A 144,179-nucleotide genomic window follows, 5' to 3' on the forward strand; every position below is an offset into this window, starting at 1 on the left:
ATTAAGTGGATTAAAACATGCACAGTAAAGAGATTAAATTGTTGCACTAACAACCAATGCACCATGAGTGCCCCCTATTAGTCATTTTGGCCAGCCAATGACGTACTGCGGTATAACGCGCTAAACTGTAGATAATTTTGCGTGGTACGGGGTTTTACCGTGCAATTTGAATGGCTGCATCTATATGTATACATATTATGTATTGATATTATATGACTATTCAGGCAAGCAATAGGTTAGCAGTATAGATGGTATTTTATCATACATCCTTTTTCCTATTCTGCTTATCTGCACAAAACAAAAAGCAATGGTCTTATTAGGTGCATCATATCTGTGTTTAATACCGTGCTGGGCAACCGATTGTTTTATTTTTTCACAGCAAATCTATGATTAACACAGGAAAGCGCTAACATGTTAGTACACAATTAATTTTTTATAATTAAAATAGGATTTATTTATACATATGCAACAGATACAGCTGACATATAGTACCTTAAGGATTCAGAATCAGAATCTGTTATACAAGGAATATACAAGATATACAAGGATTTCTTTTGGTGCAGGTGTCGACAAATTCCAATGAGATAAAAGTAACAAGAAAGAAATCTACAGATAAAGAGAAATTCACTGCACCACCTGGGAGTTTTGCAGAATAGTGTAGTCCTACATCATATAAAAATAAAAAGGAGTCAGGCAGTACCTTTAATCAAACTGCAACATTTGTCATGGTGCAGCACATTACACCTCAAGCATTCTGAGTGGCTGTATCAGTATGTTAAAACAGAAAAAGCAATAATGATATCATTGTTATACAGTATTATGACATATATCAGTTGTAGTTATGGTAGCAATGTTTTAACAACATCCTTAAGTCTGGTTAGGCCCTGGCTCCCCTGTGAATTTCCAATCCATGAATTAAATGAAATGGATAGAAAATGGATGGATATTTCTTTTTATATAATAATCAGATTTGTTTATTACTGTACAGTTTGAGCTGGCAGTCTAACAACCTCAAAAATATATGATTTAACCTGTTCACAATTTCTGACTGACGGACCGAGACTTTGAGTAATAGACTAAGTTCTCATGTTTCCTGTGTGTTGGGGTTACAGGTCTCCCTGCACTTTGGAGAGAACATCAGCCTCCTCGTTGCAGTGTTACTGGGTATGAGCACTGGCACAAAATTGGAAAGAAATGTTTCAAGTATTTTGGAAAAATCGAGTCTTTTCTGCAGGCTGAGGTAAACCACCTTCTGTCAATAAAACAGTTGAATAAAACATATCCTGTGAGTACAGTATTGTTATAACTTGTTTTAACTTGTCTGAATCTTGTTTAACATGGATGAAATACTGGTAATTCGATTTTGATATTTAAATATAAAGTTTAACTTTAGAAACTAAATATAATTACTGAACAGTCAATTGATAGAAACCTGTTCATTGCTTTTGTCTATTTTGATTTTATAAGAGGCTTTAATTAACAATAACTTCCAAAATGTAAATTAAAAAATGAGTCACTGACTTATTGTCACGCCCCACATTCTCCCTCGGAAACGGCGTTGCATTCCCAAACCCACTGTTTCACAATCTCATTCCTAATTGAACCCATCACATTCCCACATGCACCAGATTCCACAAATTCTCACTCCCAAACCAATTATCCAACCACATCCCTTTCCTTTCAGTATTTAAGGTTCCCTCTCACACCAACCCTTGCTCACTATTGAGAAGCCTCTTGTAGTATTCTCCTGTGCGTGCGTGCGTGCGTGCGTGCGTGCGTGCGTGCGTGCGTGCGTGCGTGCGTGCGTGCGTGCCTTTTGACTGATCTCCCGTTACTAACTCTTTGCTCCCACCTTTTGACCACGCCTTTTGGATTTCTCTCGTTACCGGACCCTTTGCCTCCCTTTTTCGACAAAGCCTCTGGATCTCGTCTTTTGGATTGTCCCTTTGCTACTCTGCGTTCTGTGGGATTCACGGTTATGCACAAGGATCCTCCTATTCGACCAATAGGTTCCTTGACAGAATAGTGACCCATATTAAAATGGATCCAAGAACACTCCTGGCACCTGGACCTGCTAACTACGGCAGTCCAGCAACTAGCTGACCACGTTGCACTTCCACTGCCCCCCCAACCTGCAGCTCCCGTCCCTGTACCCCCGCTTCAAACACAAATTAATCTTCTACCCCCTCCCCTCCTAGAAAAATTTGATGGCGACTCCAAGTGTTAGGGCTTTCTGACTCAATGTTGGATGGCTTTCCACATCTGCCCTGACTGCTTCCCCACCAATAGAGAGAAAATTGCTTTTATGGTATCTTACCTCACTGGACAAGCTCTGGATTGGGCTGCACATCTCTTCTCTTGTAGCTACAATCAGTCTTTGGGCAATTGCACTCTCACCACCTTATTGCTGCACGTCTCACTTCCCTCACTCAAGGATCTCACTCTTTTCAGGACTACTCTTCAGAATTCCGTTTTCTGGCTGCTCAACTCGCTTGGGATCACGATGCCCTGATTCACCAGTTCTGCCTTGGATTATCTGATGAACTCAAGGATCACATGGTGCACCTGCCCCTGGACTTCCCATCACTTGAAGCCTTCATTTCTCGAGTATTTGAACTAGAGATCAGGCTTCAACAGCAGTCCGACAATCAAACCCCTCCCACATCCTCCCAACTGCCTTCCTTCTATAGACTGACTTCTGAGGAGAGAGATTGCCGACTTCGCGAGGGGCGCCATCTTTACTGCGATTCCCCTGATCACCTCTGAGCCTCCTGCCCCAGTCGCCCTTCCCGCTCCTATCCACTCACTGCTATGGCCAGTGTCACTTCTTCCTCTCCCGGGTCCGGACTCTTTCTCCCAGCCACCCTTTCATTGACTACAGGACAGATCTCTCTCTCTGCTTTTGTTGATTCAGGCTCTGAAGAGAACTTCCTAGACTGTGGATTCGCTTTGTCCTGGAACATTCCCCGGTTGCCGGTCACCCCTCCCATTTGGCTCCTCACTCTTGATGGCTCCCCTCTCTCCCCTGGTCTGGTGAAGTGGCAGACTCCTCCCCTCACTCTTTGCATCGGTCCCACCCACCAGGAAATCATTCAGTTCCTTCTCATCCAATCCCCTTCTCACCCACTGGTTCTTGGTTTCCTTTGATTACAGACGCACAACCCACACATTTCCTGGTCACAAAGGGAACTCACAGCCTGGGGATCCCACTGCCTTTCGCATTGTCAGCTCCCTCGGAAAGTTTCCATCTCCTGTATTTCTCAAGATAACCTCTCCAAAATTCCTTTCCACTTCTCAGATCTACACCTAGCCTTCAGTAAACAGAAGGCTTTATCCCTCCCTCCTCATCGCCCGTCTGATTGTCCCATAGACCTACAGTAATTCCAGGGATTCTTCCCCCTAAGGGCCATGTCTATTCACTCTCCCACGATGAAACTCAGGCAATGGAGGACTATATTCAGGAATCCTTGGAATCTGGTTTCATCCACCCCTCTTCCTCACCCACCTGCGCCGGTTTCTTCTTTGTTAAAAAGAAAGACGGCTCTCTCAGACCCTGCATTGATTATCGCACTCTGAACAATATAACTATTAAGAACAGTTATCCCCTTCCTCTGATTTCATCGGCTTTGGAATCATTCCGGGGTGCCACTATTTTTTCTAAATTGGATCTCCGTGGTGCTTATAATCTGATCCACATTCGGGAGGGTGATGAATGGAAGACTGCATTCATTACTACCCACGGTCATTATGAATACCAAGTAATGCTGTTTGGACTGGTTAATGCTCCTGCTGTCTTTCAGGGGTTCATGAATGACATCTTTAGGGATGTCTTGCACAAATATGTTCTGGTATACCTGGATAATATTCTGATTTTCTCCCGCAGTCTCCAGGAGCATGTCTCTCATGTGCGTGAAGTGCTTCACCGACTGATACAGAACAAACTACGCCAAACTGGAAAAGTGTACTTTCCATGTTTCCAGAATACACTTCCTTGGTTACATCCTCTTTCCCCTGGGCATTGAAATTGACCCTGCCAAAACTGACTCCATTCAGAACTGGCCGACTCCCCAGAATTTAAAACAAATTCAACGGTTCCTGGGGTTTGCCAATTTTTACCACCGTTTTATAAGGAATTTCAGCTCTGTCGTCTCCCCTATTACTGCCCTGACCCGAAAGAGTACCGATCAAGGTAAATGGAACCCTGAGGCAGACCAGGCTTTCCTTCATCTCAAGAGACTGTTCACTACAGCTCCCCTCCTCCGTAACCCAGACCCTAACCTTACATTCGTTCTGGAAGTGGATGCCTCAGCAAACGGAGTCGGCGCCGTCTTATCTCAAAGTCATGGAGAGAAGGGTATCCTCCATCCCTGCGCCTTTTTCTCCAAAAAGTTGTCTCAGGCCGAGACCAATTATGATGTTGGAGAATGAGAACTCCTGGCTATCAAACTCGCCCTGTAGGAATGGAGATACTGGTTGGAAGGGGCCCTACACCCTTTTACCATTCTTATGAATCATTAAAATCTCTCCTACTTAGACTGCCAAATGCTTGAATCCACGCCAGGCTCGCTGGTTGCTTTTCTTTTCTAGGTTCCATTTCTTCATTACCGGTATCCAAGAATGTAAAGGCTGATGCCCTATCTCGCCTCCATGACCCTCCTGGCTTTTTGGACCCTCCTGAACCTAATATACCCCCTGAGAGAATTCTGGCTGCTATTAGATGGGACTTGGAAAACCAGATCAGACGTGCCCTTCACAACCAAACTGTCCCCCCCCCCCCAATGTCCTCCAGACAGACTCTTTGTTCCAGATGCCATACGCTCTACTGTTCTTCATTGGGGTCATGATTCACTTTTTGCAGGTCACCCCAGTGTCAAACGTACCTTGGAATTCATCTCGAGACATTTCTGGTGGCCTTCTATGAGGATTGATGTCGCTGGGTACGTGCAGGCGTGTTCCATCTGTGCCATGTCCAAATCCTCTCGTCTCAAGAAGCCCGGTCTACACCAACCACTCCCGATCCCTAGAAGACCATGGTCCCACATCTCAGTGGATTTTCTGACAAATCTTCCCGAGAGTCAAGGGAAGACTACCATCATGGTCGTGGTTGATAGGTTCTCGAAGTTGGCTCATTTCATTCCTCTTCCTGCTCTTCCATCTGCTCAAGACATGGCCAACCTCTTTATTCTTCACGTCTTCAGATTTCATGGCATTCCTACAGATATTGTATCAGATCAGGGACCCCAATTAATTTCAAGATTTTGGAGAGCCTTTTGCAAAGCTCTTGGGACTTGCACATCTCTTACATCCGGCTATCATCCTGAATCCAATGGACTGACAGAAAGAACGAACCAGGACCTTCTTACTTACCTTCGAGCTTACGTCTCCGCTTCTCCAGATGACTGGGTCTCTCTCCTCCCTTGGGCTGAATACACCCATAACTCTCTCTCTTCCTCCACCACCAGGATGTCCCCCTTCTATTGCTCCCTAGTGTACCAACCCTCTCTTCTCCCGGACTCTATCCCTGACTCGGATATTCCCTGCCTCCAGACACGCCTCACTTTCCTTAGGAGAATTTGGAGACACGCGAGGTCCTCACTTCTAAAGACCTCCTTGCAACAGAAGACCACCGCAGACCATCACTGACGACCTGTGCCCAGATTGCGACGAGGACAATTAGTCTGGCTGTCTACTAGGAACTTACCCCTTAGACAGCCTTCACATAAATTGGGACCCCGCTATATTGGACCTTTCCGCATCCTCTCCCAGCTCACCCCCGTAACCTATAACTTGCCCTTCCTCCAAATCTCAAGGTGCACCCCTCCTTCCATGTCTCTCTCCTGAAACCCTACCACAGATCCCCTCTCTCCGGGTCTCGACCACCTCCACGACTTATCGACGGCCTTCCTTCCTCCACGGTCAATAAGATCTTGGATACTCGATGGCTCTGGGGCCGCTGGCAACTTCTAGTCGACTGGGAGGGCTACGGCCCAGAGGAACGTTCCTGGGTCTATGAGGGAGATATTTTGGATCACAGCCTCATTGAGGACTTTTTTCATAAATGCTCCATGGGGTCGTCAGGAGCCGACCCTAAAGGGGGGGGTACTGTCACGCCCCACACTTTCCCTCGCAAACGGCGTTGCATTCCCAAACCCACTGTTTCACAATCTCATTCCTAATTGAACCCATCACATTCCCACATGCACCAAGTTCCACAAATTCTCACTCCCAAACCAATTATCCTTTCAGTATTTAAGGTTCCCTCTCACACCAACCCATACTAAGAGGCTTCTCTCTTACTAAGAGGCTTTCTCTCACCAACCCTTACTATTGAGAAGCCTCTTGTAGTATTCTCCTGTACGCGTTTTCAAGCCTTTTGACTGATCTCCCGTTACTAACTCTTTGCTCCCGCCTTTTGACCAAGCCTTTTGGATATCTCTCGTTACCGGACCCTTTGCCTTTTCGACCAAGCCTCTGGATCTCGTCTTTTGGATTGTCTGTTTGCTACTCTGCATTCTGTGGGATTCACGGTTAGGCACAAGGATCCTCCTATTCGACCAATAGGTTCCTTGACACTTATAAGGAATGAAATATCAAATTGGGGTGATGTAATAAACAGGAGTGCCATCTGATTTTGACACTCTCATAAAGAGTTGTATATAATCACTGTGTGTAGAATTACAAATAACTTGTTCTACATATTAATAATGTATAACTAAATCATAATTCTACATACATTATGTAATTATGTAGAACTACTTATAATTATAAGGAGTAAGGAGTATACAAGGAGTAAACTGTTTAAATTTAAACCTAGATCACTAACCAGAATCAGATATATCCATGCAATTAAATTTAAAGTGTTTCTGAATAGTTGATTGCATGACTGTACATTAGACATTAGAAAACAAAATGAGTAAACTTGAAGAACTAAACTTTTAGAAGGACTTTGGTATTTCTGTTTATTTTTAAATGGCCTAAGAAAGGGAAGTAATAATAAAAACAGAGAAATGCCACTCATTCTAATGCTCACTTAGTACTTTAACTGCTTCTCAATCTATACTAAATTTGTTTTGTTTGGTCAATTTAAGCCAAATTGTGTTGCTCAGTGACCCAATCCCTGAATCACAATGTTTTTTGAATGATATCACTGTGCTGTTTCAAGTTTATGCTATGTGACAGCCCACTGTGCATGACATAGTGGGATCTTAAAATAGGAGGATCCAGGACAACAGACACACCAAACAGCCATAAGATGCAGAACACTAGTGCAGTTTATTTGTAAATGCAGGGAAAAACAACACAAACCAAACACTAAAACAAAACTAAAGTTCATTTTCAAAACTTCCCTTTCTTACATAAATCTCAAAATCTCAAAACTGAAAACTCAACTCATGGTAGGTTCTTCCTGCCTCTATTTTTTTTCTCATCTGATCAATTGTCTTCTTCACCTGTCAGGTGACAGTGCAGCAGCCCATTCTCTTAGAGGTTTCTGGGGTATGTGGTCCAGACAAAGCATGTGCATATTTTATGTAACATTGTGGTTTTAATTCTAGTTAGAATGCAGAGGTTTGGTGAAGGATGGACATCTAGCCTCCATTCATTCCAGCAGAGAGAACACAGGATCTTTCACCTGATTATGCACGAAAATTCCAGCTCTGCTCGAACATGGATTGGAGGATTTCGCTTCCCAGGGGTACAGTAGTTGTTTATTATTTCCTTTTATTTGGGACCTTTGCTGTGTGATAATTAAAGGGATATTCACATCAGACATGATGCACATGATGCCTCATTGTGTCTTGCTCTGTATTCCTGCAAGCCTCTTCACACCGAGTGTAGCAAATAAATAACTACACTGTTATAACCACATGGAGCAAAGAGTTGATAAAAAAGTACACATTACAAAATACTGCACCTTTTCTGCAGTTAATTTTTTTTAGAGGCAATAGTGTATTGCTTTTTTAAAAAAAACATTTTAACACAGGACATTTTGGATTTACCTGTCAGTTTTTTTATTTGGACAATTACTCCCATGCTTAAAACTTTTTGGGTATGTTTTATTTTGTTTGGATTTGTGTATACAGATGCAGCCACTATGAACACCTGGTAATACTCATTAACACGTTACAGGTGCTACAGCACAGTACTGTGTACTTAGCTGTGGTTCACTGGCCATAGACAATCAAAAGGTGGCACTTGTGGTGCATTAGATGTTAATCAGTTTATATACTTTATAAAACGCAATCATTTTTACAGTTTTTTAATGAAAACTTGCAGTCGATACTGTTGTAAAAAAGTTGTAATACTTTTTAAAATCGACTTAATAGCTAACATTAATATGGAATCACATTAAAGAAATTGAGATTTTGGTAGCTTAAAATAAAAATAACCAAAGTATAATATTGCCTCTGAATGTCATTAACAATATTATTTTTTGAATAGTAAATGCTAAGGAATAATATACATATATAGCAGGTAATAATAATGTGGTGTCGCCGGGGGAAAAGCAGGCATAAGAGGGATGTTACTCACACCACACTGATCTCCTCCGTTCTTTGCCCGTACGTTTCTCAATTCCGGTCCGTAATCCGTTTCCAGTTTCCTTAAACAATCCAAAATCCAAACTCCGTATGTCCACACCAATCTGTATCGTAACCAAGTCAAAGTCCGTAGTCCGTAGTCCGTTCTTCCTTATTCCTTATTCCTTATTCCTTATTCCTTATTCCTTATTCCTATCAAGCACAATCCTATTCCTCTCCTTCCTCCAAAACACATTCACCTTATCGGCTTCCGTGCCAGCTCACCGCTTCTGGGGATTTTATATTCTGTTTCCTGATGTCGTTCAGCTGTGTCTCCTTGTTTCACTGCATAGGCCTTTTCCAACAGCGGGTCAGCTGATTATCCTTGGCGGCCATCTTGCCCAGGTCTATATAGAGTATTTTCAGTGTTTCGTTCCGGAAATACCGGTTATAATAGTAAATTATAATAGTAAAAGCTAATAATAGAAAATAAGGTACACAATAGTATTCCACATTTATCATAAACATTTTCTACATCAACATCATCGCTCACTTGCTGTTATTATTTTAGAAAAGTGTTGACTTGCTCCTTTAACTTCATCTGTTGTAATTGGAAATGAAATGCAAATCAGAGTTATGCATTGGTGCCACAGTGGTAGAATTCTGCACTGTCCTGTCACGCAATAGGGTCTGAGTTTGAACCTAGTCAAAACCCAAGTTATCTTTGTAACAAATTGTCCCTTGGGCATAATAAAGACTTCCTCTAATAATAAAATATTATGCTAACCTTTTCACATTTCTGTTAATTTTATTTATCATAGTATGCAAAATTATTATTATTAATTATATAAAATATTATTAAAAATGTTTGTTTCATTCTTGGTTTCTTGTGTTAACTTACTTTTAAAAAACAACATTTGTAAGGCCACTATACTTTTATATAATTAAAATATTGTTCTCTAATTAATATGTATATTATATAGACATTTATATACAGTATGACCTGAAGCAGTCATTGTTTTCTATTTTGACACATTTTTCCCATTGATTTTTTCATATATATCCATGTTGGAGAATAGTTAATTAATTAATGATAACCATTTTTTAACCACTGGTTTCTAGTCTATAATTTTTTCACCAACATGACTGCAAGCATTCTGAGTCAGGACTTAAACGTTTTTCCAAGATGCTAGGCCAAGAGAGAGTCAGTAAAGTACAGAATTCTTTACAAACATTCTCTCTGAATCAGAAGAAATGTTTTAGAACCCACTGTTTCACCTGATCATCAAACTTAGACAGTTGGACTCTTCCTTTTTGTCAACATCCAGAATATCCGAGCATATTTTGAATAGATTTATAGCTGGAATGAACCAGCAAGTTCCATTTTGTCTACCTTGAGGACTCAGGAAGACAAACTGCACTGACTATTTTTAAAGACCGAAGGCTGCAAGTCTCTAACTTTGGCAGTGCTGCCATTCACCAGAGCAAGCTGCTAAGCAAAGCAAAGCTCTTTCTCTCTCTCCTCTTTTTGCATCAAGATGTTCCCAGTACAGAAAAGGCTACAAGTCTGATAACAAAATAATCCGCCAAGCTCTGTCTTACTAGTGTAAAGTTTAACTCATTAAGATCATGTGGTCAACAGATTTTTTTAGTAAAAACGTATTCATGTTATAATTCTCTGAACTATTATTCCAGAAGTATCACTGATGTTTAGTTCACAATAGTAAGTGCATATTTATTTGTGTCTGAGAATGTAAATGTAATTTAATTAAAATATGACTGGTTCATTATGTTTGGTTCCTAAATATCACCAAGTTCTCAAGCAATTTACTGTTACAATTTCTGATTGTTACAGTAAATTAAAATCTCCATCACCATATTATAACTGATTAACTGATCAGTTTTATAGGCTCTGTGAGGTGCTCAGTTGTATATTATATAAATGATTCAGTGGTGTTTGGTGTGCTGACTATGTAGGCTAATGTGATCTTAAACCATTTCCCATGAAACTGGATGAGTACCTTTCCAGTCTCTCTTCACACAATGGCAAACTGAATTAGCATCTAGAATTATCTTTAAATACATTTAAAGATATCTTTAAAAGATTCAAAGACACAAATTATATCAATTTATTTGACAATGTCTTTAATATTTAAATATATACACAAGTATTTACAGATCGCAATAGATTTTTAAAAATATAACACTAATAAATTATAATGAATTTGAGATACGTCTAAATGATCATTTGGCTTCTCATACCTTTCTTCTCTTAGGAAGAAAAGACCTTTCTGTGGACTGATGGGAGTACTTGGGATTATGCAAACTGGGTACCTGGGGAACCTAACAAATGGGGAGGAAAAGAAGACTGCACTGAGCTAAACTGGTCTGGTGAGACCAATTCTCTCTAATAATCTGTGTGTTTGGCTACCTGTGGTTGAATCTAAGTCCAAGTTCCTTGTATATGTGCTAAACTAATCTATGTTATATGTTAGCTTTGACAGTAGCAATATCACCCTGTACCTTGCAATTGGCAACCCACTGAAGCTAAGCAGATGTGAGCCTGGTCAGTCCCTCAGGTCAGATCCAGAGGTCTGGTCAGACCTCCTGGGAAAAACTAAGGTTGCTGCTGGAAGAGATATTAGGGGCTAGTATGGAACATTGCAGTCTGTATGGATCCTAATGCCTCACTAAAGTAACGGGGACACCATACTGAAATAAAACTGAGGTCCTGACTCTCTGTGGTCATTAAAAACCCAGGGTGTATCTATGAATTGGCTTTGTCACTCTGTTCTGCTTCCCACTGTTAGCTGATATGTAGTGAGCTCCTTGTGCCCTATGGCTGGCGTCGCATCATCTAGGTGGATGCTGCACATTTCTGGTGGTGAAGGGGAGGCCCTTTACCTGTAAAGCCTTTTGAGTGGAATGTCCAGAAAAGTGCTATATAAATCTTATTATTATTTATCAGTATTATTTTGTCTGTTTCTCACTGACTGTGCTTATCCCTCAAATGATCAATTCTCTATTAACTTGTCTGCAGAAATGTTTGATTTGTCTGTTTTTCTGTGTTTGTCTGTGGGGCTTTAAATCCATGGGAGTTTGTCTTTTCTGCCTGCCTCTGTGTTTATGTATTGTATAATAAAGTTCTCCCATGGTTTAAATTTGAGGCATTATTTATGTCTCTCTGCACTATATTGTAACGGAGTAATGTGCAGATGGAGGAATTCACAGAGTGATTCATCAAATGTTACATTGATAAACTGTTTCTCAAATTGCAGGACACACTAAGTGGAATGATCACGTCTGCACTGAGCAGAAGCCCTATATTTGCCAGTTCCATATTCAACAGCTGGAGAATGAGGGAGCCAGCAGCACACTGTAGCTCACTGTATAGGGCCAGGTGACAAAGAAAGCCATAATGTCTAGTTTTATAGTCTCTCCTCTTCTCTCCACCCTCACACATCCATATATGTGAAGTGACAATTTTTGAAGCTTGTACAACTTAAAGATTTTAAAGATTTCCTTAAATATGAAAGTACTGTGAATTGAACATTACACATTGGCTAAATTAATAATGCATTTAATCATCTGACTTTCAATTTAATTTATCAATTTGTGGTATAGATTATGTACATAAGTTATAATATAATTATTAATTCATTCTCTTGGTGCTGTGATGTACACAGAATACCAAGTACTCTCTGATAATGGAGTGATCACTTCTGTTATGAACCTCATATAAAATGGGGTTTCTGGGCACTGTCACCTTGTGCTATGAGAGGAACCAGCTTGAAGGGAAATAGAGGGATAGAGAAGCTGATACGCTGTAAACTGTGTTCTTAAATGGCTCCTAAACCTGACCTCCAGACCTTGTTTTTCTGCTTTTTTCAGCCTTTAGCAAAGCATTGCTATATAGTTTCCAGCCTTCCTACAGAAAGCTATTTTTTTAAGATTTGGAATTGAAATTTACATTAACATTTAATTGGGAATCAATTTTTTTTATTTACACAGCTTCACATTGCTGCAGATGTACCACATGGTGAAAAAGAGGATGTGTGCACAAACACTCTGAGCTATATTCTGTTTGAAATACTGCAAGTTGCTTTTTATGTAAGAAACCACAGAGATGTAGAAGCTCATAGATTCACAGAAGGTCCTAGTATTGTTGAAGATGAAGAACCAATTCAGAATGAGAATACAAATAAAATCTATGTTGAAATGCGTTCATAACCATGAAAAAGAGACATCTCTTTAAACAAAAGGTGATGGGAGGGAGGAACAGCCTACCCACCCATGTTGCTGCCCTGAATTCTTATAAGAAACACTTGGACATATTTCTTACATCAATTAGATATCAACTAACAAATGGGATACTGGTTCAAAAAGTTACAAATGAAATCCTATTCTTATGTTCTTCATTTATATCTCTTATCAGCCTAAACAAACATGGTGGTTTTCAATTTTGGGCCACATCACTGGAAATCCCAGTTATAGTGACTGAGAGACACAGCCCAACTTCAAATATGCAACACCTGGACTAGTTTAAACTCTGAAAATGTGCTGCTACTAGTCAAAGCAACTTAAGAGCCATAGTTAAGCCTATGATTACATATATGACCATGGCAAGAGTATAGTAAAAGGGCAGATTAAAATAACCTGAGTGGCAATGGAAACCATAGAGAAACAAGATTTGCACATTATTATTATTATAACATGTAAAAACTTTGCGCAATTTTCAGATATAAAGACGTAATGCATTGGTCTTATATTCATATCTGTAAGAGCCTAAGTTCTCCTGAGGTACAGCCCCAACATTATCAAGAAATTTAATTTATCTTGACTGTAATTTGGCTTGTGTAATTTAGCACAACCACCAGAACAGTGCAAAGTGCAAACAGTGCAATTGGGAGAGCCTTGTAAGTAAGCAGTATTATTGTAATTTATAATGTGTTTGCAAATCTTGCAATGCAAATAAAGCACTTTTGAGTATTTAAATTGATGTCTTGTAGTTAAATGACATTCTTTGAGTTTGTTGTGTTTCAACCTATTCACTCTGAAATTTTCCATTTGATTCGGTTACATCCCAATAACCTTCAATATCCTTTCTACTACCGGAATCCGATCTGCAGGCTATTTTCTCACCACTTGAAGTCTGTCTTAAAAATTCAAAACCATATTGTGACAGATTCATGTGACAGAAAGTGAAAGATTGGTAAAGTAATTATAAAGCTTAAATCTTTGGGTAGCTTTCTTCATAACCACAATAAAAACTAAATTAAGAGAATTTAATTTTGAAATACTGTAAGACAGTAGAGAGTGAACTGTTTGTTTGGGGATGGGTTTGTCTTGATGGGACTCAGAACTGTGTTTTTTTTACAATAAACAGTTTCCATTGCTTTATTGTAACCAAAAAAGAAGTAACTCTATTTTATCTCATTAGAGCTCTAATGTAACCTGTTGTTGTTGTTCTAGCTGCAGACACTCTTACCTGCTTACCAATATACTATAATAATCTGCTTACCAATTTACTATACCTCCAACAATGAATAATAAAAAATAACAGTATAATTACATTTCAAAAAGAACACATGGGTCATGTTCCTACTACTTGTCCTGGTTAATATAATTGCCTTTAATCATAACCTGGAATCATAACATAGAATAAACCCAACTCCACCAACTCCAAAAGAGTCAGTCAAAAATAAAAATATGAAAGTAAAAAATAATATCCTAAAAAACAACTTATGAAAAACAACTAAAAACTAATAAAAATGGCGAAAGAAATTGCAACCAAGCAATTCCAATGTAAACAACTACTTAAAAATTGCATGAAATAATGTTTAAGCATTACAAAAATTAAAAGCATGAATGAAATTCACACATTGATCAATGATCAATAATAATAAGTATCCAAATGAACAACAATAAAGGCAAATAAGTTAGAAAAGTCCTTTTTCCACTAAGGAGCATGCAGTAAGCAATAGAGGATACATGGTTTTTATTTGGTTATAAATCCAAAAGAAAATTATAGTAAATTGGTTGAAGATGATACAGTCTTATACAGGGCATACCTCTTACAGGATCTCATAATCTATCAACATTTCTCTTTTTAAAATAAGAACCTGCTACAATGCTCTAGCTAATGACCAACATTTTAAAGAAAAGACTTAATAGTAAAGTGTTCACTAAATTTGGCAACTCTTGTTCACTGTGTCAGAGAATCAGTAAAATATTAGTAAAATGTTATGACCACTATTCTGCAGTGTCTCTTGGCCTGTGGTTGCCCTGTGAAGCCGTCACATTCACACTAGGGTTCATGGTTTTCCAGGGCTTGCTGCTGTTCAGCGCTCTTTACAGACTACCCTTGCCCATCTCCACTAAAACAGCCTGTGCTTCTGAAGCTGCTCCATTACACTGCCTGCGCTGCAGCTTCAGTTCAAGTCTGCACTCTGCTCCACACTCCAGTCTGCATGGTGGCTTCTGGCACTCTGGACTCTTATCCTCTGGCCTCCACTCCCCCAGCAGTTCCATCACACTAAAGGACTCTGGCTTCATTGTCCAGGGCTCTTTCCAGGGACCCCTGGGTTCGTTCTGTGCATTCATCCTTCTTTAAGCCTAGTTCTGAGGAGAGTCCTGCACCAAAGTCTTCTCTCCAACTGCCCACATTCCTGATGTCTTTCTGGCTTCTCTCTGGGGCAACGTTTTTTTCTCCAGACCTTTAGGACTCTTTTTTCCTTTTATCACTTCCCAGGGAGCCAGGTACCATGTTTCCACTCCAATGCTTTGTGAATATCACCCCATTAGGCTAAGCTCTCTGAGGATTCCTTTGTTCTTAGGCTCTTACTAGGACTATTCCCTGCAGCTGTGCAGGGGCTCTGGGAGATGAAAGGGGACTAAGGATGGGTTCCTTGTCAACCATTCCTAACAGACGTCTCCTCCATTTGATCCAAAGTGCACCTGGGTATCTGATTCCATTAGCACCCAGGTGCTTCTGTTGGAGTGAGGTATCTTGGAGATGAGCTGGTCTGACAGCACACGCCTGGCCTGGTCTTGGAGAAGACCTCCATTAGGGCCTGCACTTTGAGACCCTCCTCTTAGAGAATCCTTCATAGAGGAGCACAGCTGTCATCCTTGTCTGTTCAGTGCGTCGGCCTTCAGGTTTGCTGGCCTGCATCCCTGGGGACTCAACAGGGCTGCCCCCCAAGACTCGTGTGGTCCCCTCCTTTTTCCAGGGAGCTTGGCATTAGTTTCTTTCTCGTAGACAAAACTCTATGATTCTGATCGATGGACTGATTTGGGCAGTTTGAACAAGGACCGGCACTGTGCTTTGCCAGCCTTTCTCTTTTTTTTGCCAGGGGTACAGTAAACAAGTCTCTCTTAAGACTGTTGCACCTTAATTGTTCTTTGTTTTCCTGACTGGCAGGGGCAATCCTTGCTCCACCAGCCAGCTCTTTATTTTTTTTTCCTTTTCCAATGCCTCTGAGGGCTGGCCCTTTGCCATGTCAGCCTTTTTTTATCCTGGTATGCGGATAGCTGGCTTCTCTTTAGACTGTCATGTCTTTGCTCTTCTCTTTTTCATTACTGGGCTGGGCTATTGACCCCCCCATCCAGTAGTTTATTAATCAATTATTATGTTATCCCTCCTCATTTCACTCCACTTTAGGGGGTTTCCTCCACTCTCCAAACCCTTGCACTTGAGTTCTGACTCATCATCATCCACATAACATATATACATAATAAATAAACTTTAACATAAAATAGATTATGGGCTATGCAGTAATATTAGCCAAGGAGTGCTAACATTCCTATTGTTATTGTCCATCTTTATTGAACCAATGGCTACTGCTAGTTACCAAAATGAAATAATAAAAAATATTTCAAAATATTATAAAGTCAGTCTATATCCAGATGAACAAATAAAGGTTTATTCTATGCTGAACAGAGAAGAAAGGAAACTCCACAGCTTCATAGCCAAAACATTGTGTTTCCTTTCTTCTCTTTTCAGCATGGAATAAACCTTTACTTGTTCCTTTGCAGCCTATGCATGCTGATGCAGCTACCTACTTGAACTACATCCAGATAGTATATTATTTTCTAACTCTACTCTAATCTCAATTCAGAGGCATATGGATAGCTTTATAATCATCTTGTTAACTGGCTGTGTTAGATCTCGGAGGTTAGAAATTTGGGGTCTGGGATATGATGAGATAGGAAATGTCCAAACGATGTGTATTGTCTCCCTTACTCATCTTTGTCCTATATACAAACGATTGCAAGACCTTTACTCAAGACACATAATCAAATTTGCAGATGACTCTGTTATTGTTAGTAGTTCAGGTGGGTAGCTGCGTCAGCATGCGTAGGCTGCAAAGGAACAAGTAATAGGTTTATTCCTGCTGAAAAAAAGAAGAGAGAAAACACAATGTTTCGGCTGTGGAGCCTTCGCTCCACGGCCGAAACGTTGTGTTTTCTCTCTTCTTTTTTTCAGCATGTAATAAACCTATTACTTGTTCCTCTGTTATTGTTAGCCTGCTGCAAGCAAATGAGTGGAGTCACGGACCACCTTGCCACCTGGTGTGAAAAAAACTTCCTCAAGTTAAATGTGTCCAAGACCAAAGACATGATAATTGACTTCAGAAAAAACACCCACCACTCCCACCCTAAGCTACATTGGGGGAGATTCAGTGGAGCTAGTAGAACAATACAAGTTCTTGGGGTCTGTTCTGGACTCCAAGCTAAATTTCAAAGCTAATACTGACCTGATCCTCAAAAAAGGACAACAGGGTCTTTTTTCTTAAAGAAGCTTAAGTATTTTAAGATCAATGATTCATTGTTGATTTTGTTCTATTGGTCCCTCCTAGAATCTGTTCTAACTTTTACCCTGATCTGCTGGATTGGCAACCTGAATTTGAGAGGCAAGAACAAACTAGGCAGTCTTGTGAAAATATGTCAGAAGGTCATTGGTGCTGATCTTCCAGCCCTCTTCTCCATCTATCATACACGCAATCCTTCACACCCCCTTGTTTAATAATTTCCAGTTACTCCCATCACAATGTAGATACCAACTCCCCAGCTCCAAACCAACAGATTTCATTCATACCTGTAGCCATATCATTACTTAACACTGACTATCTATGCAAATATGTACTGTATGTATACTGTTACTCCTGTCGTTTTCGTCTGTCCATCTATACACCAACACTGGTACTGTAAAACTTGCCCCCCCAGGGGATAATAAAGACTCTCTCTATCAAAGTCTTTTATGCATCTAAGTAACTTATGGTGGTTATTTTGACATGCTTGTTCTAAATATATAAAGTTTATATACTTCACAAAAACCTATAATGTTTTATCCTTTTCTAAGAATACATAATGTGAACATTTCACTTGCTGTTATGATTTTAAAAAACATTATAGTACTGATTTAAGTGAACAAAAGGTGGAATAAACATCAAGGCATTGGGAGTAGCAGAGAGAAAAGTGGTTGTAGAGTGGGAGAAATTGTTATTGAGAGCTGCTGCAAAAGAAAGTAAAAAAAAAACAACTTGGGTAACTGCTGGTTGTGTTAAGGACATTTGACCAGCGAACTTGAGAAACTAAAAGCTTGGGGTACATAGGAGATGAATAGATTAAGTAGAGGAGGGGGCTGAAGAAACAGGACTTTGCCCAAGCAATGTTGGACACTGGGGGACAGAAGGGGAAGATTTTGTAGAATGCCTGCTGACTGAATCAAATATGGGACGCCGGGGCTCCTCCAAGATTTTCCTGGTTCAGATGCGTTACTGCACAGTGCCTGTTTCTGCCACACCAGATTCAGGGATCTCAACCCAACTCCCTTTCAATTGCCCCTTTGTTCCACATTGTCCTCCCTGCTGATCATAATTTACCCTTTTCCTCTTTGGCCGAAAAAAGTTTTTGTTTAAATATTTACTACTACCACTAAGATCTGTTTACACCTGCTTACTGCAGCGTTCCTCCTACTCTTTGCAGTCTAGACCCCATGGCTCCCAGTGCCAGTGATAGCTGGGTGTGGACCTGACACTCTATTGACATCCATTTTCAGGGCTAGTTCATTCAGCAGGCATGGAATCATGTGCAGAATAACCTAGGGATGAAGCTGACTAAGAGTGAAAAACAAGGTACTTCCGGGCTGAGACTGGAACATCCATTGCAAAATGGAAAATAAAAGTACCAGAGAAGCAGGTAGGAAAATGAGGAGTTGTAGCTTGGCCCATGCAAAAGATGAATGTAAGGAAGAGAAGGAATTTACATGTAGTATTTAACATTTTGTAATATGAGAAAAAGATGTGTTTTACTTGTTTACTGTTGTAAATCCAACTGAGTGATCCTAACAACTGTACAGTTTGTTCTCTAATTCAAGAAGCTGTTTAATATTTTTCTGTTGCTATCTGCTTTAACTGAGTTTCCATAAATTGAGTTAAGATCAAATTATTTGCTCTTTAATTTTCTATTCCAGCTGAGTGTACTGCCCTAGAGGTTTTTTAAATTATTTTTAATATTTTATATTATTTAAATATACCTATTTGAAAGTACTTCACTTCAGTACTCATAGGTGTGTAATACTTGAGGTACATCTGGAAAAGAGAAACAATTTGAATGTAGAGATATGTACTTGAGTCTGTAGTCTGCATAAAACTAATTAATTGTTATAGTATACCATGAAACACTAAAAAATATATCTTTGAGAACTACTTAGCTCTTGTTACAGTAGTTTATGCACTTGCTTAAATAATCGAATTCTGTTTGCTGTATTCCATATTTTGCTTTGCTTAATAAATTGCTTTGGCTTGACTTCACTCCACTTTGCAGAAAGCATTATTTGCTTACAGTTGTGGTGACCCAGTCATGATTCTTTGAGGGGAAATTGTTGGTGATGGAGAGTTAGATCCTATTGGTTCTGTTAGGGTAAGATCCGTTATGTTTCTTTTTTTCCTGACTGGGGGTGTATTCCTAAGATTCTCAACAGGTCTGAAGTCCTCGTTACAAGCGGAGTGCCCCCTTTCTCAAGTGTAGTTCCCCCTTTGCGATTTTCAGAGTATAAACATGAACAGTGGGTCTTTCCCATGTAAAAGTACAAAGTACTCCTCATAGACGAGATCTTGAAGCCGTTGTTAAGAGAAGCCAAGTCCGGTAACCAGGAAGTTCTTATACGTGAGGAGATTGCCAAGAAGCAGGAAGTTTGGCCCAAGAAGTGAAACCCAGTACTGAGCAATAAGACTACAGTGATTCAGCCTTATGTATGGTAGGTAGGTAGGGGTTTGGTAATGGACAGGAAATGCGATTGGTTAATTGTGTCTGGATGCTTTGCGTTTTCCAATAATGACCGAGGCTGAGGCTTGAGGCTTGCAAATGGGATGCCCTCTGGTGATGTGGGGTCAAACTCATAACATTACCTCCCCCCCTTTCAGGGGCGGCTCCTGACGCCTTTGTGGGACGATCGGTAAAATTACGATGGAAATTGTTAATAAGCGTTTGGTCCAAAATATCATCCTCCAGAACCCAAGATCGTTCTTCCAGTCCGTAACCCTCCCAGTCTACAAGACATTGTAGTGTACTGCGATACCAACGGGTGTCCAGAATCTTATTTACTGTATAAGCAGGAAGTCCATCGATAACCCAGGGTAGAGGTGGTTGAGGGTGAGGTTTAGATAAGGAGGTTCTATGGAAAGGCTTAAGAAGTGAGACATGGAATGTAGGGTGTATCCTAAGAAAAAGGGGTATGGCCAGATGATTATGTAACCGGCACAACCTGGGAAAGGATGCGAAATGGCCCGATATAGCGTGGTCCCAGTTTGTGCAAAGGTTGCCTAAGGGGAAGGTTTTGGATTGACAATCAGACATACCGTCTGCGATGAAAATGTGGTACTTTGCGATGGTGAAGACTGGCCACCCTCTTTGGACTTTGGAGAGTGATTTTTGCTCTTTTCCACAGCTCATGAAGGTTAATGATATAATAATTGACGGAAGGCACTTGAGAATCTGGGGGAGAAACAGGGGTTAGTGATGGCTGATAACCTAAAGCACACTGGAATGGAGATATATTCGTAGAGGATGTTGATAAAGAGTTGTGAGCATACTCCGCCCAAGGAAGTAACGCTACCCAGTCATCTTGAGTAGAAGAAACATAGGCCCGTAGAAAGGATTGTAATTCTTGATTGATGCGCTCCACCAGACCGTTGGCTTGTGCGTGGTAAGTAGAAGTTAATGATACTGAAGCCCCCAGGGATTTACAGAAAGCCTTGCAGAATCTGGAAATGAATTGGGGTCCATGTCCTCTGGCCCGGGCCCTTCTGGTGAGCATTGAAATAGGAGCCGCCACTGAACTGAAATTGTGGATGAATCTTCAATAAAAGTTGGCAAAGCCTAGGAAACGTTGTATTTGTTTTAGATTCCTTGGAGAGATCCAGTCTTTAATTATGGAGATTTTACTAGAATCCATTTCAACACCCTGTGGGGAAAGAACATAACCTAAAAACTGTATCTTAGAGATGTGAAATGTACACTTTTCCAGTTTGGAATAGTTTGTTCTGTATTAGCCATGAAAGGACTTCCCTTACATGAATGACGTGATCCTGTAAGTTATTGGAGTAAATTAAAATGTTGTCCGAATAAACCAAAACAAATCTTTGTGTGATATCCCGGAATATATCATTCATAAAAGCTTGGAAGACCATCGGAGCATTTACAAGGGCGAAATGCATTACCAGGTACTTGTAGTGACTGTGGGTGGTCATGAAGGCAATTTCCACTCATGGATATGAATAAGGTTATATGCCCCCTGAAGGTCCAGTTTCATGAACATATTCGCGCTGCACACAGATTGCAAGGCTGCTGGTATTAGGGGCAAAGGATAGTGATTCTTAATAGGTATGTCTTTTAAACTCCAGTAATCGATGCAGGGTTGAAGACTCCCATCTTTCTTTTCTGCAAAGAAAAATCCCACACAAGGTGGGGACGTAGGGACAAATAATTCCAGCCCTCCTGGATATATTTTTCTAGTGTCTTCGATTCAGTACATGAAAGGGGGTACAAACGCCCCTTAGGTGGTAAAGTGTCGGGTAAAAGATCTATAGCACAATCATAAGGACGATGAGGAGGGAGCGACAATGCCTTTTGTTCACTAAATACCTCTGCCAAATCCATATATTGGGGGAGTATTTCAAGGGATTCGTTATGTGGCAGGTTAGTAAGTGCTAGCTTGATTGGGCGTCAGCAACACAAAGAATGGCACTGAAGTCCCCAAGCAAGAAGATCATTCTGAGTCCAAGAAATGTGAGGGTCATGTTTGCGCAGCCATGGATAACCTAACAACAAAGTATAAGACGGTATTTCTAAAAGAAAAAACTGTATGTCTTCCATGTGGCTGGTGCCAATGTGGAGAGAGAGGGATATAGTTTGCCAATGTATAAAACCAGGAGATACGGGGGAGCCATCTAATATTTGGACCCGAAGAGGTGAATTAACCGATAGCAGGGGTATGTTCAAAGCTCGGGCAATACAAGAATCTAGAAAGTTCCTGGCTGCTCCTGAATCTAAAAATAAGGAGAGATAGATGAGAATTCCACCAGGATAGAGTGGCAGAAAGAAAAAGTCGGGTAGGAGGTTTAGGCGGGGATGTCCTTAAACTCACCATTGATCTATTTCTAGTATGAGGATGCTGCTGGGGTTGCTGTTTAGCTGGACAGGTAGCCCGGTAGTGTCCATGTATAAGTAAAGGCAGCGTTCCTCTCATCAGCATTTCTCCTTTTTCTTGGGTGATAGACGAGCATGGGCGATCTCAATTGGTTGTACAACGGAAAAATTACTAATGGGTACTGGACGTGGGGATTTAGAAAGACATTTTTGTGATCTTTTGACTCTTCTTTCATGGATCCTGTTGTCTAAATCAACTATTTGGTCAACTGCCTCCTCCAGCGTCTTTCCCTTAAAGGGTAGGATCATAAAATTATCCTTAATTTCTTAGAATGAAATTCTATGGCATAATCCAGCACTGTCTGCTTGCCTTGATGAAGCGAAGAGAGTTGGGGAGCAGCGTGCTGTTCTGAGGATGGATGATAAAATACAGCCTTTAGTAATTCCTGAAATAGATTGAAGTCAGAGATCTCAGGCACCCCTGGTATGGGTCTTGCATTCGTAAGTGTGTACAACAGGGTCTTAAGTTTAGTCACATGTGCTATTCTCCTAGGATATATACATGATTGATTGGAGATGCAGGCAACCCCCCCAAAAAACCATCTGATCCACATGCTCCATCCATGCATTTTCTATCCAATACAGGGTCACGTTGACTTTGTGATCTGCATTCCCAGATGCTCATAACAACTCACTCTGTACAGAAGCCAGCAGTAGAGTGGTTAATGTGTTGCAAAAAAAGTTTAACTTTAGATAGAAAGATACTTTAGATAATTTAAGTAGAAACTTTAGATCTTTTCAGTATTGGATTTAGAAGTGTGCACAATATCAAATATCACAAAAGAAGAAAAAACATCACCAATTTAGCAGTAGGACAATCATTAAAATAAGATACTATTCCATCCTCATTGTTTCAGTTCTGGGTGTTAAGCATAGTAAATCTGTGCATCCAGAAAATAAGTTATTTAAGTCTTGTTAATACATTTTGTGTACAAAAATAACATCTATATCTCCAAAGTCACACGAAATATGAAATTTGAAACTTTATTTGAAGAAATTTCATTCACATGTGGGAAGTTACAGTACTACTTCTATTTCTGAGTAGGTTTGGTGATATTTTCAGTACTTTGACTAAAATCACCAATGAATTGGATAAAGTATTATAAGTGGTGGTTTCATTATTAAATAATTAAAAAAAAACACAATTATTAACACTTTTTATTCTTTTCTCAATCTTGTGTAAAATATTTCCTTTAGGTTGGAAGTCACTATGCATGATGTCGGCATTTCTCAGGCCTCTTTTCTCGCTTTATTGTGTTACATTTTTTCTTTCAGTCAAAAAATGAAATAAGACTTGACTCCCCGGTCTTGTCCCAAGCATCAAAATGTATGAAAAGTTTTCAACATCATACACAATGCTGATTTTGACTTGCTTTTTAATTCACTAGTGTAGGTATCCTCTCACGAGGCACCAGTAATGTAGGGGTTGTGCTTAACTGGGACAATTATTAATTGTAGCAGTAAGTCACAAAATTATTCTTTTGGTGGTATTAGAATCCAGCCTTGCGGGATAACTCAAACAACGCACACACACGGGTACTAATACAGGAAATACATTTATTAATACATAAAATGTGCATATAAACATAACAGATCTTATCGTGAGGGTTAGCAGAATACAAAAGGTATATATTCAATCACGAAGAGTTACGAATACCGAGAGGGACATACGTTCAGTATATCATTCATTTAGACCGTTTCGTAAATGAACTTGGTTACAACTTCTACACTAGATACTCAAAACAAGTACATCACTCACAGGAATTAAATTGATATCAACTGGTTGGGATAACAATTGAATTCTCGAGCGGTAATGCAGAATTTTGAATACTCATCCAATCTCTGGGGATTCATATCTCCTGCAGACACAAAGAAGCAGTGGCAAGCTTGCTGCTGTCCAATCGGCGCTCTCTGGCTTGGTGCCAGGCAGTGCGGTTGCGGCTTGCGACGTGGTGCTCTCTGAAGACCGACTAGTTAGTGTTGGCTGAAACTAGCAAAGTTTGTGCACAGGAGAAAAGTGACTGTGGGTCCCAGCAGGTCAGGAAGAAGACCGGTTTGTTCCTGATGAAGCGCTAGTTCTGAATAATGATTCAGCTGTCCACAGTTCCGACCTGTTCATGAGGCTTGCTGCTGGCTAACCTCGGGTGGATCCTTTGGTTACGCGCTGGCAACCTCCGTCCTCAACTCTTGGAACAAAGGAAAGTTCTGGCACTCGGACACACTGGCCATTACGTGGTGGTCTGGGCTGAGTCTGAGGATGTTCAGGAGGAGCCCTGAGGCTGAATGTCCAGCAGGCGTGCTGCAAGAATGTCCTGCTCTTGGGAACTGTTCTACAGGCGCTCTGTGTTGCCTGTTTTGCCTGGAGGAACTGCAGGTCGTTCATTGGTTGAAAGGTTCATGGGCATCAGAGACCCACGTGGGGTTAACCTGCCCTACCAGTTCCTGATTGGCTGATGATGAGTAACCATGCCCTCTGACCTTAGAGTTGTAAACCAACTTTGAATAACACTTGGAATCTCAGACTTTATGGTGCCAGAGATGAACATTTATTAAGGTTGCTGGAGAATCTCACCATTTGGGGAGCTGTTCCTTATCAGCACACTCTATCAGCTAAAAAAACACCTTAATTGTGAACCAAATGGAATGGCCTCTCTGTATCAAACACCACTGAGATGAAAGAGAGAGGGACTGGCAAGGGAGCAGCAAACTTAATTCCTGTATTTTAATAAGCCTTGTCGCTACACTAGTGTCTTCTAGAAAATAATAATAAATAATGTTACAGCTATAGGTGACTAGGAAGTGACTCTGATAGTTTAGATAAAGTGTGTTACACCTAGCAGGATAAACATTACCAGCTACAAAGCAGAAGGGATGTTTGCAGAAGTGTAGTGATCAAATACAATTGCAAAATTTAGCTTGGTTTACCTAGTTAATTAAGTTTTGGGTAAATGTTTGTCAAGGAGCAGTCCGGAAGCACACCATATAAGAACATATTAAAACCAAAAAAAGAGAGGAGAGAGGAGACTGCAGAAAGGAGAGAAAGGGAAGAGGAGAGAGGAGAGAAGGAAGATCAGACCACAAGAGAGGAGGCAGGAGGAGTTGAGACTTGAAGCTTGCACCAGACGAGAGCCCCTATTTAATAATCATCCAAACAAATTCTGATTGGAGCTAAGTATTTAAACATTGCTAGGGAACTTGGGTTTCCAGACTAACATTTTAAGCATTTTTAGAATAGGGAGATAGGCTCCTATTTATTTTGAGGCATTAGTGTTTGCAGAGAGACAGAGTTAACTGCAGGTTATATTACATTTATTAAGATGGGAGCTTGTCTCTTATTTTGGCCTCTGTAGGCATTATTTCAAGTCTTAGTAGCTGTCTTGGTTTTCCTATTTGATTAGGATGTTAGGCCTCTGAAATACCTTGTCTGTACATAGAGTAAATATAGTAACGTGTGTTGTATGTTTTGTTGTGTGTGGTGTAGTGTTTGTATGGTATATTGTATTGTTATTGTTAATAAACATTTGTTTAATCAAGTGTGTCTGAATTATTACTCTTCACCAAAGCTATGCCAGAGCATGAAGAATTCACCTGAATTATACCGCTTTGTTATATTCTGGAGAAATAACTTAAAAGTTGGGGGTTATGTTTATTTATTTTACTTATTGACTAAACTGATTGGTCAATTCCGGATATTAACAATTTTTAACCCCCATTTGCAACAATAATAATAAACTTTTATTTTATACAGTGCATTTAGTGGCTTCTGAAATATAATTTCTGTTGCGGAGAGATTGGAGTGCCTGAGTTTCTCCTTGGGTTCCTACACTAGTTTTGTCCCGGACCTCTACAAGTGATACATTGATGACTGTGTCAGTGTCGCCACATGCTCTAATGACCAGCTAGAGTACTTTCTGCATCACTTCACCAACTTCCACCCATCCCTCAAATATACAGTTAACATATCCTCTGCTACTCTTTTGTTTACGTTTCTAGACATAAACCTATCCATTAATCATCCCCAACTCTCTACTTCGGTCTCTTACAAACCCACTGATTCACACAGCTATCTTCTGTGCAGCTCATTTCACCCCAAACACACTAAAAACTCTCTCCCTTTTTCACAGGACGACGACTCTGCAGTGATGACGTCGATTTCCAGAACCAAGTACTCAAAATGCACTCTTTTTTCATCAACAGAGGATACCCCACAATGGTTATTAACAGGGCCCTCACCCAAGCCAAAAACAGCCTTCGGACTATCAACTCGATCAGGAACTCCCGGCCTAACAACCACATTCTTTTTGTGCTTCCCTACCATACTGGTGCACTTTGGATGCCATTGCTTCATCTAGGTGGATGCTACACATTGTGGTTGAGGAGAGTCCCCATTATCCCATTATACCCATTATAAGTGCTTTGAGTGGGGTATCTAGAATACTGCTATATACACATACAATTAAAAAAAAACAACTGCATCTAGATGAAGGCATTCAGCAAGAATGGCAGCAATTGCTGATGTATGGATATCTGTGGATATCACTTCATGGAATTATTTAATTTGATAAATTGAACTGACATTAATTTGCTTAAGTAATAATTATCCATCAGATTCCACTGTTTTTATTTGTTGAGACATTTATAGCATATTTCCTTCAAGTTTTAAACTGTAAATCTGCTGATGTATATACATGCTTAAGAACATGATGGTCAGGTAAATTATAACTCATAATTTAGTCTGTCACACCCCTCTGCCACTTTTCACAGTTCTCACTCTGCATGGGGTCCCAGCCTCCTTTGTCCACAAAGAGGTAGGAGGGAGATCAAATCAAACATATATATATATATCATCACTAATCTTAAATACAGATATTTGTAATTTATTGTCTTCTTAATACCACTTTGTTATTATAGATCAGAATTATATAAATATATTACCCATAGTGACTTTAATGGTTAGTATTTCAAAGCAAATATCCACAATTACAAACCTCAATTGCAATTTGGGTTTAAGGATTGTAAACTGTTTCTTTACTTCATTGACAGTATTCACGTTTAAGTCCTCATTCATTGTATTAGTTTATTGTTAATATTATTTAAATAATGTCAATATAGCGAGAACGAGTCTTTATTGCTTTGCATTGTCCAGGAATTGAGCTCATGACTTTACTACTGTACCAAAGTGTCGCTGTGTTTGGACAAACTACATTACAATGAAATTTAATTTACCATTACAACAATAATGACAACAAAATGTGTTACAACGAAAAAACTTTTCCAAAATAACCACAAGTGAATGAGTTAAAGAATTTGATGCAGATGTTTATGAAAAAAGTTGAATATGCTACCACTACCAACTATGTAAATATATAATATTTATATCCATAAACTGTTAATGATGTTCAGAAACACATTGTTATTTTCAGATACCAAAATTTCCCTTTAGTTACATAATTCCATATTAATATTGCATATTAAGTGTATTTAAAGAAGTACTACAAAATTTTAAACAAAGTTAATGATTTGACTAACATCTAACACAACAGAAATGTCACCTATCTACATTATCTTCTTTGGCCAGTGAAAATTCTCTGGGCACTGTACTGAAGCACCTCTGGAAATATCATATCTAATAATAAACAAAAACTTTGCGTTTTAAATGTTAAGAGATTGTTTACTTGTTAACTCGTAACTTACCGTGAGGTAGTGAAAGCAGCAAATTGCTGCGTTGAGGACGGAGGATGGAGGATGACAACAGGTACTGTAAGTCATTGTTGAGGTTGAGGTGATTACACAAGAGGCAAGGCCACCGTTCTTGTATAACTCCACTGTTGCAGAATCGTTGATTTCCAAATCTTCCTCCATTTCTTAAAGATTTTCTTAACACTTTTAGGGCCCCTAATGAAGTCAAAACTACAAATATTCTTAGAAAAAGTAAGAACACACACAACAGTGAACAATGCATGAAGCAAGACATGGTAAACTATATCACGTATGCCTCTAGTGTTGCCGCATAGGCTCTGTACTAGCTTTCACACAAGTTAGTAGAATGTGATGCGTACACTTGATATGAAACTAGTTGTATGACTCCTACCTCTTCACTTTCTACATTTGGGGGAGGTTTCAGAATTTTGCTTTGCTGTTGTTTCTTCCTAGTTTGAAAGCTGGCTTTCGTTATTCAAAATGTGGGTAATAATTCAAGTGCTCCGTAGTATCAAATTTTATTAAAAATAACATTCGTAAAAAGAGGTACATGTGTATTGGAAAACAGAGATTTCACTCTCTGTAAGACAATGATGGAATGACTTTTTGTCATATTGTACATTTAAAAAAATGTCCAATGTAAAGGGACAACCAACCATATTTAAAAAAATATATATGGGACCCAATTGTAACTAACATACTGTATGTATGATTGAAAAGATGTGTGAATTGAATTAAGCAACATATCTTATTCAATTATGTTTCTTTAAAGTTTGTATTTAATGTTTTAAATGCTGTATTTTTTCATTCTTGCATTAATGATGGTGATGTTAGAGAATGATTGATTTGAAATCAAATTGAAATTGGTACTAGAATATTAATTTTGTAAATTGATATATATGAACTTTGGATGATGTGATAATCTTGTAAGCATGTTGATTTCTTTATATATACAATATACACAGATGCAGCCATTCAAAGTGCGCGGTACAGACACGTACCGGAGATAATTGGCTACGGCGTCGCGCATTGTGACGCACGATGATGCGCGGTACTGCGGTACGTGATTGGTTGACCGACAGGGGCACTCGTGGTCTGTTGGTCTGTCATAGAAAGATTTACAGTTTTAGCGGCAATGCTTGTTAATAAGACAGAATTAAGCGTTGGTATGCTGTCCTAAAGGAGGCCCCATCTCATCCTCCATCTCTGTGGTGCAGCCACAGAGAAAGTATTCATGCAGGCTGATTTAGGATGTTTTCTTTTGATAAGGAACAAGCTCCCAGACGGGGATGCACTTAGCTAAGTCTGGCTATCATGATCAATGGTCATCCATTGGCGCCTATCTGTCTAGGGAGTGCCAGATGGACATCTGGACTGCATTCCTAGGTGTCAGGAGTAAGTGAGTCATATCTCACCTTGATAAACCAATCAGGGACTGGTAGGGCCGAGTAACCCACGTGGGACTCTGATGCCCATGGAACTTTCAGCCAATCGACGAGCTGAAGTTCCTCCAGGTAAAAACAGGCAACACAGAGAGCCTGAGAGATTCAAAAGATTCAGAGAGATTCAGGGATTCAGTGGAGACTTCTGTGGACTTTTCTAAAGGGAATTCAAAGAAGAATTCCAGGGCAGGACAGCCCAGGAGCAGAAGGCTCCCAAGGGCAGGACATTCTCGCAGCGCACCTCCTGACCATCCTGAGACTCAGCCCGGACAACCACGGAACGGCCAGTGTGTCCGAGTGCCAGAACTTTCCTTTGTTCTAAGAGTCTAGAGCGGAGGTTGCCAGAGAGTAACCAGAGGATCCACCCGAGGTTAGCACCAGCAGCAGGCCTCGTGAACAGGTCAGAACTGTGGACAGCTGAATCACTATTCAGAACTAGCTCTTCATCAGGAACGAACCGGTCCTCTTCCTGACTTGCTGGCACCCACAGTCATCTTTTCTCCTGTGCACAAACTTTGCTAGTTAAAGCCAACACTAACTAGCCGGTCAGTGAGCATCAGCAGCGCACCGTCGCAAGCCGCACAGCACAGCCTGGCACGGAGCCAGAGAGCGCGGATTGGACAGCAAGAAGCCTGCAGCTGATTGTTTGTGCCTGCAGGAGATATGAATCCCCAGAAATTGGATGAGTATTCAACTTCAATGCATTACAGCTCGAGAATTCAATTGTTATCCCAACCAGTTGATATCAATTTAATTCCTAAGAGTTATGTACTTGTTTTGAGTATCTAATGTAGAAGTTATAACCAAGTTCATTTATGAAACGGTCTAAATGAATGATATACTGAACGTATGTCCTCTTGATATATGTAACTCTTTGTAACTGAATGAATATATATCTTTTGTATTCTGATAACCCTCTCGATAAGATCTGTTAGGTTTATATGCATATTCTATGTATTAATAAATGTATCCTCGTGTATTAGTACCTGTGTGTGTGCATTGTTTGAGTTATGTCGCATGGATGGATTCTAAAGCCATCGCAAGAATCAATTTTGTGATTTACTGCTACAATTAATAATTGTCACAGTAAATGCCCAAACCCTACAGAACTGGTGCCTTCAGAGAGCCACTACATTTACATTTTGGCTATGGCAACGTTACACAGTAAATGTCTTTACTGTGCCCGTTGTAGTATTGAATATTTATATGGAATTTTACCACTGAAGGGAAATCTTAGTAGCTGAGCATAAAAAGAATAGGAGCATACTGTAACGTGTGTGAAGGCCATAAACGATATTAATTTTGGAACATAAACATACAGTATATGGCTGGTCTTGGTACTTTAAAGAAAAAATACACACCAGTATTCCATTTCTCCCTAAACATTTTAAGCATCGAAGTCTTTAACTAACGAGATACCGGAGTCAACAAGCATACTTCTAGAATTTGATTAAAAGGGAATATAATATGGAATTGCGTATCTAAAGAAATTAATAATGATATAATTATATTCATGTACCGCAACACAAGAATAGTACATGCTGTACATTGTCTGTTGATAATGTTTCTGTAGTGCTTTTTCAGCACTCTCCATGTGACCTTTCCGGTGGCGCTGTGGGTTAGGTTCCTGACTCCCATGTCACATGGTCTGTGATCGAATCCCACTGGAACCATTACTTTTTTTTTAACAAACATTTCTTTGAAAAAATGAAATGTTTCCCTTGGTCAGAGATTAAATAAAACCTTACTTGCACCAAACAAATTTATATCTCTAAATATCACAACATGATCGAATTTAAGTCATTTTAATAACAATGAATAGTCACCTATGCGTTACAAAATAAACATTTATATTGATTTGAATCCCGTTTTGATTTAAATCGTAAACGCGTGTTTAAATATATGTGTTTAAAGGCGATATATAAAAGCGCTGATTCTTATGGAATGTGTTCCCCCGGGGATTCAAAAAATTCATTTTTTTTAATCGCGTATCTAAGGAAAATAGCAGTATAACTTTGTTCATGCACAAACAGTGGCATGTTACATTATTAATTTGGGTGTCTCCTCTTGCCAGAAAGCTCTAAATTGCATTTTGAGTGCGGTTTTTGACTTTTTCTAAATTGCAACCCATAAATAAAGCCGATACAGTTTAGACTTATTTTAAACTGTATTACAGCAGCACAATGGACAATGCAATGTAAATTGCAAAAATGCACTTGGAATCTGTCCAAGCCCTACTTTGTCAGGCATTTTCTTTTACTGCAATGGACATAAAAACTCCCTTGCTTTTAACAGAGCATTTCATAATTTCTAACTACGAAAATTATTTAAACTGTGACACTTATCATTCATTCCATTCCATTCCATTATCAGTCTTCCATTTCTTCCTAAACATTTTAAGCATGAAAGTTTTATGAAACGGTACCCAAATATGTGATTGCTGTATAGAATGAATTTTAATTTAAAAAAAATATTTAACACGAAAATTAAGCTGGAAATCTTCTACTTTGAAAATACCTGTGAAACCGGTTTAATTCGTCACAGCCAGCACTCCCACAGAGAGGGGGGTTGTACTCGTTAATGTCTTAGCCGGAACACATCATTATATCTCATTTTGTATTTCTATAAAAAAATCGTTTGCCCAGCTTAACACTATTGTTGTTATTGTTTTTATCCTGTAAAGCGCTTTGAGGAGCACAGCTTTCTCACCACTTAGATTACTTTTTGATACCATCCTTACACAAAGCAGAAACTTCTTGTATTTTCCGATGACATACAAGTGGAAAGATTACAGATTTTAATCGTCTTTTTTCTGAACCAGGGAAAATCTGATCATGTTTCTCTATAACAATAATAAAAAACTTTATTTTACATATCACCTTTAAAAGTGGCATCTCAAAGCAATACAGTAGATGTAAATCACAGATTACAAAGTAAATACCCAGACAAACGCAAACGCGTTTTTTAATAAAATGCTTTTATTCATTCAGCAGAGAGAGAGCGTAAAACCTGGGTGTAACAGCTGTTCCTTTTTCTGATCACTCGCTCTCTGGATAAACGTCTCACCTGTCCTGTTCTTTATTTTCCTAATTTGCTGATTATGCCTTCTGCGATCCACTCCTGCCCTCACACCTAAAGAAGACTATTTTAAATTTCTTTGCGCGGTCCATTGTGCAATTAACTCTTGTATGTGCTGTCCTTAAGGTGATATCACATAAAGGTGATATGTAAAATAATGTTTTTTATTATTGTTATAGAGAAACATGATCAGATTTTCCCCGGTTCAGAAAAAAAGATCTAAAGTATACTAGTTTGTCACTAGTATACTTTTAATACAGTCTTTGCTGTGCTCTAGAGGATCCTTGTGATATTTCGAGCTCTGGTTGAATGATAAGTGTCGCAGTTTAAATAAATTTCGTAGTAGGAAATTATGAAACGCTCTGTTAAAAGCAAGGGAGTTTTTATGTCCGTTGCAGTTTTTTTGAATCCCCGGCGGAACACATTCCATAAGAATCAGCGCTTTTATATATCGCCTTTAAAGGTGGCTTCTCAAAGCGCTTTACAGGATAAAAACAACAATAACAGCAACAACAACATTATTGTATTTCATTGCACTTTGACAGATCATCCTTAAATCAATTGTTGACTTTTCTTTCTTTACTACTGAACTTGTTTGGATTGACTGAGCTCCGTTCTGTACCACACAATGATCCCCCCAGAGTCTCTGCCCCAGGTGATTTGGGTTTTTTTGACAGAGGGTAAAAAACTCTCTCTCTCACTTGCCCTCCCCCCCCTGTGTATTGTCTGTTTTTTTGTGCTGTCCTTTGACAAAACAAGGCTCGCCAGATAATGTGAATCGAAACCTGATTTTCTAGCTTTTAAAGTCGTGCGATGTGTAAGCGGGAACACATCATTATATCTTACATATGAAAAATACATAATATAGCTCCCAAACAAACGCAAACATGTTTTTAATAAGATGCTTTTATTCACTCATAATCCGACAATTTCAGGAAGACTAAGGGAGGTCTGGCTTTTTGTCTTGAAAACCATAACTCTGGTCTTGTCCAGATTGACTGTCAGCGCCCAGGTCTGACAGTGCTGCTCCAGCAGTGCCAGGTTCTGCCGCAGCCTCTGTTCTGTGGGCGACAGCAGGACCAGGTCGTCTGCAAAGAGCAGGAACTCGATTTCTGTAATTAATGCAGATCAGTAAATCAAGGGACAAAAATTATTGCGCCCGGCTCCTCAATGGGCTTTGATGTGCTAATGCGTTGGTTTAACAGTCCGGGTGTGGCAATGTTTTTTATTATTGTTATAGAGAAACATGATCAGATTTTCCCCGGTTCAGAAAAAAAGATCTAAAGTATACTAGTTTGTCACTCTTCTCATCCCCTCTTTGCTAAATGGCTTTTGAATAGAGTCACATGAAGAGAGAGGTGAAACAGCCCTACACAGCCCTGTCACAGTACACGAATATAATTATATCTTATTAATTTCTTTAGATACGTGATTCTTTTAATACAGTCTTTGCTGTGCTCTTGGGGATCCTTGTGATATTTCGAGCTCTGGTTGAATGATAAGTGTCGCAGTTTAAATAATTTTCATAGTTAGAAATTATGGAACGCTCTGTTAAAAGCAAGGGAGTTTTTATGTCCGTTGCAGTTTTTTTGCAACATGAATATAATTATATCGTTATTAATTTCTTTAGATACGCGATTCCATATGATATTCCCTTTTAATCAAATTCTAAAAGTATGCTTGTTGACTCCGGTATCACGTTAGTTAAAGACTTCGATGCTAAAAATGTTTAGGGAGAAATGGAATACTGGTGTGTATGTTTTCTTTTAAGTTCCAAGACCAGCCATATACTGTATGTTTAAGTTCCAAAATTAATATCGTTTATGGCCTTCACACGCGTTACAGTATGCTCCTATTCTTTTTATGCTCAGGTACTAAGATTTCCCTTCAGTGGTAAAATTCCATATAAATATTCAATACTTAAACGGGCACAGTTAAGATATTAAATATACATATACATACTGTATACAGTACAGTTTGCATACGGTAATATGTTTATGTTCCTAAATCAATCTCTTTTATGAGCATGTGAAAGGCATGGTGAATCGATTCTCAAAAATTACTGTACTTTGCATGATTGGAAACAAATGCGTGATTGCGAAATGCTCTATAAAAATTTACTCTATTACAAATTTACAATTTGTTGATAATAGAAATGTTAGGTTCTCTAAAGCTTTGTGATAGTTGACCCACCCAGGCAGCAAAAGATCAGCTGCACTGGTAAGATGCGACACCGAAGATATGATTAATAACTTTTTAAATCTGAAGGGAGATCTGAAGGGATCCCCCCCACACACACACACACACACAATAGAAGCAGGAAGCAGAAGCAGGGACCGTTGTCAGAAGGGAAGAAGGTGACTATTCATTGTTATCAAAAATGACTTAGATTCGATCATGTTGTGATATTTTGAAATATAAAAGTCAATTGATTGTCCATAATATTGCTATTCTATTTTTTCGAAGAAATGTTTGTTAAAAGAAAAGTCACAGCACCAGCTGGATTTGAACACACAACCTGTGAGTTGGTAATTAAGCACGTAGACCAGTGGGCTACAAGGGAAGTCGCATGAAGAGAGAGGCGAAACAGCCCTACACAGCCCTTTCGCAGTACACGAATATAATCATATCGTTATTAATTTCTTTAGATACGCGATTCCATATTATATTAGCAGAAAAGCTTAAAACTACCACTTTTTCACACGCTATTTCACATGTTAGTTAAATACTTCGATGCTTAAAATGTTTAGGGAGAAATGGAATACCGGTGTGTATTTTTCCTTTAAAGTACCGATTCCTGGAATCTGGCTGACACCCTTCTGAAGTGGTAACATGAAATCTGGTATACGGAAAAGAAAGCATTGATAAAAAAAAGCCTGGATTCTCATGTATCTCATACAAGTATATTTTAATACAGTCTTTGCTGTGCTCTTGAGGATCCTTGTGATATTTTGAGCTCTGGTTGAATGATAAGTGTCGCAGTTTAAATAATTTTCGTAGTCAGAAATTATGAAACGCTCTGTTAAAAGCAAGGGAGTTTTTATGTCCGTTGCAGTAAAAGAAAATGCCTGACAAAGTAGGGCTCGGACAGATTCCAAGTGCTTGTACAAATGTGCTAAAGAAATTATACTTTGAGTTTACAGCTTGTCCAAAGTCATTCATTATTAATACTATTAGTAATATCTTCGGTAAAGGCTTTGATGCATAAATATTTCTGATAAAGGTAGGTTGTGTACTTTTGTCCAACTGAGCAATCTTGCTTTCATAAAATATACCAACTTTTTAATGACTGATGATTAACATGCTGTAATACACAGTTTAAATTTAAAAGCTCAAATGCTGTACATGAGAGGTTAAGCTTTATTGGCTCCTCCTGGTGGTTTTACAAGGTGATACCGGATACTTTCCGGCATGACGTCAAATGACGCAATTTACCCCGTGATACTGCGTGATACTTCAACACGCTCACCGGGGTATACTGCGAAATACACCACCCATTTTGAATGGCTGCATCTGTATTCATCCTGGGTATTCACCCTCTTACTTGAAAAAAACAATCAACAGCAGTATAATTAGCCAGGCACATCGGAGATGTGTTAGGTTAAATTGTATGGACCCAGCATTGCCTCTGCATTGTTCAAACACTGGGTGCAGTTTTTCAAGCAGGGTCTGTGTCACAAACTTCACTCTGTCCTCCTTCAGTCTCCAGTTGCTCTGCTGCTCTAGCCCCAGAGTCATGTACTTTTCCTCCTGGTCATACTGTGGCCACTGCTCAAGCCCTGTCCCATTGGGTGTCCTAGAAGTCAGATTTAAACAATCAGTGTAAGTCAAAGAATACTAAAACAGGAAGTCTCTATAAACAACATAGAATACAGAGGCTCCTACCCATTTCGTGCAAACTTGGCCCAATATGACATCATTGTTCTGCACAGTTGGTCTTCTTCATCAGTCAGGTTTCCTGTCAGTGAGATTTTTATCATTACAAATATGCCAGGTGAGAGGAATCTAGAGCAATAATGCAGAGGATTAGTAGTGAGTACAAGTTATAGCTGCTGTAAGAGACAAATACATTTAAATATCTATTACCATTCCAGAAGGTTCTCAAAGTGTTTCATATATACAGTAGGAATACACCCACTTCAACTAGCACTAAAATGCAACATCTTCCTACAGCATTTGCCTGCTTATTCTGCAAAGCCAGTTCCACCACATAGCACATCAGGAGGGGAAGTGAGAAATAACTTTATCAAATAAATTAAACATGAGCTGGCTGTTTCATTCAGAGTGGAATGTAGGTTGGATTCTGAATTGGATACCCCCAATCTTCAGAACAGTGTGTAGCAACAAGGCCTATTATTTCACTTAGAAATAATTGTTATTAAAGGTTTCTAATAATCTTTGTGTACCTTGTCTTTGTCCATGCATATCTAATGCATATCTCTATCTAAATGCACAGGATTGTAGCTAAAGAGGCCCACTTTTTGTGATCTTAGCCACACAATAACTCTTTGTGTGGTAATAAGTCTTTGCATGGGGGAAAGGATGGGAGGTGAGTTTGACTTTGGATAACAATCTTTCCCAGTACCATAATTATGATTGTCTACTGCTGGCACCCAGATGTCTAGCAGAGAGAAATAGATGAATGATCTAAAGCTGATCTTAAAGTCAGAGGGCATGGTCAATCACCCAAAGGAAGGGGGAACTGTAGGGTGGGTAAAAGAACCAAACCTGATGGCATCTCAGCCAATTACCAACAAGTGATGTCCTACTATAGTCATTTTTCCCTAAATAATCACTGGCTCTCTCCATCTCTCCATCGAACTGGCAAACTGACATTTACAACCACATGACTGAGAGCAGTCCAAGTCAGCCTGGCATCTTGGAGAAAGGTTTAAGTCCTGTGAGAGTCAGCAAAATACAGTATTATGTCCAAGATATTCTTCCTGAAACAGAAGAAATTTTGTTTTTGTGAACCCAGTTATTTTTGCCTGATCAATGAAATTAGGCAGTTGGCTAACATCCAAAATGTCTGAGCATATTCTGTACAAGCTATAGCTGGGATGAACCAAGTTCTCATTTTGTCTAACTTGCTGGACCTCAAGAAGCCAAACTGTGCACAGACTGTTTTTAAAGAACAAATTCAGCAAGATGCAAGATGCTGCTTTGGCAGAGCTACCTGAGCCCCAACACATGGAAAAGCTCTTTCTCTCTCTTTCCTCTACATGCCAAGGTGCAACCCAGTCCAGCATATTACCAGCACGAAGTTTAAACGTATCAAGTATATTTGGCCAATAGATTGTCAAGTATAATTTTATCACATCAGTGAAAGTTAACGCATGTTTCATGTTAAGTTCACGATAGGAAATGTCTGAGAATATAAATATGATTTAGTTTAGAAACTGAGAGAACCTATGAGTTAGATCATAACAAATTAGGGTCAATTATATTTTAACTCTTATATTATTAATTCTGATCTTTGTGATCCCTGAATGAATGACCAGCATTCATTCATATATATTATTTCAGGTGGGTAGCTGCGTCAGAATGCGTAGGCTGCAAAGGAACAAGTAATAGGTTTATTCCATGCTGAAAAAAAGAAGAAAGGTTTGGCTGGTGAGCCTTCTTCAGGTGTGAAGAAGGCTCCACGAAGAAGATGCTTCTTCAGACACCTGAAGAAGGCTCCACGGCTGAAACTGTAAGTGACTAGGAAGTGTCTCTAAGATTTTAAGTGTGTGACACCAGGCAGTGTAAACATTAACATTATTCAAAGCAGAGGTGATGTTTGCTGAGATGTAGGGGGTCTCCTGATTATAAACAATTGCAAATTGCACCTTGATTTACCTAGTTAAAAGTTGTGGAAAAATAATTGTAAATGAGCAGTCCAGAAAACACCATATACAGATGCAGCCATTCAAAATGCATGGTACGAACCCGTACCGCGGGCAACTACGCGTGAGCCACTGCGCCATACTGCGGTATGTGATTGGCTGGTCAAAATGACCGACAGAGACACTCCTGGTGCATTGGTCAGTAGCGAAAAGATTTAATCATTTAATATCTTTTCTGTGCACATTTTAATCCGCTTAGTATTGAATATTTATATGGAATTTTACCACTAAAGGGGAATTTTAGTAGCTGAGCATAAAAAGAATAGGAGCATAACACATCTGAAGGTCATAAACAATATTAATTTAGGAACATAAACATATTATGTAAACTGTATATTGGTGGTATTGGTAGTTTAAAGAAAAAATACACACCAGTATTCCATTTCTCCCTAAACATTTTAAGCATCAAAGTCTTAAATGTGGTTATTTCGGAAACGTTTTTACGTGCTCCTTCTGACCATATTACTGTACGTTTATATACTTTGTGAAAAGTGATCGTTTTAACCTTTTCTGTGAATACACTCGTTATCGGCGTAAAAGGCATGGTGAATCGGAGATTCAGTGGACCAGAGCAATACTTTGAGTTTACAGCTTGTCCAAGGTCATTCATTATTTATACTATTAGTAATATCTTTGGTAAAGACTTTGATGCATAAAATATTTCTGCATAATTAAAATATTTATGATAAAGGTGGTAGGTTGTGTACTTTTGTCCAACTGAGCAATCTTGCTTTCATAACATATACCAACTTTTTAATGTATAATGATTAACATACTGTAATACACAGTTTAAATTTAAAAGTCTAAAGAGTATACAACTTAAATTCTTAATTGAATAAAGTGTCCCTCAGCAGTGGTTGGGATTCGAAACCGATTGTTTTCTGGTGACAGCTCAAATGCTGTACATAAGAGGTTAAACTTTATTAGCTCCACCTGGTGGTTTTACAAGGTGATTCTGGATAGTATTAACAATCTTATTTACATACGGTAGGGCACAGTGTGACGCAAAATGATACATTATGACACGTTTTGATGCTATATGCCCACTGCGTGAGCATACCCAGCTCATTTTGAATGGCTGCATCTGTAAGCTCACATTAAGACCAGAAAGAAGGGGAAAGGGAATAGAAGAGGGGAAATTAGAGGAAAGAAGGTCTGACCACAAAAGAGAGGAGTCAGAAGAAGTTGGTATTCACGTTTTTTCACAACCCCCAGTATATCTAACAATATATTCTATTACATTTGTTGCTTGTTAGGCATGTTTTGGTTATATCAATAAATTGTATATTGTGTATTAAGAATGTATGTGTGAGAGTGTAAATTATTCTGTTTTGTTCCTAAAACTCATTAAGTAGTCTTGCAATGCACTGTTTCAATTTACAACAAATCAAAACCTCCAATCTCCTACAAGTGCCATTACAGATGCAGCCATTCAAAATGGGTGAGGTATTTCGCGGCATACCGCGACACGCCCACCGGGGTATCACGCGGTTCACGTGTGTCACGTGACTAACTATCCGGCGTCGCCTTGTAAAACCGCCAGGGGGAGCTTAACCTCTCATGTACAGCATTTGAGCCTTTAATTTTGAACTGTGTATTACAGCATGTTAATCATCAGTCATTAAAATGTTGGTATATTTTATGAAAGCAAGATTGCTCAGTTGGACAAAAGTACACAACCTACCTTTATCAGAAATATTTATGCATCAAAGCCTTTACTGAAGATATTACTAATAGTATTAATAATGGATGACTTTGGACAAGCTGTATACTCAAAGTATAATTTCTTTAGCACATTTGTACAAGCACTTGGAATCTGTCCAAGCCATACTTTGTCAGGCATTTTGTTTTACTTCAACGGGCATAAAAACTTCCTTGCTTTTAACAGGACGTTTCATTATTTCTAACTACGAAAATGATTTAAAATGCGACACCTATCATTCAACTAGAGCTTAAAATATCACAAGGAAAAATACACACCGGTATTCCATTTCTCCCTAAACATTGTAAGCTTCGAAGTCTTTAACAAACGTGATACCGGAGTCAACAAGCATACTTTTAGAATTTGATTAAAAGGGAATATAATATGGAATCGCGTATCTCAAGAATTTAATAACGGTATGATTAGATCCGTGTACTGTGGCAGGGCTATGTAGGGCTGTTTCGGCTGCCTGCTCATGCGAGCTGTCTTGTAGCCTACTGGTCTAGGTGCGTGACTACCAACTGGCAGGTTGTGTGTTCGAATCCAGCTGGTGCTGGACCTTCCAGTTTTATTTATTTATTTTTTAATCGCGTAACATAAACATATTACCGTATGCAAACTGTACTGTATACAATATGTATATGTATATTTAATGTCTTAACTGTGCCCGTTTAAGTATTGAATATTCATATCTAATTTTACCACTGAAGGGAAATCTTAACATAAACATACAGTATATGGCTGGTCTCGGTACTTTAAAGAAAAAAATACACACCAGTATTCCATTTCTCCCTAAACATTGTAAGCTTCGAAGTCTTTAACTAACGTGATACCGGAGTCAACAAGCATACTTTTAGAATTTGATTAAAAGGGAATATAATATGGAATCGCGTATCTCAAGAAATTAATAACGATATAATTATATTCATGTTGCAAAAGAACTGCAACGGACATAAAAACTCCCTTGCTTTTAACAGAGCGTTCCATAATTTCTAACTACGAAAATGCCAGGTGAAAGGATTTGTAAACATATTTTGTTAAAGCAAGTCAGTTTTTTCTGCAACCCATAAAATACATTTTTCCAAGAAAGTTTAGCCTTTGTCACTAATGAAACCACTAAATAAAGACATAAATATAGAAATCTTAAGATTTGTTTTATTTAATGTTGGTAGCAGGATGAACTGTCAGAGTGTATATTTTGTCGCAAAGTTGCTGCAAGATGTTAACAGTGAAAAAGGTATTTAGAAATGAGTTATTTCAAGATGAAAAAGAAAACATACACGAAACATGGTTTCATTACGACCAGAATCGGTCTTGAGATATTTTTAACTTGATTTACAGTATTTGAGAGGTATGTCTTAACACCGATACTACAGTGCTTAAGTACTGCTCACGTATATGTTTCTAGGTTTATATTATGCATTTCATACGGTCAAATTACTTTTGAGCAACTAATAAGAAGCGCGAATTGGGAATGCGTTTTACTTTCGTTTTGTGCTGGGACCCGTGGATTGATTAGAGATATCAAGTACATACAAGTCATTTTTTAAATGTTGTAGTTCGTCTTGAAAAAATGTTACGAGTACATCATCTATCAACAATCACACAGGTTCTGTTTCCATATTGCGGATTTTGGTAAGGTATTATCAAATCCAGTGGCGCTGTTAGTTTACTGAGTCCCATGTCACATGGTCTGTGATTGAAACCTGTAAAACCGGTTTAATTCGTCACAGCCAGCACTCTTCAGGTGTGAGGGTCTTCTGCTCAGAATGAAACGCTAAAATGTTTGTGTATATTCTAATGGTAGTGGGGGCAGGGTGTGTGGGAACAGGTTTGGTTGAAATTGCATTGGAGATCTATGTTCTTCACACCTGAAACATTTTCTCTGAAAGCATTTTCTTCGCAGTTTAACCGATCTTGTTACAGCATGTTACAGTTTACTATTATTAACCATATTAATTTTAAGTGCTTAATGTAAAATCTTGTAAAAATATATGTTCATTGTTCAAATATACATTAAGTCTGACTATCATATAATAAGTTAAATACAAAACTAAAGAAAAAATAGGGTTAAATATAATTCAAAATATTTTGCTGACAATGTTAACTGTTTATGAATAATAAAATGTATTAACTAAGGAGTAGGATGGCACAGTTGTTAGTATGTTTTTTGTTTTGTTTCTTTTTCATAAATACAACAGTAGTACCTGATGTCTCAGTGGCTTTCAAAATTAAATTATGCATGCAAACCTGTGAACTAGAAAGATAACTAAGATATCCATCCATTATATTCCATAATATCCATGAAATATATGGCGCTGAAATACAGTATGTGTGACGCAGTGGTGGCCTGACACGGTGAGGTGCCCTGGCAGCTGTGTGATGCAGTGTTGGTCGGGTATGTAGAGGTGCACTGGCAGCTGTGTGTTGTGACGCAGTGGTGGCCTGGCACGGTGAGGTGCGCTGGCAGCTGTGTGGTGTGACGCAGTGGTGGCCTGGCACGGTGAGGTGCGCTGGCAGCTGTGTGATGCAGTGGTGGTCGGGTATGTAGAGGTGCACTGGCAGCTGTGTGTTGTGACGCAGTGGTGGCCTGGCACGGTGAGGTGCGCTGGCAGCTGTGTGGTGTGACGCAGTGGTGGCCTGGCACGGTGAGGTGCGCTGACAGCTGTGTGGTGTGACGCAGTGGTGGCCTGGTACGGTGAGGTGCGCTGGCAGCTGTGTGGTGTGATGCTGTGGTGGCCTGGCACGGTGAGGTGCGCTGGCAGCTGTGTGATGCAGTGGTGGCCTGGCACGGTGAGGCGCGCTGGCAGCTGTGTGGTGCGATGCAGTGGTGGAAATGTTCACCATGTTTCACCATGCTGAAAATGTTTGTACCAGACTTTTTTGAGGCCTGTTTAATTGTGTCTGAAGTCTGATGTTGTAAATTTTATTGTTAAAAAGATCCATGAAAATGTCACTACTAAAGTTAGCTGGTACTGTTGGTATTGTAAGTGGCAAGTAGAGCTCATATTTTAGATTTTGTGTAGTTGCTAGCGTTGAACTCTTTGTTGGATGCACATGAATATATTCATTATATGCCAGCGCACCTCACCATGCCAGGCCATCACTGCGTCACACCACATAGCTGCCAGCGCATGTAACCGTGCCAGGCCACCACAGCGTCACACCACACAGCTGCCAGCGCACCTCACTGTACCAGGCCACCACTGTGTCACACCACACAGCTGCCAGCGCACCTCACCGTGCCAGGCCACCACTGTGTCACAACACACAGCTGCCAGTGCACCTCTACATACCCGACCACCACTGCATCACACAGCTGCCAGCGCACCTCACCGTGCCAGGCCACCACTGCGTCACATAGCTGCAAGCGCACCTCACCGTGCCAGGCCACCACTGCATCATACAGCTGCCAGGGCACCTCACCGTGTCAGGCCACCACTGTGTCACACCACACAGCTGCCAGCGCACCTCACTGTACCAGGCCACCACTGCGTCACACCACACAGCTGCCAGCGCACCTCACCGTGCCAGGCCACCACTGCGTCACACCACACAGCTGCCAGCGCACCTCACCGTGCCAGGCCACCACTGCGTCACAACACACAGCTGCCAGTGCACCTCTACATACCCGACCACCACTGCATCACACAGCTGCCAGCGCACCTCACCGTGCCAGGCCACCACTGCATCATACAGCTGCCAGCGCACCTCACCGTGCCAGGCCACCACTGCGTCACACCACACAGCTGCCAGCGCACCTCACTGTACCAGGCCACCACTGCGTCACACCACACAGCTGCCAGCGCACCTCACCGTGCCAGGCCACCACTGCGTCACAACACACAGCTGCCAGTGCACCTCTACATACCCGACCACCACTGCATCACACAGCTGCCAGCGCACCTCACCGTGCCAGGCCACCACTGCGTCACATAGCTGCAAGCGCACCTCACCGTGCCAGGCCACCACTGCGTCACACCACACAGCTGCCAGCGCACCTCACTGTACCAGGCCACCACTGCGTCACACCACACAGCTGCCAGTGCACCTCTACATACCCGACCACCACTGCATCACACAGCTGCCAGCGCACCTCACCGTGCCAGGCCACCACTGCGTCACAACACACAGCTGCCAGTGCACCTCTACATACCCGACCACCACTGCATCACACAGCTGCCAGGGCACCTCACCGTGTCAGGCCACCACTGCGTCACACATACTGTATTTCAGCGCCATATATTTCATGCATATTATGGAATATAATGGATGGATATCTTAGTTATCTTTCTAGTTCACAGGTTTGCATGCATAATTTAATTTTGAAAGCCACTGAGACATCAGGTACTACTGTTGTATTTATGAAAAAGAAACAAAACAAAAAACATACTAACAACTGTGCCATCCTACTCCTTAGTTAATACATTTTATTATTCATAAACAGTTAACATTGTTAGCAAAATATTTTGAATTATATTTAACCCTATTTTTTCTTTAGTTTTGTATTTAACTTATTATATGATAGTCAGACTTAATGTATATTTGAACAATGAAAATATATTTTTACAAGATTTTACATTAAGCACTTAAAATTAATATGGTTAATAATAGTAAACTGTAACATGCTGTAACAAGATCGGTTAAACTGCGAAGAAAATGCTTTCAGAGAAAATGTTTCAGGTGTGAAGAACATAGATCTCCAATGCAATTTCAACCAAACCTGTTCCCACACACCCTGCCCCCACTACCATTAGAATATACACAAACATTTTAGCGTTTCATTCTGAGCAGAAGACCCTCACACCTGAAGAGTGCTGGCTTAAACCGGTTAAACCGGTTTTACAGGTTTCAATCACAGACCATGTGACATGGGACTCAGTAAACTAACAGCGCCACTGGATTTGATAATACCTAACCAAAATCCGCAATATGGAAACAGAACCTGTGTGATTGTTGATAGATGATGTACTCGTAACATTTTTTCAAGACGAACTACAACATTTAAAAAATGACTTGTATGTACTTGATATCTCTAATCAATCCACGGGTCCCAGCACAAAACGAAAGTAAAACGCATTCCCAATTCGCGCTTCTTATTAGTTGCTCAAAAGTAATTTGACCGTATGAAATGCATAATATAAACCTAGAAACATATACGTGAGCAGTACTTAAGCACTGTAGTATCGGTGTTAAGACATACCTCTCAAATACTGTAAATCAAGTTAAAAATATCTCAAGACCGATTCTGGTCGTAATGAAACCATGTTTCGTGTATGTTTTCTTTTTCATCTTGAAATAACTCATTTCTAAATACCTTTTTCACTGTTAACATCTTGCAGCAACTTTGCGACAAAATATACACTCTGACAGTTCATCCTGCTACCAACATTAAATAAAACAAATCTTAAGATTTCTATATTTATGTCTTTATTTAGTGGTTTCATTAGTGACAAAGGCTAAACTTTCTTGGAAAAATGTATTTTATGGGTTGCAGAAAAAACTGACTTGCTTTAACAAAATATGTTTACAAATCCTTTCACCTGGCATTTTCGTAGTTAGAAATTATGGAACGCTCTGTTAAAAGCAAGGGAGTTTTTATGTCCGTTGCAGTTCTTTTGCAACATGAATATAATTATATCGTTATTAATTTCTTGAGATACGCGATTCCATATTATATTCCCTTTTAATCAAATTCTAAAAGTATGCTTGTTGACTCCGGTATCACGTTAGTTAAAGACTTCGAAGCTTACAATGTTTAGGGAGAAATGGAATACTGGTGTGTATTTTTTTCTTTAAAGTACCGAGACCAGCCATATACTGTATGTTTATGTTAAGATTTCCCTTCAGTGGTAAAATTAGATATGAATATTCAATACTTAAACGGGCACAGTTAAGACATTAAATATACATATACATATTGTATACAGTACAGTTTGCATACGGTAATATGTTTATGTTACGCGATTAAAAAATAAATAAATAAAACTGGAAGGTCCAGCACCAGCTGGATTCGAACACACAACCTGCCAGTTGGTAGTCACGCACCTAGACCAGTAGGCTACAAGACAGCTCGCATGAACAGGCAGGCGAAACAGCCCTACACAGCCCTGCCGCAGTACATGGATATAATCATACCGTTATTAATTTCTTGAGATACGCGATTCCATATTATATTCCCTTTTAATCAAATTCTAAAAGTATGCTTGTTGACTCCGGTATCACGTTAGTTAAAGACTTCGAAGCTCACAATGTTTAGGGAGAAATGGAATACTGGTGTGTATTTTTTTCTTTAAAGTACCAAGACCAGCTATATACTGTATGTTTACGTTCCAAAATTAATATCGTTTATGGCCTTCACACACATTACAGTATGCTCCTATTCTTTTCATGCTCAGCTACTAAGATTTCCCTTCAGTGGTAAAATTCAATATCTACAACGGGCACAGTAAAGACGTTTACAGTAAGTCTTTCTACAACAGACCAACGGACCACGAGTGCCCCTGTCGGTCAACCAATCACGCACCGCGGTACCCTGTGTCATCTTGCCTGCGGTACGTGTCTGTACCGCTCACTTTGAATGGCTGCATCTGTAGATCATTAACAGCCAGGCAATCAGGATTTTCAGAGCCATATCTCAACCAAAGCATGGCACCTTCTGTCAGGGAACCTACTGGTAGAATAAGAGGATCCTTATAAGTGACCATGAATCCCACAGACTGCAGAGTAGCAAAGGGACAATCCAAAAGACGAAATCCAAAAGGAATGTTCCAAAGGCGGGAGCAAAGATTTAGCAACGGGAGATCAGTCAAAAGGCTTAGAAACGCACACAGGAGAATACTACAAGGGGCTTCTCCATAGTGAGCATGGGTAGGTGTGTGAGGGGAGTTTAAATACTGAAAGGAAAGGGATGTGGTTGGATAATTGGTTAGGGAGTGAGAATTTGTGGAATCTAGTGCATGTGGGAATGTGATGGGTTCAATTAGGAATGAGATTGTGAAACAGTGGTTCTGGGAATGCAACGCCGTTTGCGAGGGAGAGTGTGGGGTGTGACAGGAATGGAACGGCATTTGCGAGGGAGAGTGTGGGGCGTGACACCTTCTAAAGCACTGTAAATCATAGTATCTGATTCTTGCTAACAAATAAGTCTGCATGCCTACATCTCTGAATAATGATGCACTGTTATCCTTTGTGGTTCCACAAAGTCAAGAAGGAGTGGGAACCTTCCTCTCAAGGAGAGATAAGTATTGCACAGACACTACTATTTGTCTGAGAACTAAGTGGGCCTGGTGATTCTAACTAATATGCCAAAGAGAAGAAGTAGCCAAGAGCCCTGGGCGAGGGAGGCAAAGCGCAATACATTGCTCCACCCTCTCCAGCTAGCATCTCACCTACTTGAACTTCACAGCTCCTAAGCCAGTTCACACAGCTCCTTGCATTGAAGAATCCTTATGGATCAGGTGATGACTACTTCCACGATATCCAAAACATAAGTTATATCTTAGCAATTTTCACTTTTAGAATTCTCTCATTTTCAACCATTTCCTCAGCTCTTTTCATAAGCCTTTTATTGGTATTTTTTATTCTTAATAAAATCATCAATTTTTATAAAACTAAGCAGTCCTGATTTGAATACACACAGATCAATCTCACTGTTATCTTGAATTTGGGATGTGAAGCATCGTACTAATTATCACATTAACCTAATTGTGCTTTCAGAGAACACAATCATTTATAGCCAGTGTGGTGATTATCACTAGATCACAAGACGTATTTTATATTACATCTTACATCTTGGACAGTTACAATTTTATGTTTCAGTTACATCCAGGACATGTGCTGTGTGTCTTACATTCGGAAGGGCTTTAAACAGGATGTAAGATTTAGACACATGTGCTGATCTCCTAGAACACGTGCATGACTGCCTGGAGGTTAAAGCAACCCTCCAAATACTCTGATCCACAGCACCTGTCAATCTTTTGAAGAACCTTTTGGCAAATTATTACCAACAATCTGATGTTCCTCCCACCCCTTTGCTGACCATACCTAACCACACTTAACATCTGAGATCTGATATGATCCCAAGTAGCTTATCTAGTAAAGGTACTTGGTGAACTAAGATGGCGCCGACAGGGAAGGCTGCTGTCCCACGAGCTCTCGTTTGTTTCTGTCTATTTCTGTACTTTATGTTGTTTTCCATACTGCTAACTGTACGTACTGCTTGTTTGGTGATCAGCTATGACCAACAAATGCTAATGGACATCAGATTGTCTATCAGCATAAGTAGATTTGCACCAAAAATAATGATGGATTACCTGGACTACCTGGACTATGGAGTCTTACCTGTACCTGTTCCTGGAGAAAAGCACCGGCAACGCAGGAAGAGAGGTAAGTGGGCAGGTGTCTTGTTTAGACTGAGACAGTGCAGCAATCGCCCTCCACTTCTGAGCATACTTCTTGCTTGTTCAGTCACTTGACAACAAACTGGACGAGTGGAGAGCAAGGCTTGCTTAAGGGACATTAAGAACTACAATATGCTAGCGTTTACTAAAACCTGGCTTGACCCGTCTATTCTGGACACCACTATCCTCCCAAGAGGTTTTTCTATCCATCGTCAGGACAGGACAATGGACTCGGGGAAGATCAGGGGCGGAGGGGTGTGCTTCATGGTTAATAACTCTTGGTGCGCAGACATGGAGACTATTTCATTGTCATGCTCTCCACATCTTGAACACCTGACAATAAAATGTTGCCTGTTCTATCTACACAGCGCTGTATATTCCACCGTGGGCAAACACCACAAAAGCACTGGATGAACTACTCGGACACCTAAACAGACACGAGAACTCATAACCCGAGGGCGCATTCATCACAGTAGGGGACTTCAATTGAGCGAACCTGAAGAAAACCATGCCTAACCTGAATCAGCATATCAATTGCCCAACGCGCAGAACAAACATGTTGATTAATGTTTACACTCCCTTCCAGGACGGCTACAAAGCCCTCCCCCGACCTCCTTTCAGGAAATCCAATCACACCTCCATTCTGCTACTTCCTGCTTACAGGCAGAAACTTAAGCAGGAGAAGCCCTTGACAAGGACCATTCAGTGCTGGTCAGATGAATCAGATTCTAGTCACTGTTTTGCCACCACTGATTGGAAGATTTTTTGTGAAACTGCTGGGAACAACATTAACTTGTACATGGACTATGCTACTAGCTATATCAATAAATGCATAGAAGACCTTGTCCCCAGGATTAGAGTTCGCACATACCCAAATCAAAAACCATGGGTGAAATATGCGCTAAACTCAAAGCTAGAACAATCACTTTTAACTATGGAGACATGGACATCCAGATCTTTCCTCAGAAAAGCCATCAAAACAGTTAAATATAACTTTAGAGCGAAACTAGAACCATGCTATCATGTTGACCGAGACACCCGGAATATGTGGAACAGAATTCGCACCATCACAGACTACAAAAGCGTAACCCAGAAATACGACACAAGATGCCTTTCTCCCTGATGAACTAAACTCATTCTATGCTCGGTTTGAAGTCCATAACACAGAACCAGCTAAGAAAATCATTGTAAACCAGGGGGAATACCCACTGTCTGTCTCCAGAGCTGACAAGTATAAAGTTTTTAGGAAGACAAATCCACACAAAGCTCCTGCCTGCGACGCTATCCAGGGCAGACGTCTTCACAGACAAATTCAATCTTTCCTTTACTCAATACACATTCCCTTTTACTTCAAGATCCCATAGAAACCCAGGGTTAGCTGTCTAAATGATTACCGCTCCGTTGCACTCAGATCAGTCATCATGAAGTGCTTTGAGTGGCTGATCAAAGCACACATCTTCTCTTCACTGCTGGACACATTGGACCCACTGCAATTTGCATACCGACGGAACAAGTCAACTGAGAACACCATCACTGCTCTACACACTACCCTCTCACACCTAGATAAAATGGCACGTATGTGAGAATGCTGTTTGGTGATTACAACTCAGCATTCAACACCATTGTACCCTCAAGGCTTGTCACCAAGCTCTGGGACCTAGGACTAAGCTCACCTCTCTGCAATTGGATCCTTGGTTTTCTGACGGGTCATCCGCAGGTGGTAAGGGTAGGCACCAATTCATCCTCCACCCTTAATCTGAACATCGGCACCCCCCAAGGCTCTGTGCTCAGCCCTCTCCTCTACTCCTTATTCACTCACGATTTTATCGCCAAGAACAAAACAAACTCCATCATTAAGTTTGCAGAACTTCTCTCTGAATACCAGTAAGACCAAGGAGTTGGTCATGGACTACAGAAAACATCAGAGGGCAGACCACGCACCCATTTACAGTACATCAGCGGGTGTGCAGCAGAGAGGGTCAACAGTTTTAAATCCCTAGGTGTTAACATCACAAAAGACTTTACCTGGTCCCACCACACCAGCCACGTAGCCAAGACAGCACGGCAGCGCCTATTCTTTCTTCACAGACTAAAGAAGTTTCTGCATGCCGACACATATCCTGCATAACTTCCACAGGTGCACTATTGAGAGTATCCCGACTGACTGCATCACTGCCTAGTATGGGAGCCGCTCCTCCTTAGAGCGCAAAGTACTGCAGAGGGTGGTGAAATCAGCACAGCACATCACCAGCTGCATGCTACCGAACATAGAGGATATCTACCTCAAGAAAGCCAGGTCTATTCTTAAGAACCCCAGTCACCCCAACCATAATCTGTTTTCTCTACTACCATCTGTAAAATGATACCAAAACATACAAAGGCCAACAGATTTCAAAACAGCTTTTTCCTTCAGGTAATAAGACTGCTAAACAGCCAATCACGGCAGCCACCAGCAATTACCCAAACGACTACTGATAAATAGTCAGTCCACTTGAAACTGATAAGGTGCAGCTGCATTTTATTTTCTTTCCCTGACACCTACTCCTACCATATTTCCATATGTTATTCATTGCATAAATCTTGTCAATTGTAAATTGTACAAATGTATTGTATTCTACCCTGTAACCTTAATTCTACCAACTTCTGTCCTATCTGTCCTTGCAAGCTTGCGGAAAAAGCATTTCATTGCCGACAACCACCGCTGTATGCTGTATTGTTGTGCATTTGATAAATAAACCTTGATTGATTGATTGATTTGATAAATAAACCTTTTGATTGATTGATTCATTTGATTGATTGATCCTCCACACTGCTAAGATCTGGACAAAATTCATCCATGATACTATATCTATAGTGTAGCTGCATCTATAGTCTATAGAAACAAATAATAAACATAATTGATATATAAATAAATATAATCTATAGAAATAAAAAAATCAAATGGGGAAAAAGGACAAATGGGGAGAGTAAGCTGAAATGCATTTAAAACTGAAAACAGGAGGTACCTATTAACACAAATGGCTGGGGGACTCTGGAACAAGCTACCCAACCATGTTGTTGAAACCGAGTACCATTGCTTCTATTAAGAAATGACTAGATCCTCAGATCAATTACTACTAAAACAAAACAAGCAATGTGGATCGAATGGCCTCAATTCCTTTGCAAAATGTTTTTATTTTCTTATGTGTTGGATACAACTATTAAAATAGACTAATGTAAATCCTGACAATTGTAAAGAAACTATTTCTAAGCTAAAATTAATCAGAGACTACAATTCTTCACAAATTGGTCGTTCCCCAAAAGCTGTCTCTAATTAGTTTTTAATCATCACATCTCACATTCTGGGTAAACTTCCAGATTAGTGCCTTATTCCTCCTTCTTTTGAGCTCAGGTTCCTCCAAATTCCAAGATCAAGTTTGACTGAAATGCAGTTATGATAGGCTGTGTCTGTATAGGAAGCTGCAGCTGTAGGAAATTGATAGTTTAATAAGTTATAGTGAGAGAAAATGAATGCTGCAATGCGTGTTAGTTGAGAACTTTCCCAAATCCACTGCAAAAGAGAGTCATGCAGGCTGAGAGAGATATGGGCAGCTGCAAGAGCTGGTGAGAGAAAGTGACAGCATCCATGTGTGCATGTGTTTGTGTGTATGCCACAAGTAATGCAGTGTGGCTGATTAGCTGAGAGCCATCAGCTGTAATGCTGCTTAAGTGTAAGGAAAAAGCTGTACAGTGTCTACTGTATGAGTGCTGTGTGACTGGGGTCATTAGAAGAAAGTTTGTTTGTCTGCTGGTGTAGCCGAGATGGTACTGTAGTCTTAATGACGCAGAGGTATATGAAATGCAACTGGAATTGAATCTATGTCATCCATCTGGGCTCTGAGAAAGCAGACTTAAAAAGCAGAGGCTGCTGGTTGCGGTTTCCAGCAGCACTTGACAGAAGCTGATGCTGATACAGATGCTGTAGGTGTGCCAGGGAGACACTGGAGTTTGACAGTGTATTCCCACACATTGTTCACTGTCATAAACAAACTCCAGCTTCCTTCATTTTTCAATATTATTATTTCAAATAACAAGCATACATTAGTTCTTATGAACTTCCCCCTTTGCATGCATAAAAATTTACTTTTACTTCTTTACATAATAAGTATTACCATCAACTTGAACATTTCCACTCCAGAAACATGCTCCAAGGACAAAGCCAACCTCATCTACGTGGTCTGCGTTTACAAAGCTGGGTCTTTTCTCTCCATAAACACTTGGGCGATGATTGAACTCATACAGGTACACTGGTACTCCAGCATCTGTGGAAAGAGACCAGAAACTGACTCTGTGAAGGTATCAAAATCACACCTGGGCGTAGAGGCTCGTTATGAAAACTGAACATATATGAAATAGGATGAGTCTGTTACAGAAGGATAATATAAAGTAATGCAATTTGTTTAAGGAACTGAATATTTTTAAGCTAATGATAATTTATAATAAATGATACTGTATATTCTCAAGGTTAACAAGATTTACATAAATGGTGACTTCTCTGTTTCCACACTCTGTATATGGTTTTAGGTATTCCTATTTCATCTGTTAGAGACACACTGAACATATTACATTGTGCTGCAGCTGCTGTCATACTGCTGTCCCATGCTCCAGAGTGATGATTGGCTGAAGAGGTAGAGGGTGGCTATGAGATTGTGGAGACAGGTGGTGCAGGCATGTGGATATTGAGACTAGAATGCTACAGTGGGAGATCATGAAAGTCAGAAAACCTCAATAAAGACAGTTTCTGAAAAAACAAATTGGCCAGCAGAGAAATGTTAAATGAGCTGGCGGAAACTGGAAAAAACACAGACTCTGCTGAGTCAGTGCCCCAGAAGAATTCATAGGAGTGTAGGTCAGAAAAATAGCAAGTGAAGAGCAAAGCAGATTTTTGCATGAATGTCAGAACAGTGACACAGTGCAGTGATCTAGCTTAAATAGACAGTTAATTAGGTAGACCGGTTCCTTGATTTATTATTAGATTGAAAGATATTTGGTCTAATTGAGAGGCATCCTGGCATCCTGACATCATTTCCACAGGCTCAGAGGAACGCTGAGAGCTTGAGTGAATGTTCAGATTGCTGTCACGGCTCTTAGTAATCAGAACTAACACCAGCGCCAGACAGACATGGCTCCCGATAATCAGAATCATGCACCTTCCAATTCTGGCAAATGCCGGCAATTAATCTAATTATCCAATCACACCTCTTAGCTATTACCACACCTCCAGGTTCTCACTATACTTAAGAATGCCTTACCTTCAGTGCAATGCTCAGTATTGGGCATTCCCGTGGAGCTCCTTCTCTCGCTTCCTGAACTGTGTCCTGTTAGTATTTGACTTACCGGATTTCGACCTGCGCTTTCCCAATGACTACAATTTCGGATTTGATGCCTCGGCTAAGTACTCCTGGCTTTTTTCCTCTTTGCTAATCCATACTTAATATCAGTACAGATACCGCATAGGGGTCCTAAACAACCTTGACTTTGTTTCACTACAGAATACTGAGCCGAAACATGGACCCCGTGGAATGCAATACAATTCACTCTGTCCTTAGTCAAAATTCTCACGCACTGATTCAGCTCCATGCATCCATTCAGCAACTGGCAGATCATGTGACCAGACTTCCTGCAGCTTGCCTGGTTCAGTTTTTCTGTGTTCAGAAGAAAGATGGTATCCTTAGACCCTGCATTGACTACAGGGGCTTAAACGAGATAACTATTAAAAACTGTTATCCTCTTCCCTTGATTCCGTCAGCTCTAGAATCAGTGTTCAGTGCCACTATATTCACAAAATTAGACCTTCGAGGCGCATACAATTTAATTTGCATTAGAGAAGGGGATGAGTGGAAAATGGCATTTATGACTACTCATGGCCACTATGAGTTCCAGGTAATGCCTTTCGGTCTGGTCAACACACCCGCAGTATTCCAAGCATTTATGAACAACATCTTTCGAGACATCATCCATAAATACCTTCTGGTCTACCTTAATGACATCTTAATCTTTTCTAACAATCCCCAAGAACACATTCACCATGTCCAAGAGGTATTATCCAGGCATATCCGCAACAAACTTTACGCCAAACGGGAGAAATGTCTGTTTCACGTTTTCAGGGTGCAATTCCTCGGCTACATCCAAATTAACAGCTATCAGGGATTGGCCAATCCCCAAGAACCTAAAGCAAATTCAATGTTTTCTCGGGTTTGCAAATTTTTACCGGCGCTTTATCCGCAATTTTGGCTCTGTGGTGGCTCCCATCACCTCACTCACATGTAAAGAACAAATTGAATCCCGAGGCTAACAAGGCTTTTCTCTACCTCTAGCACCTCTTTACTTCAGCCCCACTCCTCCATCACCCAGATCCTTCATTAACCTTTGTGGTTGAGGTTCATGCCTCAGTTCATAGTGTGGGGGCAGTTCTCTCACAAAGCCATGGGGATAAGGGAATACTCCACCCTTGCGCCTTCTTCTCCAAGAGGCTTTCTCCTGCTGAGGTAAACAATGACGTGGGTAACCATGAGTTATTAGCCATCGAGCACGCCCTTGAGGAGTGGAGACATTGGTTAGAAGGCACACAACATCCCTTTACCATCATAATGGATCACAAGAACCTGCCCTACATCCAATCGGCCAAATGTCTTAATCCCCGCCAAGTCAGATGGTCCCTATTCTTCTCCCAATTCCGCTTTGTGATCACCTACTTGCCAGGCTCCAAGAACTTGAAGGCTGATGATCTCTCATGCCTCTTTGATCCTCCTGAACTAGAAAAAGTGCCCTAACTCTTCATTGCTGCCCAGTAAGATCCTCGTTGCCATCAGATGGGATATCGAAGAGCAGGTTAGAAGTGCATTGGTTGGCAATACAGTTCCACCACAGTGCCCCCGGACAAACTTTTCATCACCAATCGGGTCCAGTCAGCAGTTTTACAATGGGGTCACGATTCCCATTTTGCCGATCACCCAGGCTCTAAGTGTATCCTCAACTTGATCTTAAGGGACGTCTGGTGGCCGTCTATGAAATCTGATGTCGGAGAGAATGTGCGAGCCTGTACCGTATGTGCCAGAGTCACAACCCCTCGGTTTAAGAAGGACGGCCTCCTTCAACCCCACCCAGTTCCCGAGCACCCCTGGTCCCACACCTCCATGGATTTCCTGACTGACCTTCCGGAGAGTCAAGGTAACACTGTAATTATGGTCATTGTGGACAGGTTTTCTAAGTCAGTCCATTTTGTTCCACTACCCACTCTACTCTACGCTTGGGAGATGGCAGACTTATTTGTTCACCATGTCTTTAGGCTCCATGGCATCCCTAAAGATGTGGTTTTGGACAGAAGCCCCCAATTCATCTCAAGATTCTGGAGAGCATTTTGCAAATCTCTGTTAGCCTTCGGGTTATCGCACACTTCGGGTTATCATCCTGAGGCCAATGGAAAGACCAAGAGAATCAACCAAAAGCTCCTGAGATTTCTAAGGGCTCATATTTTGGCCACCCAAGATGACTGGGTTTCCTTACTTCCTTACTTCCTTGAATACACACACAAGTCTCTAACCACTTCTTCTACTGTTATGTCCCCTTTCTACTGTGCTCTGGGTTATCAATCCCCTCTTCTCCCAGATTCCGACACTGAGGTCTCTTCCGTCCAGGAATATATATCCGCTCTTCAGAAGGTATGGAAGACCGCCAAACTTTCTCTCCAGAGAACAGCGCAACACTACAAGAAGTCAGCTTTCCCCATCTCTGAAAATGGCAACTTGTCTGACTTTCCACTAGGAATCTTCCCCTAAGACAATCCTCAAACAAGCTGGGACCTCGTTACATCGGCCCTCGTCACGCCTGTCTCATACCGCCTGGCTCTCCCCCCTACTCTCAGGATTCACCCTACATTCCATGTCTCTGTTCTCAAGCCTTTTCAAAGATCTCCTCTTGACAAACTACAACCTTGTCTACCTCCACCGCGACTGATTGATGGTCTACCAGCCTTCACTGTCAATAAAATCTTGGATTCTCGCTGGCATCGGGGCTCTCTTCAATACTTGGTAGACTGGGAAGGATATGGACCTGAGGAACCTTTTCTGCACCTGTTCCACACTCCTCTGAGAGTTGTGCTGACACTGGCACCCTGGTGGGGGTAGCCCAGATCCATGACATCACATACACTGAAAACTTTGGGCCCTTCACTCGTGTATTGCTGTTTGTCCAAGACCAGGCAGCCTGAGACTTACTGCTTCCAGCTGCTGGTACCCTCACCTGATACCACCAGGCTGGGTCTCACATACACAATGTCTGCAGTGCCTCACTCTCGCACTCAGGACTCTTTATCTATCAACCCAAATCTCTTCAGGGCACCTCTCTCTTGTGCCAAGACTCAGCACACTGTCTCACACTAACACATACATATAACCACTCTGGTGGGTCACTGTCATGACTCAAGTTGCGTTGTTGCAGCTATTGGAACACCCTAAACTCCTACCCTGCCACAATTGCATTCTCACACCGCAGCTACTAGTGCAACTTCCCTGTGCCTGACAGCTACTGCACACCTTCATTGTGGCTGACCACTACTGTATCCACCCCAGAGGCCGGTGGCAAGACAGACCCTACTCTCTTTCCCGATACCCTAGAGTATATCACCTAGGAAAGGGTCCCTTAATTATACCCATCATTCTGGTACTCACACTTTAAATCTTTGATATTCTGAGGATCCATTTCTTTTGTCAGTCTCCTCCTGACAAAATGCTCTTACTTTTACTGGTCCCTTTCAGGCTTCTCTCTACACAATCTCCTGCAAGACTGTCACTGTCAATCACCCCCTCTACAGGGTTATAGCTGCAGCCTCAGTCTACCTTCTACCTCACTCTCATGAGGCAGATGCACTCAGCTAACAGTGCCCTCACCAGCAGCATCTCACACCCGCTGTTGTGTTGCTTCAGCCTTACTCTCTCACTGTTGAGCTTCCACATACAGGAGACCTAATCTCTAACTTCCTCTCAGGTCAACAGCCATTTCAGAACTAATGCCTCAGTATAGTGATGGGGACTCTATACTGTAAAAAGGCACCATTCTTTGGATGAGACGTAAAACCGAGGTCCTAACTCTCTGTGGTCATTAAAAATTCCAAGGTGCTTCTTAAAAAGAATAGGGGTGTAACCCCGGTGTCTTGACCAAATTTCCCATTGCCCTTTACCAATCATGACCTCCTAGTAATCCCCACGTACAGTATGAATTGGCTTTGTCACTCTGTTTTCCTCCCAGCTGATAGCTGATGTGTGATGAGCGTTTTGGCACACTACGGCTGCCATCATGTCATCCAGGTGAATGCTGCATATTTGTGGTGGTGGGGAGTAAAGCACTTTGAGTGGAGTGTCCAGAAAAGCACTATATAATTGTAAGGAATTATTATTATCACTCACTCTCTCAGTTGTAGTTACCAAGGCAATGTATCTCTCTCTAGAGCTTTCCCCCACAATGCACACACCCCGTGCATCCTCACAATACCTTAAGAATAAAAAGGAATATGTGCTTCACCACTGCTGCTGCAGTGCAGTGCTTCAGGTGAACTGACAGGCAGGAACCCAAGCACAGGGCATTGTTTTTTTTTCATATGTATTTGGGAGAGCTGAGGGAGCAGGAAAACAGAGGATAGGCAAGGCTGACTGGAGAACAAATACAGGTAGGTGGTCTGATGAATTAAAGGCTGCCTGGGGAATCAGGCTGTCAAGGTATCTTGAAGGTACTGGGCTTTTCTGCTGGGCCAGTGCTGGTGAGTCTAGGATTTCAGTTCTGCACAGTTTTTGAGTGTAGAGCTGATTGCCAGTCAACTCATGGAAGCTCAAATGTCAGAGCACTGGTCTAACAGTGAATCGAGCATTTAATATTATCAATTGTGATCACGTTCTCATGGAGTCAACTGGAGGGCAAGAAGTTTTAAAGCCACTGCCAGCCTAGGCATGACAATATGTAGTATTTTGTGCTGCAGAAGGCCAGAGGTTCTCAAAACAGAAAACAATACCTATAAATGGGTTTTATGCTGGTAAGTATAAAGTCTCATTCTGTAGCCAGAAACCAAATATGACAGTACATGTTTCAAAGGAAACAGATTTTTTCATACCCCAGTTAAAAGTGAAAAAAACATAATTGTCTACAGATTCTGGGCTGTCATGCGATGCCTGGGTATGAATCCTGGCCAATGCTCATCCCACTGGGACAAATCTTTGTCTAATAATAAAATTTTATTTGTTTACTATGTTATAATTGTATTCATACATCACAGTATGCTTAATATTAAATTATAACTGTCATTTGACCACCAGCAAGTAAGCCAGTAGCCTACAGTATATCACCTTGGCAACCCACTAAAGCTAGCAGGTGTGAACATTGCCAGTACCTGCAGAGATCACTGCCCCAACTAGAAAACAAAAAAGCCATATATATTAACACTTTATTCTTTTACTGAACTTGTGCAAAATGTTTCTTTTAGCTTAGTGGTCACTATACATAAAGCGGTTACAAAATGGATGGATAGGTGGATGCGTTGTAACAAACGTACCAATTCAATTACAATACAGAAGACATTCTCTTCAAATGTTGTTTAGTTAATTTACTATTGATCTAAAAAGGACACAATGAGAAACTGATAACTTCTTCAGGTTTAAAAAATGTTAACACAACTACAAAGTATTCAAAATGTAGTAGTTTGCTCCTGTTAGCTTTTTAAGGCTACAGCAGCAACTCTCCATCAATTATTAAATTATAGTTGCATACTGTAATATTGCAAGTGCTTGCCATGTGAAACGCCTGGTTTCAAATCCCAGACAGTGCCCAGCACTGTGGGGAATTTTTTTCTCCAATTATATAATTTTATTTGTATATAATTGTGACTTTTATTAGTTTTGTATTGTATATCACAGTATGTTAAATACTAAATGAATGTTAAAAATAAAAGTAGGGCTATTTCACAAAGCAAAATTACTCAGCTGAATATATATAACATAGATTATTATTATAGCTTGTTGTGTACATGATGTGCTTTTTTCAGGTTACATCCACATTAGAATAATTTTATCTTAACATTAATTTCAGCAACAAGTAATTTGGAAACAATTTTACTTTAGATTTTGATTTATGAACAATATATTTAAGACATACTGTACTAGCCTTAAAACCATACACTATCATACTGTATTCACTGTATTTACAGTATATTTATACAGGATACTGATCATACCGCAGTTCATTGACTTGTAAGCTATTGTTTTGGCATATCTGTGGTTGTGATGTTTATGTGTGGCACACTGGGGATTGTAATTGTTGTCACGTATTCGATTCACATGACTGACATTTTAAAAAAATAGTATAAGCTGTGAAGGAAATGTTATGTTTTAAATAGAACATACCTTAATAAAAAAGACTAACTCAATAATTGGACCACCTTTAATTGCACAAATAATGTGCTGTAGAAAGTAGTGTTTTGTGATGCATTTACCTTAAGATATACAGTAACTGTTATGCTGTAGTCCTGAGGCTTTAGGGCTGTGGTGAAGGGCAAGCCGAGTTCCAGGTGCGGGCTCACTGAGGAGCCTCCCTTGGGAGTTTTTGGAAATGCTATTGAGATGACTTAAATTGTGTGCTGTCTGTACTCCCACCTCTAGTTCACCTCCTGTACCGACCCAGGTTCTCTACCACACGGCATCCCATCAATCACATTACTATTCTGAACCTGATATGAGTGTGAGTAGACAGAGTATTGCAACTATCACTAGACCTAGATTAGAACTCAGATGCTCCTTTAAGGGCTCCTGTGTTGACAATTTAATCTCCATTCCACTGGTAAACCTAAATCAGTTAAAACATGAAACTACCATAAAATTATCACTGTTAAATGTTTGCTCACTAGGAAACAAAATAGTCCTGGTTAATTATATGATGCTTGATACCAACTCTGACCTGTGCCTAGTAACAGAAACCTGGCTTAGACCCACTGAAACTATTCCTTTAGTTGAAGGCTCACCTAATGGCTATACTTTTCTACAGAAAGCTCTTTGCTCAGTGCGTGGAGGTGGCCTAGCAGCCATCTTCAGTGAGTCCCTAAGAATTGAATTAAAAACTATTAATGACTTTCACACATTTGAAGCAATGCTTCTTAAAATGGCACCCGAATCATCTACATACATTCTTTTAGTGTACAGACCCCCAGGACCATATGCATTGTTTCTTGCCGAATTTGGTAAACTGCTCTCTGACTTAGTTATTAAATTAGACAGTGTTAGACAGACACCTTCAGTAAACATTTCCTGTCTCTCCTTGACTCTGTACATTGTAGTCAGCATATAAGAGGACCAAAACACATATATAATCATACACTAGACTTAATTATCACTCATAGAGATGATATTCATCATGTACTAGTCCATCCCATCAATAACTCTTTTTCTGACCACTCTTTAATTACTTTTGAGATTTGACTGTCCTTGATAGCTGCCAAGGAGAAGACTATTTCAACATGACACATCAACGGGGGTACTTCATTAAATTTCAAGAACACGATGAACAATGCTAGCTTTATCTCCAGTAGTAACATTCATGAAATCACACATAACTATAATTATGTGGTCAGACAGGCCCTTGAAGAAATTGCCCCGTTAAAGACTAAGGTAGTCAAAACCGCTAGACACTCTCCATGGTATAATGATCACACACAATCCCTTAAACAGGAGTGCCGTAAACTAGAAAGCAAATGGAGGTCTACTAGTTTGCAAGTATTCAAGTCGGCATGGACTGATAGCCTGCAACAATATAAGAAAGCTCTATATAGAGTTCATTCAGCTTAGTACTCTGAACTTATAGAAAGCAATAAAAATAACCCTCGCTACAATAGACAATAGCTAATCTTACAAATAAGACCGATTCTATAGCACCATCTAACTTTAGTAGTGACGATTTCATTAGCTTCTTTAGCGATAAAATTAACACGATCAGACTTTAAACCCAATCAAATAAGCTGCAAAAGAGCACTCCTTTAGTGTTTTTCAATTAGTTAATGAACAAGAACTCAAGAAATTAATCATTAAAACAAAGCCAACCACCTGTCCGCTAGATCCCATTCCTACTCAGCTAGTCAAAGATTCCCTCGAAGTACTGGCAGGACCTATAATTAGTATGATGAACACAGTCCTTGCATCAGGTATTGTACCTGACCAAATTAAGGTAGCGGTTGTTCTTTACAACTACAGGTCTGTCTCAAACGTCCCATTTCTATCTAAAATTCTTGAGAGAATAGTTGTGGCCCAACTTCAATCATATCTGAACTCAAATAATATACTTGAGAAATTCCAGTATGGTTTCTGCCCAGGCCACAGCACTGAAACTGCATTAACAAGAGTCTTAAATTATATTCTGTTAGCTACTGGCGCGTGGAATTCAACAGTACTTGTGCTTTTAGATCTTAGTTCTTCCTTTGACACACCTGACAACTCTGTTTTGTTACACAGGCTTGAGTTTGAGGTTGGCTTATGTTGAACCATCCTTAGGTGGTTTACTTCATATTTAACTAATCGCTTTCATTATGTTCAAATATCTAATAATTGTACTGCTTCGTCAATGTCACCAGTTCAATTTGGGGTACCACAGGGATCAGTGCTGGGACTGATATTGTTCTCTCTCTACATGCTGCCACTAGGTAGGATAATACGAAAACAATATTAACTTTCATTAATATGCTGATTACACTTATATACATTTCATTTACACCTAATGACAACTCTTCTATTATCACTTTAGTTAATTGCATTAATGAAATAAAGACTTATTAAAACGTTTTGTTACTCAACTCTGATAAAACTGAGGTTCTGTTGTTTGGAGGCAACAATACTGATAGGACTACTATAACTTCAGCACTTAACTCGAATTAAATTTGCCTCAAAGACTCAGCGCATAACCTGGGCGTCATATTAGACACAAGGCTCTCATTTTTCATGTTAAAACAGTTTTGAAAACATGCTTCCTACAGTTAAGAAATATTGCAAAACTAAGGCCGTTTCTCTCCACTCAAGACACAGAGAAATTAATACATGTTCTTGTATACAGCAGGTTAGACTACTGCAATGCCCTACTATCAGTGAGCACCCACCACTCTTTCAACACCTTACAGTAAATTCAGAATGCAGAAGCTAGAATTGTTACTAGGAGCAGAAAGTACAACCATTTATATATACAGTATATACCATACTTAGCTCTCTTCATTGGCTTCCTGTCAGGTACAGGGCGGACTTCAAAATCCTTCTACTTACAAGGCTCTCAGAGGTCAGGCACCTGTCTATCTAATGGAACTTATTAATGTATACCATCCAAGTCGCATGCTTAGATCACATAATGCAGGTCTTCTTCACATTCCACACATTAATAAAAAAAACAGTTGGCGTTAAAGCCTTTAGTTACAGGGCCCGTAGCTTATAGAACAGTCTCCCACCCTATATTCGGGATGCCGAGTCAATCTCAGTATTCAAATCCAGACTGAATACTGTACTGTATACAGTATGTATATGTATATTTAATGTCTTTACTGTGCCCATTTAAGTATTGAATATTTTTATGGAATTTTACCACTGAAGGGAAATCTTAGTAGCTGAGCATAAAAAGAATAGGAGCATAACGCGTGTGAAGGCCATAAACGATATTAATTCTGGAACGTAAACATACAGTATTACAGTATGTAAACTTTACATGGCTGGTCTTGGTAAAGAAAAAATACACATCAGTATTCCATTTCTCCCTAAATCTTTTAAGCATCGAAGTCTTTAACTAAGTGAAATAACGTGTATAAAAAGTGGTAGTTTTAAGCTTTTCTGCGAATACGCTCGATACCGGAGCAAACAAGCATACTTTTAGAATTTGATTAATAGGGAATATAATATGGAATCGAGTATCTAAAGAAATTAATAACAATATAATTATATTCATGTACTACAACACAATAGTACACGTTGTACAATGTCTCTTGACATAATGAGAATAAACAGCCATCTGAGGATAGTAAATTAAATGCATGTATTTTATAAAAACCTATGTAATCTATCTACTTCCTTTTCTTGTTACAATGGAATATTTCCACCCTTTAGTAATGGATAAGAGCTGTTACAATTGTTGTTAAAAGCCACACCTTCATGCATATTGCGAGCAGAATATCTTTACCTGAACTGAATAGCGTTGATTGATGTGGTATTGATGGATATCTATAAATATTGAGAACAAGTGACCGTGCCAATTTCACCAAGCAAAGCGAAATATACTGTAGTATAAACTGAGTTGCTTTTCGTTTAGGATAGCGACCAGAGTCCCTTATTATAAAATGGGATTTCTAACCATTACCAATTCTGAATACTGTAAGTTTTTACTAGAACCTATTAGTCCTACTGTACCAATATAGAAAAGCACATATTAAATTTGGGAAATTTGGTTTTTGAACAGTCCTCATATCAACGATGCCTATACTATTTTCCTCTACAGTATGCTAATCTATTTTAGCGCATTCGCCCCGGGCAGCGGCCGAAGAGCGCCCAGCTGGGGAACGCGGTGAGGGGCAGGACAGGAGTGGAAGTGGTCAGGGCGGGGTATAGGAAGGCCGCTGACTAGTGCAGCTGTCCCACAGTGAAACGGGGGTACAGTCTGGGGAGATCACCCAATTTCCATGTAAAGAGTTCCCTGGTTCTGCACCCCTGGGTGTTTCTCTCTTTCTGTCTCGCTCTCTCTCTCTCTCTCGCTCGCCCTCTCTCAATTTCAATTCAATTCAATTCAATTCAATTCAAGGTGCTTTATTAGCATGACCGATGGGCACAATCAGTGTTGCCAAAGCAAATAAAATAATGAGATTCACAAGAAACAAAACAAAAAATAAAAGTAATATCAAATCTACAGACATATTACAGACATTTACAACAAAGACATATTATAAAATATTGACATATACTGTAGACAGAAGGAGCATTATTGAGAGACAGGCTCACTGTTCCTCAGGCTGTGACAGGAGATCACATACTGGGCTGCCAGTTCCACTGAGTTCCCTCCTCCTTCTCCCAGTAGGATTAAGACCCGTTGTGATTCTGGCAGGTGTGGGAACTCTGGGATTAGATTTCTGAATTTAGGGAAGAATGTTTCTCTAATCCCAGAGTATCTGTCACAGTGCAGTAGGAAGTGCACCTCTGTCTCTATTTCTCCCTGCTGGCAGTGGGAGCACAGCCTGTCCTCTCTGGGCAGCCAGGTCTGCCTGTGTCACCCAGTTTCTATGGCCAGGCTGTGGTCACTGAGCTTGTACTTCGTCAGGGTCTGTTTCTTTTTGTTGTTTCTTATCTTGGTCAAATATTTGGCTAGTGTGTATTGTCTGTTTAGGGTTCTGTAGCATTCCACATGGCTGGGCAGCTTGTTCCCCCCCTCCCGCCCCTTTCTGTGTACAGTAGAGCCTCCTGTCTTGGCTGGTGGAGCTCATACAGCTGTGTCTGGAGAGAATCCAGGGTATCAGCTTCAACCACACAGCTGGGCAGCTTGTTCCCCCCTCCCGCCCCTCTCTGTGTACAGTAGAGCCTCCTGTCCTGACTGGTGGAGCTCATACAGCTGTGTCTGGAGAGAATCCAGGGTATCAGCTTATGAGCACTCTGTGATTAAATTAATTCTCATTACATTATCATTCCCACTGTGCATAACAAGGAAGATTAATAAACATAAGGTTGTTAAATGACAATCTATTGTATATCTCATGGCTAAATAGTCAAGTCTAACCAAAAGAGAAAACATTGACTTTATTTAAACCCAAGCAAATGTATTAATGGTTTTTAATTACCATACTTTTATGGTACATGACTTTGCTATAATGTATTTAAAAATAAAAACGATTGCAATTGGCGAGCCTGTAGCTTTTTCACGAAACCTCCTAGAGTAACGAAATTCTTACGTTGTACAGCTTTTCAGCTAAATATACAGTATTTATCACTTACGCCTGAAATTGGAGCTGCTCGCCGAGCGGTGAATAGCAACTAATAAGCAGTGAAAACATTTGTCTTTCCGTGGGGAGATGAGAATCTGATCTGATCTGCAAAGCCCTTTGGCTACAAAACTAAAAATAAGATACACTACAGACATTCACAACAGCGACATATCATAAAACATATACATATATTGTTAAATTATTACTTGTTTTTCAGGAAGTTAAAAAACACTTGAATTACTTATCCAGTCTCTCGAAATAAAATTATTTTTCAAGCAATGTAATGCAAGATGCTTTCTAACGTTGGGCAACATGTTTTTTTTTTAATCTAACATTGATAGATTAAAAAATCATTCCTAATAGCAATTATTTACCTGCATAAACTTATAAAGGTTGTATTTTCACACAGTGAAGAGGTCTTTTTTAGTTATACAGTAGTTGTGCAAGCTCTGGTAAGTGTGTCTTTTTTGATAAGTTTCAAAGGGAATGTTCAGGGGGCATGTACGGTTAGAATGTGTTCATTGTCTTCCAAAGAAAGACGGGTTCCTTTCGCTGAAGGCAGGAGACATTAGAAGCTTGCCACACCTGGACTGTTACACCAACTCATTAGCAAGTTAAAGCTATCCCATTGAGGAGCCGGGCTCAATAATTGTTTTGTTCCTTGATTTTCTGATCTGCAAGGCCATTTGGCTGCAGCGAATGTGAATTCTGTCTGGCATTGCCAGATTGTGAAAAAATAAAAGTATTTAAATCAAGATGGGGGATAAGGGAGTCATCTCTATGACAATCTCCCTTACAAAATTAATGTGAAACAAAACAAAAACTAAAAATAAGATGCAATCTACAGACATTCACAACATAGACATATCTTAAAACATTTACATATATTGTTAAATTATTTCTTTAAATATGTACTTTAAGTTACTGAAACAGCCAGTTAATAAAATCATTGCAATTTTGTTCTCGTTTGGAGGTGGCGATATTCTGACAACAATTGATTTAAAGACAATCTGTCAAAGTGCAATGAAATACAATATTACGCTGGGTAAACGTTCCGAGGTCAAATTCTTCCGCAACGGGGGTACCTTTAAAGGTCTAAGCCGGAACACATCATTATATCTAATTTTTGATTCTCTCTTCCAAACGAGAACAAAATTGTGACAATTTTATTAACAGGCTGTTTTAGTAAATCAAGGTATTTATTTAAAGTAATAATTTAACAATAAATGTAAATGTTTTATGATATTTCGCTGTTGTGAATGTCTGTAAAGTGTATCTTATTTTTAGTTTTGGTTTTAGTTTTGTAGCTAAGGGCTACATTATCATTACATTATCATTCTCACAAGGAAGATTAATAAACATAGACATAAACATAATCTCATGGCTAAATAGTCAAGTCTAGCCAAAAGAGAAAACATCAACTTTATTTAAACTCCAACGAAAGTATTGATGGTTTTTAATTACTGTACTTTTATGGAACATGACTTTGTCAAAATGTATTGCAAAATAAAAATAATTGCAATTGGCACGCCTGTAGCTTTTTCTTACGCCTGTAGCCTGTAGCTGAAAAGGCAGTTAAAACATTTGTCTGTCTTTCCATGTGGGGAAGGGGGACTGTCTTTGATTGGAAAGCACGACTATTCTACTCTGAGAATGCCCGTTGTCTTTTCACTGATAAACTTGTGTTAACAGAAACCACAGTATGCTTAAGTATGCTTAAGAGTTGTCAGACTGGTTTTTATTTATTTTTTGGCACAGGTCAGGTCTGTTTTTTTCTGGAAAAACATAATTCTGGTCTTGTCCAGATTGACTGGATAAGTAATTCAAGTGTTTTTTAACTTCCTGAAAAACAAGTAATAATTTAACAATATATGTAAATGTTTTATGATATGTCGCTGTTGTGAATGTCTGTAGAGTGTGTCTTATATTTAGTTTTGTAGCCAAAGGGCCTTGCAGATCAGATCAGATTCTCTTCCCCCCACAGAAAGACAGACAAATGTTTTCACTGCTTATTAGTCGCTATTCACCGCGCGGCGAGCAGCTCCAATTTCAGGCGTAAGCGATAAATACTGTATATTTAGCTGAAAAGCTGTACAACGTAAGAATTTCGTTACTCTAGGAGGTTTCGTGAAAAACCAACAGGTGTGCCAATTGCAATCGTTTTTATTTTTAAATACATTATAGCAAAGTCATATACCATAAAAGTATGGTAATTAAAAACCATGAATACTTTTGCTTGGGTTTAAATAAAGTCGATGTTTTCTCTTTTGGCTAGACTGGACTATTTAGCCATGAGATATACAATAGATTGTCATTAAACAATCTTATGTTTATTAATAATTCTTGTTATGCACAGTGGGAATGATAATGTAATGAGAATTAATTTAATCACAGAGTGCTCATAAGCTGATACCCTGGATTGTCTCCAGACACAGCTGTACGAGCTCCACCAGTCAGGACAGGAGGCTCTACTGTACACAGAAAGGGGCGGGAGGGGGGGAACAAGCTGCCCAGCTGTGTGGAATGCTACAGAACCCTAAACAGACAATACACACTGGCCAAATATTTGACCAAGATAAGAAACAACAAAAAGAAACAGACCCTGAAGAAGTACAGGCTCAGTGACCACAGCCTGGCCATAGAAACTGGGCGACACAGGCAGACCTGGCTGCCCAGAGAGGACAGGCTGTGCTCCCACTGCCAGCAGGGAGAAATAGAGACAGAGGTGCACTTCCTACTGCACTGTGACAGATACTCTGGGATTAGAGAAACATTCTTCCCTAAATTCAGAAATCTAATCCCAGAGTTCCCACACCTGCCAGAATCACAACGGGTCCCAATCCTACTGGGAGAAGGAGGAGGGAACTCAGTGGAACTGGCAGCCAAGTATGTGATCTCCTGTCTGAGGAACAGTGAGCCTGTCTCCCAATAATGCTCCTTCTGTCTATAGTACATGTCAATATTTTATAATATGTCTTTGTTGTAAATGCCTGTAATATGTCTGTAGATTTGATATTACTTTTAGTTTTTTGTTTTGTTTCTTGTGAATCTCATTATTTTATTTGCTTTGGCAGCACTGATTGTACCCATCTGTCATGCTAATAAAACACCTTGAATTGAATTGAAATTGAGAGAGGGTGAGCGTGAGAGAGAGAGAGAGCGAGACAGAAAGAGAGAAACACCCAGGGGTGCAGAACCAGGGAACTCTTTACATGGAAAATGGGTGATCTCCCCAGACTGTACCCCCGTTTCACTGTACTCCTATACCTCGCCCTGACCACTTCCACTCCTGTCCTGCCCCTCACCACGTACCCCAGCCGGGCACTCTTCAGCCGCTGCCAGGGGAGAATGTGCTATAATAGATTAGCATACTGTAGAGGAAAACATTATAGACATTGTTGATATGAGGACTTTTGAAACCAAATTTCCCAAATTGAATATGTGCTTTTCTATATTGGTACAGTAGGACTAATAGGTTCTAGTAAAAACTTACAGTATTCAGAATTGGTAATGGTTAGAAATCCCATTTTATAATAAGGGACTCTGGTCGCTATCCTAAACGGAAAGCAACTCAGTTTATACTACAATATATTTCGCTTTGCTTGGTGAAATTGGCATGGTCACTTGTTCTCAATATTTATAGATATCCATCAATACCACATCAATCAACGCTATTATCAGTTCAGGTAAAGATATTCTGCTCGCAATATGCATGAAGGTGTGGCTTTTAACAGCAATTGTAACAGCTCTTATTCGTTACTAAAGGGTGGAAATATTCCATTGTAACAAGAAAAGAAAGTAGATGCGGTGCGGACATTATTTTTATTTAATTTGTTTAATCTTTTTTCATAACTTGAATTTATGTAGTAGTATGTACCCCTGACGATATTTTTGTTTTGAATTGTTATATGTACTCTTGTTTGTATTGTAATGTTTGTTCTTTTGTTAAGCATCAATAAAATTAAAAAAAAGAAAAGGAAGTAGATAGATTACATAGGTTTTTACATAATACATGCATTTAATTTACTATCCTCAGATGACTGTTTATTCTCATTATGAGAGCTTGCTTTGTTGGAATTAGCTTGCTAATTCCAACTGAATAAATTAATTTTTTCCTCAAATATAACAAAGAGAATTATGTTTAGGGAGAAATGATTTTTTCAAAGAAATGTTTGTTAAAAGAAAAGACATGGCAGTGGCTGGATTTGAACAGCCAACCTCTCACTTACAAGTCCGGCACTTAGACCACAGAGACATTGTACAGCGTGTACTATTGTGTTGTAGTACATGAATATAATTATATCGTTATTAATTTCTTTAGATACACGATTCCATATTATATTCCCTATTAATCAAATTCTAAAAGTATGCTTGTTTGCTCCGGTATCGAGCGTATTCGCAGAAAAAAGCTTAAAACTACCACTTTTTATACATGTTATTTCACATGTTAGTTAAAGACTTCGATGCTTAAAATGTATAGGAAGAAATGGAATACTGATGTGTATTTTTTCTTTAAAGTACCGAGACAAGCCATATACAGTTTACATACTGTAATACTGTATGTTTATGTTCCAAAATTAATATTGTTTATGGCCTTCACACGCGTTATGCTCCTATTCTTTTTATGCTCAGCTACTAAGATTTCCCTTCAGTGGTAAAATTCCATATAAATATTCAATACTTAAACGGGCATAGTAAAGATATTAAATATACATATACATACTGTATACAGTACAGTTTGCATACAGTAATATGTTTATGTTCCTAAATCAATATCTTTTATGAGCATGTGAAAGGCATGGTGAATCGGAGATTCTCAAAAATTACTGTACTTTGCATAATTGGAAACAAATGCATGATTGGATCAACAAAATGCTGTGGTGGTACTTTTACGAAGACAGTCAATGAAAAAAAGAATGTGGACCAGGGCAATACTTTGAGTTTACAGCTTGTCCAAGGTCATTCATTATAAATACTATTAGTAATATCTTCGGTAAAGACTTTGATGGCGACAGCTCAAACATGAGAGGTTGAGCTTTATTAGCTCCACCTTGCGGAAGCTCTGGATACTATTATTTTACTTGCGGTAACATGCGGTATCATGCGGTACTATATGAGAATATACGGTAACTTGCGTTACACCGCGAGAAGCGCACCGCAAAATAATGCGGTATCGCCCGCTTGTTTTGAATGGCTGAATCTGTATTCTGTCTACCAAGGGAATTCACTTTGGTAGTTTTCACAGTGGTGTATATTCCGCCGCAGACAAATATCACAAGGGCATTGGATGAATTACATGGACATCTCAACATGAGAATACACACCCTGAGTGGGGCATTCATCATAGCGGGTGATTTCAACGGCGGAAACTTGAAGAGAACAATGCCTAATCTACATCAACATATCAACTGCCCGATGCGTGGAACAAACACATTGGATAAGGTTTACACTCCCTTCCCAATGGTAACAAAGCCCTCCCCCAGCCTCCTTTCAGCAAATCCGATCACACCTCCATTCTTCTACTTTCTGTTTACAAGCAGAAGCTTAAACAGGAGAGGCCAGCATTAAGAGCCATTCAGCGCTGGTCGGATGAATCAGATTTTATATTAAGTCACTGTTTTGCTACCACTGAGTGGCAGATCTTCTGTGAAGCTGCCTCAATTTCTTACACTTGGATAAGAAAGGAACATATGTGACATTGCTGTTTGTAGATTACAGCTCAGCATTTAAATCAAAATGCAATTTAAATCTATATAAATGTTTATATTGTAACGCATAGGTGACTATTCATTGTTCTTAAAATGACTTAAATTCGATCATGTTAAGATATTTAGAAATATAAATTTGTTTGGTGCGAGTGAAGTTTTATTTCATCTCTGACCCAGGGAAAAGTTTTATTTTTTCAAAGAAATGTTTGTTAAAAAAAAAAGTAATGGCTCCGGCTGGATTCAAACACCCAACGTGGGATGTGTGAGTCGGGAAGCTAACCTGCAGCACAGTGTTGAAAAAGCCCTACAGAAACAGTATCAACAGACAATGTACAGTGTGTACTATTCTTGTGTTGTGGTAAATGAATATAATTATATAGTTATTAATTTCTTTAGATACACGATTCCATATTATATTCCCTTTTAATCAAATTCTAAAAGTATGCTTGTTGACTCCGGTATCACGTCAGTTAAAGACTTTGATGCTGAAAATGTTTAGGGAGAAATGGAATACTGGTGTGTATTATTTCTTTAAAGTACCGAGACCAGCCATATACTGTATGTTTATGTTCCAAAATTAATTTAGTTTATGGCCTTCACACGCGTTACAGTATGCTCCTATTCTTTTTATGCTCAGCGACTAAGATTTCCCTTCAGTGGTAAAATTCCATATAAATATTCAATACTTAAACGGGCACAGTAAAGACATTTAAATCTTTCTACGACCGACCAACGGACCACGAGTGCCCCTGTCAGTCAACCAATCACGTACCGCGGTATTTTGCGTCATCACGCGTCACGATGCGCGAGGCCGTAGCCAATTACCTCCGGTACCTGTCTGTGCCGCGCACTTTGAATGGCTGCATCTGTATATATTTTCCAAGATAATTCAAAATATTAAAGGGTACTTCCATTCCAGGAAGACATTGATCTTGACTTCCATTCTGGAGGTGGGATCAGATAAGTTAGTGATTAAGTTAGGCTTTGATGCAGAAAATGTTTACGGAGAAGGTGGAATACCTTTGTGTACTTTTTTATTTTTAGCTACTAGATCCTATATATACAGCATGGACCCTATATTTATATTAATAAGTTCATCAAATAATAAAATGTATGATCTTCTGAGATGTTATACCTATATATCACAAAAAGGAAGAGAAAATAGACCTTGTGCAGGGCTAAAAAAGGGAAGCCACGAACACAACAGCCAGAAGCCCAAAACGCTAAGCAAGTATCCAAAATCCAGAAAACGAGTAATAAGTAAAAAAACCAGTAGAGGGTAGTAGAAGCAAGACAACAAATTAAAATCCGAAAGGCGAGAGAGATAACCAAGAAACAGGTAAAAGTCAGTAAACAATCCACAATGAGAGAAGACAAGAGAGACAACATGCACTACAGGAGCTCAGGGAGACTAAGCACAATAATGAGCAAGGAAGAAGGGAAAGAGAGGAACTAAAATAGTGATGGCGGAGAAAAGTGATAGGATAATTACTTACGGCATAAGCATTTGTGAAAGCTGGTGGGTGTGGGTATGTGAGAGTAAGTGGAAAGCATGCGTGTGGGAATATGAGCGCATGTGGAATGCATTACACTATGTTAATTTTATTTTCAGCTACCAAAAGTTCCCTTTAGTTACATAATTCCATATTAATATTCAATATTAAGTGGATATAATGAAGTACAGCAGTGAAACAGATTAAATGAAGCCATTGTTTTACTAACAATGTAACACACGACAAGTGCCACCTATTGAGCATGTTTGGCAAGTTAATCACACAGCCAAAGTACACCTCTAATTCAGCAATGAGTGTTAACAAACAGTATTAGCTTTGCAGTATTAGATTTTTAGATTATTTCTAAAAAGGATGTATTTTCTTATATCTGTAAATCTTTGTTAAAATACACTTTCTTTTCCTAATTCACAGGTGTTGGAATAAATTTAGAGAGAACTGTATGTATAACTCAGTAAACCAAGTTGAGAAACAACAGACAATTTCACGAATTTAGAAACTACAAAATGAATGAAAACATTAACAATACATTACAGAAAATAGATTCATTTTAGAAATGTTCCAACAATAAATAATCAACAGCAGCATTATCAGTAGGCTCAATCTGCCTCAATGTGTAAATTATCAACATCAAGACCTTGTTCTATACTGAACCATTGATAAGGTTTTTTTTTCATTTAGAAAAAAAAATTGAAATAATTCACCTCTTTAACAGAGAGATGCCCTGAAACTAAGAGAATTCTATTTCAAAATTGCATCTCATACTTACCTCTGTGGTATTTAGCCTGTTCAATTGTTGGCACAACTAACAATAGGTCACCAATCATTTCACTGGACAAGTCTCTGACTTCCTCAGGATGTGAACTGTTTCCGATGTATTCAGCTATCAAGAGCTCATTCATCCTTGGACCCACACACTGAATCAAAAAGCAAAACAAATCACTGAGTTACAGTTTCTGAAGGAACCCGAACCTCCATATATTGTTTTTGTTTCATTTTTCCATACTATTTAAAGATATTTTAAAATATCAAAAAAATGGGGCAGCATGGTAGCTAAGTGTTGCTGTCTTGTGGGGCCCGGCAGGCACTCTAGATTCATCCCACAGTCAACAAACATAGTGGTAGGTTAATTTGCTTGTGATAAAATTTGCCCTGGTTTCTAGTGTGAGAGTCTGCATTTCTGTGACTGCCTTGTAATGGACTGGCATCCTGTCCAGGGTGTACCCTGCCTTGCACCTGTTGCTTGCTGGGACAGGCTCTAGCTCCCACAGAATGCTGAATTGAAATAGGCAGTTATAAAATGGAGGGATATTGAAAAACATTAACATTTATTTTCTCAACCACTTTAACTACAAGGGATATCAAAGTTAAATGGTAAATGTTTTTACCTTGTATGGGAAAATCTTTTGTAAGATTGAATCTACCATCTCTATGTCCATTCCTTTCTCCCACCCAGGAGGTGCCATCCCCTGTTAATAATAAACTGTTTAATCTGTAGATTTCTTTACATGTGCAAAACAGGCATCTTTTACAAATAATTGAATTTAATGAACTACAGTACTTCAGATAAATTCCAATACTTCTTCACTTTATGTTTTCTATAAAGCACAACCTGGTTTTTAAAGTTCATATCACACAACCAACCTCATTTGCTATTGTCTAGACTGATCAGATCAGCTCTGGGCTCTCTCATTGAAACTCCTGTGTCTGCATGCAGGGCTACTGTTTATGAAACAGCATTTGGAGGATTTATTTAGAGAACCTAGCAGCTCAGCAAAAAAAACAGCAGGAACACCTATTTACAGTACCCTGTATTTTGTTCTCTTAAACCAGAAAAAAATATATCAATGTCAAATATACTGCTCAGCCAATGAAGGAAATTGAAGCTATGGTCTCAGATTAAATGGGTTCTACACTGGCCCATGAAAACGCAGTTTTGTGCTGGCCTTTCTGCTTCTTTGGAATGGTGTACAGAGTGTCAGAATTAGACATTTATTGATTTACTGATTCAAGTGTTGTCTAAGTACGATTATGAAAAACCCAAAAGAACATTTTAACATATTAGTGGGTAAGTAAAAAATGTTTTTCAGCATTTCAACTACAATTCTGTCAAACTCAATTGATTTTGAGGTATTCTCAAGCATTGCACTGTCCTTCGGATGAGACATACAACCAAGGTCCTGACTCTGTGTGGTCATTAAAAATCCCAAGGCATTTCTCGAAACAAGTAGGGGTGTAAGTCCTGGCCAAATTACCCATTGGCCCTTACCAATCATGGCATCCTAATAATCCCCATCTATGAATTGGCTGCATTACTCTGTTCTTCTCCCCACTAATAGCTGATGAGTGGTAAGTGTTGTGGCGCACTATGGCTGCCGTCGCATCATCCAGGTGGATGCTGCACATTGGTGGTGGTGGAGGGGAGTCCCCATTATCTCTAAAGCGCTTTGAGTGGAGTCTCCAGAAAAGCACTATATATGTGTAAGCAATTATTATTATTATTACCTACTGTACATTGAGCCAGGTTTGAAACTGACGTCAGGACAGGGTCTAAGCCACTTACTCAGACTGGCCATATTCTTACCTGGGGCAGGACCCAACCAAATTCATGATTATTCACTCCCAGCAAATATGGAACCTTGTGAAATGTCTTTTCAATCAGGATGTCTTTAACCAGACCTGACAGAAACACTCCATCATACACCCCCACATATCCAGTCTTTGCCTGGAAAGAACAGTTACATGTGACCAGCCAGCCTCCATATAGTGACTAGCATACAATATATTCCTAAACAGTTTAAAGCAGTTTAGAAAGACTTTAAAGCACAAACCTGAAACATCTCATTATCTCTAGTGAAAGGTGATGGAGTTTTAAACTCAGAGTACTGTATATCTTCAAATATATTGCGCCTGTACAGTTATTAAGATTGGTTTTATAATTACTGGAACAAAAGCATAAGGACCTTGTCATGTTCATCCTGCCAAAGATGTGAAATCCTCTTATAGTATATCCAACCAATATGGATACACCAAAATGGAGGGAGTTTCTTACCAACACAGCCCACCAATATGATGCTGGAGTCATAATTCCCTCAACAACAAGACACAACAATTATACATTTCAGGATGGCAGGCATCTTTTTCTTTTCTTCTGCTCCCCACCGTTTCATCAGTGTTAAGAGTCAAGACAACTCTTCAGCCTCTCTGTTAATGTGTTTCTTTTAGTGTGCATGCAAAGTTATGTAAGAATTTTAATTTTAGAGGAGGAGACTGCCAAATACTCTTAGTGATGGTTTTACTAAGGGGTGTAGATTTCAATGACTGATAAACTGTGCATTAGAAAGAGTAAATACCAGTAGCATCCATAAATAAAAGATCCAGAACATGACATCACAGACATGAACTTTCCAGAGTACTGTATTTATTGTTGGAGAAAGCAGTGGTATCATGTTAAAGATCTCATCAAATTCCTGTACCTTTGAGTGCACTGTAGAGGGCAGACCAAAGCTCTTACCTCTATAGTGGCCATTATCAGCTCTTCTTCTGATTTGTGCATCAAACAGCTGACAATTTTTCCTGACTCAATGCTGTGACATCCAGTTACATTAGCAATTACCTACATGCAAAATGAATATTAGAATGAAGTCCACAGCAAACTTGAATCTGGTCTTGATCACATATCTTATAAGCTATTGTTTTCTTTAACAGATTACATTGTGACATGACAAGGAACTATTCTTATGAATGAAGATTGGTCTTATTATGATAATAATAACATCAAGTATCTGCAAGACCTGAGGATAGCAGCACCACTAGTGCTAGTTAACAAAGCACAGTTTTGGGTGATGTCAGTGAGGTTATTTCCTCAACTGGGATTCCAATCCACTCTGTTTAGAGTATGTATCTCTACCATGATACCAGCCCCAATGTCCTTGGGATAAGGTCCAGATGTATATACTGTACTGTATATAATTATACGTTTTTTAAATGCATTAAAAACTGGCACCATTAGTACAATTTTTAATCAACAAAAGAGCTAGATTAATAGATTCATATAATAGCAATTACAAAAAGCTGGGTAAATATCTTAGGGTTACTATAAAATAGGGCAGAACAGTGGGTACACAGACTGCAGGAAACACAAAAGTAGAACTCCGAGCTGAGGTGAACTGTGAAATGTTGGAACTGCAGATTAGAAGATGGGCTCAAAAGGAAAAAAAAGAAAATGATTATACCATTTTAATCATGCACAATGATAAGGTGTGTGCTTTGTGCAGTGAATCTGGATAAGGAGCAAGTAGTATTCAATGATGGCATGAAATAGACAGCACCTGCATGACTGGCAGTGGGTTTAAGGTGAAAGGCCCAGGCATGAGTGCCACTCCACTCTCAGATATGGCTCTGTGGAACAGACCTGATGCCAGTGGAGACAGGATCTAGGAACAAGAAGACATGCACTCTGTGTTTCATCTCTGTTTCTGAGCATTGCCTGGATATGGAAGACGACACATCCACTCCTGGAGATCAACAGCTTTAGAGCTGGCTTGAATTGTTGAAGTATTGTAAAAATACAGCATATTGATCAAAGAAAGAGTTTAATTAATTAAGAACCAGAGAGCACAGTTGTGCTGAAAACATGAAACACTGTGACTCAGGAAATGTACCTGGCTCTCATGTTGACCAGCAAGGTAGTTTGGGGTCTCACAATTTTGAACAGTTAGCTTTTTTCTTTGACAACAGAAACTTTAAAAACTTTAGAAAACCAACCCGTCTGTGGATCTCTAACATACTGGTCTGCAACACATAAGTCTTCTTTTTAAACATACACTGTCTAATACCATTATGCCAGCCAAACTGCATTGATGACTTGTTAGTTTTTAACTTAAATTCATTTACATTTCTGGACAATAAATTGTCTACTGTCTGTCAATTTCTTAGTCCTGACTAGACATTTTATTAGAATTGTTACTGTCCATTCAGAATACTGACTTCTATTAGCAAAAATAACAACCCCAGAGCTAGATTTAACAGACTCCAAGCTAACATCACCTAACACTGATATGTCCCTGTGTTTTGAGATTAGCAAGGATCAGTTACACATTAACTAAATTCATTTCAAACAGACCCGCCCTCCATTCCTTCAAAAACAAAAATTGTAAAAAATACAGTAGTATCATTCATACCAGAATGTATATCTCTTACATACAGTATCTACACAGTGACAACGTCATTAACAATATCAATTTATGAATATAATGTATTTATTTAGCTGGTTGTGGTAGGAAACTCCACTATCTTCATAAACATCTGCATTTAATTATTTTTCAGTCACTTGTGGTTTTTGTACCTAACACAATTAGAGGCAATTTCTGCCTAGAATGATGTCTCTAGGCAGTGTTAGAGAATTTTCCATTTGCTTTTGTTCACTGCCTAGAGTTTCTAGCTTACCTGCAGGTGTGAATTGTTGATTATTGATAAGCCCGATTGCTACAGTATATCAAGCAAGGCTGATTGTAATGCTGTGGACAGTTACAGCTTATTATTATTATTATTATGACATTCCTGTGCCTACAGTATGTGTTCATGAATGTCTTATTAACGGCTTCAAATCCATTTTGAATACACTTGATATGCATCTGTTTGCATCCATACAATCTGTAGGTAATTTGCTTTTCCTGCAGTAATAACAGGGAGAGGGGAAGTGGGACCATGAGGAAAAAGCAGCCCACTGCTGTTTGTCATAGAAATAGTGAAATACAATGTTTTTAAAGACACTATATTTGAAATATCTCTTTTTATTATAAAATTGTAAATTAACTTTAATAATAAAATCTAATAGTATTTTTACAGGCAGTGGTAAGTTGACTATGGAAGTGTCTCCGAGAAACTAGAGCCAATATGTAACATCTTGCTTGAGTTAACATTTTCACTTCTTAGAGCTTCAAACATCCTAAAGGATGTTTACGTAGCTGTGCTGGCTGTGTGGCACAAAGAGTAAATGAGTAAGATTGTCAAAAGTCTAGTATAAAAAGACAAAGAGACACAGGGGGAGATGAGAACTGAAGAGAGAGAAGAGAGGAGTCTGGAGGACACAGAACTTAAAGCATGTGCCAAATGAGAGGGCCTTGTCCAGATTATCCATATAAATCAAATCTGAGCTAAGTATTTGAATGTTGCTAAGAGGGCTTACTATTCTGTGTTTGTTAAGGAACTTTGATTTCCTGAGTAAAGAATCTTTAAGATACAAATGACTTTAGTGGGTGTATTTTTAGTATAGGGGGATAGGTTCTCATTTATTTTGTGGCATCTGGGGTTATAGAGAGAGAGATTTAACTGCGGGTGGTATTCTATTTAGTTAGGTAAACAGTTTTGTCTTTCTCTTCTTTTGGCCTTTGTAGGCATTATACTTTATATGAGTTTGAATACTTGGTAATAGTTGGGGGTTTTCTGGGTGGTTAGGACATTAGGCCTCTGGAACACCTGGTCTGTAAATGTGTACATAAGGTAACTTACAGTATATGTTATAAGTTTATGTTGTGTATAGTTCAGTGTGTGTCACTGTCATTGTTAATAAATATGTTTAATCAAAAGTGCCTGCATTATTACTCTTCACCAGAGCTGTGCCAGAGAGCAAAAAATTGCCTTTGATTATACAATATTAATTAATGGGTTAATTCTTAAAAATAAATCTTTTGCAAGTTGGGGGTTATGATAATGTATTTTAATTATTGATTTATCCACACAGGGCCTGGCGTTCTCTAATTCCATAACCCCCCATTTTTGACAATATATATACATATATATATACTATATTGACATTTTTTAAGCCTCTTAAGCCCATAGTAACTGGCCCAGCACATGGAAGTTTAAAACTATTACATCACCATTTGTACTGGGTATGTGTCAGATATTAAACTGATAATGTTAAACTGAGTAAGAGTTGCAGGAGATGGTAACTTCATGTATTGTATTAGCACTACATAATAGAACAACAATGTTTTTTAATGAAATGCAAATTTCTCATTCTTACCTTTTTAAATACCTTACCAAAAAAAGGATGGGTTGCAACTTTAAATGTCTTTGAATTGCATATTTAATTAGAAAGAACACAATGAAAAACTATCAGTTTTAGAAATAAGTGGTACAGCTGCAAAGTATTATGACATGCTAGTAAATATATATTTAAGAAAATGCAAATGTTTGTAAAATTCCTTTTCTTTTAGTTACACTGGCCAACAAAGTGTGTTACTGATGGTAAAGTGCCTGAAATAATGTGGTTATTGTCAAACTTGGGCTGGGAGCGGCTCATATCCCAATGATGCCCCACACAGCCAGTGCAAATAAGGAGACTATTTTAGGCTCTCCCCCCCGACTTGTTCTGTGCTCAGACATTGATCTAATCACTCAGTACTAAGCTTTGCAGTGCTGAAACACTCATCCAACAAATCCCTCAGAATTTTCCTAGATTCATGACCACTGAATTAGCAGGGCTATTGAGCCCTCAATGCTTTTTTTTCATCTCATAATTTTCCCACTCTTTTTCACTTTCTCCTCCAAAGCTGCTGGCCAGATTAATCAAATAAGTGAAAAAAGACTACAATTCCTGACATCACATGAAGTTGCACAGACAACCAAACAGTACAGAAAATAAATCAACTGCAGTACAAAAAAATATTCTGTATATACAGTAAATATACAGTAAATACAGCATACAGTATATACAGAACAGTACATATAATATGATAATGTATGTTATTAAAGCCATTATAGTACATGTTAAATTAATGTTTAACAATTTAAAGCTAAAAAATATGTTTCCTAATTACTTGTTACTTAAATTAGCATTAAGATAAAACATAGATTATTTTAATACCTAATAAATAATAAAACCTGAAATAAACACATTGGCTGAGTAATTGTGCTTTGTGAAAAAGCCCTGATTTTATTATTTAATATTAATTGAATATTTAACATCATATGCAGTGATATGAAAAAATAATTTAAAAAATCAATATGGTTTGCAAATTAAATTTTATTATTGGAGAAAGATTATTCTCAAGGGGCTCAGCAATGACGGGGAATCAAACCCAGGCATTGGATTGCAGCCCAGAATTCTTCCTCTGAACCACAGTGTCACAGTAACAAGGTTATGTGGCCATAAGTCATTTTTCTATTTGCTTTTAAATGTGATTATTTAAAAGACACTATGTATAATATGTTTTACAATCAAGCACCTAAAATTAAATTATGTTTTCTAATTACTCTTTATACACCATTATTAATACTTTTGCAAACTATATTTAATTAAAAAAACTGAAAAATTACCACAGTGTTACAGTACAGTATAACTAGATTGGGAAAGCACGAATGGGTTACTAATTTAATTTGTATTATTAAAATAAGATTAACTATATTTTAGACACAACAGTTCATTAAGGATTCACTGAACCACCTGACAGTTTTACAGATCAGTGCAGTCCTGCATAAGATCATTTGAAAAAATAAGGAGGTGTTGGGCGTTCCTTTTGTACATTACCACGGCATGTGTCTTGTGGTACGGTGCATTACACCTTGAGCATTCTTAGTGACAGCATCTGTACAGTAAAGCTTTGATGTTAATGATTCCACCTATTAGTGCAACAGTATTAGTGACCACTTGTTCTGGATTCGCAGACCAAATTAGCCTATTAATGGGCTGTGCGGTAAGAGAGTAAATGCAGGAACCCAGTTCTGCAACATTTTCTTCTCACATATGCTTTTCCCAACGTGTGTCAACCTCTATAGCAAAGGCACAGCTTGGTTAACATGTTTAAGTAGCAGTGCATCATGGATTATTCTTTAGTTAATTAATTTCCATCAGGAAGGTGTTAGATACAGTGTGTGTTCATCTATTAGGAAAGTATTTGCCTGGATATGAGTGTTATGCTGCAAAATTTTAATTTAAAAAAATAAAAATTCTAGAAGAGAATGAGATAAACCACAGGAGAGTGAGTTGTTCCACCCAGTAGCAGCAAACAAAAAATCTCTTAATGTCTAGACATCTCCGCTTTACAGTATGTGCAAAGATGTTCACTTAATTTACTTTTTTTATTGCGGTTCTGTAACAAACACTGCAGTAGTGCTGTATTTACAATAAAAACAAGATGTAAAAAGTGAAGATAATGCACACTACTAAGAATGAAAAATCAAATTGTAATATCATAACTGATCTAATTTATGTGTTTTCACCTGAAATAATTTGAATTATAGGGAGAAAGCAATGGTTTGTTTTACATTTACCATGTAATATGCTGCACTTAAAGTGTGGTGCTCCACAGCTGATGACAGACAGATCCAGTGGCAGGTAGGTAGCAAGCCACAGTGTAGAGCAAACAAGCTGAGTGTCACGGTCGTCTCCCTCCTCTAGAGGGTGCTCCTACCCTTTTCATATTTTTTCTAGTTTATTACGTACACCTGTTCACTGTTTCCTGGTTATTATTTAAACCCGGTGCTCCAGGAGCTCAGGACTCTGCATTGGAAGATGGATACCCGGAAGCCCGCCTACCAGCGGGTCCAGGATAGACTTGACAGCATAGTGTTCACTACGGCGTCCTGACCAGCTGAGTCTGGGGCTCGGAGAGCCTGGCCTCGTAATCCTGTTTTTAATCTCCTGGTTCCTATTCCTGTCCCTGGTTTTAACCTTACTCTTTGGATGGATCTCCCGGTACCTGGACCCTGGACTGTACCTTAGTTTCCCCTTTGGACTTCCCTTTTTGGACTCGTTCGCCTGCCCTCCCCCTTGCACCTGGATCACTGTTAGCACCGCCCCCTGTTCTTCATCCCGTTTATTCCTCACCATGTTTTCCCTATTACCCTAATCCAGTCTCTTCCCGATTATACCGTCTACATAAGCTCCTAAACTATGCACTACACGGGAGTCAGGACCGGCTCCCGTTACACTGAGTAAGCACAATATGAGAGAGTTGTTAGGAAATAAGCGGGGTTTAAGTACATGAAATCACAAAGGTGCCAATGGAGATCGGAGGAATAAAACCGGGACACAAGCAAAAGTCACAGCAAGACTGTGAGCACCATAATATCACAAAGACAAATAGTTACCAATTATAGCAAAAACACTAAAAAAAAATAACTGCGACACCCTATTTTTCACTATAAGGTATTCTACGATTGCCAATTTGCAATACATAGGGCCTTTAAGGTATCTAACCTTAAAGGAGGATGCTGCACATTGGTGGTGGTGGAGGGCAGTCCACATTACCTGTAAGGTGCTTTGAGTGGAGTGTACAGCAAAACATTTAGTTTTGCTGTATAGTCCCCTCTTCAATTTATTCTTATCATTATGGAATGCTGTGAATTCATTGCTGTAATCTCTACCTCTCTCTTAGCCAAATATCAGTGGCTCCAATAACTGTGTGCTTAGCCTATGCTGCTATTTCAAGGATTTTGTTGCTGTTACTCCTGGCATTAAGGTATAAGCATTTAATTACCTGGTCTGTTGACGTGATATTTTAATCATAAGGTTCCTTGCAAATTTTCTTTAGATTCTTCCTCCTTCTATTCTAGCTCAAATGTGTGAATTTCTCTACTTTTTGTACCCCCAGCTGACCTGAGCCTAATTGTAAGCTTGTGTCAAAAAAAATCTTTGCCCTGCAAGTCTTTTCAAGACCAAGAATGTCATCAATTAACCCACTTACTAGTGCAGAGACACTGATTCCCCCTGCAGACTCTCCAAATATAGTTACAGACTGGGTGTCTCCCCCAAAACTCTGTATGTTCTCCTGTACCCAATGCAGGGCAGCAACTTGATCCAAGAAACCCCAGTTTCCTCTGGCATGTTCATCACCAGTGCTGGAAAACAGCAAATGGACAGTAAAGCAGAAATACTGAATTGAATGTTAGACATGATTTTACCACTGGATTCCTCACAGACAAGCCTATACTTATCAGATATTTGACACTGAAGGGACACAGGCTAAATATAGAACAAAGAGCGATTTATATTAATATGTGTGAAGCTATTTTTTCCTTTTAAACCCAGCAGGCATAATTTGTCTCTTATTTATTTGGATATATTTTGTTAGGGACAAAAGAATGTGTACTTTTTGTATTGGATTTAGATTTGTAGTATTAAAGCACAAATGTAAATGTACAAAATTAGATATTTTATGATAGCAGAGTTACTTTTCCTTGATTTGTCTCTTAGAATGGTTGTAAAGTGCTGGGCTTTAACCTTAACCCAACCCTAACCCACACATTTGTTTTATTTCAAAGCAGACAGTTTAATGTTTGAAGAACACAGTGTATTTTGGTGGTATAAGCACAGATAGCATCAAAACCTTATTAGACTTGTTTCTTCCAGAATATCTTGCTCTTCCTTCCCTGAGTCTATTTATTGATAAATACTATGATTAATTAAGAAGTCCTCTGCCAGCATGAATCTGTGACTGGGGTTCAAGCCATTTATTGCTTGAATCTGTCTAGTAGTTGAAAGTTTAATAAGTTATAGATTTCAACTCCCACCTTCAGAGCCTTGTTCTCTGTTTGCTTTAAGCCAATTAGACTGGTGGGAGATTTCAACCTTCAACAATGTTTAAGTACAAATGAGTTTTGCTACACCATGTGGAAATTTATCTCACCTAAAGAATCCCAGAATTCCCAGTCGGTACTGAATCACCACCACCACCACATCCTCATATGCAGCCAGGGCTGAGCCATCAAACCGTGCTGCTCCACCCAGCCTGAATGAGCCCCCATGAATCCAAACCATAACCTGAAAGACATGCCCATCCCCAAAAGTGATTCTCAAAGATAACTGCACCAGTCAGTCTTACTGTGTAATTGAATTCAGTCCTCCTCCCCAGTTCATGCTGTGGGAACTAAATACACTTCCGACAGCTCTGATTCAAATCTGAGAAGTAAAACATTAGGCGTTAGCCCTGGCTTTAACAGACTTATAAGGGCGAAGAAAGTTTATTACTGGTGAATGTCAGACAAATCATGAAAGATTTTTTCTGACCCTAAAAATGATTATATGAGAAAATATATACTTTTCATATAATATACTGTATATACTTTATTAATTATTAATATAATTGTATAGATGTATAAAATTCTCTAAAGCATACAAAAAATAAAGACACATTGTTAGTAATTAATGTATCCCTGTAGGACACATTGATATTCCTGAAGTTCAAACCTATGTAGTATTTATTTTTACCCTTTTTTGATTATCTGTGCATTTCCCCATCATTGTGGGGTAAATACAATATTTCTGATTTTCCAGGCAAAATTTTCTTTTAGCAGATTTTATCCACTAACACTAACTGCATTAAAGTGAAGTCCATTAAACAGAGGGTTTACTGTATATTTATATACGCACATATGCAGCAGTTTGAATTTCTTGATAAGAAAATCAAACATGTTTTTTATTATGAAAATAGAGCTTTGATATCTGATTCAATATCTAACCTGTGGACTTTGAATGTAGAGTATCTTAATAAATACTACAGCTGTTGCAACGTGGCTATTATAATGCGGGTGTTATTGGACAGAACCCAATCGCACAGGATTGGAGAGTGGTGGAGATACCCCAAGAGACCTGACTGGTTAAGGGATTGGCCTCTAGAATAGCCTGGGGTGCAGACAGGTGAACTGACAGACTGGCACGAAGTGGACTAAAAAGGACTAAAAAAGAAAATCTGGGGGTGATAAGAGAATAGTTAAATACTGGCTGCAGGTACTAGATAGCCCCAGCTGGTCAGCAAGAAAAGAAAAGGGGAAAGGATGCGATGGTCTCAAAAGAGACTGGTTCATCGCATCCCAGGTGGAGAGGAGAAAGGCAGGTGGGGTACACCGCCAGCTTTCCATGAAACTGTCTGCCAGAAACCTCTAACTAGAGTCAGGGAGCCTGGGCAATCACGGTGTCACTCTCTAGGCTTCTGATGCTCCTGAAGAAATGGGGTCGCACGGTCTAGTGGAGAGGCCACCCAAATAGCCTGGCATATGCTATCAACTCAGTCTCCCAGGAAAAATCTCCTTAACAGAAGTGCCCAGCTGTGCTCGACACCAGATACTCTGGCATGCTTTGGACCACACCAGGGGAGACACCTGCTAAGGACAGGTCACAGTACCAATCAGAGCCTGAGAGAACTGGAGACCAGGAAAGAAAAGGGCTCTGCTGGAGCACTGGAAGGTGGTTCAAGAGTGGAAAGAAAAAGTAATGAAACAATTAGTTCAGGTAACTGTGTCAGCATGTGTAGGAACGAGTAAAGGTTTATTCCTTGCTGAAAAGAGAAGAGAAGAAACACAATATTTCAGCTGTGGAGCCTACACCTGAAGATTGCTCCACAACCGAAACCAGGTAACCAAGGCAACCTGGAAAAGAGGGTGCTGAAAGAAAAAAAGTGAGGTAGAGCCCGGACTTTGAAGACTTCCCTGAATACGAGCCAAAGCAGCAGGGAAGATGGTGGCCAGGGAAAGTGACCAGCACTCAGAGTAGACTGACAGCACAAGAATCAGGTTGCATTCATCAAGGGTCATTGGCAGCAGGAAGAGAGCCCTGAGGACCTGCATGGTGAACCCTGGAGTGAGATCGGAGATTGACGGAAAAGAGGAGCCAGTGGATAAAAGTTCATGATTGAGACTGAAAGCTCATAGCCGCCATGAAGAGACAAGATTGGAGAGGCAGCACTGTGGGATTGAAGACCACAGGAGCAGGGCAGCATGGTGAAGACTTCAGCTAAAGTTCAGTGAGAGATGCAGACTGATGACTGGTGAACAATCCAGACTACTTCAGAGACGAAGGATGAGCCAGCCAACATGAAGCTCTGAAGTACTGAACAAAGGGCACTGACCCTGGAGGGAAGTTGGGCAATCAACAGAGAGAGGGGACCTGGGTCCAGAATCAGCTTCTGAAGATTCAGCTTGTAGAAACAGATGGGACTGGAGTGCCTGAGGACAGTAATTCCACGGAGTGAGCGTAAGAAGAACAATAATGAAGCACCACAAAACAGAGGTGGCTTGGTATTATAAAGAAAAGGGACAATTGAATAAGGAGTCCTGACAGATAATTAGATTGGTTCTGCTGAAAAAGGAATACGGTCTGTGGCAAGCCATGGATAATTGTGAATCCTTGTGAGAATGTTCCAGTTTCCCAGGGAAACTCCTGGCCAAGAGACACCACAGGACATCAGTCATAACAACAGCACAACAGTGATGAACGGACTTTCAATTTGTATAATTCAATGAGGCCATTTCTATATTTATAACAAGGAAATGCAATGCCTATGTTGGGAGAATTAACTCTCCTTCAGCCACGGCACTGTGGTTAGCATTGCCACCTTGCAGCACAGAGGCCCTGGGTTGAATTCCTGGGCTGCTATGTGTATTGAGTTTATATGTTCTCCCAATGTTCACATGAGTTATCTACAGTGCTCCAGTTTCCTCCCACAGTCCAAAGACATACTGATACATCAATCACCTTCTAGAAGAATGGGCCCTGTTGTAAGTGTGTCCAGGGTATATACTTCCTTGTGTCCATTGCTTGAGCCCTGCCCCAGTCCCCCTCTGATACTGTACTGGATAAGCAGTTAGAAAACGGATGGATGGACGTTACAAAAACAAATCCAAAAATATTCATTTTTACCGGTAATTTGGCCTGTGATGTTGGACTGACTGGAGTGTAGACATTGAGGTACAAACAATCCTCTGAGATCACTGGCATGGAGAATTGCTTCAGTAGATCTCTCATCACCTTTGTAACATCATCTGGATTCTGAATACACCTAGAAACAGAAGCAAAACGAATGCAGAAGAGGTCTTTACCTTACATTTCTGCTTATTGTAGGCATAGTTTGAGAAGTCAGAGACAATGAAGGGCTTGACTTTCACAAAGCTTATTCTCATTACTCTAGATCAAAGTAAATTGAAAGGAAAAATGCACATACAGATCTAGACATTTAAAAATATGCAGGGTATGCCACGTTAAAACGCAGTAGGCGTGACGCATCATACTGTATTTTAATTGAAGTATAATAATATTATCTGGAAGCACCTTGTAAAACCAGCAGGTGGAGCTAATAAAGCTTAACGTCTGATGTACTGCATTTGAGCTGTTGCCGGGAAATGCCTGGTTTCGAATCCTGGTCACTGCTGAGGGACAATCTTTTTCCAATTAAGAATTTAAGTTGTATACTCTTTAGACTTTGAATCATTTTAAACTGTGTATTACAGCATGTTAATAATTAAACATTAAAAAATGGGTATATTTTATAAAAGCAAGCTTGCTCAGTTGGACAAAAGTACACAACCTTCCACCTTCATCATAAATACTTTAATTATTCATAAATATTTTATGCATCAAAGTCTTTAACTTGGTAGCTTAGTGGGCTCTGGTTTTAACGTGCTTGTTCTAACAATTTTAAGCTTACATTGTGTACTTCATAAAAAGTTATAACGTTTTATTCTTTTCTAAGAATATGTAGTAAGAACACCACTTGCTGTTATTGTAAAAAGATAAATGTTGTAGTGACTTAACATCACTTGATAGTTATATGAATATGGAATTGTGTAACTAAGCAGGTAAAATATCACAGGTGGACATTTTGGTAAAATTTTGACATCAGTTTGTTTTTAAAAAACTTTTATTGTCCTTGTAGTGGTAATAGACAAAGCACTGCACCCAATGGTTCAAAGCACGATCAGAGTATTACTTTCAGTTTGTTTCTTATATAGTGAATACATAAAAATAGTCTACTATTATAGATTGTTGTTGGTTCTGGTGTGAATTTGTGTATCTGGATAAATTAAGTGATGGTATTGATTGAGGATTTCTTATCTTAAATTCTTTAAGTTAAACAAAGGAGAGAAGAAGGGTTATTTTTACAATTGGAACTCCGAGATTCTGACTGATTTAATTCCCCTCATTTAGCTGAAACGGATAAAGAAATCATGCAGTAGTTATATGTATTGGAAGGCGCTCTGTTTTATTAACAGACACTCTGACTCAAACCTGTGTTGTACAGTGATATAGACGTGGGTAATGCCATCCCCATTAAACAATGTGCTTATCGCGCAAATCCTGCTTAACTAGAAATTAGACACAAGAAGAGTATTATTGGACAATGTTGTGTGGCTCTGACAAAAGTTCTCTGTAAACTGAAGAGTTATAGAGGAGACACGTTGTGTATCGCCTCTTTTTACACTTGTAAGAACATTCCAATGTTAATGCAACACGGAAGATATTATCAATAACCTTTTAAGTCTGAAGCTCTTAACTCTACTTCACACCTGCATCTCAAGATCACAGTTTGAAAATAAAAAAAAAACATCAAACCTTAGATTGGATGAGAACATCATGATTGTTTCGCAAGGATGTAAAAAGTGACAATTTGTAACAGTTAACATCAGGAGAAAAAAAGTTTATTTTTTAATTATTTGTGGCTGCTGCAGTGACTTGCAATGGCTGGATAGTTAACACTTCATATGCTAAAGTGAAAAATTGATAAAAACGCCAATGTAAACGTCATATTTACAATTTGTCGAAAATAAAAATGTAAAGTTCTCTAAAGACTTCTCAGTCAAGAATTTATGTAGAGAGCTGTGTAAGCATGCATAGGCAGCAAAAGATCAGCTAAAGAGGGAAGAAAACACTTTTAGAGAAAACAATGTTTCAGGTGTGAAGAAAACAGATCCCCAATTCAATTGCAGTCTAAACATTTCCCCACACACCCTGCCCCCACTGCAACTGTAATATACACAAACAAAGCACTGAAAGCTTTATAGTAGATGCTCAGGTATTTCGCATACGTAGGGATAGTACGTAATTCTGGCTTTATGAACTCACACCTGGGATTCAATTAATTCAATTTTTTTTTAAACTGCACCAGGTACTAGATCTTGTTTATATTAAAGCTATATCACTGGGCAGTGGTGGATGGTTAGTGGACAGTGCGCTATTTTATCAGCAATCTGCTAATCTGCTTAACACCTGTAGAAAACATGATTGTATTCCTGTATGGAATGCATGTTGCGTTTACAAAATTAAAGTGTTTCAAATGTTTAATTAAGCTTACACAAAGACTCAAAGACTCTTTATGTATAAACAGTGTTTTTAACTGATTTACATAGTCTTTTCATGTTGATTTAAGTGTCCTTCTTTCAGTTGGATTGCATGAAATTTGTTATGATTTCTCTATTATTATCGAATCAATCAACTCGTTCATTTGTGATTATTTTGGAAATATTTTGGCATGTTCCTTTTAACTTGGAGTTTGTAACGAGTTAAGTTCATGTATTTACAAATAACAAATTTACAAATAAATGTATTTCCCACAAGCTATACTGCAGTGGCTTAAAACTATACAACATCACACTGTTTGCATACGTCTTTGTTCAAGTTTTAAAACTACAGTATGAAAAAAGAGTGTTAAGATAAAACAGGACATTTGATTGCTGGTTGCCTTATATTTATTTTTAAAAATGAAATTAAAAATAAGATACAATGATGTGTTCCTACCTAACTCAAACATTGCATGACTTTAAAAGGTGTAAAAAATGGTTTAGATAGCAGAAAGTCAGTTTGCTCTTACAAATGGCTCTGTTAAGCAGAGTTTGTGTTAACACAAGACCCTTTTGAATGAGTTTTAATCAAGTTTGTCTGTCAGTGAAAAAAATGACTGCAAGCTCTTTTCCTTCCCTCCTGGCGCACCGTGACAATGCGGGAAACTGTTTTTTTATTTTACTGGGAGTGTGAACATTGAGTGAGCACTGGGGCGTACAGTGAGATTACTGAGATGGATAGTTTTTGTAAATATGTTGACAAATATCTGAATTTTTGCAAGATAAAATTGTATCCAGTTGTGAATCAGCTACATGACCTTGCCCCTGTGAAATTGTGTGAAAGAGGTTTAGTGGGCAGTGTAGTGACCATATAGTGTCTAAATACACTGTATAGTATAACAGTATAAAGCAAGTAAGTTTTTTTGTGTTTGTAATCGCTATTCTTGCAAGTACATTTTGTATTCAGTTTGTGTTAGCTAGTGGGCAAGTGTTCGAGGTGAAAATTCATCCACAAGCAGAGAAGACCGCACCAAACTTTTTCGGTTCTGTATGTCGCTCAGGCCATCTCTCTTTGACACTTTCTTTAGTCATAGAGGTGGGAAGATGCCTCCTCCCTCCCCCTTCCCTCTGTCTTCCTCACCTGTTCCCATTTTTAACTATTCTGTGTCCGAATAGCAGCGGGTTGCAGGCTCTGTGTCATTTGTTCACAGTTATTGACATCTGAAATATCGTGTCTCATAAATAGGTATTTTAATTAGTGAAGCTTATGAAAACCGAAGAAAAAATTGACTCTGAAAAAGATACAAGAAGCTTGAAATTATTATTATTAAATTAGTACTGTTAATAATGACCAGACACATTATTTGCATCGTCCTTGGTTTAGATTCTCTTTGCTTCCTTTCCCCTTTATAATGTTGGCTCACTGTGCTTTCACAAACAAAGATGTCCATGGAAGCCAAATGTTGTCCCAACAAATGGTACAGATGGACGTGTACTATACTGATGAGCTAATATCTGGGAAATGTTTCTTTAATATAAAATACTGAAAATTAACACAATACGCCAGGAAATATGATAGACGCAATAGCAAGTTAATGCAATTCTTTTAAAAAGCAGGGCATGATTTTCTCTCCCAGCCTCAGCAGCAGACAGTAAGCACAAAGCAGCCCATCAATGCAAATCAACAGGTTCTGTTTTATTGTGGCGTCTTGTGTCAATTTTCAGTATTTTAGTCACAATATGCATTCCCTGAATGATTATATTCAGAAACGGCAAAACCTAGCACGAAGCAAGAACTCATCAAAGTGATTTACAAGTTCTGGGAGGAAGAGCTGACAGAACAAAGTTGCAAAAATTTTATTAACAGACTGTTTCATGTTCTTCCTAAGATTGTTGAGTGCAGTGGGGGACAATTGGGAATCTGATTTCACAGATGCTTTTGTTCTGTCTTGCATTTCAGATTGTGAATATGTTTCCAAAATAGTTTAGCTGCTTAGTTACACAACTCCACATCAATATTACTATCGAGACATATTAAATCAGTAGAACTTTTATGAAATTCAATCTAAACCATTTTTTACAGCTTTTAAAGTCATACAATGTTTGAGTTAGGCAGGAACATGTCATTGTATCTTACTTTTGATTTCATTTGAAAAAAAATAAAACGTTTGCTCATCGTGTTGATAGGTTGTTCTCCGATTACTGCAACTGTAAAAAAATAACCATCCCCCCCTCCCTTGTTTAACTTAAAGATTTCCATTAAGAAATGCTTAAACACAAAACCATCGGTGTGTTTAATGTGTCGATTTAAATGTCCTTTTTTCAGTTGGGTATGCATGATTAGCAATACGGGGTCATTGTTATGATTTCCGCAGGACAAATAAATGTATTTCCCACAAGCTATAATGAAGTGTCAGTACAGTAGCAGTTTGAAATTATTCATTGTTATTAATAAATCACTTAGCTTCGAACACGTTGTGATATTTAGAAATATCAAAAATGTCAATAAAGTGTCCATAATATTAGCTATTTTTAGTTTTTCAAAGAAATGTTTATTTGTTAAAAGAAAACTCATGGCGATAGCTGGGTTCAAACCCCCAACCTCCAGCATGCGAAGCACACGTATAAGCCATTACACCAACATGCTGTTTAACAACTTAAGCTGTAGCTGAAAAGGGCAGGCAATCACATACAGTATGTGGTGAATGAGTCAAATTAATGCAAAGAATTTGTTTACAAATGTTTACAAAGAAAGTGTACTACTGTGAGAATTTGAGCTATATGAATATTATGATATAATTATTAATTTATTTAGATACGCGATTCCATATTGTATTCCCTATTAATCAAATTCTAAAAAAAATTTACAGCAATAATGATCGCAAATATTCCTAGCAAAGGTTAAAACATTATATCTTTTTATAAAGTATATAAACTTAATATAGTCAGAAGGAGCACGGAAAAAACTTTTCCAAAATAACCACAGTATGTAACCAATTAAAAGACTTTGATGCTTAAAATGTTTAGGAAGAAAGTAGAATGCTAGTGTGTATTTTTTATTTAAATTACCAATACCAGCCATATATAGTTTACATAATATGTTTATGTTCCTAAATTTATATCATTTATGACTGTCAGCCGCGTTATGCTCCTATTCTTTTTATGCTCAGCTCCTAAAATTTCCCTTAGTTGTAAAATTCCATATAATTATTCAATATTAAATGGATTAAAACATGCACAGTAAAGAGATTAAATGATTAAATCATTTCACTAACAACCAATGCACCATGAGTGGCCCTGTCGGTCATTTTGGCCAGCCAATCATGTACTGCGGTACAATGCTGTAAACTGTAGATAATTTCGTCTGGTACAGGGTTGTACCATGCATTTTGAATGGCCGCATCTGTATGTAAAATTAGGAAAACACTTATACAGTTGTGGCTATCTATAAATAGGTGATTGAACTGGAAAACTAATAAAACATTGCACAATATTCAGGTCTAGTAGAGGAAGTAAAGTATGACTTTTGATCAGAAGTGATTTCAACCGGGCATTTTAATACTTTTGTAACAAAAACTCCCTATTAACTTTCAGAATTACTGATTTTCTCTTATAAAACTGTCCTCTATAATAATTCAACATATAATTATACTTACTAGAATATGGATGATTTCTGGGTCAAAGGCAGTATTTTTCTACATGATATGTTGCACAACCCAGGGTACAGAGTTCAACAAGAAATAGACACTTCGGTGTGATGGCAATTGCATTTTGATTGCTAGTTTAGACCAGAAGTCTGCCATTACTTTAAATTAGTTTCTATTGCTATAGATGCTGTTATACCATTTTTTCTAGTGAACAATGTATTTCTTGCTGATTCAGTTTTACAGATATTCTTCCATTCTTAAAATGGTTAATGAACAGCAGGCAACAAACACACTTCTGTTCCCTGTGTTTACGGTTTCATCATCAATATTTTTGATGTGCAGATTCCCTTCCATTTATAATTTAATTAGCCAGTTTGAGTTAATGATGAACAGAAAGTGCCTACAATTATATTTTCACAGAGATCATTTACACAGGGCCTGCCCCTACCATAGGCGAATTAGACCATTGCCTAGGGCCGCGAGGCTTCCAGGGGGCCCCCTCCATGTACAACCCCTTTTTTTAATCACTAAAGCGTGAGCAAAAAAATCAATAAAGCATCTCTTTCTGTTGCTACTGTGGATTATCCTAATGAAAACCTTATCGAAAACAGATCAATTGTAATCGATATGTTTCTGAAGCAGAGAAGAAGAGCAGGATAAGCAGTCTCAAACAGAGGTACACCAAATCAAGTCACATTAATAATGCATTTGTGTTTCATTTGGTTGTGAGACTGTCAGATCCATGTAACTAGTGAACAGTAAATAAGCCAGCCACATTTTCAAACTAGATACATAGATTTACTAGAAGTTATCATGTTTCCTGCAATTGTATAAATGCCATGTGGGTCGCTTGTTAAAAATGAAAGCTGCCCAACCAACCAAATGTGTGATAGTGAATGTGCAATACAAAAGACTACATTAAAGCAATGCACTAAAACACATTGTTTTCCTTGTGGTTACTCCTGCATTTCATTAAATGGGAGTTTTACAACCCAACCTCTAGCCCTTCAGCTTGTAGTCACTTTCCCAGTGACAGTGACTGTAGCAGAGAGGAGCTCTTCAGAGCTCAAGTTGATTAATACATACCTGAAGTCAGCTGTGGTCCGTCTCAGACCGTCTCAGCGGACTGGCGATGGTGAGCATCAATCATGCAGTGGGCTGACTGCTATCGTAGGAAAATGTGATTTTGCCTACTGAGATCTAGGCAAATTGATTTCTTGAATGTTTTTTAATCAAATTTTCTCATCTGCTCGGACTTACTTATCTCATTTCCCTCGTTATTTAGTGTACTTATTTCTTACTAAATTACATATTTATTTCTACAATTCCTTTCTTGAAAGGTTACATTGCAGTAATTTGTAAGTTATGATTTCTATACTTATGATGTAACAGAGATCCTGTTTGTCATTATTTAATGTTATTAATGTTCCTATTCATGACTTTAAATGTTAAAATCTGTTATCCTTGTAAAATGTGTGCTTCTTGTTCTTGTTTGTAACTTATGTCTTTTTCAAAGCTGATTAAGTCATATAATTATTTATGTTATATTATATTATTATATTATTTTTATATCATTTATAATATAATAATATATTATATTATTTATTTATAAATGTATTTAATTGTTCTAAATAGTAAAATAAGGTTGTGTTGGGAGCTAATAATACTAGTGTATATGTGGAGGGGTCCCTTTCCAAGATTTTGGCTGCCCTGCATTTGCACAATAAGATTAATGCCTTTTCACAAAGAAGTTTAACACTCTTTAGCTATCATCCTAATATCTTTTATTTGCATATTGATACACAAAGCTATTTCTAAATTGCTTAAGCAGCTTTCCTGTTTGCAATACCAATTAAATTTCTGTTAATATCGCCACAGTAAATCTTATCACCAGTGAATTGCCAAATTGCCAGGCACATCTACATGCTCATCACTGATACACAAGACTACATGTACATCCTGGGTGTGTGCATGTGACTGGTCAGCTGTGGTTTCTTACATGGGTGGCTGTTGGGTGGCATCTCTTATTCCCCGCCAAGGCACAGGTGGTGCTGGTGGCGAGAACCTCATGGGCCCAGTTGGTGGCCTGGCAAAGGGGATTGCCAGGTATTCGTGGATTACATGGTCCATACCCCTTACTCTTGAGTACTTTCCTCGTAATCTCCCATACTTGAAGGACACCACAGGACCTAAAGAAGCCATTGAGAGGTTAAGCTTCTCTCTATGATTTAATTTTATTTAATCATCATTAATAGGGATATAAATCAAATTTCCATTGTTCCCCAGTGTGATTCAAGAGCTTCCCACTATTTTTAAGTAACTCATGCAGTAATTCCCCTATAGTTATTGCAAATTCAGTATTGGCAGGAGCCTCTACTGAATACATTTATAACAATTGAAAAATGTCTCTTTAGAAAAATAATTTAACAAAAAACCTTAAATAAAAGTGCAGAATTATTACGAAAAGTGACAAAATAGATTTTCTTATTAGCCAATATTCATATGATGTCTCTGTATAAGAATATTTATAATTAACTGTTTATTGCGCACTTATTTATTGCATTTGATAATTAACCTTTCTGAGGATCAATACACTTAGATTGTGCAAAGACTTTTAACAGAATCTTACCAGATGTGTTAAATATTTTCTTAGAAATCCATTTTATTATATTATATATTTTATTATATATATTTATATTAGCTGACTAAAAGTAAGACTGATTATAGTCCAAATTTAGTTGACTAGACTAAATTAAAAGCGGGTGACTACAAAGTGACTATGTCTAATAGACATTTTAGTTGACTTGACTAAGACTAACTGAAAATCTGGTGACTACATTAACACTGCATTTTGTGTAATTAATTTTGTTTATAATTATAATTATTTACATTATTTAAGATAAACAAGAAAAAATCTTACCTCCACTGTCATTTGCAGATGCCATCCCCAAAACAACGAAGGCAAAACAGAAAGGAGAATGCATTTTCAGCAGCAGGTCAAAGAGACTTTACTGTCTAGAAACTGTAGAATCTGGCTGTACTGGCTATATCTTAAATAGTGTAGTCTTACCCACAGAAGCTTAGCCACTCCTCCTCTACTGTGGAGGCACACATCCAGGTCAATTGAAACAGGACACAAAAGGATTTTTGCAGAGATCACATTTTTGTCACCTGACTGGGGGCTGACCTGAGAGTAATAATACTGCAGCAAACACATTATACAAAGCAGAGGCCTCTGGGTGATTACATATTACTTGTCTATTTGTAGGTGATGTTAGAAAGGCATTGATCTAAAAGGGGACTCTAGATCTGATCCCTGTAGTCCAGCTTAGACCTTTATGATATATTGTACATCATTAATTTGTTGCTTTGTCAGAAAATACTGATATTGAAGATCACTTGCATTTGTGATAGTTTGAGAAACAATTTAAAAATGTTCTTAGTAAAGAAAAGTGTAGCATTAAAAGCAAATGTACACGTCATTGGATATGACCCTGATGACTGAAATATGGTTAGTGTAACATTAATGGATTGCAATATAGCGGCAATGCTTATTAATAAGACAGAATTAAGTGTTGCTGTGCTTTCTTAAATGAGGCCCCCATCTCTCATCTTTATCTCTGTGGTGCAGCCACAGAGAAGCTATTCATGTAGTTTCTAAATTAAAGTGCTTTCTTTCCTATAAGCAGCTGCTCCCAAATGTGGATTTGCACAGCCATGCCTGACTATAATGGACAGGCTACTCCTAGTGCCAGGATGTCTGCTCAGGCCCATTCGGACCTTACAAACACCTGGTTTATGGTCCTAGGGTCAAAAGGTCAATGTTATTTTTTGCTACAGTTGACCAACCAATCAGAATCCTGCAAGTTGTGGTAAACCCACATGGGTCTCAAATGCCGCTAAACTTTCAACCAATCATCTCCCATCTTTATTCTAGTTGGGAGAGACTGCAGAGCTCAGAACATTCTCTGTCAATTCTCATGCACCCTTAAAGGCTTCATGAAATGCTAGCAAAAGCCAAAGTGGACGCTTTGCTTGATCACTGAAGTATACCCTTGGACTCTTGCTGACAATCTGAATAATTTTTATTCAGCAGTAGCGCTATGCAGGAAGCAAACCACGTTTCTTCCACCCTAAAGGGTGACTGGTTCGGACCCGTGGTCACCCTCTATGCATAGAGACTCTTTACTAGTCAGCTATTAGGTCCCTGGGAGAGCAACAACTGTCCTGTGCATTTCAGACAGAGTCTCTCTCTCATTCCTTCTTTCTGCAACTTGGAACTGCACCAGGACTGGTTGGGCACCAGATCCAGCATCGCACCGATTGGATGTTGCTGCAACAGACACTGCCAGCTGGTCTTTTGTGTCCGTGCCCCGGGAAATACAAATCCATATCTGGATAAGTAACCCAATATTCTACATTGCCGATCGAAAATTCAATTGTATCTGTACAAGCGTTGATATCAATTTAATTTGTATGAGTAATGCATTTACTTATGAGTAGCAATCAGCTGAGATGGTGAGGTACGTCCGGCCTGCTGTGGAAAGTTTTCCCTACATCTTTCCTGATGTTTTGCCTTGTAATTTCTAGTCGCGGAATTCCTCCACTGCCTCTCTGACAGGTTCACCCAGTGCTTTAGCAAGTGCACAAACTTCGCTTTCCCCGTAAAGAATTAAGACATCACGATCCTGTGGCCAGAAGCATTTATCCAGCGGTTTCAGCATCTGGACTAATTCAGATTCAGGGAGTCACTTTGTAATGCTATTTATTGATCACAAACTGATAGAACTGGAGCTGGTTTATCTTTCCTGTACCCTCTGAGATTTCAACATTTTTAAACATGCCCAGTGACAAACGCTGTTCAGCCATCACTGCGGATTTACTGCTGATGTCTTTCATGGCTGTTGTAGCGACAATGCTTGTTAATAAGACAGAATTAAGTGTTGCGGTGCTTTCCCAAATGAGGCCCCATCTCTCTGTTCATCTCTGTGGTGCAGCCACAGAGAAACTATTCATGCAGGCTGATTTAAAGATGTTTTCTTTTGATAAGGGACAGCTACCAAAGGGGGATGCACTTAGCTAAGCCTGGCTATCATGATCAATGGTCATCCATTGGCGCCTATCTGTCTAGGGAGTGCCAGATGGACATCTGGACTGCATTCCTAAGTGTCAGGAGTAAGTGACTCATATCTCACCTTGATCAACCAATCAGGGACTGGTAGGGCCGAGTAACCCACGTGGGACTCTGATGCCCATGGAACTTTCAGCCAATCGACGAGCTGAAGTTCCTCCAGGTAAAAACAGGCAACACAGAGAGCCTGGGAGATTCAGGAGAGATTCAGTGGAGGATTCAGTAGAATTCTGTGGACTATTCTAAAGGGAATTCAAAGGAGAATTCCAGGGCAGGACGGCCCAGGGGCAGAAGGCTCCCAAGGGCAGGACATTCTCGCAGCACGCCTCCTGACCATCCTGAGACTCAGCCCGGACAACCACGGAATGGCCAGTGTGTCCGAGTGCCAGAACTTTGCTTTGTTCTAAGAGTCTAGAGCGGAGGTTGCCAGAGAGTAACCAGAGGATCCACCCGAAGTTAGCACCAGCAGCAGGCCTCATGAACAGGTCAGAACTGTGGACAGCTGAATCACTATTCAGAACTAGCTCTTCATCAGAAACGAACCGGTCCTCTTCCTGACTTGCTGGGACTCACAGTCATCTTTTCTCCTGTGCACAAACTTTGCTAGTTAAAGCCAACACTAACTAGCCGGTCAGTGACCATCAGCAGCGCACCGTCGCAAGCCGCACAGCACAGCCTGGCACCGAGCCAGAGAGCACGGATTGGACAGCAACAAGCCTGCAACTGTTTCTTTGTGCCCGCAGGAGATCTGAATCCCCAGAGATTGGATGAGTATTCAACTTCAATGCATTACAGCTCGAGAATTCAATTGTTATCCCAACCAGTTGATATCAATTTAATTCCTAAGAGTTGTGTACTTGTTTTGAGTATCTAATGTAGAAGTTGTAACCAAGTTCACTTTAAGAAACGGTCTAAATTAATGATATACCGAACGTATGTCCTCTTGATATATGTAACTCTTCGTAACTGATTGAATATATATCTTTTGTATTCTGATAACCCTCACGATAAGATCTGTTAGGTTTACATGCATATTCTATGTATTAATAAATGTATCCTCGTGTATTAGTACCTGTGTGTGTGCGTTGTTTGAGTTATATCGCATGGTTGGATTCTAAAGCCATCAAAAGAATCAATTTTGTGATTTACGGCTACAATTAATAATTGTCCCCGTAAATGCCCAAACCCTACAGAACTGGTGCCTTCAGAGAGCACACTACCTGTACATTACACTGTCAAGATATCGACGGTCTGCTGAATGTGGCAACTGGAGTCCACCAAAGATGTGTCTCTTTTTTGGAGTTTCAGGGAGAGGCCCTGCAGCTCAAGGAAAATATATTTCATAGATGCCAAATCAGCAACAAATGAGGAGTTAGTGAGGTGTTTGTGTAGTCCCTTGTATTTCTGTCTCTCAGTGGCACTGCATGATGCATCCTCGCTTGCTACTTTAAAATGGTGTGCTAATGCAGGGAAATCTTTCCATACTGCTTTTACAGTTATTAAAACTGCTTGCCACCCGTCTAATATTAAAAATCTGGCCAATTTTCAAAATCTGCACATTTAGATCTGCGGCTGCTTTCTTGAGCATTGGAGCATTCTTAGTTGATTGGTGATAAAGTGAATATAGTTTTGTGATAAAGAATTTGAAATGGTTACACCCAGACACTTCTTTGAGAGTGTCTTGGACTGCCAGTTCAAGGTGATGTGCCAGACAGTGTATGGAATGCACCTTAAGAAAGTCCCATTTTAGACTAGCAATCAGTCCAGAAGATTTGTCAGTGAGCACTGCAGCCCCATCAGTGGCTATGCTAATGAGATATTTCTTCAAAAACTCATCATTAAACCCGCGTTACTAAGGCTCCCTCTCAGGCAACTGTAAATTGAATACACATCTGTGCCATCTGCCAGCTCTATGATGTCCAAAAATACATTTTCCACATCCCCTTTCCCACTCACATCGTATCTCATGTATTAGATGAGTTAAGCACGCCCGTGCACTGTGCTTTCATCAATAGTGAGGCTAATTCGTGACTTTTTATACCCGACACAAGCTTGTTCCGCATTTGCTTTGCAATATGACCTATAATTTCAGCACAGGGATGGTCCGACTTACTTGCAGTGCCTACTTTGGCACCATTAAGCTCCTGTAACATTATTAAAGGAGTGAACTTTTTATAAGCTAGTCTTTCCTTAGACACCATATACAGTTGCAGCCATTCAAAATGCGCGGTACAAACCCGCGGTACGGTAATCTACCCACAAGCCACCGCGGGGCACCGTAGGGCACCGCGGTAAGTGATTGGCTGGCCAAAATGACCGACAGAGGCACTCGTGGTGCATTGGTTGGTAGTGAAAAGATTTAATCATTTAATGTCTTTACTGTGCACATTTTAATCCGCTTAGTTTTGAATATTTATATGGAATTTTACCACTAAAGGGAAATTTTAGTAGCTGAGCATAAAAAGAAGAGGAGCATAACGCATCTGAAGGTCATAAACGATATTAATTTAGGAACATAAACATTACTGTATGTACGTAAACTGTACTGTGTATGGCTGGTCTTGGTAGTTTAAAGAAAAAATACACACCAGTCTTCCATTTCTCCCTAAACATTTTAAGCATGAAAGTTTTATGAAATGGTACCCAAATATGTGATTGCTGTATAGAATGAATTTTAATTTTGAAAAATTATTTAACATGAAAATTAAGCTGTTTACATCTTCCGCCTGAGAACAGTCACCCGTTGCTACCCAACGCAGAAACACAGCCACTTACTAGCAAAGAGAGGACATTAGCTAGCCAATATGATAAAGAAATAAATGATTATTTTGTTTATTTCTTTTGCACATTTATTTGAACATTTCCATCAATTGTACAAGCACTTGGAAACTGTCCAATCCCTAGTTCATCAGGCATTTTCTTTTACGCTGTGGGCATTCTCCCGGTCTGGTGCCGGTCTGTGTCTTCTAGGATATAATGCCAGCGAACTCTTGTTTTTATGTCCACTATAACAGACAATCTCCTTTGCTTTTAACCGAGCATCTAACCCCTCTGATTGGAGAAAAAAGACGTGCTGGTTTGCTATACATACTGTACCAGGAAGATGATTTCTTTCTATTCGAAACGTGTATTTTAAAAGTTTAAGAAGTAAAAACCTTACAGCGTACACAGATTTCTAAACTGATCAGGATCATTATCTTTGTCTTATCCATAATAATGTCCACCGCTCTATCCAGCAAATTAATAATAAACTTTATTTTATATAGCGTTTTAAATGAATAAGTAATTAGATTGCTCATAAACCTAATCACTTTTTCTACATAAACACAGCATAATTGCTCTCTGAAAATGCTTTTTCTTTTTATTTAGGCTCAGATTTCAACTATAGATCGTATTATTATAAACTTTCTTGGAAAAATGTCTTTTATGTAAACCATGTTTGCTATTAATTCATTTAGGGCTAGAATATGTTCATTGTCTTCCAATGAAAGAAGGGTTCCTTTCGCCGTAGTCGGGTTGACAGTAGAAGCTTGCCACGCCCGGACTTTTACACCAACGCATTAGCATGTTAAAGCGATTTCATTGAGGAGCCTAACTTTCTTAACTCGTAAGTACTGTACTTACTGGGTTTTTGAGGGGGGGAGGTGTTTTTCGCTGGAAATCTCGCCCCCTTCTGCTTTGAAAATACCTGTGAAACCGGTTTAATTCGTCACAGCCAGCACTCCCGCAGAGAGGGGGGTTGTACTCGTTAATGTCTTAGCCGGAACACATCATTATATCTCATTTTGTATTTCTATAAAAAAATCGTTTGCCCAGCTTAACACTATTGTTGTTATTGTTTTTATCCTGTAAAGCGCTTTGAGGAGCACAGCTTTCTCACCACTTAGATTACTTTTTGATACCATCCTTACACAAAGCAGAAACTTCTTGTATTTTCCGATGACATACAAGTGGAAAGATTACAGATTTTAATCGTCTTTTTTCTGAACCAGGGAAAATCTGATCATGTTTCTCTATAACAATAATAAAAAACTTTATTTTACATATCACCTTTAAAAGTGGCATCTCAAAGCAATACAGTAGATGTAAATCACAGATTACAAAGTAAATACCCAGACAAACGCAAACGCGTTTTTTAATAAAATGCTTTTATTCATTCAGCAGAGAGAGAGCGTAAAACCTGGGTGTAACAGCTGTTCCTTTTTCTGATCACTCGCTCTCTGGATAAACGTCTCACCTGTCCTGTTCTTTATTTTCCTAATTTGCTGATTATGCCTTCTGCGATCCACTCCTGCCCTCACACCTAAAGAAGACTATTTTAAATTTCTTTTAAACTGTCTTTTCTCTGCAAATTCACTGCGCGCCTTTTTTTTTTGAGAAAACGTAACCAAGAGAAAAGAAACGTTGCCTACTTTTCTAACAGTGCCACCATGGCCTTGATCAGTAGTTGTAGCACCAAGGCTTATTAAAATACAGGAATTAAGTTTGCTGCTCCCTTGCCAGTCCTTCTGTCTCTCATCTCAGTGGTGCTTGATACAGAGAGGCCATTCCATTTGGTTCACATTTAAGGTGTTTTTCTATCTTATAAAGTGTCCTGATAAGGAACAACTCCCAAAGCTGATATTCATCAGCCACCCTAATAAATGGTCATCTCTGGCACCTTACTGTCTGGGAGATTCCAAGGGAGAGCCTCATCCCAAGATGTTTACAACCATAAAGTCAGAGTGCATTGTTACTCATCATCAGCCAATCAGGAACTGGTAGGGCAGGGTAACCCCACGTGGGTCTTGAATGCCCACGAAACTTTCAACCAATGAATGACTGTAGTTCCTCCGGGTAAAACAGGCAGCACAGGGCTCCTCTGGTGCTCCTCCTGAACATTTCTCAGACTCAGCTACAATCATGTAATGGCCAGTGTGTCCGAGTGCCAGGACTTTCCTTTGTTCTAAGAGTCAAGAACAGAGATTGCCAGCGCGTAACCAAAGGATCCACCCAAGGTTAGCCCAGCAGCAAGCCTCGTGAACCCACCGCGAACGCTCACCTGATCAACAAGTGAACTACGGTCGGAACTGTGGAGAGCTGAATCTCAGGATTCAGGACTAGCGCTACATCAGGAATGAACCGGTCTTCTTCCTGTCTAAAGAGTGTGATCTGCTTGGACCCGCAGTCACTTTTTTTCATGTGTACAAACTCTACTAGTTTCAGCCAACACTAACTAGCCAGTCTTCAGAGAGCCCACTGCTAGAGCATCAGCAGCACGTCGCAGCAGAAATCCTTCTCCTTCTCTCTCGTTGAACCAGCACTGCTTGACAACAGGCCAGAGAACGCCGATTGGACACAGCAACAGCCTGCCACTGTTCCTTTGTGTCCGCGGGAGATCTGAATCCCCACAGATCGGATGAGTATTCAACCTTATGCATTACAGCTCAAGAATTCAATTGTTACCTCAACACCAATTGATATCAATTTAGTTCCTATGAGTGATGTACTTGCTTTTGAGTATCTACTGTAGAAGTTGAAATCCAAGTTAATTTACGAAACGGTCTAAATGAATGATATACTGAATGTATGTCCCTCTTGGTTTGTAACTCTTCGTGATTGAATATATACCTTTTGTATTCTGCTAACCCTCACGATAAGATCTGTTATGTTTATATGCACATTTTATGTATTAATAAATGTATTGTCGTGTATTAGTATCCATGTGTGTGCATTGCTGAGTATCCTGCTGGGTCGGTCTTCTAATAGCCATCAAAGAATCATTTTGTGACTTACTGCTACAATTAATAATTGTCCAAGTAAATGCACAAAACCCCTACATTTACTGGTGCCTCAGGAGAGAATGCCTACATAGTATTAAACTGCTTAGTTATTTCTATGGCAATAACATGCTCAAAACAGAAATGCAAATGTAGTCTATACTGGAAAAAAGTGACATATAAATAGGAAATTTTATAAATTGACAGTGTCCATATTTTAGAGACCCCCCAAAGTTGCGCAATTGCGCACATGGTCTCATCAGTTCCCCCTAGCTCCCCCATAATTCTTACCATTAACTCATGTATTGAATCCGTGTGTGTGCGTCGCCGATTGTTCCTGATGATTGATTGTCTAATAGCCATAAAGAATCACCTCGTGGTTTACTGCTACAATTAATAAATTGTCCCAGTAAATTTACAAAACTTCTACAGCATTAATGCACTGTTTCTGCGAGAAAGGAAAGAAGACATACAGTAGCACTATGCTTTAAGAAGAGTATTCATGATCAATAACTGGTTAAAAACATTCAACAGCTCTAGTGTTACGAGTATGATAAAGGCCACAAAATGTAGACATTACTTATATTTCAATACTATGTGATAAAACGATGAATTTATGCACAAAAGATTTTTTAATGGCAGAGTTTAAACTTTCCTCACAGAATGGGAAAAACCTATAGGAATGCCAGCAACAGAAACTGTAATGGTAGATATGGTTAATGACATTTGTTGGGCACCTACAAGAGAAAATGCTTACATTGTCAAGCCCTCTACATCTATAGGGTGCTCCTTCTCTGTCCTGTTTCCCTGGGCTTTTCTTGTCCTTCCAGTGTATCTTTGTGTGGGTTTTTTTTTATTTCCGTGTCACCCTGTGTTCAGATGTCTTGAGACCCGCCTAGCACCAGGTCGTATCTTCCACGGCCTGAGGACATATGTTTCTACCCGACATCAAACCGATTCTAAACCTCTGAAAAATAATAACAGTTTCACAATTATTCTTTAACTCACTGCTCTCTCAGTCACTCCCTTTACCAGTCTCCTCTTATTAAAGAGACCCAGCTCATTTCTCCCTCCCAGTTTATCACAGCTGCCTCTCATCAGCTTAAAGTTTATTTAAGGTGTACTTAATTATTTAGGCTTTTCAATTTACATTTCACTGACTGACCACACCTGATTCTTTTAAAACCCCTGGCTTCTCCCTGTAGCCTACAATTTGAGCAACGTGACTCTTGTTGCCATTGTAGAGGTGTTGGGTGACATCACATCCCAAAAAACAAGGTGCTACATCTCGGGAATGAAAGCACCTTAGATGCTATTTTCAATTACACAAACTAGCACAGATAGAAGATAAACAAATGTGGTGTTTTATATTGTTTGTTCTGCGTGTAGAGGTGCCAGCTTCATGGACCGTCTTTTCTCTCCTTTGTGGCCATGTCTGAGAATATTGAAGTGGAATAATCTACTACCGAGGTTGAACAAGCAGCGTATCTATGAAGTGTAGAGTGAACCCATGTGCTGAGCAAGAGGCAGCTGAAACAGGGAAACCACTTGCTGAGCAAGAGGCAGCTGAAACAGGAAAGGTGAAGCAGGACGGAAGAATCCAATTTGAATTAATAGGAGAACAAACAGGGTCTAAGCCAAGTGAACAGAGAAAATAAACAAGCAAAGGGGGAATCCGGGCACAAAGCACAAAAAACAGCAAAGGCCAGGAATCCAAAGAAGTTATAACTACTGAAACAAGAACAAGGCAAAGCTAGGGAAAAAGGAACTAAGTACTCAAGGGGTCCAGAGACTGAGCTCTATGACAGAGTGTCTAGCTATTTCTACAGAAATTGGCCAACCAACTGCCACGTCAAAACTAGCTCACTCTGCTACTTGGCAGTGAGGCAAGCACGGGAGGTTAGTATTATATATCGAGATTATATTGTGGTAATGAGAAAGAATGTTATTTAAACAGATGAAGTTGGTGTAAGGAGTAAAGAGTTAGCATGTGTATAAAAAGAGTGATTAAAGTGGGAAATTATGTTCAGACAGGCTCTACTTCACTTGGTAGAAATAAGATTATAAGAAATAGTCATCATGGATATTGCAGTGGACCAGTTTTCTTTGAGCAAGCAGCAACAGTAATGGACACACGTAAAGCATATTATGTAAGTGTCATCTGCAGTCAGCTTTACAGTGAGAACAATTTGTAATGTATTTGTTCTGTTTAAAATGATCAGTTTATATGCAGTTATGTTAGAATGAAACCTATGGGCCTGTGCTTGTTTTGCCTGCCCTTTTGTGCTTTGTCACCAAATTAGAACATTGGGAAAAGAGAATCTGAGTGTTATCTCATATCTCATTTTTTTTTTAGTTTTGTAAAAAAAATGTTAAAATTAGAGGTTCTGTGTAATTAAAACATCTCTTCATCAATGCTCCTGCAGTTTTTTCTTTCAAACTAATACTTTTTAAAAGACCACTATTTTTTTAATTTTTAAAAAAAATAAAAAAATATGACCTAACTACATTTTTAGAAAGTTTAGCTTTATGTTTTTTGCACAATCATCAGTTCATGCTGCAAGATTTATTGTTCAGCTGTCACTCAGTATCCGCTACAAAGATGGAGGAGAATCAAACTTATCTCATTTGATAGAGACCAGTTTGATGTGAAGAAGGCTCCACAGCCAAAATGTTCTTTATCTTTCAGCATGGAATGAACTTTTACCTGTTACCTACTCAAACTCATCTGTTACTGCTAAATTTGGGCCATTGTTTTCTTTTCTTGGGAGCATGAAGTCACTCAGTATCCTTACAAAGACGCGGAGAACAGAACTAGAATTTGTTAGTGATGGGTTTGTGCCACTGAAAGTAGCTTTTCAGCTGCTTTCATTCCTGTGATATAGGGCCTTCTTTTTTGAGTAATCAAATGACTGTCTATATAAGAAAGTTTACAGTTAGTAACACTCTGATCTTGCACTTTTAAATACTTGTTGTGAGGTTTTTCTTTACTTAAAATTTAACTAGTATGTCATGATACTTGATAGCTGTGTAAATATATTAAAACTAAAGAAGTATTCAAAGGAGTGTATCATTGTATCCTTTTAAATAAATAGTCAATTCAGAGGACATTTAAAAATGTGGCTTTTGAGCTACTTATTTAAAATGTTTAGAATTAACAACATCTGGCATTAAATTGTTATATTATTTTATGCAAAGAAAATACATAAACATTGAAAAGTACAGGGATATAGGATTATACAACATGTTTTGTTACAGGCACTATTTGCTAAATTGAACTTAGTAGTGAAGAAAGATATAAGATGTTAAAAAGGGGTTAACTGATTACTTTCTGCACACAGACTTCTTGTGACACAACATATTCCATGCTTAAGCACTTTTGAGTTATGGCAGGGATGGAAGTTAACTGATAAGAGATTCCAAGTGCAAGATAGAGACTACCTAACTAAGGAAAGATAAAACTGGCCATTCAAAGTGGTCAAAGTTCCTCCCATTACCATGGTAACAATTTGCGTCAGAAACAGCTGAAGTTTGCTACATAAACAGGATATTTTGTACCTATATTCTGAACAATACTTTGATCTTATTGTTCCTTGCATGTGTTGTAACAGAAAGAATATGTTCTGTATCCCGAGATGAAGTTAAACAGATGAGTTTATTGCATGCAAGGAACAATAAAGCCGAAGTCCTGTTTCCCGCAAGAAACAACAAAACCGAAGCATTGTTCAAAGTGCCGGTACAAACTTTTAGTTTATATAGCCCTTCCTTGCCGCTTCTGACGTCGCTCAGTACTATGGTAAGGGAGGGGGTTCACAGTGTTTGGTCAGTTTACAGACCCTGGCCAAATGGTCAGTTAGATTACGTCCCCAGGGGGTTTCCTAGCTGGCATCTGGAATCCTTATCAGTTATACCCTTTTCCTGCCATAAACTCCAGCCTGTTGCTTAGAAGTCTAATCTTCATGCAGAAAGGACTTAGTTATCCCCTTCTTCACATGCAATAAACTCAGTTGTTTAAACTTCATCTCGAGGTCCAGAACCTATTTGTCTGTTACAACAGTAGTAATAACAAATCTGCAAAACAAAACTGGAATCAATTCAATATCACACATACAGACTTCAGTCATTTCTGAAAATATTTTTATATTTGTTGACAAATTTTAAAGAGAATATCCCTATTGAATTTGAAGTGGAATATTTTTACAGCTCTACATCCTCCTATACATTTTCTCACTGATTTACTGAGTATAGAGTTGCCCAGAAGCCAGGTCCTATTTGGGCAAGCAATGGGCCTGGGATGCTAGTCCTTTATAGGGCACACAGACACTCACATGATGGTCAGCTTTCCAAGAAGCAAACCTACCAGTATGTCTTTGGACTGTGGAAGCACCCGGAGGAAACCCATGCAAACACAGGAGAACTCCATGCAGATAATAAACCAGGAATTGAACTAAAACTAGTTATAGTGGTCGTTTGACCACTAGAGAGCAATGGAATTTAAAATAATACTTTTAAACAGTGTTGTAACAGACAAATAAGTTCTGGATCCTAAGATGAAGTTTAAACAACTCAGTTTTATTGCATGCAAGGAACAATAAGACCGAAGTATTGTTCGAAATACAGGTACAAAACTTCCAGTTTATACAGCATCTTTCAGCCGCTTCTGACATAGTTCGTTTCCATGGTACTGGGGAGAGGTCACGGTGTTCGGACAGTCCCCAGACTTTGACCAGTCTTAATGGTCAGTTTTGGGTCTCCTTCGTTGGGGGGGTTCCTAGCTGGCATCTGGAATCCTTATCAGTTAACCCCCTTTCCTGCCATAACTTAAGGCCTGGAATGTCTTGTGTCACAGGAAGTCCAGTCCTTGTGCAGACCCTTCTTCACATCTTGTATCTTTCTTCAACAGAAAACACAACTGAGGTTCTTCTGTGTGTATTTGGCTTTAAATACCAAAATTTTTTTTTGCTCTATAACTGCCCTTTTTTTCTTCACCATTAGTAACACATACTGTAAACAAAAAAGAAAAGTCCAGATTAGTCATTTGAATGAATTTGTCCCATACAGAAAGGTGCATTTACAGGTGATGAGTTTGGAGTAGCATAGGCTGATACTGTAGTTAGATCCCCATTATGAGCTTGCATTACTCCTGTCCTGCGGTAAGATGGCGCCAACAGGGAAGGCAGCTGTCCTGCGAGCTCACATTCATCCTTGTCTATTTCTTTATTTTTTGTTGTTTTTCGCACTGCTAACTGCACATACTGTTTGCTCGTTGATTAGATATGACTGACAAACACTTATAGATATAAGATTGAATATTGGCATAGTTAAATCTACACCAATAATTACTGCCGTGGTGGACTGTGGTGTCTCACTTGTACCTGCACTGGGAAGAAGACAGTGTCGTAGGAAGAGGGGTAAAAGAGCAGGCATTCTGGAAAGATTGAGGCAGGACAGCAATCGTGCCCCGCTCCAGAGTATACTTTTTGCTAATGTTCAGTCACTGGACAATAAACTGGATGAATTGAGAGCAAGACTTGCTTTCCAATGGGACATCAAGAACTGCAACATGCTGGCGTTTACTGAAACCTGGCTTGACCCATCTGCTCCAGACTCTAATACCCTCCCGGGAGGATTTTCAATTCACCGTCAGGACAGAACAACAGATTCAGGTAAGAACAAAGGCGGCGGGGTATGCTTCATGGTAAACAATTCCTGGTGCACAGACATGGAGATTATTTCAACATCATGCTCTACACATCTTGAACATTTGACAATAAAATGTCGCCCTTTCTATCTACCGAGGGAGTTCACATCGGTAATTCTCACAGTGGTGTATATTCTGCCGCAGGCAAATTTCACAAAGGCACTGGATGAACTACACTGTCACCTTAACAGACAAGAGAATATACATCCTGAGGGGGCATTCATCATTGCGTGTGATTTCAATGTTGCGAACTTGAAGAAAACAATGCCTAATCTACATCAACACATCAACTGCCCAACGTGCAGAACAAACACGTTGGACAATGTTTACACTCCGATCCGGGATGGTTACAAAGCCCTCCCCTGACCTCCTTTAGGCAAATCTGATCACGCCTCCATTCTGCTACTTCCTGTTTACAATCAGAAGCTTAAACAGGATAAGCCAGTGTTAAGAACCATTCAACGTTGGTCAGATTAATCGGATTTCATATTAAATGACTGTTTTGCTACCACTGACTGGCAGATCTTCGGCAAAGCTGCTGGAAATAATATCAATCTGTATACGGACAATGTTACTGTCACACCCCACACTCTCCCTTGCAAACGGCATTTCATTCCCAAAACTACTGTTTCACAATCTCATTCCTAATTGAACCCATCACATTCCCACATGCACTAGATTCCACAAATTCTCACTCCCTAACCAATTATCCAACCACATCCCTTTCCTTTCAGTATTTAAACTTCCCTCACACAGCTCACTGTTGAGAAGCCTCTAGTAGTATTCTCTTGTGCGCATTTCTAAGCTTTTTGTCTGATCTCCTGGTACCTAATCTTTGCTCATGCCTTTTGACCACGCCTTTTGGATTTCGTTTTTTGATTTTGTCTTTCAGATTTCTCTCGTTACCAGACTTTTTGCCTCCTTAATCGACCAAGCCCCTGGATTTTGTATTTTGGAGTGTCCCTGTGCTACTCCGTGTTCTGTGGGATTCACGGTTACGCATAAGGATCCTCCTATTCTACCAATAGATTCTCTGACAGTTTCTGGCTACATCAGTAAATGCATTGAAGATGTGATTCCCAGGATTACTGTCCGCACATATCCAAATCAGAAACCGCGGGTAAATGCTGAGATACGTGCCAAACTTAAAGCTAGGACAGCTGCTTTCAATACTGGTGATAGGGATAAATAAAAATCCAGATACGACCTCTGGAAAGCTATCAAAATAGCTAAATACAACTACGGAGTAAAATTAGAGTCATATTATCACGGCTGCAACACACGGAACATGTGGAGTGGTATACGCACCATTACAGACTACAAAAAGCAACCCAGCTATGTCACACAAGAGTCTGCCTCTCTTCCTGATGAGCTAAATTCATTCTATGCTTGGTTTGAGGTCAGTAACGCAGATCCAGTCAGGATGATTCCAGAAATCCAAGATGGAAACCCACTGATCATATCCAGAGCAGATGTGTGTAAACTTAAAAAGACCAATCCACGCAAGGCTCCTGGCCCTGATGTTATCCCTGGGTGTGTTCTGAAGGCATGCGGAGACCAGCTGGCATATGTCTTTTAGGACATATTCAATCTCTCTGTAGCTCAGTCTATAGTTCCTTCCTGCTTTAAGAAAACCACCACTGTCCCTGTTCCTTAGAAACCCAGAGTCAGCTGCCTGAATGACTACCACCCTGTTGCACTCACATCAGTTATCATGAAGTGCTTCAAACAGTTGGTCAAAGCATACATCACCTCCTCAGTGCCTGACACCATAGACCCACTGCAATTTGTGTATCGCCAGAACAGGTCAACAAAAGATGCTATTGCCACTGCCTTCCATACTGCCCTTTCACACCTGGATAAGAAAGGAACATATGTGAGAATGCTATTTGTTGATTACAGCTCAGCATTCAATATCATAGTGCCCTCAACATTTGTCATCAAGCTCCAGGACCTGGGACTGAACACCTCCCTCTGTAATTGGATCATGAACTTCTTGACGGAACGTCCGCAGGTGGTGAGGATGGGCACCAACATATCTTACATGACTCTAAACACTGGAGCCCCCCAATGCTGTGTGCATAGCCCTGTCCTCTACTCCTTATTTACTCATGATTGTGTCGCCAGGCATAACTCAAACTCCATCATTAAGTTTGCGGACGATACAACAGTCATTGGCCTGATCACAGATGGTGAAGAGTCTGCATACAGGGAGGGGGTTGAAACCCTGGCAGCATGGTGCCAGGAGAACAAACTCTCTCTGAACATCAGAAAGACTAAGGAGATGATTGTTGACTATAGGAAACACCAGAGAGATCACACACCTATCTATATCAATGGAACTACAGTGGAGAGGGTCAGCACTTTTAAGTTCCTGGGAGTTAACATCTCTGAGGACTTAACCTGGACCCACCACAACAACACCGTGGTCAAAACAGCACGGCAGTGCCTATTCTTTCTCACATATCCAGGCCAACGTCTACAGGTGCACTATTGAGAGCATCCTTACTGGTTACTTCACTGCCTGGTATGGGAGCTGCTCCGCCCGGGATCGCAAAGTACTGCAGAGGGTGGTGAAGTCAGCCCAGCTCATTACTGGCTGTGAGCTACCAAACATCCAGGATATATACTCAGCTAGATGTCTTAAGAAGTCCAGGTCCACTCTCAAGGACCCCAGTCATCCCAGTCACAAACTGTTTTCTCTCCTACCGTCTGGTAAATGGTACCGAAGCTTTTGGTCGAAGTCCAACAGATTACAGAACAGCTTCTACCTCCAGGCAATAAGACTGCTAAACAGCCAACCTGAAGCTCCTTTAGCAAATCACGCATAATGGCTACATGGACATACAGTTTTCATTGTATTCAGCATACTGCACTACTTGGACATAATATATTGCATACACAATGGACACACAGCAGCTCTATTCATATTGAGTTTTATTCAATTTCTTTTACACTATTATCTATTATTATGTAACCTTATTTTTGTAACCTTAATTTTGTGATTTTTGTGAGCTCACAGAAAAGACATTTAATTGCCAGCAACTACTGCTGCACACAACATTGTTGTGCATTTGATATATAAACTTTGATTTAATTTGATTTTATTTTGATTTGACCTATGAATATCTCTGGAAACCCTCCTATGTTTTTTTTAAAGTTTTTAGAACATAAACTTTTAAAAAAGGGGTCCTGTGTGAATTCCTTTTATGCATGCACCAATGACAACAGAGAACCAGAGAAGCACTAGCACTGGGCAGGACCTGCCGGACATCACCACAACCAGGCACCACAGGGACTCGTGATATAGACACCATGAATTTGCCCAGTGGGTTTTGTGGAAATTAGAGTTCCTAAACTAATACAGCTTTTGAGCAATCAGTCTGTTCCGATACCCCCCAATTAATGTTAACCTGTACACCTGAGCAAGGAGCAATAGTAACTACTGCCTGCAATAGGGAATACAATTTCTTGTATTAGGAATTTGTCTTTTCTCATATCCCAACTTGCTCTCCATGAGACACACAGACACACAGAAATCTTACTTTCGTATCTTGAGACTTCATTTGGAGTTTCTGATTCTGCTCTTAAATGGTTCAAGTCTTACCTCACTACTTCATCGCAGACACTGTCTCTCTTGGCAGTTTTAGTTCTGAAATTGGACTTGTTAAGTCTGGTGTTCCTCAGGACTCGATACTGGTCCCCTGCTTTTCAGTATTTACATGCTCCCATTTGATCAGCTATTAAAATCAGGTTGTCTAAATGATTATTTCTATGCTGATGACACTCAAATCTACGTCCATACTAAACCTAACACTGATGTGAATGGCTCTGCTCTCTCTAATTGCATCTTTGACAAATAACATGGATGACTCAAAATTTCCTACATCTAATCAGTGACAAGACTGAAATAATGCTTATCGGCATACCCCATCAATTATCTAAAGCTAATGAAGTCACCCTATCTGTGGATGGTACCAAACTTGAGCTTCAGTCTAAATTGAAGAACTGGGGGTGTTATTTGACCCAGGCTTGCAGTTTGACCCACATGTGAAATATATTGTCAAAACTATTTTCTTCCACCTCAGAAATAATGCCAGACTATGTCCTATGTTTTCTCTAACTTTTGCTGAAAATCTGGTTAACACTTTTGTTTCTTCCCAAATTGACTACTGTAATGCTCTACTGGCTTTGGGAATCTACATTCATTCTGAATGTACAGTACAATACAATATGTCCACAATTTGACAGCCCGAATCCTGACCGGAGTTAGTGCAAGTGATCATATTACTCCTATCCTGGAGTCCTTGCACTGGTTTCTTATCAAGTTTCATGTCAACTTCAAAATCCTCATGCTCACCTGTAAGGCTCTACATAGCACCTCAGTAACCTGAGTTACTTCATCCTTCTCCCCACCTCAAAACCTTTATTCATCAAATTCTTGTCTACTGTCTCCCTAGCCCGTCTTCATACTGTGGGTGACAGGGCTTTGTCCTGCTATGCCCCAGTGCTCTGGAACTCTGTCCCAAAATATATCAATCACCTTCCTTGAGCTGTTTCAAATCAAGACTCCAAACCTTCTGTTTTAGAAGGGCATTTATTATTAGTAGTAGTATTATAAAAAGTCCCATGTACGAGTTTTATTTTTTTTTTCCTCATGGCACCAGGATGTAAAGAACTAACATTCTTGGTTAAAGGTTAAGTTACAAAATGTTTATGTTGCTACAGTGAAAAGCACTGTTCTTCAAGTTTAAACTGAGTAAATCTGTATATGTATATTCATGCTTAGGAACATTATGGTCAAGTAAAGTATAACTCATACTACAGCATGATCTGTCTCACTGAATTTCTCTTTTTTTCCTTTTTGTTTGTCATACTCTTCCTTCATCTTTCGTTGATCACTCTGCAGGGGGTCATCAAAGGGAGGAAGAAGGGGCTGGAGGAAGATGTGAACACATTATTTCATAACATCACTAATCTAATTAATAACCGTCTTTTTTAGTTGTAATATATTAATGAAAGAAAAAAAAACTGGACCTTCTGTGCTTAACCGAAACCTGGCACAAACAAAATGTTCAACCAACTAGTTCCTCCTGGGTATGGTTTGTTTGACCTTCTGCGTTTTTCAGGCAGAGGCGGGGGCATCATTGTTATTTACAGCCTTTTTTACAGTCTAAATCCTATTACTATACCTCCTCCCTCTTCTTTTGAGTGTCTTGTTTTAAATGTTTCTATCCCCCAATCTACTATTATTGCCACAGTTTATAGACCACCCAAACCCAGTGAAGCCTTCTTAGGTGAATTTGCTGATTTTCTCTCATTCTTATGCCTTAAGTTTAAAAGGATCCTTATTCTAGGGAACTTTAATATACACATCGATTCAAGGTCTTCCAGTCTGGCTTAAGACTTCCTTTCTCTATTGGGATGCTTTGATCTTACTCAGTTTGTTTGTACCCCTACACATAACAAAGGACACACCTTAGATTTAATTATTGCAAATGACTCTTTGGTCTCCCACTGCTCTCCCCTTGATCTAGGCCTCTCTGACCACTTAGCCATTCTTTTCAATCTGGAATTACCTGTTTCTAACACCTCCCCCCCACGCTCTGTAAACTTCTGCAACTGGCGATCAATTGATCACCCAAGGTTTGCAAATTCTGTTCTGTCCTCCTTATCTTGTTTCTCTTCCTCTGACCCTCTAGAGGACAAAATACAGTTACTTGACAGTGCTCTTTTATCTACTCTCGACACCTTTGCTCCTTTAAAAACTCGAACCATCTCCTTCTCTCGCCCTGCCCCCTGGTACAATGACCAGCTGCGATCCATGAAGGCAGCCTCTCACAAATTTGAGCGTAGGTGGCGTCTTTCTGGCCTAAATGTACATTATCAGGCTTGGAGAGATTACTTATCTGAATATAAGGTTACTATAGAGTCTGCTAGGTCCACCTACTTCTCTCACATCATTGAAAATCACCAAATCAACCCCAGACATCTTTTCTCCACCATCAACAGACTGCTCAAGCCAAACTGCCCCACAGATTACCTGCCTCATCACAACTTTGCAACACATTCTTAGATTTCTTTAGTTCTAAGATTGACAACATCCGGCATCACATTCTCTCCACTATGCATATCATTTCCATACCCCCTCCCTCCTCATCCAACTTCTCTGGTTCCCTTCTCTCCTGCTTCTCTCTTCTTGACTCAGCATCCCTCAATAAACTAGTTACACACATGAAGCCCACCACATCTATTTTTGATCCCATTCCCACCACTCTATTTCAGTCCTGTTTCTCTTCTCTCTGTCCCATTGTCCTCAATATTATACATGAATCCATGAGCACAGGTATTGTACCAGTGGTCCTCAAAACTGCTGCCATTACCCTGTGCCAAAAAAGCCTAACATGGCTCTCGACAATCTTAACAATTTTCGCCCCATCTCCAACTTACACTTTCTTGCTAAAATTCTAGAATGTGCTGTCACACTTCAGTTACATAACCACCTCATGACAAACAACCTTTTCGAACCCCTCCAATCTGGCTTCCGTCAACTTCACAGCACAGAAACTGCCCTGGTCAAAGTCACCAACGATCTTTTAATAGCTTCTGATTCTGGTTCTCTTTCTATACTCATCCTTCTTGATCTCAGTGCTGCTTTTGACACTGTTGACCATAACATCTTACTTTCTCATCTTGAGACTGTGTTTGGAGTTTCTGACACTGCTCTCAAATGGTTCAAATCTTACCTCACTGATCTGTCACTTTGTCTCTCTTAATGGGTATAGGTCTGAAATTGGTCTTGTTACGTCTGGTGTTCCTCAGGGCTCAATACTGGGCCCCTTGCTCTTCAGCATTTACATGTTCCCACTTGGTCAGGTTTTAAGATCACATGGCCTCAACTATCATTTCTATGCTGATGATACTCAAATATACATCCATACCAAACCTGACACTGATGTGGCTGTCTCTATTCTATCTAATTGCATCTCTGACATACAAATTTGGATGACTCAAAACTTCCTTCATCTTAACTGCAACAAGACTGAAGTCATGCTTATTGGCACCCCCATCAACTTCGTTAAGCCAGTCTTGTAACCCTATCTGTAGATGGCTATGTACTTGAGCTTCAATCAAAATGGAAAAACCTTGGGGTTATATTCGATTCTGGCTTAACATTCGACCCACATGTGCAGCATACTGTCAAAACATCTTTTTTTCACCTTAGAAATATCGCTAGCCTACGCCCTATGTTATCAACTGTGGCTGAAAATCTGATCAACACATTTGTATTCTCTCGAATTGACTACTGTAATGTTCTACTCGCTGGGGTATCTAAATCTACTCTGAACAAACTGCAGTATGTCCAAAATTCAGCAGCCAGAATCCTGACCAGGTCTAGTGCAAGTGTTCACATTACTCCTATCCTGGAGTCCTTGCACTGGCTTCTGGTCAAATTCTGTGTGGGCTTTAAAATCCTCATGCTCACCTATAAGGCTCTGCATGGCTTGGCACCTCAGTACCTGTCTGAACTACTATCGCCCTACTCCCCACCTCGCAACCTTCGCTCTTCTAATTCTGCTCTCCTTACTGTCCCCCAAGCCCGTCTACACTGTTATGCCCCCAAGCTCTGGAACTCTCTCCCCAAGGATATCAGAGAGTCACCTTCTCTAAACTCCTTCAAATCCAGACTCAAAACCCTCTTCTTCGGAAAAGCCTTTACTTAACTGGTTCCATTCTTCACCCCTTTTCTTAGTACCACCATCCATGTCTCCTCTGTATATTGTAATTGTGTTTTATCTTGTGTATTCTTTTTATTTATTGTTGTTGTCATCCTGTAAAGTGCTTTGAGAAGCCACCTTTAAAGGTGCTATATAAAATAAAGTTTATTATTATTATTAATGCCATTCAGAAACGTCTTTTTATTTTCAGTTCCCAAAATTTTCATTTAGTTACATGATTCTATAATAATCCATATTAAGTGTATTTAAAGGGGAACTGCTGTCCCAGTTTCTAAGTTTACTACATCTCTGTAACAAAATAAATTCTTTGAAGTTAAAGAAAAAAATTACAAATTTTGAATTATCAAAATCATAAACTTTGTGAAAGTACTCTGAGTTGCCATGTTGTTGCAAACCCCTGGTCTCTCCATAGGCCAGAGACAGAGTTCCCATGAATTATGACCTGATGCGGCCACATTCCTGCTTACTAGTCACAGTAATGACTAATGTAATGTGATGTATAACCAAATATTTACAGTTTGTGCAATAGACATTTCACTGCATAAATGTTCCAATGTGATCTGCACGCAGAGTTAACAAGTAGTGTTTGTCGACAAAATCGTCTCAAAATCAAGAGCAATTTTTCTATTGGATTAAAATATATGCTTTTTTATAAGCATGTAAACACATTAAATCACTGGATGTTTTATTGCTTCGTTCTGAATCACAGAATATGGCACTGCACATACCTGGAAATCTAGTCTATTTTGTGATGTAAATTGGAGGTTTTACACATTATTGTGTACATTTTACTTAATTGTGGTTTGAAATGCAATCATCAGTGCTGATTCTTTCTAACCCCAAAATATAAAAATAGCTCTGCAGTTCCCCTTTAAAGAAATACCACAAGCTATTTTTTTTCACTAACATCTAACTAAACACAAATGCTACCTAACGATCTTCTTTGGGCACTGCAATGAATAACACTGTGGCACAGCAAATTCATTAGGCCACAGCAATGACTTTTGACTTGCAATCCAAGGGCTGCATCAGTACATTGCAACCCTTCAGAACTATTGTGACTCCACAAATACATAATCCCTTTCTTCTTGTATCTGAGTGAGGAAACCCAAAAGCATTATAACAACTAATTAATTAGATATGTCACACAATGTGCCCTTTCATAGGTAGCACTGACCAGGATGTACTGTACAGATCTCAAAATAAACAAATGATCCCAAAAATTAACCAGCTGATATTTGATATTTGGAGTAAATGGGAATAGTTATGTTTACTGGAGTTGAGAACTTGGGAGAATCACATACAACAACTAGAGCTTCACAAACACCAAAGACCTAGCAAAATGAACTTTCACAAAACAGGAACAAAATGATACACTCACAAACTGAAGAAAAATAACAAAAAAGATTTCAAAAAACAAAAACAATAAAAAACAACTCACTATTCTCTACAACTGCCTACTCCCTGCTCCTTGCTCCTCTCTCACCTTCTTCACTTTATTACTCCTCTGATCCTTCCCCCTGTTCTGCTGTTCAGCCTCATACTGTATATGATGTGGACTTTACCAATACAAAAGACACATAAAATAATAATTAAAAAAACAAGAGTAATACAAACATTATATTATATTATATTGTATTATATGGTTAGGGCACAAGTTTTTTTTCTAAGAAGGACTTTTTTTAAAATAAAATAGTAAATATTATGTACACTATATTAACTTTTTTGTTATTAATGAAACAAAAACGTGAATGACACAGAGCCTGCAACCTACCTTTAAAGATGGCGATTTGTTAAAAATTTCACAGCTTTTATTTATAAAATATCTAGTACCTGGTTTAATTTTTAGAAACCTTAGTTTGAATAAAGTGAATCCCAGGTGCAAGTGACCTTATAACCCGAGAAGACATTATGCTATATTTTTTATGCATCAGTTGAAGCTTTCTGACTATAAAAAAACAACAGTTCACTTTTTTTTCTGTCTCTACCTACTCTCTCTCACCCACTGCGATTTGGACACAAAATGGTTAAAAATGGGAACAAGTCAGACAGGCAGAGGGAAGGATGAGGGGTGAAACTGTTACCTGTCCTGGATTTACACCTGTGAAAAGTGTTCCGATTTTAATGCGATACGGAAGACATTATTCATAATAAATGACCTTGGACGGTCAGTAAACTGAAAATTTATAGAGGAGACACATTGTGTCTTTTCTTTCCAGCTTGGAATGAACTTTTACCTACTAGTACAGTATATACCATTGCAGGTACCGTACTTCTCACAAAGGCTAGGACTGTCAACACCCCGCTGTGTAATGTTTTGTAGAATAGAATAGAACAGAACAATTCTGGGGGATGGGAAGGAATTTTCAGTAGCATGCACTGTTGTCATTGTTGCTGTTAAACATAAGGCAACCAGCAATCAAATGTGGGAAATGCATTTATTTGTCCTGCATCAAAGTTTAACTCGTTCAGAGCACCCTACATTACAAACTCCAAGCGTTTCATTTTGTTTATTGCTCCAATATCGACAGCAATGTAGTTAAAAGGAACATGTCAAAATGTTTCCAAAATAACAAGTTGAACAAGTTGAGGTTTTTGATAATAATAGAGAAATCGTAACAATGACTCTGTGTTGTTTCATGCTAAACATGCTTATCCAACTGAAAGAAGGACAACTAATTCGGCATGAAAAGACTTCATTTTTTAATTGACAAAAAGTAACGCCACACTCTCTTGTTTAAATGGATTGTTTTGTTGCTGCACAGACTGTTAAACTAGAGGAAAAGAGCGCCTCTGTATTTCACTGTTTGTAATGTTAATGTGAAGAAGACACCGTAAAAATAAAACACCTGCTGCTTTTTGTCTAACACATGGAATTTATATTTCTGATCTGATCCAACATAAATAGTTGGAGTTCTATTATACGGATAAATTTAGAGGTCTATGATACATATATGGTTGGAGTTCTGTTATACGGATACATTTAGAGGATTATTATACATACAGTATACAGATGCAGCCATTCAAAGTGCGCGGCACAGACACATACTGGAGGTAATTGGCTGCAGCCTCGCGCGTCACGATACAAAATACCGCGGTACGTGATTGGTTGACCGACAGGGGCACTCGTGGTGCGTTGGTCGGTCGTAGAAAGATTTAAATGTCTTTACTGTGCCCGTTTTAGTATTGAATATTTATATGGAATTTTACCACTGAAGGGAAATCTTAGTAGCTGAGCATAAAAAGAATAGGAGCATACTGTAACGCGTGTGAAGGCCATAAACGATATTAATTTTGGAACATAAACATACAGTATATGGCTGGTCTCGGTAGAAAACATAAAGAAACATACACACCAGTATTCCATTTCTCCCTAAACATTTTAAGCATCGAAGTCTTTAACTAACGTGATACCAGAGTCAACAAGCATACTTTTAGAATTTGATTAAAAGGGAATATGGAATCGCGTATCTAAAGAAATTAATAACGATATAATTATATTCATGTACCGCAACACAAGCCGGAATCCAGTCGGAGCCATGACTTTTTTTTTAACAAACATTTCTTTGAAAAACTAAAACGTTTCCCTGGGTCAGAGATTAAATAAAACTTCACTCGCACCAAACAAATTTATATTTCTAAATATCACAACATGATCGAATTTAAGTCATTTTAATAACAATGAATAGTCACCTATGCGTTACAATATAAACATTTATATTGATTTAAATCGCGTTTAAATCGCCTTTATTTAAAACCCATAAATAAAGCTGATACTGTTGTAGTGTGCTGTCACGAGGCACCAGTTCTGTGGGGGTTTGGGTATTTACTGGGACAATTATTAATTGTAGCAGTAAATCACGAAATTGATTCTTTTAATGGCCTTAGAATCCAACCATGCGATATAACTCAAACAATGCACACACACAGGTACTAATACACGAGGATACATTTATTAATACATAGAATGTGCATATAAACCTAACAGATCTTATCGTGAGGGTAATCAGAATACAAAAGGTATATATTCAGTCAGTTACGAAGAGTTACACATATCAAGAGGACATACGTTCGGTATATCATTCATTTAGACCGTTTCGTAATTGAACTTGGTTACAACTTCTACATTAGATACTCAAAGCAAGTACATACAGATGCAGCCATTCAAAATGCGCGGGCGATACCGCATTATTTTCCGGTACGCTGTACGCAGTCTACCGCAAGCTACCGGTAAATACCGCGAGTTACCGGTAAATACCGCTAGCAAAATAATAGTATCCGGAATTTCCGCAAGGTGGAGCTAATAAAGCTCAACCTCTCATGTTTGAGCTGTAGCCATCAAAGTCTTTAACGAAGATATTAATAATAGTATTAATAATAAATGACCTTGGACAAGCTGTAAACTCAAAGTATTGCCCTGGTCCACATTCTTTTTTTCATTGACCGTCTTTGTAAAAGTAACGCCACAGCATTTCGCAATCACGCATTTTTTTCCAATCATGCAAAGTACAGTGATTCACCATGCCTTTCACATGCTCATAAAAGAGATTGATTTAGGGACATAAACATATTACCGTATGCAAACTGTACTGTATACAGTATGTATATGTATATTTAATGTCTTAACTGTGCCCGTTTAAGTATTGAATATTCATATCTAATTTTACCACTGAAGGGAAATCTTAGTAGCTGAGCATAAAAACAATAGGAGCATACTGCAACGCGTGTGAAGGCCATAAACGATATTAATTTTGGAACATAAACATACAGTATATGGCTGGTCTCGGTACTTTAAAGAAAACATACACGAAACATGGTTTCATTATGACCAGAATCTTGAGATATTTTTAACTTGATTTACAGTATTTGAGAGGTATGTCTTAACACCGATACTACAGTGCTTAAGTACTACTCACGTATATGTTTCTAGGTTTATATTATGCATTTCATACGGTCAAATTACTTTTGAGCAACTAATAAGAAGCGCGAAACGGTATGCGTTTTACTTTCGTTTCGTGCTGGGACCCGTGGATTGATTAGAGATATCAAGTACATACAAGTCATTTTTTAAATGTTGTAGTTCGTCTTGAAAAAATGTTACGAGTACATCATCTATCAACAATTACACAGGTTCTGTTTCCATATTGCGGATTTTGGTTACGTAATATTATTTTCTAGATTTCACGTTGTGAATATATGATTTGGGCAAACAGAGCCGCAAAGAAGTACATTATGGGTTGTTGTTTTTTTTTGCAGTTTTATCTAGAACAAGCGATGCTTAAACCTTTGTCTGATTCTTGTGAAACTATCCACACGACAGTTACAGTACCTAGGAGTTGACTTCAGTGATGTCACTGATGGGATGTTTCTAAAAATCCATCCTCTGTAAAACGTCTTCTCTAGTTGTCCTGCATATGTATTCGCTAATGAAGCTGTGTGTTCTGAGCCTGGATCTCTACATTTCTGTATGAACCACCTTAGAGGGCTAAAGACAGCTTGTGTTTAAATTGAGTGTAAGGCAATTTATGCTTCTAAAGTCATGGTCAGCATTTTTGTACTGTGCTGTAAACTTGTTCTGTGCCTAGTCACATTATTTTATAGCGTTTTCATAGCGTTATCAAATCTGGTGGCGCTGTGTTAGTTTCCTGACTCCCATGTCACATGGTCTGTGATTGTAACCTGTAATACCGGTTTAATTCGTCACAGCCAGCACTCCGGTTGTAAAGTAGAAGCAGGCGAGATTTCCAGCGAAAAACACCTCCCCCTTCTTCAGGTGTGAGGGTCTTCTGCTCAGAATGAAACGCTAAAATGTAATGTAGGCTCTGAATGGGTTCTGACTTGCTTTAACAAAATATGTTTACAAATCCTTTCACCTGGCATTTTCGTAGTTAGAAATTATGGAACGCTCTGTTAAAAGCAAGGGAGTTTTTATGTCCGTTGCAGTTCTTTTGCAACATGAATATAATTATATCGTTATTAATTTCTTGAGATACGCGATTCCATATTATATTCCCTTTTAATCAAATTCTAAAAGTATGCTTGTTGACTCCGGTATCGCGTTAGTTAAAGACTTCGATGCTTAAAATGTTTAGGAGAAATGGAATACTGGTGTGTATGTTTTCTTTAAAGTACCGAGACCAGCCATATACTGTATGTTTAAGTTCCAAAATTAATATCGTTTATGGACTTCACACGCGTTGCAGTATGCTCCTATTCTTTTTATGCTCAGGCACTAAGTAAAAGGAGATGCTTCATATTGCTTGACTAATTTTAAAAACTAAGTTAGAAATGCAGACGCTCCCTCGGTGCGCTGCTCTGGTGCGCCGGCTCTTACACAGTGCCTGTCTGCCGTAAGCGTTACAATATACATACCCAACACTGCTTGTACCCATCTGTCATGCAAATAAAACACCTTGAATTGAATTGAATTGAGGGGAGAGGGGGGAATACTAAAGGCAATACTGGCTCAATACCCTCGATGGGCTTTGACGTGCTAATGCGTTGGTTTAACAGTCCGGGTGTGGCAGGCTTCCAATGTCAACTCGACTCGATTGGAAGACAATGAACGTATTTTGTGATATTTAGAAATATAAATTTGTTTGGTGCGAGTGAGGTTTTATTTAATCTCTGACCAAGGGAAACGTTTCATTTTTTCAAAGAAATGTTTGTTAAAAAATAAAGTCATAGTTCTATGGGATTCAATCACAGACCATGTGACAAGGGAGTCAGGAAACTACTCTAACACACAGCGCCACCGGATTTAATAACGCAATAAAAACGCTATAAAATAATGTGACTAGGCACAGAAAAAGTTTACAGCACAGTACAATAATAAATGCTGACCATGACTTTAGAAGCATAAATTACCTTACACTCAATTTAAACACAAGCTGTCTTTCTGTATGAACCTCTAAGCTGGTTCATACAGAAAATGTAGAAATGCATTAGCCTGATTATGATTAAAAAACACATAATTAAACACGCGTTTGCGATTTAAATCAGAACACGATTTAAATCAATATAAATGTTTATATTGTAACGCATACTGTCCAGCCTCCATTTCTCTATAAAAATTTACTCTGTTGCACACACACACACAATAGAAGGAGGAACCGCTGTCAGAAGGGAAGATATGTTCAAAATATCGCAAATATCGTTCATGTTGCGATATTTTGAAATATAAAAGTCAATTTATTGTCCATAATATCGCTATTCTATTTTTTCGAAGAAATGTTTGTTAAAAGAAAAGTCTGGCACCAGCTGGATTCGATCACACAACCTCCCAGTTGCTAGTCACGCACCTAGACCAGTCGGCTAGAAGACAGCTCGCATGAACAGGCAGGCGAAAAAGCCCTACACAGCCCTGTCGCAGCACACGAATACCGTTATTAAATTCTTTAGATACGCGATTCCATATTATATTCCCTTTTAATCAAATTCTAAAAGTATGCTTGTTGACTCCGGTATCATGTTAGTTAAAGACTTCAAAGCTTAAAATGTTTAGGGAGAAATGGAATACTGGTGTGTATTTTTTTCTTTAAAGTACCAAGACCAGCTACAGTATATACTGTATGTTTATGTTCCAAAATTAATATCGTTTATGGCCTTCACACGCGTTACAGTATGCTCCTATTCTTTTTATGCTCAGCTACTAAGATTTCCCTTCAGTGGTAAAATTCAATATCTACAACGGGCACAGCAAAGACGTTTTTACTGTAAGTCTTTCTACGACAGACCAACGGACCACGAGTGCCCCTGTCGGTCAACCAATCACGTACTGCGGTGCCACGCGTCATCTTGCGTCATACTGAGCGACGTCACCTGCGGTACGTGTCTGTGACGCGCACTTTGAATGGCTGCATCTGTAACTCTTGGGAATTAAATTCATATCAACTGGTTGGGATAACAATTGAATTCTCGAGCAGTAATGCAGTGAAGTTGAATACTCATCCAATCTCTGGGGATTCAGATCTCCTGCAGGCACAAAAAAGAAGCAGTTGCAGGCTTGTTGCTGTCCAATCCGCGCTCTCTGGCTCCGTGCCAGGCTGTGCTGTGCGGCTTGCGACAGTGCGCTGCTGATGCTCTCTGAAGACCGGCTAGTTAGTGTTGGCTTTAACTAGCGAAGTTTGTGCACAGGAGAAAAGATGACTGTGGGTCCCAGCAGGTCAGGAAGAGGACCGGTTCGTTCCTGATGAAGCGCTAGTTCTGAATAGTGATTCAGCTGTCCACAGTTCCGACCTGTTCACGAGGCTTGCTGCTGGTGCTAACCTCGGGTGGATCCTTTGGTTACTCATGGCAACCTCCGCTCTTGACTCTTAGAACAAAGCAAAGTTCTGGCACTCGGACACACTGGCCGTTACGTGGTTGTCCGGGCTGAGTCTCAGGATGGTCAGGAGGCGCGCTGCGAGAATGTCCTGCCCTTGGGAGCCTTCTGCTCCTGGGCCGTCCTGCCCTGGAATTGTCTCGCACCCCTGGAATTCTCCTTTGAATTCCCTTTAGAAATAGTCTGTGTTGCCTGTTATTACCTGGAGGAACTTCAGCTCGTTCATTGGCTGAAAGTTTCATGGGCATCAGAGACCCACGTGGGTTACTCGGCCCTACCAGTCCCTGATTGGTTGATCAGGTGAGATATGAGTCACTTACTCCTGACACTTAGGAATGCACTCCAGATGTCCATCTGGCACTCCCTAGACAGATAGGCGCCAATGGATGACCATTGATCACGATAGCCAGCCTTAGCTAAGTGCATCCCCATTTAGGAGCTGTCCCTTATCAAAAGAAACCTTAAATCAGCCTGCATGAATAGTTTCTCTGTGGCTGCACCACAGAGATGAAGAGAGAGATGGGGCGTCATTTAGGAAAGCACAGCAACACTTAATTCTGTCTTATATAGCGGCAATGCTTGTTAATAAGACAGAATTAAGCGTTGGTATGCTGTCCTAAAGGAGGCCCCATCTCACCCTCCATCTCTGTGGTGCAGCCACAGAGAAAGAATTCATGCAAGCTGATTTAAGATGTTTTTCTTTTGATAAGAAGCAAGCTCCCAGACGGGGATGCAATTAGCTAAGCCATCATGATCAATGGTCATCCACTGGCGCCTATCAGTCTAGGGAGTGCCGAATGGACATCTGGACTGCATTCCTAAGTGTCAAGAGTAAGTGACTCATATCTCACCTTGATCAACCAATCAGGGACTGGTAGGGCTGAGTAACCCACGTGGGACTCTGATGCCCATGGAACTTTCAGCCAATCAACGAGCTGAAGTTCCTCCAGATAAAAACAGGCAACACAGAGATTCAGAGAGATTCTGGAGAGGATTCTGTGGACTGTTCTAAAGGGAATTCAAAGGAGAATTCCAGGGCAGGATGGCCCAGGAGCAGAAGGATCCCAAGGGCAGGACATTCTCGCAGCGCGCCTCCTGACCATCCTGAGACTCAGCCCGGACAACCACGGAATGGCCAGTGTGTCCGAGGGCCAGAACTTTCCTTTGTTCTAAGAGTCTAGAGTGGAGGTTGCCAGAGAGTAACCAGCAGCAGGCCTCATGAACAGGTCGGAACTGTGGACAGCTGAATCACTATTCAGAACTAGCGCTTCATCAGGAACGAACCGGTCCTCTTCCTGACTTGCTGGGACCCACAGTCATCTTTTCTCCTGTGCACAAACTTTGCTAGTTAAAGCCAACAGTGAGCATCAGCAGCGCACCGTCGCAAGCCGCACAGCACAGCCTGGCACGGAGCCAGAGAGCGCGGATTGGACAGCAACAGCCTGCAACTGTTCTTTGTGCCCGCTGGAGATCTGAATCCCCAGAAATTGGATGAGTATTCAACTTCAATGCATTACAGCTCGAGAATTCAATTGTTATCCCAACCAGTTGATATCAATTTAATTCCTAAGAGTTATGTACTTGTTTTGAGTATCTAATGTAGAAGTTATAACCAAGTTCATTTACGAAACGGTCTTAATGAATGATATACTGAACGTATGTCCTCTTGATATGTGTAACACTTCATAACTGATTGAATATATACCTTTTGTTTTCTGATAACCCTCACGATAAGATCTGTTAGGTTTACATGCATATTCTATGTATTAATAAATGTATCCTCGTGTATTAGTACCTGTGTGTGTGCGTTGTTTGAGTTATGTCGCATGGTTGGATTCTAAAGCCATCAAAAGAATCAACTTTGTGATTTACTGCTACAATTAATAATTGTCTCAGTAAATGCCCAAACCCTACAGAACTGGTGCCTTCAGAGAGCCACTACATTTACATTTTGGCTATGGCAACGTTACATATTTGGCGTCCCTGAACGGCTATGAAACATTACACTTATTAATAAGCCTCGCCGCTACAGTGTTTAGACTTTTAATTATTTAAAACTGTATTACAGCAGCACAATGCACAATGCAACGTAAATCGCTATCTTTGTCTTCTGCGTACTAATGTTCACCTCTCTGTCCAGCAAATTAACAATAATAATAATAATTAACTTTATTGTATATGGCACCTTTAAAGGTGGCTCCTCAAAGTGCTTTACAGGATTAAAACAATAACAACAATACTGTTAGGCTGGACAAACGATTTTTTTTTTAAATACAAAATGAGATATAATGATGTGTTCGGTCTTAGACATTAACGAAGAGCATAACGAAGGTCATAAAGGTCATAAACGATATTAATTTTGGAACATCAACATATTCTGTAAACTGTATGTTGCTGTTATTGGTATTCTAAAGAAAAAATACTGTAAAATCCTGGGTTCGGTACAATGTTTCAGGCATTCATGTGAAGGACAACAGAGCTTTCACTGGCAGATTATCAAACTTTATTGATAAAACAAAAACAAAAACTTTCCGACCAAGCCAGAAGAAGACAAAAAGAATAACGGACACAGCGCGAGCCTGCATTCTCTCCTCAGCCATCCACACCACACTTTTCCCTGGGTCAGAGATTAAATAAAACTTCACTCGCACCAAACAAATTACCACACACTGAACACTGAACATGTTAACCCAAATATGACTCACAATACTTTTATGGTACATTACTTTGCTAAAATGTATTTAAAAATAAAAACGATTACAAACGCCAGCAGAGAGAGAGACACACACACAGTTCTTCATTGTCAAAAAGTAATTTTTACTTTGTCAGCACCCAGACAAACGCAAACGCGTTATTAATGAAATGCTTTTATTCATTCTTAGTCGAACTCATAAGTTGTCATCTGCTGTTGAAGCTCTGTGAGACTAGATTCACACATGGCTAGACTTGACTATTTAACCATGTTTATGTTTATTAATCTTCCTTGTTATGCACTGAGAATGATAAACATCCCCAAACACGGGGGCGGTGTAGCGGTCGGCTCTGGCTTTCCCATCTATACCGATGCACTGCAAGTACAACCCCCCTCTCTGCGGGAGTGCTGGCTGTGATGAATGAAACCAGTTTCACAGGTATTATAGTAGAAGGGGGCGAGATTTCCAGCGAAAGACACCTCCCCCCCTCCAAAACCCAGTAAGTACAGTACTTACTAGTTAAGAAAGCTAGGCTCCTCAATGAAATCACTTTAACATGCTAATGCGTTGGTGTAACAGTCCGGGCGTGGCAGGCTTCTAATGTCTCCTGACTACGGTGGAAGGAACCCTTCTTTCATTGGAAGACAATGAACATATTCTACCCGTACATGAGAATATAATGCTGGCACGTGGGCGCAGTGGGGTGCTGTACCAGCTGTCAAAAAAAGTTGTTTTTTTTTAAAAGTCAATTGAGTGTCCATAATATTGCAGTAAGTGAAAAGTGTGCTGTCCTTTGACAAAACAAGGCTCGCCAGATAATGTGAATCGAAACCTGTTTTTCTAGCTTTTAAAGTCGAGCGATGTGTAAGCAGGAACACATCATTATATCTTACATATGAAAAATACATAATATAGCTCCCAAACAAACGCAACCGTGTTTTCAATAAAATGCTTTTATTCACTCATAATCTGACAATTTCAGGAAGACTAAGGAAGGACTAAGGAAATTGTCATCTGTTGTTGAAGCTCTGTGAGCTCGGTGACTTTGAGACCACTTGTTATCCCAAGTTGTTTGAATCGCCACAATTCAAATAGAGAAAAAAGAGCTGACTGACAAGATTTAAGATGTGGCTGTCAATGTTGGATTAAAAAAAACACGTTGCCCGACGTTAGTTGCATTGCTTGAAAAATAATTTTATTTCGAGAGACTGGATAAGTAATTCAAGTGTTTTTTTAACTTCCTGAAAAACAAGTAATAATTTAAAAATATTTGCAAAAGTTTTATGATATGTCGCTGTTGTGAATGTCTGTGGAGTGTATGTTATTTGCCTGTCCTGGCTGTACTCTCTCGCTCGCCCCCCTCCTCTCTCAATTCAATTCAATTCAATTCAAGGTGCTTTATTAGCATGACAGATGGGTACAATCAGTGTTGGGTATTTACTTTGTAATCTGTGGTCCTTTTAACTGTTTTTACACCTACTGTATTGCTTTGAGATGCCACTTTTAAAGGTGATATATAAAATCAAGGCTTTAACTTGCTTTAACTCCACAAGTCTGAGTCCTTGTGTCCGTCCTATCCGAACCCGAAAGTATTACAATATGTATCTTTATAGCAGGTGGTGTACAGCTTTTTAGTATAGATTACACTTTTCTAAAATGTATTTAAAAAATAAAAACGATTACAATCTAATCTTTCCACGTTTGATCCCAAGAAAAATAAATCAAAACGGGGAGAAAGTTATGCTGAAAGTTTATTAAGATACTTAAGACAAAGATATCAATTTATGTTGCATTTGTCTGATTGTGAATCAAAAAACACATATATTTAAACCCGCGTTTGCGATTTAAATCAAAACGCGATTTAAATCAATATAAATGTTTATATTGTAACGCATAGGTGACTATTCATTGTTATTAAAATGACTTAAATTCGATCATGTTGTGATATTTAGAAATATAAATTTGTTTGGTGCGAGTGAAGTTTTATTTAATCTCTGACCCAGGGAAACGTTTTAGTTTTTCAAAGAAATGTTTGTTAAAAAAAGTCACGGCTCCTGCGGGATTCGAACATACAGCATGTAACATGGGAGTCAGGAACCTAACCCACAGCGCCACCAGCAAGGTCACATGCAGAGAGCTGAAAAAGCACTACAGAAACATTATCAACAGACAATGTACAGTGTGTACTATTCTTGTGTTGCGGTACATGAATATAATTATATCGTTATTAATTTCTTTAGATACGCAATTCCATATTATATTCCCTTTTAATCAAATTCTAAAAGTATGCTTGTTGACTCCGGTATCACGTTAGTTAAAGACTTCGATGCTTAAAATGTTTAGGGAGAAATGGAATACTGGTGTGTATTTTTTCTTTAAAGTACCGAGACCAGCCATATACTGTATGTTTATGTTCCAAAATTAATATCGTTTATGGCCTTCACATGCGTTACAGTATGCTCCTATTCTTTTTATGCTCAGCTACTAAGATTTCCCTTCAGTGGTAAAATTCCATATAAATATTCAATACTAAAACGGGCACAGTAAAGACATTTACTGTAAATCTTTCTATGACCGACCAACAGACCACGAGTACCCCTGTCGGTCAACCAATCATGTACCGCGGTATTTTGCGTCATCGCGCGTCACGATGGGCGATGCCTTAGCCAATTACCTCCGGTACGTGTCTGTACCGCGCACTTTGAATGGCTGCATCTGTACATACTGTATACAGTACAGTTTGCATACAGTAATATGTTTATGTTCCTAAATCAATCTCTTTTATGAGCATGTGAAAGGCATGGTGAATCAGAGATTCTCAAAAATTACTGTACTTTGCATGATTGGAAACAAATGTGTGATTGCGAAATGCTGTGGTGTTACTTTTACAAAGACGGTCAATGAAAAAAATAATCTGGACCAGGGCAATACTCTGAGTTTACAGCTTGTCCAAGGTCATTCATTATTAATACTATTAGTAATATCTTCGTTAAAGACTTTGATGGCGACAGCTCAAACATGAGAGGTTGAGCTTTATTAGCTCCATCTTGTGGAAATTCCGGATACTATTATTTTCTTTGTGGTATTATATGAGAATTTACGGTAACTCGCGGTAGACTGCGTAAAGCGCACCGCAAAATAATGCGGTATCGCCCGTTTGTTTTGAATGGCTGCATCTGTATGGTTAAAGGTCTATTATACATCAAAGATAGGTTTTATAGGTGTAGAAACTAGTAAATCAAGCCAATTATTTGGTTTAGAAATTTATTCTGAAAATATACAATCATTCACACCTGAAAATGATCTAGTTCAAAATATACATTATATACAATATTGTAATCAACATATGGCTAATCATCATAAAAAACACAACTAGTAAACTTCAGCTACAGATTTAAGTAACATTGACAATTTTTACTGTCCACCATTTGCAAAGCCCTGTCTAATTGTCCTAGCAGTTAGAACCAGCAACTTTTATTTTCAGTGTGTCCAGACTTCCAGGCCCCCTGCCTTGCATACTCATTCTTCAAATAATGCATTGTGTGCACCTTTATTTCTTTTTCTGTTGCTGTTGGCAGCTCCACAGCTAGGAGAAAATTTTATAATATTAGTACTCAAATAAATGATGATCAATCTCTTCTTGAATATAATCTCAAAAAGTTCAAAGCTTAACCAATGTATTGAATTTAGCTTGCATCATAGTAATTGAGCAATAAAGTCTGTCCTAATTAAAGAGTACCCAAAGTTTGAAACTACAACATAGAATAAGAGTACCTTTAATTGCTCTATAAAGATTTGTGTCTCCGAGGCCCCTCTTTTGTCGTTGATCTTTCCAGTTTGTGCTAGTGAAGTTGAATTCCATCATCAGTTCATTTGTCTTAAGTCTGAAAACCAAATTCTCACTGAGCTTAGACATTTTTCACGTTTCTTTACTCAAATATTTAGGATTGAATGTTCTACTGTAATCCTTATATTTTAAAAAACAATTTTGCAGTTTTACACCTTGCAAATTCAGTGGTTAACACATAGATATCTATCAGTTAAATGTTGTGGATATTTAAACTTGATCAAAGTAAAAATCTAATGTAAAAAATTTTAAAAATTCAATAAGCAATACCTTGACAACACTGTGAAGACATTCTCTCTGACATCACTGCCACCTACTCTCCGAAGTTGGTTTATCTGAAAATAGTATTATATTAGAAATAATATTAGAAGCTATTTTTACTACTGGATCGTCATTAATCAACTAATCAGACATACACATTACACATGACCATTCAATGGAACAAACACATTTTCACGTATTAACTGCACTTTTCTGCAGTATTTGCTCAGCCTTAGAATACAAAGTGACCACATTTCAAAGTTCAAAAGTTGTAGTAGATTTTCAGAACATGGAGCTTTTTGTACAGCACTTTATTTTGGCATTAAAAGATAAGCAAGATTATACATTATAAACTAAAAAAAAGAAATTATGCCAGAGATGGATCCTATTAATCAGATAGGATTAGGTATTATCCCATTTTATGACCTGTCTGTAACCAAGAATATGAGTAGTGAATATTTTCTACACCACAGAGAGAATATCATACCAGCAGCAAGAACTCGCTTGTGTGTACAAAACTTTTCCATTGTGCTCAGCCTCTTGATGTGGAATTGGGAGTCCACCGGTTCTGCACACCTTCTCACATGCCTCAATTCATCTCTGATCTCTATCAGAAGATGCAATACCCGCTTCTGAAACTCTGAAATCATTCACATTTTGTATCAGCCTTTGAAAGGAGTTAGGTCAGGATTTTCTTACACTATTGTTATATTAGCATTACTGTAGTGTTGCTAATGTGCTACATGCAATTTATAATGTTAAAAATGTAAAATTGCTTATTAACGTACTATTTTTAATCAAAATAATATTAAGTAAGACCTGTATGTGTTCAAATAGTATTATTATTATTTATACTTACTCGTCAAAAGAGGATTGCCGAGATTTTTGCAGATTTCCTCTCGTTGAAAAATGTGACAGTATTGAACCAAAATGGCGACCAACGAATATCAGCAATGCATTGTGGTATATAACCGGAAAAGATGCTGTGTTAGATATGTTTTCAATTTTAATTATATATGTGTTTATTAATGTTGTCGATATTATTACGGTTGCAATTTAACATTGATAATACATCGCGGCAATGTGCCCCTCCTATGTGCTGATGTGCAATTTTAACACATGCAGTTAGTAAAGGAAACGGTCACTATTGCATATAAAGTATTATAATGACATTATGGAATATAAGGGTGGGAACAGGCCTGGCACCACGGGGAGGGGTGTCGCCCCCTTAGTTTTGGGCAAAAGGATTTTTGAACACTTTCACTTACTTAACTTGCGCGCTAAAAACTAGTTGTACTTTGTCAATGGTCAGATAACACTGACACTAACAGTCACTTGGACTGTTTGATGTGCAGGAGGGCTATCCGTATAGGAATGGTATATGTCATTATTCGGTGTAACATTACGATCCTGTTTGCTTAGGTGGACCGATTCCTTGCAGTAGTTTATCCTTATACTTAAAATCGTTATATAACTAGGACTAGTTATAGAAGTCTGTGCTTTCTGTTGGTTTTACAACAATTTTTTCTTAACGATTCACAACCTCGTTACCATCAATGTAGCAGCAAAAATGAACCCATATGGTCTTTTGTCGCTCCAGGCAATAATCGCGAGAGTGCTGATGAATGTGAAACTGAACTTCATCGGAAAGACCAGATTGCTCGTCATTATCTTCTATCATGAAACACTAATCAGTGGCAAAGTTGCGAGATTTAATTTAGGTAGCTGCAACTTACGTCTCAGTTTCAACCGAAATATCACCGTCCCCCTCAGAATTTCAGATGCCCTCCTAAAGATATTTCCCTGGGCACCGACCCTGATGGGGGATGGGTGTCCAGGAAATGGTATCAACTTTTCTTAAAAAAATAAAATAGAAAATCTATAGGCATTCAATCAACATTTTACTATTTTTTTTCAGGACACAAAACACAAAACAGAACACAAAACAGCCTGTTAATAAAATTGTTGCAACTTTGTTCTGTCAGCTCTTCCTTCCAGAACTTGTAAATCACTTTGATGAGTTCTTGCTTTGTGTTAGGTTTTGCTGTTCCATAATATTCCATATAATATTCCCTATTAATCAAATTCTAACAAGCGCAAATATTATATATATATATAATATATAATAAACATTATAACATTTTATGAAGTATATAAACTTAATATAGTCAGAAGGAGCACGTAAAAACTTTTCCAAAATAACCATACCGACGAAGTAAGAGCAATCTTAAAAAAAAAAGCCACAGGCCCAGACAATTTGTCAGCTACAGCCCTCAGCTATTGTGCTGATCAACTGGCTCCTGTGTTTACCAACATGTATAATACTTCACTTCTTCAGCAGAACGTCCCTCACAGTTTTAAAATATCCACTATAATACCTCAAGCACTGTACATCTTCCCTGATGGATCCTCAGTGGTTTTCCTGCAAGGTCAACAGGTCTGTTGAAGATTCTTTTAACCTGGCTCTCCATTGTATACTCCAGCATTTGGAAAAGCCAAATTCCTATGCCCGCATCCTTTTTTTGGATTTCAACTCAACCTTCAATACCATTAATCCACATAAATTATTCAATAAACTGATGGATTTGAACATCAACCCTGTTATGTGTCATTGGCTTCTGGATTTTTTAACACATCGCTACACATCGACAGACTGTCAGGGTGAATAATAGGACATCTTGCCATCTGACTCTCAGTTGTTCCCCAAGTCTGTGTCCTATCTCCATGGCTCTTTTCCCCTTTCACAAATAACCTCACATCTTGTGATGACTCTGTCAAGATTTAAAATATGCAGATGACACTACCATTGTCGGCCTCAACTCGAATAATGTTGAGACTTGTTCCCGAAAGCAGATTGACTTGGAAACAGCCTGGTGTTCAGACAACGACCTCCTACTCAACGCTTTTAAAACCAGGGAAATCATAATTGACTTCCGACGCATCCAGAACACAAAACTTCCTATCTTCATTAACTCCTTTAAATTTCTGGGTACATACATAAACTGTGATCTCAAAAGGAGCACCAACACTGACCACATAGTTAACAAAGCACAGCAGAGGATGTTTTTTCTTAGGCAACTCAAAAAACACAGAGTGAATAGGCAACTCCTCCTTCAATTTTACACAGCCATAATCCAAAGTTTTCTGACAACCTCCATTACAGTCTGGTATGGGACCTTGGATAACTACTCAAAAGGCAAGCTGGAAGGGATTGTGTCCAAAGCTGCAAAAATTGTTGGCTGTGAACTCCCTTCCATTTCATCTCTCGATTCAAGCCGTACCTCCAATCATCCCAAGACAATCATCTCAGACCCCTCTCATCCAGCTCATAATCTCTTTCAGCTTCTCCCTTCTGGAAAACATTTCAAGTCCTTCCTCTCAAGGACCGCCCGCTTCAACCTCAGCCTCTTTCCCATTGCCATACTAACTCTTAATTCATGTTGAACTCTGAATTCCATTGTATAATTATGCTGCTACAAGTTGTTTACATATGTATGTGACGAGGTTTGTTTGTCTTTTGTCCTATTTAAATTTGTACTGTATATGTTGTATGTATGTCTCATCTGTGTTCTTTGCTGTACCGAAACCAAATTCTACCAACTATTGTTGTGTGGCAATAAAGAATAATCTAATCTAAAAGAACATGCACAAAATAGGGCAAACACACTCACAGAAACACAGCCTGTGAAGTTAGGCCAGCGAGGATGGAAATTAGGCTCTTGAAGATTGAAGTTAGGCCTGAGAAGATTGGATGTCAAAACCCAGGGAAACCAGCATGCCAAGTAGAAGAACGAGCAAAGATCTCAACTGGACCAGGAAAGCAAAGTCTGTTAAGATGCTGCACTCTCTCTGTTACGATCCCTGCCTCCCGGCAACGGAGGAGGCAGAAGTAGGCGTAGCCCCTATCCATCAGTTCACCTATTAGTTTTCCCATTCACCACCACACCCCCGTCTCATCCTACTTAAACACCTGTCCTTCCCTACCTCGTTGCTCAGTATTGGTTTTTCCGTTCGAGCTTCCTGGTTGCGCTACTTCTACTCTGTGTTCGTCTTGGCTTTCGGTTTGCGGTTTTTTTCCCTTTGGACTTCGGCTTTTCGGATCTCGGTTTGGCTTGGTTACTTTCGCTCTGTTTCGGATCACTGGCTACCCCTGGATTATCGGATTGCTCTACTGACTACGACTTCGGATCACGCTTCGGCTTCGGTACTCGTTCCCTTTCGGATATCTGGCTTCCCCTGGACTCTCGGCTCGTTCCTACGATTACGGCTTGCTTTTGGATTACGGCTTGGCTTTGTTCGCTCCTGCAAGTGGGTTCACTCACTGGTTCGGTCCCTCGTACCGAATCCCTAACAGAATACTGAGCCATTTTACATGGACCCAGCGGAGCAAGAGGAGATTCGCTCGGCTCTGGATCAGCACGGACAAGCCTTACTCCAGCTCCAGGCTTCTGTCCAACAGATCTCTGCGCACCTGTCTGCCGCCCATCAGCAATCGAGGAAGCAACGCTGGAGCTGCCGCTTCGGCTCCGCCTCCGCCAGCTCCTACACCTGCCCCTTGGCCTCTTCCACTAACTCCACCTGACAGGTTTGACGGCAACCCTACGAAATGTCGGGGCTTCTTAGCACAGTGTGCGCTGGTTTTCAGGCTCCATCCGGAAACTTTTTTTTCTCCTCAGGGCAAGATCGCCTTCATAGTTTCACTGCTAACCGGCCGCGCTTTGGAATGGGCTACTGCTCTGCTTGATCGTGGGGCTCCTGAAATTCAGGATTATGATCTCTTTTTAGGAAAATTTAAGGGGGTTTTTTGTCATCCCGTAGTTGGTCAAGACTCTGCCTTCCGCCTCTCCTCCATCCACCAGGGCCGCCGGTCTGTACAAGACTATGCTATAGATTTTCAAGTAGCAGCAGCGGAGACTCACTGGAACGACGAGGTCCTTATTTTTCTTTTCCGTCAAGGACTCAGTGAAGAAATAAAGGACCGTCTGGTAAATATGCCGCAATTGGGCAGTACCTTGGAGGAAGTAATTTCACAAGTGTTGGAATTGGATATCAGAATTCGTCAAAGGAGTGCTGAAAGATCTCGGACCCCAATATTAAAGGCTCCTCGGCTATCTCCTATCAGATCTTTCGACTCAGATCAACCTATGGAAGTAGCCCGCACCCAGTTAACCCCTGAAGAACGAGAGAGGCGCCAACGAGAGGGTCGCTGCGTGTACTGTGGGAAATTAGGACACTTTAAAGTGGCCTGCCCTGCCTCATACTCATCCTTGAGGCGCAGCTTACCTTCTCAAGTTCCTAAGGTGAGTGAGATTTCTCAATCCCCTCAGTTTTCCTCTGGATTTTTTATTCGTTCTACACTATTCTGGGGTAATGAAAGGAGACCTCTTCTAGCTTTTATAGACTCAGGGGCGGCAGGAAACTTTATTGACGCCTCCGTCGCTCGAACTTGGAAATTACCCTTGACCCCGGTGACTACACCACTTCATGTTCAATCGATCGACGGCTCCCCCGTATCTCCAGGACTTATTAGATGGCAAACTGAAATTATAAGCTTGCAGATTGGCGCCACCCATGTGGAAGACATCTGGTTTTATCTCCTTGAGACCCCAACACATCCTCTGGTGCTAGGCTTTCCTTGGCTACAACAGCATGACCCTAACATTTCTTGGTCCCGAAAAGAAATTTTAGCTTGGGGACCCAGATGTATTAAAGATTGCTGTCGTCTACCAGTACGAATTGCACTCACAGCGACGTCCCCTTCAGGGGTTCCTACCATACCCCCTCAATATTCCGATCTACAGGAAGCCTTTAATGAGCAGGAGGCCTTGGCCCTCCCACCTCATCGACCTTATGATTGTGCCATTGACCTTTTGCCAGGTACTATCCCTCCTAAAGGTCGTATTTTTCCGCTCTCCAATTCTGAGTCTGAGGCCCTGAAAGTCTACAAACAGGATTCTCTGAAGGCTGGACTTATACGTCCATCCACTTCACCAGCATGTGCCAGTTTTTTTTTCGTGGAAAAGAAGGATGGTGGGCTTCGTCCCTGCATCGACTATCGTGGCCTCAATGAGATCACAATCAAGAATCGGTACCCTTTGCCTCTAATTCCAGCAGCACTTGAGTCGGTGCATGGAGCCAAAGTCTTCACCAAACTGGATTTACGAGGGGCCTATAATCTAATCCGCATTCGGGAAGGGGACGAGTGGAAGACGGCCTTCATGACAACCCATGGACATTACGAATATTTGGTCATGCCCTTTGGTTTGGTTAATGCCCCAGCGGTGTTTCAGTCTTTTATTAATGACATCTTTCGTGATCTCCTACAAAGATTTGTCTTGGTCTATCTAGATGAAATTCTAATTTTTTCTGATTCCTTCCAGGATCATGTTCTCCATGTCAGAGAAGTACTCTCCCGGCTCATCAAGAATAAACTATATGTCAAACTGGAGAAGTGTACCTTCCATGCTTAGAGGATTCATTTTTTAGGTAACATCATCTCTCCAGAGGGTGTGGAAATGGATTCGAGTAAAGTCTCGGCGATTACTGATTGGCCCACACCCAAGAACCTCAAACACATTCAACGATTTCTCGGCTTTGCTAATTTTTACAGGAAGTTTATTCGAAACTTCAGCTCGGTGGTCACTCCCATAACCTCCTTGACCCGTAAAGGACCAAGACAAGGCAAATGGACCCCTCAAGCCGAAGAAGCATTTCAGCGTCTGAAACACCTGTTCACAACAGCCCCCATCCTAAAACACCCTGATCCAACTTTGCCTTTTGTAGTCGAAGTGGATGCTTCTGGCTATGGTGTGGGGGCTGTTCTCTCTCAACGTCATGGAGAAAAACAGATTCTTCATCCCTGTGCCTTCTTCTCTAAGAAGTTATCCCCTGCCCAAATGAACTATGACGTGGGTAACCGTGAGCTCTTGGCCATTAAGCTGGCATTGGAGGAATGGAGGCACTGGTTAGAGGGTGCTCATCACCCTTTTTTGATTTACACAGATCACAAAAATCTGGAGTACCTGCAGTCGGCCAAACGTCTTTGTCCTCGCCAGGCTAGGTGGTCCCTTTTTTTTTCCAGGTTCAATTTCTTGATCACCTACACTCCAGGTTCTAAGAACGTCAAAGCAGGCGCCCTCTCACGGATCCATGACCCCCCTGAGGCCGAATTGATTCCAGAACCCATCATTCCGTCTGGTAAGTTCCTGGCTGCGGTAAGATGGGACATTGAGGTGATTGTCCGACGAGCCTTGGAATGGCAGACGGTACCTCCTCAGTGTCCTCAGGACAAGTTATTTGTCTCTCATCCCGTCCGATCGGCAGTTTTACAATGGGGTCATGACTCCCGCTTCGCTGGACACCCTGGAGTCCACCGTACCTTGGATTTCATCTCCAGAGACTTCTGGTGGCCAACTATGGCTAAGGATATCAAGGAGTATGTCCAGGCCTGCTCTATCTGTTCCCAAATGAAGTCTTCCCGGATGAGGGCAGCGGGCCTACTTCAACCCTTACCCATCCCGGATCGTCCTTGGACCCACCTCTCAGTAGATTTTGTTACTGACTTTCCACCCAGCCATGGACACACGACTATTATGGTAGTGGTAGACCGTTTCTCCAAATCTGCTCATTTTATTCCCCCACCATCTTTACCTACAGCTCGAGAACTAGCAGAATTGTTTGTACAGCATATCTTCCGACTGCATGGCATCCCTAAGGATATTGTTTCAGATAGGGGCCCTCAGTTTGTCTCCCGATTTTGGAGGGCCTTCTGTAAGTCACTGGGCGCCTCAGTCTCACTTACCTCAGCTTACCACCCTCAGGCCAACGGTCAGACAGAACGCATGAATCAGGAACTGCTGACCTATTTACGGACTTATATCTCCTCTACCCATGATAATTGGGTGTCCTTGCTCCCATGGGCAGAGTATGCACACAACTCATTGTATACCACATCTACTGGCATGTCTCCCTTTAAGTGTGCCTTAGGTTATCAGCCTCCTCTGATCCCTGACTCCCACCCCAACACAGAGGTACCTTCGGTTCAGGACTACATCTCTAACCTGAAGACCTTCTGGAGGAAGGCCAAAGCCACCCTTCTTCGCACCTCAGCTCAGCAGAAGAAGGTAACTGATCGGCGCCGTCGTATCCCACCCAGACTTCGACGTGGTCAGTTTGTTTGGTTATCTACTCGTAACCTTCCTCTTAAGCAACCTTCTGGCAAGCTTGCTCCCAGGTACATTGGTCCTTTTCGTGTCCTCGCCCAGATTACCCCAGTAACTTACCGGCTGGCCTTGCCTCCTGCCCTTCGGATCCACCCTACTTTCCATGTTTCCCTCCTTAAACCCTTTCACAGATCCACCCTGTCTAAACCGCAACAAAAACCCCCACCGCCTCGAGTAATTGATGGACTCCCTGCTTACATGGTCAATAAAATCCTGGATTCCCGATGGTCTCGTGGATCCCTACAATATCTCGTCGATCGGGAAGGCTACGGTCCGGAGGAGCGCTCATAGGTTTCGGAGAAGGATATTCTGGACCCCAACCTCATCCAAGACTTCCACCTTAACTTCCCGGATCGTCCCGTTAGGGCGTCAGGAGCCGCCCATAGAGGGGGGGGTAATGTTACGATCCCTGCCTCCCGGCAACGGAGGAGGCAGAAGTAGGCGTAGCCCCTATCCATCAGTTTACCTATTAGTTTTTCCATTCACCACCACACCCCCGTCTCATCCTACTTAAACACCTGTCCTTCCCTACCTCGTTGCTCAGTATTGGTTTTTCCGTTCGAGCTTCCTGGTTGCGCTACTTCTACTCTGTGTTCGTCTTGGCTTTCGGTTTGCGGTTTTTTTCCCTTTGGACTTCGGCTTTTCGGATCTCGGTTTGGCTTGGTTACTTTCGCTCTGTTTCGGATCACTGGCTACCCCTGGATTATCGGATTGCTCTACTGACTACGACTTCGGATCACGCTTCGGCTTCGGTACTCGTTCCCTTTCGGATATCTGGCTTCCCCTGGACTCTCGGCTCGTTCCTACGATTACGGCTTGCTTTCGGATTACGGCTTGGCTTTGTTCGCTCCTGCAAGTGGGTTCACTCACTGGTTCGGTCCCTCGTACCGAATCCCTAACACTCTCCAGCTAGCAACTCATCTATTTGCACTCTACAGCAACGCTGGATCAGCTCCTGAGCTGGGTCTCATAGTTCCTCATGTTAATGAATTCTCACAGATCAGGTGATACCTACTTCCCTGCTATCCAGAACATATGCAATAGTAATACAACAACGTTTTCCAATTTGTGTAACTTTTAAAGTAATTCAAATTTGCCTTGCACTTGGGTTCAATGCTTGAACTTTACCTTATGACTCAAATTAGAGTCCGAATTTACCAATACTCAAATGTTCTAAATCTTGGCAACTTGCTCTCTTTCATTCTCTATTTTCCAACTATTTCCTTATCTCTTTCTATAAGCCTTTTTGTTTGTATTATTTTTATTCCTCATAAACTAATGTATTTTAATAAAACAAGTCAGTCCTGATTTCACGCAAATCAACGTCACAGCTATCTTGAATTCGGGTTGTTGAGCATTGTGTTAATTATCACATTATCTTGACTGTGTTTTCAGATGACACAATTAATTTAGGGTTGGTGTGGTGATAACTGGATCACAAGACTTGTTTTATACATTCCCTTTGTGTAATGTCTACGACACGTGGTATGGGTCTTGCTTTCGAAATGCTTACAACTCAGTTTAAGGTATAGTCACATGTTCTATTCTCTTAGAATATGTGTGTGATTGACTGGAGGTCCAGGGTCCTAAACCATCCGATCCACAAGCACAAGGAGTTTGTTTCACAAAATGAGATTACTCAGATAACTTTAGTAAATAAATTGACAAAAGTCTAGATTTTTGGTCTCATGAAGATTTGTATTCGGTTAATTAACTACAGTTACGCTGCAGAAGGCCAGAGGTTCACAACACGGGAAACAATCCTTATAAACGGATTTTATGCTGTTCATAAGATGAAGATTTTTATACCTCAGATGAAAAACAAAAAATCATAATAGAATGAATTACAGATTGGTTAATGTGCCTCACCTAATGAATTTTAAAAATGGAAAATACTGTACTCTATCATGTGCAGTAGCATTGGGCAGCACAGTGGTGCAGAGGTTACATTGTTGTCTCATAGTGCTAGTGACCTGGGTTCAATTCTAGACCTAGGGTGCTATTTATGTGGAGTTTGCATGTTCTCCCCGGGAGTGTGTGGGTTTCCTCCAGGTGCTAAAGTTTCCTCACATAATCCAAGGATTTATGAGTATATTTATTTGCTTCTGGCACAATAGGCTCTGGTGTGAGTGTATCTCTGTGTTTCCTGCAATGGACTGGTGTCCCGTACAGGTTTTACCCTACCTTTTGCACTTTGCTTGCCAAGATAGTTCTTCCACGACCCTGAATTGCACGAATTACATGTACAACGTTGTTCCACTCTATTCTAGGATGTGCGTAATTGCATAAACAAAAAGATTTCTGAACATGCAATTAGGCAACAAATAATTTAATAAAAACTGAAAATTTTCACATACTGCTAACTTTAAAATCCCAGTGGTTTAAAGACCAAGTGTTGAAGTGTGTTTTTCTCACAGTTACTGACATCTTAAACATTGCATCAAAAATAAATAGGCATTTAAATGATAAAGTGTACGTTGTGCGAACATTTACTAATCATGCTTAACAAAATGCTAATAGTTTAATATCTGTAAGTCATTTTGTTAAGATGCAATTTTAGTTCATTTCAATCAAGCATATATTGAAATACAAGCAAACTCATTCTATTGACAGTGAGCTTCACTTTCAACTACACCTCAAATCTGTATAGCAAGCTTTATGCCATAGGTTTTGGTTTGTGGTTCTTCATGCTGCAAGGATTATAAAAGGGGCGTGGTCCCTTTCCAGTACACCCACTTTGAGGTGACAACCATAAAGGCACAAGACACTCCCACGTTACATCAGAAAAAATTACCAACAATCCAACAATCTCCAGGATGCATGGTGAAAAAAAAGAGAATTTAAAGTTGCCCTCACACAGAAACCAAATTACACGTGCTTATTAAGCACACTTTTCCTAAGATTAGTGTTGCTTCACAAATAGCACACACAACAAACAACTTTAAGCATCTTTTCACTGCTCCTTCAAAATAAAAAATAAGAAACAATGATGTGCCCCTGCCTGACATAAACATTGTATGACTCCAAAAGCTATAGAAAAATGTTTTTGACAATTAAAGACTTTTTATGTATGAAACAATTGTGTTTTTCTTCTTCCTGATCAGTTTTGAATCTGTGTGTTTCCCAATACTTA

The 144,179-nt window shown here is 39.5% G+C and overlaps 1 protein-coding gene across 1 annotated transcript; it reads right to left on the reverse strand.

The window, feature by feature from the left end:
* Positions 1-2,931: 2,931 nt before the first annotated feature.
* Positions 2,932-96,353, reverse strand: LOC148830751 (fatty acyl-CoA hydrolase precursor, medium chain-like). Its single transcript, XM_088919968.1, has 16 exons — positions 96,291-96,353; positions 95,370-95,559; positions 87,310-87,448; positions 84,302-84,435; positions 83,360-83,513; positions 76,997-77,101; positions 76,180-76,281; positions 75,250-75,384; positions 74,054-74,134; positions 73,435-73,582; positions 52,593-52,742; positions 36,335-36,407; positions 36,076-36,245; positions 4,881-5,020; positions 3,756-3,926; positions 2,932-3,141 (listed from the first exon to the last, which is right to left on the reverse strand). The coding sequence occupies exons 1-16, from the start codon at positions 96,313-96,315 to the stop codon at positions 2,932-2,934; spliced, it is 2,127 nt and encodes a 708-aa protein (XP_088776094.1). The 5' UTR covers positions 96,316-96,353.
* Between the last annotated feature and the right edge of the window lie 47,826 nt (positions 96,354-144,179).

Source organism: Atractosteus spatula, chromosome 7 (genome assembly GCF_055471065.1).
Source record: "Atractosteus spatula isolate fAtrSpa1 chromosome 7, fAtrSpa1.hap1, whole genome shotgun sequence".
Lineage (NCBI taxonomy): Eukaryota > Metazoa > Chordata > Actinopteri > Semionotiformes > Lepisosteidae > Atractosteus > Atractosteus spatula.

What these genes read in the sequence shown, in the direction of transcription:
- LOC148830751 (XM_088919968.1), bottom strand. Translation starts at nt 96,315, where the DNA reads ATGGCATCTGCAAATGACAGTGGAG. An exon ending in AAAAGATTTTCCCATACAAG is followed by an intron (nt 73,583 to 74,053) that starts GTAAAAACATTT and finishes TTTTTGATTCAG; the next exon opens with TGTGTGGGTCCAAGGATGAA. An exon ending in TGGAAATGTTCAAGTTGATG is followed by an intron (nt 36,408 to 52,592) that starts GTAATACTTATT and finishes TCTCACTGACAG; the next exon opens with GAAACCTGACTGATGAAGAA.